At 38.1% G+C, this 126,218-nt stretch overlaps 12 protein-coding genes and 1 long non-coding RNA gene across 23 annotated transcripts; 3 read left to right on the plus strand and 10 right to left on the minus strand.

Annotated features, from left to right (window-relative positions):
* Window positions 1-6,794: 6,794 nt before the first annotated feature.
* On the plus strand, window positions 6,795-7,528 carry LOC136240052 (uncharacterized). Its single transcript, XR_010693639.1, has 4 exons — window positions 6,795-7,006; window positions 7,058-7,121; window positions 7,176-7,343; window positions 7,397-7,528. It is a non-coding gene; the product is annotated as an uncharacterized lncRNA (long non-coding RNA).
* Window positions 7,529-9,717: 2,189 nt separating this feature from the next.
* On the plus strand, window positions 9,718-21,645 carry LOC136241120 (epidermal growth factor receptor-like). Its single transcript, XM_066032292.1, has 23 exons — window positions 9,718-9,927; window positions 14,312-14,800; window positions 14,852-14,929; window positions 14,975-15,108; window positions 15,161-15,302; window positions 15,360-15,470; window positions 16,956-17,067; window positions 17,118-17,512; window positions 17,969-18,131; window positions 18,189-18,264; window positions 18,315-19,171; window positions 19,225-19,357; window positions 19,411-19,467; window positions 19,532-19,636; window positions 19,691-19,789; window positions 19,848-20,033; window positions 20,085-20,148; window positions 20,207-20,374; window positions 20,427-20,573; window positions 20,628-20,725; window positions 20,790-20,891; window positions 21,293-21,398; window positions 21,448-21,645. Exons 1-23 carry the CDS (start codon window positions 9,846-9,848, stop codon window positions 21,576-21,578), a joined length of 4,035 nt encoding a protein of 1,344 aa, XP_065888364.1. The 5' UTR covers window positions 9,718-9,845; the 3' UTR covers window positions 21,579-21,645.
* A 5,633-nt stretch (window positions 21,646-27,278) lies between these two features.
* Window positions 27,279-33,006, minus strand: LOC136240197 (prolyl 3-hydroxylase 2-like). The gene is made up of 10 exons (XM_066031114.1): window positions 32,556-33,006; window positions 30,749-31,202; window positions 30,551-30,681; window positions 30,384-30,500; window positions 30,133-30,330; window positions 29,990-30,079; window positions 29,026-29,173; window positions 27,767-27,887; window positions 27,636-27,714; window positions 27,279-27,583 (listed from the first exon to the last, which is right to left on the minus strand). Exons 1-10 carry the CDS (start codon window positions 32,961-32,963, stop codon window positions 27,398-27,400), a joined length of 1,932 nt encoding a protein of 643 aa, XP_065887186.1. The 5' UTR covers window positions 32,964-33,006; the 3' UTR covers window positions 27,279-27,397.
* A 23-nt stretch (window positions 33,007-33,029) lies between these two features.
* LOC136240195 (uncharacterized) lies at window positions 33,030-42,445 on the minus strand. Of its 8 annotated transcripts, none has more exons than XM_066031107.1 (20): window positions 40,662-40,825; window positions 39,846-40,532; window positions 39,467-39,581; window positions 39,060-39,106; window positions 38,914-39,007; window positions 38,040-38,142; window positions 37,894-37,987; window positions 37,389-37,725; window positions 36,928-37,021; window positions 36,778-36,879; window positions 36,371-36,469; window positions 36,079-36,321; window positions 35,820-35,930; window positions 35,687-35,764; window positions 35,579-35,638; window positions 35,443-35,530; window positions 34,762-35,393; window positions 34,484-34,612; window positions 34,245-34,434; window positions 33,030-33,437 (listed from the first exon to the last, which is right to left on the minus strand). In XM_066031107.1, the coding sequence occupies exons 8-20, from the start codon at window positions 37,442-37,444 to the stop codon at window positions 33,202-33,204; spliced, it is 2,118 nt and encodes a 705-aa protein (XP_065887179.1). In that variant the 5' UTR covers window positions 37,445-37,725; window positions 37,894-37,987; window positions 38,040-38,142; window positions 38,914-39,007; window positions 39,060-39,106; window positions 39,467-39,581; window positions 39,846-40,532; window positions 40,662-40,825; the 3' UTR covers window positions 33,030-33,201. The 8 variants fall into 8 exon arrangements, with proteins under 8 accessions (XP_065887179.1, XP_065887181.1, XP_065887183.1 ...); XM_066031109.1 differs by having other exon boundaries at window positions 39,846-40,613; XM_066031111.1 differs by lacking the exons at window positions 39,846-40,532; window positions 40,662-40,825 and adding an exon at window positions 42,383-42,445.
* A 25-nt stretch (window positions 42,446-42,470) lies between these two features.
* On the minus strand, window positions 42,471-49,628 carry LOC136240201 (annexin A7-like). Its single transcript, XM_066031119.1, has 12 exons — window positions 49,488-49,628; window positions 49,361-49,442; window positions 49,211-49,305; window positions 48,116-48,229; window positions 47,629-47,685; window positions 47,543-47,576; window positions 44,666-44,745; window positions 44,553-44,618; window positions 43,972-44,073; window positions 43,850-43,925; window positions 43,677-43,789; window positions 42,471-42,769 (listed from the first exon to the last, which is right to left on the minus strand). Exons 1-12 carry the CDS (start codon window positions 49,497-49,499, stop codon window positions 42,647-42,649), a joined length of 954 nt encoding a protein of 317 aa, XP_065887191.1. The 5' UTR covers window positions 49,500-49,628; the 3' UTR covers window positions 42,471-42,646.
* Window positions 49,629-52,572: 2,944 nt separating this feature from the next.
* On the minus strand, window positions 52,573-62,610 carry LOC136240202 (annexin A7-like). The gene is made up of 12 exons (XM_066031120.1): window positions 62,501-62,610; window positions 62,374-62,455; window positions 62,224-62,318; window positions 58,283-58,396; window positions 57,254-57,310; window positions 57,158-57,191; window positions 55,154-55,233; window positions 55,041-55,106; window positions 53,953-54,054; window positions 53,823-53,898; window positions 53,471-53,583; window positions 52,573-52,851 (listed from the first exon to the last, which is right to left on the minus strand). Exons 1-12 carry the CDS (start codon window positions 62,510-62,512, stop codon window positions 52,729-52,731), a joined length of 954 nt encoding a protein of 317 aa, XP_065887192.1. The 5' UTR covers window positions 62,513-62,610; the 3' UTR covers window positions 52,573-52,728.
* Window positions 62,611-62,637: 27 nt separating this feature from the next.
* On the minus strand, window positions 62,638-71,798 carry LOC136241282 (annexin A6-like). The gene is made up of 26 exons (XM_066032478.1): window positions 71,638-71,798; window positions 71,491-71,581; window positions 71,003-71,097; window positions 70,626-70,739; window positions 70,517-70,573; window positions 70,428-70,461; window positions 70,297-70,376; window positions 70,178-70,246; window positions 69,627-69,728; window positions 69,501-69,576; window positions 69,341-69,453; window positions 68,918-69,040; window positions 68,261-68,390; window positions 68,063-68,203; window positions 67,566-67,843; window positions 66,473-66,554; window positions 66,329-66,423; window positions 64,965-65,078; window positions 64,847-64,903; window positions 64,766-64,799; window positions 64,500-64,579; window positions 64,387-64,452; window positions 64,237-64,338; window positions 64,090-64,165; window positions 63,925-64,037; window positions 62,638-62,883 (listed from the first exon to the last, which is right to left on the minus strand). The coding sequence occupies exons 1-26, from the start codon at window positions 71,674-71,676 to the stop codon at window positions 62,761-62,763; spliced, it is 2,484 nt and encodes an 827-aa protein (XP_065888550.1). The 5' UTR covers window positions 71,677-71,798; the 3' UTR covers window positions 62,638-62,760.
* A 2,160-nt stretch (window positions 71,799-73,958) lies between these two features.
* On the minus strand, window positions 73,959-76,254 carry LOC136240200 (annexin-B12-like). Its single transcript, XM_066031118.1, has 12 exons — window positions 76,123-76,254; window positions 75,993-76,071; window positions 75,851-75,945; window positions 75,683-75,796; window positions 75,149-75,205; window positions 75,059-75,092; window positions 74,923-75,002; window positions 74,797-74,865; window positions 74,631-74,732; window positions 74,500-74,581; window positions 74,338-74,450; window positions 73,959-74,280 (listed from the first exon to the last, which is right to left on the minus strand). Exons 1-12 carry the CDS (start codon window positions 76,135-76,137, stop codon window positions 74,158-74,160), a joined length of 963 nt encoding a protein of 320 aa, XP_065887190.1. The 5' UTR covers window positions 76,138-76,254; the 3' UTR covers window positions 73,959-74,157.
* A 6,680-nt stretch (window positions 76,255-82,934) lies between these two features.
* Window positions 82,935-89,838, minus strand: LOC136241039 (uncharacterized). The gene is made up of 5 exons (XM_066032220.1): window positions 89,635-89,838; window positions 88,509-88,585; window positions 86,938-87,175; window positions 84,790-85,137; window positions 82,935-83,328 (listed from the first exon to the last, which is right to left on the minus strand). The coding sequence occupies exons 1-5, from the start codon at window positions 89,777-89,779 to the stop codon at window positions 83,105-83,107; spliced, it is 1,032 nt and encodes a 343-aa protein (XP_065888292.1). The 5' UTR covers window positions 89,780-89,838; the 3' UTR covers window positions 82,935-83,104.
* Window positions 89,839-91,856: 2,018 nt separating this feature from the next.
* LOC136240987 (interleukin-1 receptor-associated kinase 4-like) lies at window positions 91,857-95,034 on the minus strand. The gene is made up of 8 exons (XM_066032077.1): window positions 94,766-95,034; window positions 94,655-94,722; window positions 94,488-94,602; window positions 94,313-94,437; window positions 94,078-94,258; window positions 92,300-92,362; window positions 92,066-92,242; window positions 91,857-92,015 (listed from the first exon to the last, which is right to left on the minus strand). The coding sequence occupies exons 1-8, from the start codon at window positions 94,940-94,942 to the stop codon at window positions 91,911-91,913; spliced, it is 1,011 nt and encodes a 336-aa protein (XP_065888149.1). The 5' UTR covers window positions 94,943-95,034; the 3' UTR covers window positions 91,857-91,910.
* Window positions 95,035-96,748: 1,714 nt separating this feature from the next.
* Window positions 96,749-99,615, minus strand: LOC136240783 (uncharacterized). 4 transcript variants are annotated; one of them, XM_066031821.1, is made up of 3 exons: window positions 99,568-99,615; window positions 98,604-98,951; window positions 96,749-97,100 (listed from the first exon to the last, which is right to left on the minus strand). In XM_066031821.1, the coding sequence occupies exons 1-3, from the start codon at window positions 99,581-99,583 to the stop codon at window positions 96,784-96,786; spliced, it is 681 nt and encodes a 226-aa protein (XP_065887893.1). In that variant the 5' UTR covers window positions 99,584-99,615; the 3' UTR covers window positions 96,749-96,783. The 4 variants fall into 4 exon arrangements, 3 of the variants coding, with proteins under 3 accessions (XP_065887893.1, XP_065887894.1, XP_065887892.1); XM_066031822.1 differs by lacking the exon at window positions 99,568-99,615 and adding an exon at window positions 99,086-99,405; XR_010693971.1 differs by lacking the exon at window positions 99,568-99,615 and having other exon boundaries at window positions 96,749-97,005; window positions 98,604-99,405.
* Window positions 99,616-104,678: 5,063 nt separating this feature from the next.
* On the minus strand, window positions 104,679-114,867 carry LOC136240198 (annexin A4-like). Its single transcript, XM_066031116.1, has 17 exons — window positions 114,721-114,867; window positions 114,502-114,661; window positions 112,978-113,034; window positions 112,840-112,926; window positions 112,103-112,137; window positions 110,821-111,150; window positions 109,670-109,757; window positions 109,365-109,459; window positions 108,792-108,905; window positions 107,801-107,857; window positions 107,708-107,741; window positions 106,709-106,788; window positions 106,583-106,651; window positions 106,089-106,190; window positions 105,119-105,194; window positions 104,950-105,062; window positions 104,679-104,899 (listed from the first exon to the last, which is right to left on the minus strand). Exons 1-17 carry the CDS (start codon window positions 114,757-114,759, stop codon window positions 104,774-104,776), a joined length of 1,662 nt encoding a protein of 553 aa, XP_065887188.1. The 5' UTR covers window positions 114,760-114,867; the 3' UTR covers window positions 104,679-104,773.
* LOC136240199 (calcium/calmodulin-dependent protein kinase type II subunit alpha-like) lies at window positions 114,741-125,074 on the plus strand. The gene is made up of 18 exons (XM_066031117.1): window positions 114,741-114,888; window positions 115,055-115,149; window positions 115,203-115,262; window positions 115,332-115,392; window positions 116,809-116,874; window positions 116,938-117,010; window positions 118,596-118,698; window positions 120,053-120,136; window positions 122,243-122,337; window positions 122,390-122,512; window positions 122,568-122,651; window positions 122,702-122,753; window positions 122,807-122,844; window positions 122,895-122,943; window positions 123,050-123,128; window positions 123,184-123,278; window positions 124,651-124,759; window positions 124,837-125,074. The coding sequence occupies exons 1-18, from the start codon at window positions 114,830-114,832 to the stop codon at window positions 124,934-124,936; spliced, it is 1,425 nt and encodes a 474-aa protein (XP_065887189.1). The 5' UTR covers window positions 114,741-114,829; the 3' UTR covers window positions 124,937-125,074.
* Window positions 125,075-126,218: the final 1,144 nt, after the last annotated feature.

Consider the following 126,218-nt stretch of genomic DNA (forward strand, 5'->3'; position numbering starts at 1 on the left):
CCACATCAAGACATTCTCAACTACATCAAAGGCTTCTAAGTTAAAAGTAACTTTAAATTACTAATAAGTTAAAAGTAATTTCAGAGGTTTAAATTTAAAGTGCCATATGATAGTTGTAACATGTGCACTCGTGGTCTACCTGATATGTCTACCCTCAGTCCTCAAGTCTGTGGCCCTTGGGCTTTGGGTAGACATATCAGGCAGACCACCCATGCCCATGTTACAACTATAGTGGAACCTCAGTTATCCAGATCCCACTTATCTGGATTCTCAGTTAACCAAACCAAGGAAATGACTGCTCTATTGGAGTAGTGACTGTTCTATTATGGTAGTTTAAAATACTAATATTTAACAAAAAAATCTTTCTGCTATTTTAAGGTTATTTATACACAGTTTCAGAGATAAGGAGTTTCAGAGTTATTCACCACCCCTGGTCCAAAGGAGTTCGAGGTTCTACTGTATAAATTAATTCATTGATTCTATTCTTTTCATTCTTAGTGGTTGGGCAGATATAGTGCAACTAGAAGGGCTGTCAGTGTTTTTAAAATTGTTAGTACTGTTTGTTCCATACAGTCACTACAAAGTATTACCAGATCATTTATTACATGGATTACCTAAAACCAATAATTTGCTTTTTGGAACCTGCTAGCGCTACTATTGAATTGGCTCATGCAAAACAGGTACAATGGATGTATGCTTTTATTATCTACAATAAAACATCTCAAAAGCATGGCACATAAAACATCTTAAAAGCATGGCAATATATCCATGGGATTTCATGAAGTTACAATGTACTTTTGGATTTATCAAAATTACTGAAACTATGAGAGAGAGAGATTACCTAACTCAGACTTCAACTTGAAGTGAGACAACATTGTAAAACTAACTTGTTCATCAAGTTGTGACCAAACTGGTGGAAATTAAAAACTATGAAGGCGTACTTGTTTCTGATCCCAGTCCACTAGCCCATCTATATTTTCATGTATCTCTCAGTTTAAAGCAATTAAGAGTCAGCAGACTAGCTAACATCCATGTTTCTCTCCTTCTTGAATATAAATCAAAAGTAGGTTTGTTACAAACTTTTATATACAGTAGTATTGCTGTGAATGAAAATTCTATTTTCAGTAATGACCTCTTACATATTTTCTATGCAGGCATGAGGTTGTTATTGTAAATATGCATACACAGCATGGACATGCAACTGTTGTAGATACTATTGTCTATAAGCAGGGGCGTACCGAGGGGGGTTTCCAGGGGTTTCAGGAAACCCCTTTGGATTTTACATAGTACTTCAAACATTAAGAAATTGAAACTTCAGGTTTCCAGAATCTGAAATCTGTCATGGAACAGGACACATTTAAAACTTTTATCTTAGATAAATAATAGTTTCTAACAAGATAGCAACACTTATAACATTGTTCTGAAGAATGATTTTAGTGAAAAGATAGAGATACTCTAATAGAGCAGTCAGGTGATATAAACTACTCTAATATAACAGTCACTTAGCTGAAGTGGAAACCCCTTTTCAAAATTCCTGCGTACGCCCCTGATTAGTTATTACTTTTGGACAGTTATAACTATAGCTACAAGTTAATAGCTTGCAGCTGAGAAATATATAGCTAACTTATAAGAAATCTATACCACAAATAAAGTAGTTGCAATTAGCTACCCCCAATTCTGGCTATACATGCACAGCTACTTGAAAAAGTGTGATAAGAGTAACCTGTAGTCTTCTATACAAGTAGAGTACTTGTCCATCACAAGAACAGTTCAAGAAGACCAAATGAGTGAACTTTAAGTGTCAGTGGAGAGTTGACTTTTAATGTTCCGCTATACCGGTACAACCATCATTCAAATACTCCAAGAGAACACTCACTCTCATAGTTATTCTAGTAGAATATCTCAGTAAGGATTAGTATGATAATCTGACTAACTTATTAATAGAGATGCAATTTTATGAATATAAAGTGTCGTAAATTGTTGAAAGAGTTTGGTTCATGGTATAACAACATTACCATGGTAACACTGAACAATGACCAAGTGATCATTTCATTATAGCTATGCAATATTACGAAAGGAGGTACAATTACAGATCAGTACGTTGTGACAAGAAGGTCACCACTATAATTTCAACACAACTTGTGTATAACAAATTACTAGCATACTTAAATGTAGCTAGGAATGTCTATGCTATTTAGTTTGTATGAGTGTGGCAGTCATAAAGGTTGGAGAGGCAATACGTTTTGAGCTATAGAGAAATTATGGTTGAAACTCAGCAATCTGATTTTTTTCTGCAATCCAATGACTGCTTTATTAAAGCATCCACTTGGTCAATATACCTTTATTACTAAAATTTATACCACGACATCACATGGTAAGGTACTATACTTCAGTATTAGCTAGTTGGCAGTTTACTATACACTGAAGTGTTCATAGGACACCAAAACATAGGCGGATCTAGGAGACACTGCTAGGGAGGCTGAGGGTCAGCAAGAAGTTACGGGTATACCTTTCTAAGACTCTACCTTCTGAGAAAATTTTTAGACCTCCTAGATTTGAATTAGGAGCATTTTTGATAGCTGTTTAGCTAACAAAATGTATAGCTTCCAAAGCATATAAAATTGGTTATATAAAACCTGTTTGATGGTAAACAAAATAAGGTAGCATTGTCTATAATTTACAAAAGTTGTCAGTTAATGACATTTGATTGTGACTGTTCTATTAGAGTAGTGACTGCTCTATTACAGTATCTCGATCTTTAGCACAAAAATTCAACCTTATTAGCCTGCACAGTGTATAATTTATAACTGTATAGTGCATGCATAACTGTTGTTTTCTATTTGCCTGTTGGCTTTCTGCACTTCTGAATACAGACAGTGTGAATGCATGATTCCTGTCTCTGATGCCAATATTGTAAGTCCAAGGGGAAGGGCCAGGGGGCACAGCCCCTCTTGGCCCCCCTCAGATCTGCCTATGCACCAAGTTGTTCCAATACAGATACCAAAGGTGGCAATGGTGTCTGTATTGGAACATTTTGGTGTCTGGGGCCATTTCAGTTTTACAGTGTAATAATTTGGATCCTATAAGGTGACTATTTTGTTAGCTAGTTATATAGCTACATAACAAGCATGCAGTGTAGCTATGCACATAGGCGGATCTGAGGGGGAAAGCCCCCTGGGACTTCTCTAGCTCTCCTTTGGACCTACAGGATGAAATTGACACCAGAAACTGCGATCATGCATTCACATTGTATTCAGAAGTACAGAAAGCCAATGGGTAAATAGAAGACAATAGTTATAAATGCATTTTATAGTCGCATACTGTACCCTGTGAAGAAAGTGAGGAAAATAAGTTTGAATTTTTGTGCAAGATTGAAATACTCTTATAGAGCAGTCACTGCTCTAATAATTATATTCTAATGTATAAATTTGCAAATTATATATAATAACACTATACTTTAATTAATCAATTATATGTAATGTACAGAACTCGACAAGTGAGTGTAAACATACATATAAAAGTGTGTTATGTGTGTAAATATTATTAACCATTACTTAATCATGGCATGTGTAATCTAGCGATTGAGAGGCTAGTCAATTGTGGGAGGTATCCATCTCAGCTCTAGCTTGTGAAGATTTAGAATGGACGAAGACTGAATTAATAACTTCTCCATACAAGTTGTTCTAAATTAAAAGTTTATTGCTGCATATTTTTACGTTGTGTTCCCTTTTGAATTAAATGCCATCTTAAGAGAAGTGACTCAATATGCGGTTTTTCTTGCTGGTTTAACCCTCATGTCTTTGGGCAACTTACTGGCTTTAGATAATAACAGTGATGTATCAATTGTAACTTCACTGTTTGTGATTGTTTTATTAGAGCAGTTTAATTGTGTAGGTTACTTAGTCTCTTCTTTTGTCATTGGGTCAGCCTCGGATGACAAAGGATCTGTTGCTCAATACTAAGTCAGCCACATAGCTTGAGACAATTAACTACTCTAATAAAACAATCTGAAACATTAGAGAGAGATTGCTGTACCCGTGGAAGACATTGCCTTACATGTTTCACTACGCTAACATAGCTAGATCTACATGTGGCGGTTCTCTCTACCCGGAGACTCTACCCATGAAAATTCTGAATGCCGGTTCTATTAGAGCATTTCAAGAAATCCACTAACACCATGTAGTACGTATTGAAATAGACTTGAGTCCAGTTTCCAGTCCAGAATCCACTCCAGTCTGCTTCCCAGGAAAAGGTCAAGGCAAATACACAACAGTAACTACAACCTCATTCATAAAAATCGACTTAGGTGGTGCAACCACACATAAAATCTCACAACTTTACAGTGTTTACACAATAAACATTGCTAACTTGTTGAGAGTTGAAGCAATTGTCTCCAAGTCTGGTTTTCAGACATGTGAGCAAGTGTGCATTTACAAATACCCACGAGACCACTAATTTAAGATGTATAAAACAGGGGTGGATTTAGGATGTATAATATAATGTAACAGGGGTGGATTAAGGGAGCCCTCTTCAGATTTTTTTATAGTGTTGCTCATTGAACATAGCTGGACACCTTAGACATAATTCAAACATTTTTTATGTAATTGATGACTATGTATAATACAATAAATCTATCTCTAACAAATTTTTACCCATATAGGCATGACACAAGGGGGAACTAGGTGGGTTAGATCCCCCCAACATTTAGAGATTGAAATACTTGAATAGAACAGTCACATAAAATCTAATAAAACAGTCAAGAGTAGCATAATCATGTTTAGGGATGCGGCGATTATGCCGGAATAATTTCGGGAATAATAGGTATGTGTGGGAATCAGGAATTATGCTAGCGTTTTGAGGTGATTATAAAGCTTTAACAGTAGGAAAATCTACTGATTGCACAATTCCGTTAGAAAAGATTGAGATACTCTAATAGAGCAGTCAGAAACTCTAATAAGACAATCACTACCTTATTGTTTACTCTAATAAAGCAGTCACATTGAAATGAAATACTCTAATACAACAACCAGCTGAAAAATTCTGACTATTTGAAGCTTAAACATCAACAGATGCAACAATAAACTGGCATTATTAGCCAATTATGGTGGCCTAATTTTGGGAATAATGGGCAATTATCAAAAGCATAATAGATGATTTTTGAGCACTACTCAAAAGCATAATGCTCACATAATAGCCTCATGCCTAATTATGTTTAAACAACTAAACACCTGTTCTAAATTGAGTTACTGACTCTATCCACACCCTAGTTGAGACTAGAAATTTTGGAGATAAAAAATCATGCACCTGCACAACACATGCTATCAATGTTTAAATATTTTGCAATGTTTGTGCTTTAGTATGCTAATTCTGTTTTGTAGCTCTGTAATATTTGAACATTTAATAAAATTTTTCAGTTCAGTTAGTTAAAATTGTTTGGTTCAGTTAGCTGATATCAGCCAAAATCATTCTCAAAAGGTTAATTTTTCAAAATTTCCTTTAGAAAGCTTATAGACTTTAAACTACCAGCTCAGTAGCACACATGCTTTCAGCATTAAATTTTCACGAACATTTACAAATTTTAGTCAAAATTGCCACCAAATTCAATCTCGGAAAGTTTATTTTCAAAATTTCCTTGGGGAGCATATGTTATAGCGTAGACCTTATATATACTACACTAGCTATAGTTCTGTTTTTTAGTATCAGCATTCATACTTCCAGTGTACTATCAATAAAACTTCAGTCAAAATTGCCACCAAATTCAATCTCAGAATGCTAATTTTCAAAAATGCCCCCAGACCCCCATAGAAAGCTCATTTCACAGAATGTGCTTTGCACACTGTGGAGTCACTTCTACCAGTGTGCCCCCTCTTAGCAAAATCCTAGATCCACCCCTGGAATTGCAAAGAAATTTTTACTGCCTTTTAACAACATGAAGCTAATACCTGTGCATTGTAGATTTATTCTAACTTTTAGACAATTTAGTTGAAATGCAGCATTTTACTGAGTGTATCAGCACTATGGGACCCTTCCCACAATGTATTTATGTAGATTTAACAGTTTTAGTATATTTCCTTACATTAGCAAGAGTTAGTAATAATGGAGGGAGAATGTCTAACATTGTATAGGCCTGTATGAAATGACCCTCAAAGGGATTCCATCAGACATGCAAAATGTTTACACTGGAAGAACAAGGTAATGCGATGATTGAAACCATCTTCATCTATAGAGAATACTACAAATTAAGGAGTTTTGCAAAGAAATAATCCCTTTGAATTACTCAGGACCAGGCCTAGACACTTTCCCTCCACTATGAGGGATTTTCATCTAACAAGTATTGTAATATGATTTTTCCAAGGCCGGAGGAGACAGTCCAGTTAGTCATGCCTGAGCTGGACCAACTAGCTGACTAGCTCGAACTATATTACTCTCGTGCAAGCTCTGGATGATCATATCTACACGTACATTATACAGATGTTATTAAAAATGCATGGCACGAGTAGTTTCTCAGCCTAACTAAAGCACAAAACTACACGTACAGTACTTCCAATTACCGTACAGTACAGCATAGCATTCGCATCATTTTGTACAGAAATGATTTGGAACTGTTTATAAGGTTCTAGATGCACTGATTGTAGTTGTTTGGACACAAAATGGTTTGTAGGGATTATGGCAACCTGAGGGAGATACTCACAACTACACTGTAGCTATTAAAGTAATGAAGGAAGGAACATCTGCTCAATCCCAAAATGAACTACTCCAGGTTAATGGGTATACAATGTATTATGATGTTTGTAATGCTGTTATGTATATTGAACTGTTGTAGGAAGGAGTCACTATGGCCTCTGTTAATAATGAATATGTAGTACGACTGTTTTGTGTGTCTTGGAACTAGAATGATGCTTGTGTCTGAGTTTGTGCCATTTGGTCACTACATGATCATTTGAAAAAGTACGAGTCACAATTTACTACAAGAACACTACTGACATTTGCAGCTCAAATTGCTTTGGTACAGACATTATAGAGTGCTATGTAGAGAACACATTATGTGGTGTTGTAGGCTATGAAATATCTGGAGAGCATAAGGATGGTACATCGTGATTTAGCAGCCAGAAATGTGTTAGGTAAGAACACATGTGATGAAGTCTACCCACAAGGTTAAACAAATTTATTTTTAGTTCAAGGACCAGAACATGTCAAGATTACTGATTTCGGTCTCACACGGATTCTTAATGTTGGAGAAACAACTTATAAATCTGCAGGTGGTATGCTACCATTCAGATGGCTAGCTCCTGAATCTCTTGGACATGGACTGTTCACACACAAATCTGATGTGTGGGCATATGGTGAGCTTGTTTGGCTTTGTGACTGATCACAGAATGTTTGAGTTGTCTCATAGGAGTGACAGTATGGGAGATACTGACATTTGGGGCTTTACCATATCCATCTTTGCAACCATTTGAATTACTTTATACTCTACAAAGTGGGAAAAGACTAGAACAACCACAAACCTGTACCCTTGATCTCTACACTGTACTTATGAAGTGTTAGTCAAATGTTAAACATTTTGTTTATGCAGCATTTGTGTACTGTTTTGTAGGTTGGTTAAATAATCCTGATGCTTGGCCATCATTCGCAGACTTAGAAGTCATCATGCACAATTTTATTAATGATCCATTAAGATATATACTAACAGTTGTAAGTGTACTACTTAAGATGTGCACAACAGTCATTTATACATACACACACTCTTACCAGGTTGATGGTGCATTGGACAACTATGATGAACTACCAACCACGAAGCTGGAGAGGAAATTAAGTGCAATAACTGAGGATAAGGTAAGCACAAGTTTTTCTTTGCTGTAACCTACACATTAATAGTGTTACACTCTACATCCTATAATTCTCATAGAATAACTATGTCATCATAGCCAATGAAGTAACTATGGATGCTGGGGACCAGACCATTAACAGCACCAGGGGCGGATCCAGGGGAGGGGGGGTCTTTGGGGGCTGAAGCCCCCCCCCCCTTCATATTTAGGCTTTACTTGATCAATATGCTGAGTATTATAGTGAAATTTTGTCTTAGCATAATTATATGATCACTAATAATACAAATACTCATAAACCACCTTATAAACATCTTTCCAAGGTATTATCAGTGGATTTATGCTAAAGTTTATGCAACAAGGACCCGGATCAACATTGGAGGTGTACAAGATCGAGATACTCTAATAGAGCAGTCAGCTAACTACTCTAATAGAACATTCACTGGAAACATGTAGTTGGTTCTGTTATGGAATTTTTCCAAATCTGCCTGCACCTATACATACAATGAAGTGCATTGGTCTGTTTAAAGGGCTTCATTCATCTACTTGTGTAGTTAATATGTATGGCAATACTTAATTCAGGTACACAATTTCCATTGAAAATGCTCTCAGATTCAATCTTGTATTGTTCAAATTTTAAAATTTTCCACTTTCAACATATTATTATTCTAACATGCACCTATTCAGTGTTGTGCAATTGTGAGAGGGGTGCATCATGTACTTGGTTGCCTGTACAAACTTTTCCATTAGCAAAATACTTCAGAGTCAGTCTGGAGTCAGAGAGCCATACCTATAATCTAAAGGCAGTATATAAAATATCTACAGGCAGAAAATATTATGAATTTTATGTGGAAATGTCTCCAAATTGCAGTATTTTAGCATCTATTTTTCAAAATTTTCCTTGGGGGGGGCATGCCCCCAGACCCCCCTAGTTCCAGCATGCTGGGAAATGTGCTTCACACACCTCTACCCAAGAGATTAATACCTTGAGTTAACCCCCCCCCCCCCCCCCCCCCTTTTATAAATCCTAGATCCGCCCCTGAGCACAACAAGTACAAGTGGCTATGAACATCTAGTGATAGATAATGGTAGTGTGAACAGTCATACAATACCATAGTTGCATCTCATCCTACCTATCATCTGAGAACTCACTGATAACACAGAAGATAAAGGATATCAGAGTAGTACTGATCATGGGAAGAAGGAAGATGACACAGATAAACTTAACACAAGTATCCCATCAACTTCTAAACATGATGAAACATAATAATCATCCCCGTTAGCTACCTCGTCACAGTGACTGCTACAAGTAAATTAAACTACGTAGTCTAGTAGCCATAGGCGGCGGAAAGGGGGGGGCTAGGGGGCTAAAGCCCCCCTCGGTCTGCTGAGGGGGGGGCTTAGCCCCCCCTCAGAATGATATCACACCGAAATTATCTTTCTTGATAAAGATCGAGATACTCTAATAGAGCAGTCACTCTAATAAAGTAGTCAGTGTGTAGCGAGCTATGTACGGATTTTTATGTAGTTTATCAGCTAGAAATGGTAGCTGGTGAGGTGGAAAGCTCTTGTCAGTTGGTTGCGACCTTTTTTTTTTTTTTTTTTTTTTTTTTTTGGTCTCACCTTACTAAACTATAGAAATAAGTCTGGGTCAGTTCAGCGGAGCCCCCCCTCATATCAACTACTTCCTCCGCCGCTGCTAGTAGCTAAATTAAATAGCCTGCTAGCTACTACTTATGAACATTGCAACTGAGTCGAAACTAGACTCGAGCAGTCGAGCTTATCGATTGGAGCTTATAAAGCTTATCGATTAGAGAATATGCCCTCTAGGGTTTCTCGATTGTGTGAAATCACTCTGGGGAAAAAACCTGCCACACTGTCACGTGACCATCCTTGTTGACTACCGTACTGTGCCGCACCCCACTCGCTTTTGATAGTATTTCGTACAAAGGTCACTCGGTCTGTACTAGTTGCACATGAAAACTACCACATGGTCTCGTTATCTGCTGAGATCCCGAGATGATTAGCTTGCTTTCACATGTCGCCGCCTTACTACAGATCGCTGTCATCAGCCAATCCACTACTAGTTGTCCTCCAAAAGGTAACCACATTGAATTAATCATTATACACCTGTATGTCAGAAAATTCATAGCAGTACACTTTCCTTGACGTACGTATAGCACCTGTAGCTACTGAACTGTACTATAACAATCAGTGACTGAATTGATTTGTATATGCAGTGATGCCAATATAAATTGTGTTCACTATTACAGCCACAGGGTATATTGTATTAGACCTATGCAGCATGCAGAGTTAAGGCCACTCCAATTTTTTTTCCCGGGCTAGATGGACTGCTCTTGCAACCACCCCCAGCACTAGCTGTTAAAGTGCTGGGCCGCTGGAAAGACCAGCATTCACTCAGGGCCACCAGAATCAAGGCGACCCTCAGAACAGGCCAGATCGACATGAGATGGTATAGGATGTCGAGACGAAGACCGATGACCCCATAAACACATCACAGCAGTTCTTATCAAGAAAAAGCACAACCTACATCACAACCAAAACAATTTACTGTAATTGATATTCCATTTTTCCGCTAACAAGGAAGAAAGTTTCCTAAAGACAGCAGTGGCACTGAGAAGGTCCCATGCCACCAGTAGCAGCAAACACCAATGGTGAAAAGCATGTTCTCTCAACTTCACAGATGCGTTTATCATAAGCCCGACGCTTCTCCTGTTCATGAACCAAGTAGCATCTGGACAATGGGGAACGAATATAGGAGCGCGCAAAAGGGTTAAACATCCTAACATCAAAAAATGCACACTGCCTATTTCAACCCCAAAAGTCCCTAGTAACAACATCTAGTCGAGCACCATCTTCTCCATTAGCAGTAGCATAACGTAGAGGTTCCCCAGCTAGTAGCTGGAGAGCAGGCTCAACACAAACATCATTGCACACCTCACTCAGTAACTTTGCAGTTAAGTCTCAAATATCATTGTGGCGAATAGATGGAAAACCACCACATGGACAGCTAAAGGCACATGCTCCACACTAAAGGATTTACCACAAACACAAGTCTGAGGCAAGTTAACAGGCAGGCTGCCATCCAAATTGTAAACACAGACAATCATGAAACTCCCCTTTGCTCAAAGCAAACCCATGCCCAGGAATGGGGGGTGTGGTTAGCCAACTTGACACACCACGCTCAGAAGCAGCATCAAAAACATGTTTCTAATATGGAGACAAACGATCAGAAAGCAAATCCACCTGAGCAGACAAATCATTGCGATGAGAGACTCTCAGTTCACGCTTGCATTGGTACATCTGCTGATAGACATCAAGACTACAAGAAGAACATTGTCTTAATAAATGGTCAATTAGAGGGGCTGCAACACGATTAGAAGAAAGAGACGATAAAAAGTGAACAGTTGGAATGATGACACCAAGCTCACCATGGCGAGCAGGTAATGAAAGTAGCTTCCATTCAACAGGGCCAAATGCTGATTTACCAGTCACAGCTGGAAGAAAGCAGAGGCTCAAAACATCATCAAGTGAAAGGAAGAGCTCAGAGGACATAGGCACTGTCCGAGCAATATACGACCAACGATGCAGAAATACATGCATGAAGGCCATATATGCTGCCTGAGGCTGGGTAATAGCAATCTCAGAAAGTTTCTCAATTTCACCCACCCATTAAGAAACCCTATTCTGAACATAGCTATTCAGAAACTCAACAGTGGCCAAAGCAGAACCAACATGACTCTTGCCAACATCAGTAATAACCACACCCATTCCACGAAACAAAGTTCTGGCCCTACGAAGATGTTGTGGTTTCACAATAAGGCATGTCTTGACTGCATTAGGAAAGTAGCCAAAATCAGGTCCCAGACTAATTAAATGATCCCACCAAGAGCGGAGACACTGCAGCGAGCTGCCTGCAGATGCATTGTCAGCATATACCACATCTATGAGACCTCAATATCAGCAAGTTGCTGGATAAGAGGCACAATACCAAGGGCATACATTGGCATCGCCAAAGGATCTTGTGCCTTGAGAAAGTATGTAGTCACCATCAATATAAAGTTTGGAGTCCTCTTGATAGGTATTTATCAAAATTTTAGCAAAGGATGGACAGAGAACAGAGATGTTTCTAAGAGTAGCCTGACAATTCAAACAATTGAAAGCATTAGTAGCATCCACTTGAAGAACAGCTTCAGCATCGGGAGTCAAAAACTGCCCTCATGGCATGGATGGCAGCTTCACAACCAGCAGGTTGGCCTGCACACAATTGCAAGGACCAGCCACCTACAATACATCATTTCGAATAATGCATAAGACAGCCTTAGAAAGTAATCGCCTCACCAATTCCAATAGGCCTCACACCTGGATGTTTGTCCAAAGCAATAAGACAGCAAGCAGTAAATGCAAAAAGGCAGCAAGGGTCAACAAGTGTTGTAGCCAACCTCCTAGCAACAGCAGAGAGAGCAGCACAAAGTGTATCAGAGGCCACTCCAAATAAATTTTCTGTTTTCCATCCACCGCCAGCATCTGGTTAACGTCAGCTCTAAATATTCCATTATTCCGTATTCTTTCATTATTTTCCGGTTATTCTTGCATACTGTACAGGCTCATTGTGCAACTGTGCCAGCTCACGTGTCAGCAGTGCTATCAAGTCGGCACAAATCCACGTTTGTGCTATTTTTACAACTTAAAAAGAAGTTCAAGCCTAAGCATGCTTTATGCAGCTTTTTATGGTTGTACCAAGCAAATAATGGCTTGTAAAGTGTTAAAAAGCTGCTAATCTTATAATGGAATAATGGAAATGGACCACTCGCCCGCATGCAAATATGCCTAAGTCCTAGAGAATATATTTGGAGTGGCCTAAGCATGCACTGCAAATAAAAACACTGCCACACCCTTACAAATTTTCTTAATGTTCATGTACATAGCTATAGAGATTTACTGATTCAACAGTTTTGAACTATTTCAATCCGATCTAATATATTTAGACTATTACCGATACCGATGATGTACCAAGTATTTGTTACAGGTAGCTCATACAATTTTACTATCTCAAACTTAGCATATATGGTGCAGTTATGTTATACTCCATTTGGTTCTACTTGGGGTACTTAGAGATCCTGACCACCTGGTAGACTCCTGTAAGCGTTCGAGCGTAAATCGGATAGCTGCAGGTTCAAGGCTGCCCAGGTCCAGTCATGGATTTTTTTCTCCTTTCTGCAACTTTTCAAACACATCTTATGTAGCTAAAGTCTTTGAGCAGGCTGTAGGACCAGGTGTCCTACAGGCTGTAGCACCAGGTGTCCTACAGACCTTCAGCACTTGTGCTGTAAAGCATTAATAAAAAATATATAAATAAATAAGCTGCATAATGACCAAAGTATTGTTAGTAGAGCCATGCATCAGTGCCAATGGTGGTGTGGCCTCAATCATACAGCATAGACTATAAGGCATCCACAAATATCATTGATGTAATTTCCTGCAAGACTTGCCTGCCAGTGGAATGCTCTGTGTTTAATGACTTGTCAGCTGATGTGTTAGTGATGTAGTGCAGTATTCAAGTGTTTCATTTCATTTAGTGCAGCACTATTCATTGTTTCTTAGAAGGTTGAGTAAGTTCGAGGGTATGTTTCAAGCAAACTTGTACATAATCATATGGCTTCTTGTACCATGACCTACAGAAAAGATTGCCTATGGAGAAGAGAAATGATAGAGTAAGTCCAGTATGCCTGAATACATGGAGTTATCAGAAAGATCAAATCGAATTACTGTTTAAAAATCAGTTGTGCCAATTTTGCTTCAATCGTCCAACTCAGCTGCCAATCTGATACTGGATTGGTAGATCAGTAGATCGGTACACCTCTATAGTTCATATAATCATTAAGTATCTAAATCACAAGGGCATACACATGAGACAAAGTCTGGATGGTCCATGTATAATAATAGCCCATGCCAGGAGATCAATCACTGGAACCATTTCAGTTCATGGTATATTATGAACATTTCAGTTTTTTCTAAAGTACATTTATTGGTTCCATTTGCTTACTAGTGGACCTATAATTCTGCCAAATTAACTTCCAAGGCTTCTTTTGTGGTTGGGGGAGCTTACTAAGATGATGTTTAGGTTTGGGGTTTTGGCAAAAAACATAGGCGATCACTATTATGAACCATGGTAGTTGCTAGTAGTAAGATACCACTAAAATACGTATATATGACCTGTTTGGTGCTCATCACTTTCTCAGGAAATCATTTGAATGCATGCAGAGTTTTGTTGCATATAAACAACTCTATAATTGGTATCATTTGTACACAAGATAGACCTGGCCACATTGTCCTTACCAGAAGATAATCAACTATATTTCCCACATAATGTCCCACTGTATAGTAAAGTAATATTGACAATTATAATGACAGTTTTGTTATCTTATAATTTATTCTTTTTTTAATTTGCTTTTATCCTTTAGAATTTTGTGATGGTCTCCGTGGACTAGAAACTGCAGCTGTTATTGGACAATCAAAAGAACAATTCTTAGAAGCTTTGAGAACTGTGTATTGTGGGTGTAGGATGGTTGATGGAAGTGTTAACATTTTAAACAGACAACTGAATGAGACTTATAGTTCTACAGATTTTGAATTTCTATCTAGTGTGGAGGAAATTGGTGACACGTTAAATATACAGAACATCAATGTAACTGATAATATAACACTACCAAATTTACGACTGATCAGAGGACATAACTTGATAGATTATTTAACAGATCCTACAGGAAATCCAGCATTATTTATTCAAAATGTAACCGCACCAGTGTGCCTACCAAAACTGACAGAGATCACATTAGGAGATGTGTACATTGTGACTGTAAGCTCTTGTAATCACAGAGGTGTCCTGTGGGAGGATATTCTTACTGACCCTAACAGTCAATATCAAGACATAGGAAATGATCATTGTCCTAGTAAGTCAAGCTTGTACATAACAGTGTATGGTGTAATGATATTTTCATTAGGCAGTACAGACATTATTGCTAGTAACTGTTCATACTGTGAGTACCAATATTGTTGGAGCTCAGGATTGTGTCAAACTTGTAAGAAGCTTATATCTTTGATATTGTAATTATCCTGTTCTATAGTAACAAAGAATTTTGGCAATTGCTTTGAAGACTGTTCAACAAGAAGGTGTTACCTGAACATTGCAGGGAATCCTCAGTGTTGTAGTAGAGAATGTGCAGCTGGTTGTGTGGGACCTAATGATAACCAGTGTACTGTAAGTAGTGTTGCACAATAGCTCGAAGTTAGTACATACGTAATTCTTACAGGCATGCAAGAATTTCAACAACAATGGTTCTTGTGTTACTGAGTGTCCTCCGAGAGAAATATACAATTCTGAAACTACGCGAGTTGAGATTAATGATAATTTTCGATTTCATTCTGTTTCACTCTGTGTAAAGACGTGTCCTAGTATGAAATGAGAGTGTGATTTGATATAACAGTAATAATATTGGTACTATTTTGTAGGTAATCGCTTTGAGCAAGGAATATTTTGTGTAAGTGAGTGTCAACCAGGTTTCCAAACAGTGGGACGTGTTTGTGAACCATGTCCAAATGGAGTGTGTGTGGGAGGAAGAGGTTAGTTATCATGTAATAAGGAACATGAAGGTTTACAAATATTAACCAGAAACTAGCCTCACATCTTGTCATTATTGACATTAGGTACAATCAAGCAGTTAATTTTAGTATGACTTGAAATTCCATTGAATTGTTTGAAGGTTATTGACTAACTGACTACCTAACTGCATGCCTTCAGACAAGCATATATGCATGGCTGTATAAAGCTATATGCAGGTTTGATTTTTTCACTGTTAGACATTGCTTCAGCCCAGCTGGTATGTCATAGTACAATGCATGCATCATGAACTTACCCTTGTTCTTCTTTTCTTTTTTGTTGATGGTACAAGATGTCAATTCATGCTAGCACACCAATGGCTTTGTATTGAGAATATATGCATAAGCTTTGTACCACACCTCCCACAGTAGTAGAAGCAAGCAGATTAATGTATCATTCTCTGAGTTCGGGTGTGGTAAGGCTGCTTTATACTTCCTTTTTTGAGTGATGGCCAGCAGAAAAAGGGTCTGGTGTAACTCAATAGCCATTTACTTCTGACAACTATCCAGTGTTTGGAGATATTGATTGATGACTAAACATATTGACAAGGTGCAAAATTAATGTTCTATGTTTATTACTGCTAGTGTGAGCTAGAAACCTTAATGCATGATTTACACCTTGTTAATATATCTTTATTCACCATCCTTACCAATCAGCTTGCCCATAGACCATTAATGCAGACGAGTCTGCATTCATCTGCATTAAAACTCGTCTGCATTAAAAAGCCTATTGAATTCATTAAACAAACATCTCCAAAAACGGATAGTATATGGCCATTGTAGCTAATACACCAGATGCTTTCATCTGCTGACCATTATACTCATAAAAGGAAAAATAACAGTCTGGCCATGCAGGACTAATCCCAACACCTTCCTGCAGTGGGATAGTGTAATAAACAATAAAACAGCTGAAAACTATGCGGAACGGCTACATAAAAGTTGCTGTGCTACAGTCCTAGCTTTCAGCTATGGCACAGTGTGCATTGTGGCTAAACTGTTGCTATGTACCACCTTAGTGATGTGGAAGGAACAGCATTTGATTGCCCCTGAAGGATAACTTATAACATGGCAGTAAAGCACTATTTATTTTACCATGCATGCTACAAATCATTATCACTATACAAGTTACCAGCCAGGTACTGATTAACCTCAGGTGGTAAGATGTCATAATATGATTTGTGTAGTTTAAATTAGCTGAATTCATTACATTATTATGCAAATTGTGTATTTGTCTTGTATTCTTTCCTTTCATGCACATTCAATTACGTTGCAACAAAATGTTAACAAACAAGTATAAGGCAAATATTGGTATTTTATAAGCTAGTAGGATCAGTATATAGCTACAAAAGGGTGCAGAGGGATTATTTCCTGAATTTGCAAATAGTTGTAGATAAAATGCTGGCTGTTATTGCGTTCACTGAGCATTGCTTATGAAATGATATATTGTAGTGTGTAGAGGAGTAGATGGAGAACTGTTACCTGCTGCAGTTCCGTCATTTTCTGGATGTACTATTGTTAATGGTGACCTCACTTTTAATGTCATAACGTATGAGCAGTTCATGTAAGTGACTGATATTAATAGTACAAATAAAATTATAATTATTTTCACAGCTCTCAGAATCTCAACCTAACACAAGCTAAGGAAAACCTTTCTAGTATTGAAGTGATTTTAGGACAACTGGTCATTGCTAGCTGGGGAGAGGAAGTGTTTGACTATCTTCCTAACCTCATGTACATTGGAGGATATGAGGGGGACACTGCTTTACCAGATAATTATCTTGACTCTCTACAGATCAGTGACAACAACCCAACCTCCAGTGCTCTTCTTGCTGTCAGTCTAACACAAATACACTTTCCCAAACTAGTAGAAATATCAGGGTTAGATATTTGGCTAGTCAACAATCCTACCTTGTGTTATATTGGAGAACTGGAATATTACAAAGCATCACCTAACCAGACAGTTCTATATGATGGTGTTACAGCACGAAGGGATTACAATGAATGTGGTTAGTTAAATTATAGTTAAATTATATGTTGTTTTTGTGAAGACGTAAATGAGTTTCAGAATTTAACATTATCATAAACTGTACACACATGCAATATTGTGTTGTGTAATAAGTAATAGACAAGTGTCCATTACTTAGAAACTATAAGAAAAGGGTTTTCACAAATTTGTAACATAGTAGTCATGCCCAAACAAAGGTAAGTCATTTTGCAGTGAGGTGTCACAGGCCTAAGATATGCCTTTTCACCTACCACTGCAGCTGGTGTATTACAAACACCATGGGACAGATCAATAGTCCTGATTATCAAGGGGTCCTGATTTTCCTGATCAGTTTATGTATTAAGAGATAGTTTTGGACCTTAACTAAGTGTCTGAATTATGTAGGTGTCCTCAAGTGTAAATATTAATTAACAGTTTCCAGTGTAAACTTTGTTTTGACGTGTGTTAATTGCGGCAGTTGCTGCAGGAATGTCATGTCACAACCAGTGTAATGAGACATATCGGTGTTGGGGTCCAGCTGATACTGACTGTGTAGTGTGTAAAGTTTACCTGTACAGGAATGGAGCTGAACGTATCTGTGTTGACTCCTGTGAGTCTACTAGACTACAATTCCTAGCCCTGTAAGTGAGCACCTTGTAAAAGCTGTACATATTAAATCATATTTTGCTTTGTATAAGATTCCTGTATGCTGACAACTCTACAATGACATGTGAAGTGTGTCATGAAGAGTGTAATGATTCTTGTTCTGGTCCAGTAAGTTCATTACACAATAATGTTTCATTAGCTTGTGTCATATATTACAGGCACCTAGTGACTGTTTTGGTCGATGTAAGAATTTTGCTCTTCCCACTGCCAACAACACTATCACTTGTGTTTCACAGTGTCCAATAGGTACTTATCTTAATGACACTAACTTCTGTCTCCCTTGTAATAGTGTGTGTGTACCACAAACTGGGTGTACTGGTCCTAGTGATCGTTTAGAAGATGGTGGATGTAATCGTTGTTATCATGTGTTGAGAAATGAGACTTTAGGTCAAGTTAGATGTCTTCCTGATGATGGTTGTATTGACAGAACATTTCTGAATCTTCCATTTGATCCTGTTGAACCATTTCCATTCCCAACACAATTTTGTGATCCTTGTCATGAACAATGTCAATCTTGTAGTGGACCAGAGGCCCATCAATGTTCACAATGTGTGTTTGCATCAAGAGAAGACAGTCAAGGTCGTTCCATTTGTGTTGGTAGTTGTGAAGATGGAGAATATGTCAGTGCCAAACGTTGTCTATTATGTCATGAAGAGTGTGATGGATGTATTGGTGGGAGTCAACAAGAATGTATTGCTTGTAAGAATGTTAAGAACTTTTTGAGTGATGATGACACATTTAAGTGTTTACCTTCAGGAAGATGTCCCAGTAACAAATTTGAGAATATGGTTAATTCAACATGTGATCAATGTCATCCTTATTGTGCAGAATGTGTTGGTCCAGAGTCCACCAATTGTACATCATGTAATGATCCTCCAGGCTATACCATCATTCCACCAGAAGGTGATGATCTAGGACTGTTTGGTTGTTGTGGTCCTGATTTTATGGCAGTGGAAGAAGATCAAATGTGTGTCACCATTGACCATGACAACACAACAGCAGTTAGTTCAGCATCGTAAGCGAAGAAGTGTTAGTTGTACTGTTAAATGCTACACTTGCTATTATTAGGAGTACTACTCCAGTTAGTGCAGTAGTAGGAAGTGTACTAGGTGGAGTACTGCTGATCATTATTATCATAGTGGTTATCATATTTAGTACTCGAGCATTGTACAAGCCTTCAGCCAAGTACACCTTTAAAGCAGTAAGACTTCCCTAATTTTAACAATTACTCTGTAACAATTGGTAAATACACAGGTAGCTGAAAATCCAATATATGTCAAGTCTCCATTTGCTAGCATGAAAATGGAAGAGGTTTGTATGAAATGTTTAGTGACCACACTCCACTTAGTCCCACTGAATAATTTATTTGTTACAGCTTCCAAAAGTACTTCCCAATCAATCCCACCTCGTTGTGATACCAGCGACTGCCCTAGAGTTGGAGAAGGAACTTGGAAATGGAGCATTTGGAACTGTTTATAAGGTTCTGCAACTAAATGCACTGAGTGTAGTTGCATGGACACAAAATGTTTTGTAGGGATTATGGCAACCTGAGGGAGATACTCACAAGTATACTGTAGCTATTAAAGTAATGAAGGAAGGAACATCTGCTCAATCCCAAAATGAACTACTCCAGGTTAATGTGTACAACATATTATGATGTTTATAATGTTACAAGTATTGAACTGTTGTAGGAAGGAGTCACTATGGCCTCTGTTAGTAATGAATATGTTGTGCGATTGTTTTGTGTGTGTCTTGGAACAAGAATGATGCTTGTGTCTGAGTATGTGCCATTTGGATCACTACATGATCATTTGAAAAAGTACGAGTCACAGTTTACAGCAAGGACACTACTGATATTTGCAGCTCAAATTGCTTTGGTACAGACATTATAGAGTGCTATGTAGAGAACACATTATGTGGTGTTGTAGGGTATGAAATATCTGGAGAGCATAAGGATGGTACATCGTGATTTAGCAGCCAGAAATGTGTTAGGTAAGAACACATGTGATGAAGTCTACCCACATGCAAGGTTAAACAAGTTTATTTTTAGTTCAAGGACCAGAACATGTCAAGATTACTGATTTCGGTCTCACACGGATTCTTAATGTTGGAGAAACAACTTATAAATCAGCAGGTGGTATGTTACCATTCAGATGGCTAGCTCCTGAATCTCTTGGACATGGACTGTTCACACACAAATCTGATGTGTGGGCATATGGTGAGCTTGTTTGGCTTTATGGCTGATCACAGATGTTTGAGTTGTCTCATAGGAGTGACAGTATGGGAGATACTGACATTTGGGTCTTTACCATATCCATCTTTACAACCCTTTGAATTACTTTATGCTCTACAAAGTGGGAAAAGACTAGAGCAACCACAAACCTGTACCCTTGATCTCTACACTGTACTTGTGAAGTGTTAGTCAAATGTTGAACATTTTATTTATGCAACATTTGAGTACTGTTTTGTAGGTTGGTTAAATAGTCCTGATGCTCGACCATCATTTGCAGACCTAGAAGTCATCATGCACAATTTTATTAATGATCCTTTAACATATATACTAACAATTGTAAGTGTACAACATAAGATGTGCACAACAGTACTAGTCATTTATACACACACACTCTTTCCAGGTTGATGGTGCATTGGACAACTATGATGAACTTCCAACCACGAAACTGGAACGATGTAAAAGTCACTATGAGAGGAAATCAAGTACAATAACTGAGGATAAGGTAAGTTTTTCTTTGCTGTAACCTACTCAGGGGTGGTGGAGAAGGGGGCTGTAACCCCTGTGAAAAAAATTATGGGGGGGCTTATCCCATTAAAATTATCAATAGTTGTCTAGCTCAATAGCATTACTAATTCAAGATACCCTAATAGAGCAGTCAAGATCAAGATACTCTAATAGATAAGTTGCAGTATTCTTAGAGGAGTAGTATATCAAGCTACGTATGTAGTTGTAAATGGGGAGATATAGTTGGTGGAGGGAAACAATTAATTGCCAGCAGGTTGTGACCTTTTTTTTGGTCTTCGACTTATAGCTAGGCCATGGCATCACCAAGACCCCCTAGCCCCCCCTAAATAAAGGTGTCTTGAACCTATTCATTAATCATGCTATGCTCTACACCACTAGAATAACTATGTCATCATAACCAATGAAGTAGCTATGGATGCTGGAGACCAGACCATTAACAGCACAACAAGTACAAGTGGCTATGAACATCTAGTGATAGATAATGGTGAACCAATTGTATAGTACCATAGTTGTTACTCAACCTCTCATCACAGAACTCACTAATAACACAGAAGATGAAGGATATCAGTATAGCCTTAATCATGGGGAGGAAGATGACGTTGAATCTGACACAGACAAGCTTAAAACAAGTGTCCTATTGACTTCTAAACATGATGAAACATAATCATTATGTGAATTTGTTTGTATTTTTTTACTGCTACATAGTACGTACTGTATATACATCAAGGTGATTGGAATTCCCTTCTATCACAGCTGATTATTAGGTTACATGTATAATATGACACCTATAGCTGATATTAGCTGCTGGATTCTCCAACTCACCATGGCCATTTCAGATAGCACATGCAGTCCTGTGTGGTCTGGTCAAAATTTTGCCAAAATCGTGACATAGTGGACCAAAGCACCAAACTTGGTACAGTGACTCCTTAGGATGTATAAAGTGATTTCAGAAGGGGTGCCACCATAAACTCACTCTGCACCACAACTAATTTTGACAATCCACTAAATTAAATCCCATCACATTTACAATATTCAACAGATTGCAAAGGTGAATAGCTTATATTTGTGAGTGAGTAGTCCATGACACCCCATAAAAGTTTCATTGAAATATTATGACTCTGTATAAAGATACAGTCTTAAACCAAAACATGTAAGTTTAGTGAAAATTAAAACACTATATACAGTCATTCATAAAGATTTTCCACAATATTATTATATAGCTTATTACTTACAAAAGCAATCTCCAAGTTTCCACTACTCAGGCTAAGTACTGTACACAAAACACCTGTTTACTGAGTACTTTACCTCCTGGGGTTGCAAACAGGCTCAATTTTATAGCCAGAATTAACAGACTGGTCACCGCTCGGAGAATGGTAACAGGAAAAATCTTTAACTTTGGTCTTTGTTAATCTGTTTTATGCTGTCTTTATTTCTATATGTGTATCTATTTATGTACAGTAGCTAATCATAATTAGCTAGCTATCAATAAATGAATACATGCATAATTATTTTATTTTTTTACTGTATTTTACTATTTTAATGCTTTAGTACAAGCAAGGCCTGCATTAAAGGTTGTGGGCAACATGTACCCACAGCCTACAGTCAGATGAACTTACAAATATTAAAGTTTTATAGTTATGTTCGTACTTTGTAGTCAAGACAGTTGGTCAGGATGTGGGATGGTCATTGCAGGAGAGGAAGTCTGGCTGGACGTTGCAGTACTTTGTTCATTACATATGATCCATTATACTTATCTATTAGCAAGTCTTCTTTGCTATGTAGCTTGCTACATTGAGAAAACGTAATTCTGTAGATTTAACGGTTGTTATAATTCTACTCAAATTTGAGATCATTCAAAAATTTGTATATATATATATATATACTGTGTAGCAGTGCTTGAAATAGTGTCAAAACATTGTGCTGTCAAAATGTCTGGACAGTCATCAATGACCAGGGTCTTCCAAACTAGGTAGTAAGTCTTGTAAACAATGGACCTTGTCAAAAAGAGAATCAGCAAAATTGTCAAAGAACTTGGGACTGCCGAAAATAGGGGATCCCAACAGCTCAATACCATCCGAAATTGCAGTGGATGGCCTACCTCCTTCAGAAATGTTGGAAAAGATGGATCTCCACTTGGCCAAAAAACTTCACAGAGTCCAAAGGATGGCCCTTGTGTTGCTAAGAGGTCCAATAAATCTGCTACAGCAGACCATGACCCCACAAAAGTTCCATCATCTAGTTACCATAATTGAAAAGAAATAATGTCACAAGGAACTTCAATAGACTCCATCAAATCTAGCAAAACCAGGGAGAACACTAAGGGGTCTAGAGGATATCCTTGTTGTACACCTCTGCTGCATTGAAAAGTCAGGGGACCCAACTGCAGATTATAAGGATGCTGATAACACCCAGATGGAGCTTCACTTCTGCGTCAGTGTCTGAGTTGTTGTAAAATTATTCATATCCTTCGCACAGTGCCTCCACATTTGCTGAGCCACCTTTGAGATTTTGACAACCAACTTCATTCTAGCCTTTCTCGTGTTGTTCACCATTCACTTTCAGATCTCACTTGGTAACAAGCTACTCTTCCTATGAGATTGGGTGGATTGGGCATTCGTCAGACCTCTGACATGGTTTATGCAGCTTACCTTGGTAGCTGTTCAGATTTCAAGGACTTAGTTTGTCAATTATTGGGCATCTAGAGAGATAGCAATTTCATGTTGGTGGGAGAAGCTATAACCATAGATAATAGAGTAAAGGGATAGGAAACGCAATAACGTGACGTCACAAAATACGTACATTTCTATTGGAATTCCGTGTAGTACGTCACGAACATACTCGTTACGCTTGCTGCGCTTGTATCAAAGAGAAACAAATTGTTGTAACGACAGAATTTTGTAACCAACGACTGTGAAACTTCGCTACAGTGAACTCAAGTAAGTAATCGAGGGAAATAGGATGGTACCAACCCTCAAGGAAGTTATACGCAAAATTAAAGGAGATTGAAAGTGAAAAAAACGGCCCAAAAATTACTTTAAACCACTTTACTTTCTTCGTAAATATATTCTATCCTTTTAACTGTGATAAACCTATTCCTTACCATTTAACAGAGGGAACCAGAGGAAATATCGGAGCAAAACAGGAACTGTTGCTTGAAGAAACGACTAAGTATCTTCCATTTTTAACCAAAAGCTTAAACCACCTTGCAGTACAACGCAACGGTAAAAGACTGTGTTGGTGACACGCCTAGCTTACCACAAGATTCGAAAGTGGAACCGGCTATAAAAGAAGCGGTATGGACGAGGCATGAAGGTACGATGAGCGAAAGTGTGACAGCGTGTAACAATCACGGTTAATGCGATACGCTTTGTTACAAAATCTACGGTCTGAATTCTCTCGCCAAAATCTCTCACATACGCCTAAATACTTACTGTAGTCTGTTGGATTACTATTTACGCTGCTTAGAACACTAATTCTCACAAAACTGTCTTGTCCTTTCAAGTCACGCGTAACGGAAATCAAACCGGAAATCGCTTGCGTTTCCTATCCCTTTACTCTATTATCTATGCTATAACACAGCAAAATTTGATTGGTCTACTTCCAGCTTCTCCCCTGCTTCACAAACATATTATCTACAGTTACACCTTGATGAGCATTTTTACTCTGAAGCTTTGCTTAAACAGAGTATACTTGATAGGGCTCATTTACTAGCTTTATCAAATTCCTCTGGTTTGGCTTGTGCTTGCCCTCAACTTGGGTTAACAATTCCACCTGTTGAGTTGTTGTTGCTCTCCAGCTTTGGCTGGGTATTCCAGTTTTCTCTGATGCAGATTCACCATTGTGTGTTTGTGGACAAATGGTTGATCATTTTGGAGATCACCTGATAGGAAGTGGACATGGTCCACTTCGCATACTGAGATGACATAATGCTTTGTGTGACATTATTTATTATGCACTATTGGAGGATAATTCAGATGTCCAGAAGGAACAGAAGATGTCTAGGGAATCTGCTGCTAGACCTGGTGATATTTTTCATCCAGATTTTTAGAATAGTCATCCAACCTACTTTGATGTTTCTGTTTGAAGTGCCATGTCATGTCTTTGGGAGCAATGATAGTATTAGAAGATACTGTCTCTATATCAAATCATTGAAAAATGTCATTTTCTTGGTTGGGGGCTCTGACTCCTGATCACCACTTATGATCAAAGATTCAGTTAATTCTATGATCTTATTTTGGTAAAAGTATTTGAAGTAATTGTAAATATTTTAAAGTATTTAACTACAAATACAAATATTTCCAGTTTCTAAACTACAAATACAATTACACAAATACAATTACTCATAATTTGTATTTAATTGCAATTAAATATAAATACTCATGTATTTGACGCCAAGTCTGGTTGTTGACAGGCATTATCCCACTATACAAATTTCTTGAAGTCGACAATCACAACCCAGGTGTCAGATTTGTTTAAATGAAAAAAGATGAAGCATTTTAATAACTCTTATATTAGCACATGACATGATGAGTTATAGTTTTGAGCAATGCACCTATCAATGTCATGCCCTAGATACGTAAAGAACAGTGGGGATTCATAAACATTACACGGCAAGTTTCCCAACCCCTGGGGACAACTTTGTGTTGCAAACTACAAATCCCATACAATTAACATACCTAAGGGAATCACTAAGCACATGCTTATTCTTGTTGCAAATGCTCCTACCCTGTGGACAAATGCTACCCGACCTGGTACGTAGTTGCGGAGCGTAACATTAATAGGCGCATATGTACTTGTAGTTCATTAACAATGCCAAATACATACAAGTAGACTTTCTAAATCAGAGCCAGTCCTGAGCAACCACATACACATCATTCCACCACATACAAACCTATACATCTTAGACTACTGCCATTAGAGCTATTCCATTTCTTCTTGTGGAGTACAATAACAATAATAACAAGATACTGTAGCACAATAACAATACAGTGATACACAAGATACTATATTTAAGCTGTGATCATACAGTGTGGTATGAACAAAGCTTATATTAAATAGTAGCTACAATGTAGGCAGGTGAGGCAGTTGCCTCACCAAATATATTGGTGACTGAAGTCACTGAACCGAGAGCTACATTGGACCTTTTAGATGCATTGAAAGCTTGCATTAACAAAGTTTATACACTTATTGTACATAGTAAGAGTTCATACAGGTGCAGTTCTAGGGGGATAGCTAGTACTAAGATTTACTTTTCAGAAACTAGTCAAGCAAGATCGATAAACTCTAATAGAGCAGTTCCCCTAATAGAGCACTCACCCTAATACAAAAGTCAAGCACATTTTAATTTATACAATAGATTTGATAAAATTTAACAATTTAAATTGCTCCTAGCTTTTCCAGGGGGGGCATAACCTGACCCCCTGGATTAACATATTATCAGTGCTTATAATTACATATACTAAGCGCATACTGATTGTACTTACACACTAGAGTGTATGCATCATTCATAAAGCATTGCAAGGTCTGCCTCACCTATTTAAATTTCTAGCTACGCCCCTGGTAAAACTGAGTTATTCCAGCTATACTTGAAAATTGGTGTGTACATAGACTGATCGTTGTAGCAGTACCTTTTGATAGTTTGAATACCAATAGAGTTACAACTGGTATAGTATATATTATAATAATAATATATTGCTTTACAGAATTGTGGCACAGCTACACATACAGAAAAACTTTGGCTTGCAAGGGACATACAATTCTGAGGGTCTACCAAGCACCAGCTCTGGTAGTCTATGTAGTTAACTATCTAATTACTATAATTAACTTACAAATAACTATAATTGTTTGGTGCAGGAGTCTTGGAGCATCGAGAACAAGGGCACAAGTAATTTTAATAATGCACAGCCATTATTAAATTTATTAGCCTTAACATCATTACAGCCATTTCTTGGCCACCACCTTTGATTTTCACAACTTTTTTAACCCAGGATTTTTAAGGCTGCACCATTTTTTCTCAGTTTGGCTGTTTCTTTTTTTGTGTGGGTTAGCATTACTGATTGCTCTTACTGACTTTGAGATCTATCTTCTTTGCAACAGGAGCTTACAAGGATAAGCTCTTTTCACAGATAATTATTAACTTGATGCTTTGAACATCTATTATGCTCAAAATGATCTTATTATTTTTTAAATACAAGTACTGTGGAGTTGTATATATATATATAACAAGACTGATATACTCTAATAGAACAATCATCAAATACCGTAGAATGACTGACTGCTCTATCAGGGTATTTTGATGTTATCATCTATACTCTCACATAAGTGCGAGTTATCTCATCAAACAAGCTGTCCCACTGACTGTATATCCTTTGAAAATTTTTTAAATAAACATTTTGATTGTTGAAGTCCCTGATCCAATATACAGTGTAAGTGCAATAACTTAACTAGTGAAGCAATATCAAAGACTATACATTTATTTGTACACTACGTTTTCATGTCTAGTATCATCTTCACAGCATCGTCATAGTGTTGTTCCTTGTAGTTTCGATCCAGAGTAAACCACAGAGCCACAGCACATCTCTTGCCACTGGTCACTGCCGTAACACCATGTATATTCTCCTTGCCGGCTGAAAATCCAACCAGTCGACCACACTTTGGACTGACGTATGTCTAACATGGTAAACCACTAACATAATATGTGAAGCATCAATTGGAATTATACCTGAGGTGAGAGATCCTTTGTGCCATGGGAAAAGAAAAACTTTCCTCCAACAAAATCATCGTTTAGATACAAAATGGCACTAAATGATGAGAGAGGTAGTAAATTACTACTAGTAGCACCATATTGTTAACCTGTGGTCTCTCCATGTGTAGGCTGGAGAAATTTTGTTACATTCACCAGTTGTAGTGTCCAGTATGCAATTATCAGAATGAGCCGGATGACTAAGGTCATTTCGGAATTCCTGCTGGCCATCTGAGTAACAAAAATGTTTTACATTGATTCACAACATTCACAGAACTTGTTAATTTTCTATAATTTTAACCAAGGGGATTGATAATGCAGTGAAACTGCACTTAGTGGCCATCACCTATTGTATTAGAGCCATTTTGTGATAGTGACCAAGTAGGTCACAAACATAGCTAAGGTGTACTTCATGACCTCATTAATAAGACCACCTTATTATAGTGACCATGTCAAGTAGGTTCCAAACATAGCTAAGGTGTACTTCATGACCTCATTAATAAGACCACCTTATTATAGTGACCAGGTCCCAAACATAGCTAAGGTGTATTTCAACAGAATCACCTCTTTATAATGACCATGTCAAGTAGGTCCCAAACATAGCTAAGGCCTCATTAATAAGACCACCTCATTATAGTGACCATATCAAGTAGGTCCCAAACATAGCTAAGGTGTACTTCATGACCTCATTAATAAGGCCTCATTTCATTACTGAGTCCTACATCCTACCAACAGTGTCTAAGTAAAAAGAATATTTTTAATCTAGTGATTTTCAGCACAGTACTAAGAACCAAATAGTAAAGTGGCATAAAAATCCCTCAGGAGCACCAATATAGAACTGAAATGCTTGAACATCTGAAGCTGTGTGAGAAAGCACTTCAAAATTGGTATATATGTAAAACAACCCAAACACTCTAATAGAGCAGTCACTTTGGTATCCTAACAATTGGAGCTCTGACAAGGTACCAATGTAATCAAGTGCCCGCAATTCAATTATCACACATATTTAGCCTTCGTAATATTATCGCATAGGCAATGTTTATCAATAATTATCACAATTATCATCTAATTTGTCTCTATTCTGGGTTTCACATTTGATACAGTTCCTGTATACTATCACTAACCATGTCAATTTGTTAACTTATTAACAAGAAAGTTTTGTTTGTAAAATAATTCTAAGTGAAAACAAGTACTCATATTGACATTACAGACTTTCCAAACTGTGTAGTGATGCAATAATCTCATGCAATAATCGCATGTCACAAATTAAAAATATCGCCCAACCCTAATGTAAAACTACAGGCATTAACCACTGTGTATTTAGTTTAACAGCTAAAGACAAAATCAAATAATTCACAAGAGAAGTTACCATCAATGGCTGTTCTGCACACCAGGTGGGTGAAGGAGAAATACAATGTATTAAGTTTAAAGTGCTGCTCAACCAGTGCTCTTGACATCTCAGATGAGTTAAGATACAGCTCAGCAGCGTTTAGTACTGACTTGTTGGCAGACACTGCCTGTATACAACACATTAACAACAAATACTATAATACAATGATCAGCGACATGGTGAAACCACTCTTAACAAACTCTCTGAATTAACCTTCTCACCATCACCAATGAATTTGTAGAGGCTCAAATCTACTGCTTGTAACTTACAAATCATAGAAATAATCTAATAGAACCATATATCAAGTTACGTGCAGTAGAACAAAATCTCACAACTTCACAGTGTAGTACTATTTACAATAAACATTGCCAACTTGTTGAGAATTGAAGCCAATTATCCCCAAGTCTGGTTTTCAGACATGTGAGCAAGTGCGCATGCTCATATACCCATGACACCACTAATTCAGGATGTACAGCTACACACCACCATGACCTATATAATATCTTTCCGTACTGTTTCTCTTCACTGGTAATGCCATTATCACTTCGAAGAATCATCTACAATGCTTACTAGCAACCATCAAAAATAGCCACTTTTCCTACAATAGCGCATAAGGAACTGGTTATCCCTGTTTCCGTTCACTTAAGGGTCTGACAGCTACAGGATAAGTGCAGGGCTACAAAAATGTACTACAGAAGTAAAAGATCACTTAGAAAGTGATGCTATGGACGTTTATAATCAATTCTACCATATGGTGGTTATGGAAGGAATTCCCGACAAAAAGACAAGGATATTGGTCCCAGTTACATACAACATTGCCTCTGAAAGAAAGAAAAACGTTTGGATTGCAAAATGAATCACATATTCTTGATTTCAGTGTCTGATACAGAGAGGTTCCACTGCATCACACACAGTAACATGACATCACCATCAAGTTGCTAACCTGTGCTGCACCAATTGCTGTCAGACCAATAAATTTCTCATGTGAAGTATGAGGACTTTTTTTGCTATATCCATCACCTTCAGCACCCAACTACAGTATTGATGGCATAACATTACAACTGGTAAAACAGCCCCACTACACACCTCGGCTAAATCAATCAGCACCTGACACTGATCATCTGTGAGAACATTGTCAAACACAACGCGATTCGGTCCTAATAATTCTTCATCAGTCTGTGTAACCGTAGGCTGTGTAACAATAGGCTGTGTAACCGTAGGCTGTGCAACTATAGGCTCAGGACTGGCCTTGCCCACAGGGTGATTTAAGAAATCTTGTTGTAACTAATACCAATAAAACAAGATTAAATTGTCACTAAAATCAATGTCTGTCTTACCAAGACAGCATCATCCTCCTCCTTGTCACTGCCATGTTCATCTTTACCAGAAACTTCATAGAATAGTTCCAGAAGAGCACGATCATCCTCTAGCTGCTGTATCACATGAGCATCAGCCTAAAAGAAGCCACACCCATCACATTAGCAAGGCTTTATAGGAGCCACACCTCTCTGAGAGTCCAGCTGGATTCTGGAGCTTGCCTTTTAAAAAATTCTTCACCGGCAATCACAATAGAGTCATTGGGGCTGACCCTCTTGAGAGCAGCAAAGGTAGACACTGCTTCAGTTAGCCTCCCAACTAGAAAGGTACATGTACAAATAATGTTGATATACAATCAAGCACATGGTATACTACAACAACTGACTTTTGAAATAACAGTATTGTAGATATTCGAAGTAGCTGGTTAGAATATTCTCATCTGTGTTGACACGGAAAGAATCCAACTTGTTTACACACTTTGTACGACACTTCAGTGTTGACATAAACAATTCAGTCAACAAGCTATAATATTCTGTCTCGACTAACTCATCCGAGCTACTGACAGCCTCACAAGTGATGTAACACTCATCTAATTTTGTGTAAAAGTCTCTCAGGCTTAGTTCAAATTTATCCACTGCTTCAGACCACTTCTGTTCATCATAAAAGCTCATCCCATCCACATACAGGTCCTTGTAAGGCAGTGTCTCCAGTTTAACAAAGGAACTCTTATCCAGCCCAAGTGACTCATAGTAACGTAAATTTTCATCAACCCTCTCATCCTCCGGGTTGAAGTACTGGTAAGTCACAAACCATCTACAAGCTTCTTCTAATTTACCAACCTGTAAAAAGAATATAACTAACTAAGCTTGATGAAGAATAAATATTTGCTAAGTAATTTGCATGGCTGCCACAACCAAAGCAAAACAAACTTTGAGGAGGAGGGGTGAGGAGAAAGTTAATAAATTCATTAGCAGTTAAGGACAGCATCACAAAATCTGTGACATTTATCTCAGAGAAGTTAGCAGACATAACAATCCCATAATGTCATAATGCAGTTAGTCATGGACAACAGATGGTGTGAACTCTTGAACTTGAACTTGTGACCTCTAAGTTATTTTAGTAACACAAAATGTTTTATTTCAAGGTACAGTTGTAACTTAGTTCCTAACTCTTGGGAGATAAGTAAGCTCTTCTCTCAGACTGCTTTTTTTTCCCACAGAAAATAGGAGTCAGGGCATGAGACTATACCTATTACTATCAAGTATTACATGGTGGACAGTAAACACTTCTTAACCATACCCGACCACATCCTGTAGACAGAAAAAGGATTTCAAGCAAAGTGGCATGGCCACTCTAGCCCTGGTAGCCACAGCCAAAGTCCTAGCAGCTGGAGCTTGATCTGTCAGCCTAAAGTACATTTATATAGTGCTGGTGATAATGACATCTTAAAGCCCTGGTAATCACAAATGGCTGGCTGCTTAAGCCACCACTGAAATTAGCTACCAGTCATTTATATCCTTAACTATGGGATGTGACATTGTAACAACAACTGAACAGTTAATATATAATAGTGAAGGAAATGTAATTAACTTTGTGGTCATAAGGTGAGAACAATATGCAACAATGGTTGACCAGATGCAGTTTCTATAATAAGGCCCACACTGTTTACCAACACCATCAACACAGCTGCACACCATCTTTGTTATCACTTAACGCACTAGGTGAGAAGTAATATCAACATGGGATGTGGACTACTGATCACATTTACACATTGTTCTTCCAGCACCTAAAGAATTGTAATAGACTAATGCTACCTCCCCTACCTGGACAACAGCAGAGGAAAGGTAGGGATTTAACTATTTCATAAGCAAATACTCCACCTATGGGGACATGATGAGAAGTTATTTTGGGAAACAGGCTATTTTTGAAGACCTGTAAGGTCATAAAATATTTGAAGTCAATTACAGGGTGGTTTAAGGTCAAATTGGATCAAACCCCTACCATTCCCAGCTTAATATTAATAGATGCATACAAATGGGATGTATTAGCTATACCTCTGAAGCACAAGTCTTGAAAACGTTCAGTAACTTTTTACTATGGCTTCATAGCTTCATGTTAACAAGAGTTAATGATAAGTCTCCATTATAATAATCCTTGCTGTTATATATAGTTATAATATATTAGCTGCAAACCTTATACAAGCTGAATTGCAGGTAGTCAAGGGGTAGGCGGATGTCAAACGTGTGCACCACGTCACTAGCCACGCCTTTCCATGATGCCTTGCGGCACCTCTTGACACAGTGGGACACGTGCACCAGCTGAAGTTGCATCTTAGCTAAGTCGTCTTTACCACCTTTATCTGGGTCAACTGACATCTTAGACTCTCTACACTGCCGTACACAGCTATACAACTCGTCCCGGCTAGCATTGTACTGGTATATGGCTTGTCTTATCAGGTGCGCTGCTTCCGACCAGCGCTCACCGCCATAAGCATCAAGTCCTTCCTTGTATAACTGGTCGAACCTCTTGTGAGTAGTACTGAACGCTTGTCTACTGCTAGCGACCACGAAAAACAGCAGCAAACATTTGCCAACCACCATTGTCACAAATCTCTTTGTTAATATCAGCTTTTAAGCTCCAGGATGCGCGTTATAATATAAAATTGCTAAGCGCCGAAAAATTCAATAAATTATTACATACATACACGCTTCTAATTAGAAGCGCGCTAAAATTTAACTATTTACAAATATAAATAGTCACAATGAGCCCCTGTCCCATATCTGCAGCTGATGTCACCATTATAAGATCATCCAGTGAAATTGTCCAAAATGTCTTGAGTCACACAACAGTCCCTTGGGAGTTTCCTCTTGACTCACCACTCTTTGTAAGCTGTACTGTGATGGTTTGACCATCTTCAGTGCTGGAATCATTGTGTGCATTGGTGTGCATGTCACCATCACCATGTCTGGCACCCTTTATGTCACCGTTCGTAGTCCCTTGGGTGAGGCTGTCAGTCATAGCTGAATGAAGACTTGATGGATCATCTATTGAACTTGATGCTGATAACTGATGATCTACAGGTGATGTTAAATAATATCTATTAGAGCCATCCTCAGCAATCAATGCAATACAATACATAATTTATATAGATTATACATATAATTACAAATTTGTATATATTTCGTGAAGTGCTTCAAATTACACAGCTCACAAAGGTAATTATATTCTTGTGAACTTTCTAAATTTACCATATACAGGGAGAGGTTTCGATAGATAAAACTTTCATGGTTTTATAAGAGTTTTTTTGCGGGACCACTAGAGTATTACAATACGTGTGCGTTCCTGCAACATTAACCAATATCATAAAATAAAATGACTATGATGGTCATATATAGTAATTTTATTTGCTCTTTCCTAATGCACTCAAATGCACTGCAACTGTTTCCTGAGACAATATAATATTATGCTGTCTATCTGTATAGATATCACCAACAAAGAGTAAGATTATTTCAACGATGAATAATATGCCTGCCTAAAGTGGCTTAGCTCTTCACAAGGTGCCACCACACCACAAAAGAATACCATATAGCCTAAATATTTCGAGGGGGGAACATTTTCGCTGATTTCATGGTTTTGGGGGGCTATCAGCAAAAATTTTAGCCTTGAAATATTTAGACCTCTATATAGTCTAATACATTTTGGGAGTGCTTGAAAATCCGCGAAAAATTTTATTTTTAGCAATATTTTCCCCTCGAAATCTATATGGTAAGTTTGATCCCCCCCACCACAAAAGTTTCACCCATTGAAACTTCCACCCCTATACAGTATGACATACATACATACATATGTGGAACACATAAAACACACTAAATACAGCTTACATTGATTGGGATGTGTATGATTGAACCGTTCCTGAACTAGTTTCACTGTACCAGCAGTAATGTTTAGATGGCATTCCACTTGGCTGGACACTTTCTTTAAACTCTTATCAGGAAAAATTTTAAACTTCCACGATGGAGGATACTCGTAATTCTCAGATTGACTACTGGGCAAGATCTGCAATGCACTGACCTGTAAAGGCATTATAAAACAACACGAAAATTCTGGACAATCAATTAACCCTATGCTCTTTCTCGGGTATCAACCATCCGTGACCCTTTGTGATGCGATATGACATCTCAATGTGATCATGTGACAGTATGAAGGTGCCCTCAGCATCAGGTCGTGATTTCCTTTCCTCTGTTAGTATCTGTAACAATTAACATGTCTGTAACACCACCAACTTTGCATTGCTTGATACAGGATGTTACAGTGTAATGCATTGCTTGATACAGAATGTTACATTGTAAATGTTTATATTTACAATGTACACATGCGTGCACACACACACACACACACCTTTCTGGTTGTGGGTAGATCAATGGCACAGAACACATCAGCAGTTATACAGCCACTGGAGTCCACAGGCTCACTCAGTATCACATGATATATACATCTGATTGCAGGAGGTTTAGTATGGGACAAGGACTTTTTATTTAGAGTAAGAAATTCACCCAAAACAGTCACAGCAAATATCTGCTGCTTGTTTATCACTGTGGTAATGACACAATTGTGTAAATCAGTACTGTACTCCTGTTGTGGCAATGGAACAGGGATTTCCCCAGCTGTGCTAACAGTAAACACCTGGATTTCATTGGATGCTTGTTTATCAGTAGCAGTTTTCAATGCCCGTGCATGGGGAATTGTGACCTTTACTTTCAGCGGGTTGTCCCGGTCACATTTTATCATGACAAGAGCCGATACAAGGAAATGGTTAGCAGCTAATCGTTCTACCACTAAACCATGGAGGCCGCACAGCAGCTCAAGCATTCTACCAGTATCAGTGGGACGATGGACACCCAAATAGCTTTGGCGTTCATTTGGGTTAAATTCATCTATCTTGAAAGGTTGCACAGTGACACTGTGGTACTTATGAAGAATTGCTTTCTTTATTAGTAAACCACTAGTGGGGTTTTCTATGGGAATAATGCCTAAAAGATATACAAGAGATAAACATCTTTAAAACAAATAAAATTTTACCATCTGTGATAGGAGTAACTTTGGAGTCCATGCGAACAAAGTCCGGGTTTCCTGACATACTCAAATGATTTGGCGTTGCTGCCAACAGCTGTAAGATAAGATCACGTAAAATCATGTGAGCACAGAGGACATGTACCATTAAAGGTTCAGGGCTCATCTCACGATAACGAGCTGATCCATTTTGCTTTTTTACTTGCTAAAATGACACATACTAACACCTATTTCTATGAAGTGTATTACGCACCTGTGTTGCCGCTGAAGGAAATTTCAGAGTCACACCAGCAGCTGAAGCAACAGCAGAACTATCAGAAGTCTCTACCATCTAAACAAAACCATCTCAACATTGCACTCTTTGTGTATGCAAAGTACATGCTAACCTCTGTGACTCCAATATTTTCATCCATAATTACCTGCAACTGTTTCAGGTCACTTTTAACTTCATGGTAGTGAGATTGCTGTGTGGCAACTTGTAGGATGGTATGGCCACCCTATATAATTTTTTAAAACTGTGTAAACATCTAATAAACCATAAACCAAATTATATATTCACACTTATTAGTGGTAATCGACTTGTTTATCTCAGAGAAAAGGTCACTATAACTTATCAAAACATGTGGAGCCAAAATCACCATGTACCTTATTCATAGAGTTTGCTATTTGGTTCAAAACAACTTTGTCATTGTCCAGCTGTGAAAGTTTCTCCAGCAATTGCTTCACCATCTGGTGGTCACCAATCATGGCAAAATGTAGCAGGGTGTTTTTGCAGTTGTCACGAAAAGCTTCCTCTAGATTTTGTGCCTCGCAGTGTTTTTCAAGGAGCAAAGAAGCAGCCTCAAACTTCCCTGCCAGGCAGGCGAACGTTAGTGGTGATTCTCCCTCCTACAAGAAGGCCAATAGAACGTATATGGGCATTACTGTAAATCATCACCTTATTTTTATCACAGAGGTCTGCTCCATATTCCAGTAAGCAACGCAGAGTATCCAGATGACCATTTCCAGCAGCATAATGAAGTGGACGACAACCACTCTATTGAACAAGAAATAATAAGCTGGTAATATTAACATGTACTTGTAGCAACGTGTAATGGAAATGCATGCATTTGGAGAGATAAGATTTGGTCAATGTAACACTATATAGTACTATTTTGCAGAATCTTACATAGTGCACAATAACAGTATTATACTAAATGGTTAGTTGTTTGTAAAGTCATTATTTATATGCTTACAAAGGCAAACTTGATTAATGTAGCAAGACCATCAAAGGAAATTGATTATTTAACACATGCTTGACAATTAACTGTTAACAAATCACCAATTCATATAAACAAACCTGACCTTATCTTGATCTGATACTTTGCTTCTGTCAGCTGCTAGTAAAACCAACAAACACCTTTGGATACCATAGCCAGCTGCCAAGTGCAGTAGGCCGGCCCCATTCTGTAAAAGCACTTGAAACAACATTCCTTTACCCTTAAATCGACTGACCTCGTATGTACTGTCCAAGGAATCTGGGCTATCATGAAGTAGTCCCTCTAACAACTCCTTTTTGTCCTTAGTAACAGCTTCACGCAAACGGCTCCTGGTGAAATAACATGGTCGTTGAAGCAAACAAGTAACCGCTAATTGTGACCTCATTTTAGTAATTCTACACTGAGATACGCTCTTTACCACCAAACATCTCACTTCATTACAAGTCTGTCACTAACACAACGCTATTTATCGCGGACATTAACACCAAGGTACTAAACTTTAACGAATTTGCATTGGAGGGCACAAGTGTACCATCTTGCCTTTAGTAAACAGGTGAAGCGCCTAAATGATACGTCTTAAACTTCAACAAACAAAAACGATAACGACAAACACATACATACATGGTTTGTAACGCATCACAAGGCCACCTAGTTACCAGCGATTAACCATAGATTATATACTATTGATTAACTAACCGTAAAGTTTCATCCGACAGCCGTTCTCTGATTTCCGTGTCGTTGTGTGACGCCATTAGCAATCCGAGTAGTCACCTTCCTTCATCTGATATCACCCAAACTTGTTATCTTACGAGCTACTACATTACACGCTACTCTTCAACTCAGACCAGTAACTTATTCGCGCCAAGTACAAAATCCGCTGACTGGCAAAAATTTTTAATTTGCGGTAAAAATACGTCATAAAGTGATACAAAACACAAATCCAGTAGTTTCCATCCACAGTTAATCGTTTCCGGTTAAACTATGGTAGCCAGCATTTTCTTTACCAAGTGTCTTGTGTCTCCTCCAAATGTTTCTGTAGAGGAAATGTAAAGGATAAACATAATGCAATAATGTGGCATTACCTATCATAGTAAACCAATTGGATTAGTTGAACAAATTACTGTTTATATGTCGAATCAAGCATTTTCAGTTCATTAATTCTTAAACTACAATAAATGGCTTCATCATACTTTAAATTTACCTCACTACGAGACATGGCAATCCTCATTAGTGTACTGCCATCTGTTCATACTCTTGTACGGCATAGTACATCACAGACGACTGCTCACACCTCACTGCAGTGCACACATGGCATGTCAAAGACCAAAAATAAAATTTAGATCATACCAATAGCTTGCATGATCACCACACATTTCTTTCTGGTTGGCAGAGTATACATCTCATTTAGTTATCTGAGTTAGTGGTACGTGAAAATTGAGTGAGTCGTTACCTTGATGTAAAGGTAGAAGGTAGTTACGTTGCAGTTGGGTATAACACACACATGCACACACACACACACACACACACACACACACACACACACACACTACACACACTATACAACTCTTGAGCTTCCTTAGCTGCCACTCCCATTTATTACATTCTGTAGTGCTCTTTGTGTATACAGTACACTTAACGCAGAACACTAGCAGTTCTAGATCTGTTGTTCTTAAGTGGTACCATAGAATTGACATTTATAATGCTACGGTGGTACCTGGCCAACAACATGTAACAACATCTCCTAATAGGTGGCTAGTAGAATGCTGTTTGCTGAATTGTACCATACCATATAGCCTAGAGAATAAATTTTTCGCGGATTTGCAAACACTCCCAAAATGTATTAGATTGTATGGAGGTCTAAATATTTCAAGGATAAAATTTCACTGGTAACCCTTAAAACTGCAAAAGCAGCAAAAGATTTTCCCCCTTGAACTATTTAGGTTATACGGTAGTAATAGTGATACAGTCAATGGCAAAAAAAAAAAATTTGAAGACAATTGCCTGATTTACTGTATTACAATTACATACTACAAGTATATATTCAGACAAGTCTATATCAGTTACAACAGATAAGGTCTATGGGTAGCCTTGTGATGGCCGCCTCTTTGCTTACATTTTGAGCAAAGGGCAGACAGCACCAAACAAGCCTACAGGTATACCAGCACAACAACAGAAATAACATGATTACTCTTACTAAAATTCATTAACACACAAAACTAACCGACAAACAATAGAGAAATATGTATGAATAAGTTTGCATGACTAGTCGTGATATGTACCTTCCTTGTATGACTTCTTCTCAATGCATGAATTTCCTTCAGCAAATGTCATTAGATTACACACATACAAACAGAATATATAACTCACAGTATTTGTTCTAGTACACAACACTTCAATGAGAACAGCTTATCCAGCTATTAGTGAACATGCATGATAATATCAACGGGCAGTCTATGGTCAATATATTCAGTGGTAACAAATTTGCTGTCTTAAATTTCATGATATTTGCATTCACTGTAACATGATAATGTCAGTTATTCCCCTTGAACCATGGGTACTCTTAGATCCCAAACTAGTGACAAGAATAAACCTTTAATTCTTCATATTCACAGTTGCTTCTGCTATGATAAACAAGCTATACATAAACTAATGTTGCACACAGCTTTGGGACTTATTGTGCACACAGCTTTAGGACCTAAGCATGCACGATTTGAACAGGTCCATCAGTTTTAATCATTATTTCAGAAACACACACTACAAAAACATACACATACCTTCATGGTGTCAACAAAGACTCTTAGCATTAAAGAGTTCACAAGGTTCCATCATAGCTAACGTCACTTCCTCAAGGTTACCTTCAAATTCTGATTTGAGGTCCTTCACCAAATCCTATGCAGTACATAAAAGCCATACATACCATACACTGAATCCTATAGACTTTAGTTGTACTATTTATCCATACGCCATCAATTATTATTATAGGGAACCGCTCTCAGACAAACACCACTAGGGAGCTTTTTGTCAAGGATCTAGACACTGAAAGAGTAGCTGCCCCCAGACATGGGGCCAAGTACATTTAAAAGTACTTAAGGGTGCTCGCGGCTATTTGAAGCCATACAACATGCATTTTTTTGTATTGTTGCTAATACTCACATAATGTATAAAATGAATCCATATGCTACTTGCGTTGGAAGTGCTTCTCTTTCTCTTCAACACAAACCAAACAGAATTCTTCTAGCCTATACCATTTTATAACTATGCGTAGTTCTTTATGAAGCGCTTAAATCGAAACTAGTCCTCCATTTTTCGCAGTAGCGCACTGGAAACCACGTTGAACAAACTTCAGCTTATAACTCACAACTCTATGTTTAGTATTAGTACACAGCGTACATAGAACTTAAGTTAGTACTAAAAGTGTGCTACACCATTCAAAACCTCATGTTCTCGGTGCCGTAACTCATGAAGCCATAACGCTACGGACAAAATCTAAACATAGACCTCTGGAGAATTTATCAGCGAATCTCCCTACAAACTTTGAAGCCTTCACGGGTATCACTCAAAAACTAGTTTTATTTTTAGTAAACATGTGTAAAGATTGCGTGCGCCCAACATTATTGATACAATAACCACACAAATTCCTATTGACCGCAATCACCAACTTTTCAAAATAACATGTCATAAACGCTGTTCTAAACACAAAAAGCTCTGTTTTCTCTTCTTCACACACAGGAACAGCTTCTTGCTCCGCCTGGAGTCTCCAAGTCGCTCTTGGATAGGTTACGCTAGGCACGCCATCATCAGCTTGTAACACCTTGTGATTCCAGCTGGTAACATTGTCCCCTACATAAGCAGCTTACAATTACAATACTAACTACCAGCATACCCTATCACTCGAGAAAACAAGGCACGAACGCATGTTGCCTACAAGCGAAAAGTGCGTTCACACTTGTTGCCTTAAATAACACTTACTTTTAAATTAATTCATAACTGTTGATCCATCAGACAATCATTTGCTAACACTTCAGTGACGATTCTAAAGCGAAATAACATGCTATTCTTCGAGCTATTCTTCCTCATGTTCTCTGGTGCAAAACATGTCCACTTAACACGGATACTACAAGTATGTGTAGTAATGCCAATTATGATGTAATAGCCGCATGTGGTTTCTGGGCTGGCACTTAAACGGCTTCAAATATCAGCGAGCACCCTTAAGTAAAGTACAAGTACTTTTGAGTTTTTGAAGTATAAGTACAAGTACTCCAACTGAAATCACAAGAGTACTTAAGTAAAGTACAAGTACATAGTGAAAGTACTTAGGTAAAGTACAAGTACAGTACATTTTGCTATAGCAACAGCCATGCATAATAACTTAAGCTTGAGGTACAAACATGCAAGGTACAGTTTTTATATTCACAGAACTATTACACTGCATAATAATCATTTCTAGGTCTACTAAACTCGGATTTAAATTCTTTTCCTGCAATGCTAAATAACCACTTAATTAGGATAAATAATACAAGCACTATTTTACCACAATGGAAAGGGAAGGATGGTGTCTGACGTAGAAGGATACTGTGCACTATAAATGATAATTTGATAATTTCTTACCACCAATTCAACAAACCCCTCATTACAGTAGTTTTAGCCTTACAGTCTCCTTCAGATAAAACTTCAGGAATTGCAAAATATTTCATGACAGCAGGTAGTTTCAGGTTTTTGTCAACCATTCTCTTCAACTCCCAATTTAAACGACAGCATTGCTTTTATTATATAAACCAGAATTCCTATTAAACAGCTGCTTGTGGCTACATGATACATAGTAAGGTTGTACAAAGTACCAAGAGGTTGAAAACTACAACTTCATCAAATTTATTTTTATTGACGCTCACTGTGTACAAACTACAATGTTTGCAGTACTTAAAAGTACTTTAAGTACTCAAGTACTTGGCAAAAGTACTTGAGTATAAGTACAAGTACATTGCGGTAATTAAGAAAGTATTTAAGTAAAGTACAAGTACTTTCAAATCTGTACTTAAGTGTACTTAAGTATAAGTACTCATGTACTTGGCCCATGTCTGGCTGCCCCTAGGGTTGACCTTCACGAGGAGATACACTACATCACAGAAGATAGATAATGTATAAACATATCATGGATAACAGGATTGTAGTCTGATCCAGAATCTAACATGCTCATGAGAGAGAATTGCCACTGTTAATTTCTACACAAGAATGATCATGAACCTTTCCATATTATACTGAGAAAAAGATTTTAAAACTAAACATGAAACTTTAATGAGGTAATCTTTCAACAAGACTCTTGCACAGTTTGGTATGTTCACATTTGCAGCTTCAAGATGAGTGCTACAATGAAGGATACTGAGTGGGGAGCGAAGAATTTTGAAGCATGGAGAACAGTAAGAAATCAGAGAGATCCCTCAGAGCAGTGTCCAATCTGAAGTGTTGACTTCTCAATGAGTGGCTCTGCAATTTGGTTGCAGAACCTTATAAAACAGATGCACTGAGGGTGGTACACACACTAGGTTGAGCATGTACGTACTGATGGAACGTATATGCATGACAAACCAGGGAGAAACAAATGACCTATGGGCCGTACCAGACTTAGGTTGTAATGTACCATAATAATATATGGTTGTACATCATGAGTACGACTAATGTTAAGCGTAACTTACATTGCACATCGTTTGTTCACTCCGGGGTTCACTCATGATCAGGATCACACGCGCGACTTTTAGCTCGACAATTAATATTTATGGTGCATTTAATTTTGACTACCGGTAATAATTTTGCAAAAATAAAATTTGCGATAAAAATCTGCAGTAATAATTTTGCAAATAAAAATCTGCTGCATGCTGGTAACAATAATACAAAAGCCAATAGCAAAAGTAATGTGTCCATACAAAACAATTCCAGCTGCAGTTTCTAATTGGTATAAGTTACTGTCCGACAATAGCCAGTAACATTCGCTTGTAGTCACCAGAACAATCTCCTTCAATCATTTTGCCAAGTGTCTTGTGGTACATCTCCAAGAACTTTGCCTTAACCTCCTCCAAATCTTTCTGCAGAGGAAACATGAAGACATTACAACACAAGATATTAGGAATTAGCATGTAGCATCTTTCTACTGTATTGTAGTAAAGCTGGTAAAGGCTTGGTGGAGCCAAAGAATTAGACAGGAAAAAAGTCACAGACACTTCAACTTTCATGCATTCTGCGTGACATACACATTTGGTTGCTAACTCACACATGGCTTTCCATTTCACACATTGCAAATAAGTCCAAACTACGGTACCATTAGGTTCTCTAACTACAAAGGCTAGAACTTTCTTTCAACAATCCAAGCACTTAGCTACCACACAGAGGTCTGGGAGTTGGTTTCAATGATTTTGGACCTGGAACACTGTATCTGGGCATGTATACTTGTTCATTTTAGTATGCACCAAGTGGTAGTGAGAGCACATGATCAACATATGATTTGGAATCTTTACCAACAGTGAAATCATGAGGTGAAGCTAAGCTATTCAGACTTTAGTGCAACTCAAGCACTAATGATGCTTAAGTCATTAGCACTCCAGGTACACTATTTGAACAGACCCACAACAGTGGTGGATCTAGGGGGGGGCACAGGGGGTACATGACCCCCCCCCCCCCCCCCCTCATCCCTTTCAAAAAAAAATTGCATACAAGATTGAGATACACTAATAGAGTAGTCAATCACTCTAATAAAGCAAGTCACAGTGTTCATGAGGCAGTGTAGCTTAACTATGAAGCTATGAATAAGGATCTTGATAGTATATACATTTAGTAAAGGACAGCCATTATTTTGTGACTTTTTTTTTTTTTTTTTTTGCTCTTCAACTTTTCAGCAAAGTGCACCCCCCTTTCCAAATTCTGGATCCACCCACTTGTACATGGTCTATAACTGTGTCCATTCATGTAGTTGTAATACAGGTGAAAAGCCTTTACCTCACTACGAGATACGACGACCCTGATTAGAGTGTTGTCATCTGTACCAAGTCCCTTCATACTCTTGTACAGCTTCTCAGCAAAGTACATCGGACGACTGTGTACACACCTCACTACAATAAACATGTTATGTAACGACCAGAATAATTACTTGCCATTGAATACAATCTTACCAACAGCTTGCATGCCATCACGAAGATTACCAGACATCTCTTTCTGGATGGCAGAGTACACATCTCGTTTGGCGATCTGGTGATACAAGATAGTATCATGTGATGGTCACATGTGTTGTTACCTTGGTATATATGTCAAAGGTGCGTTGTAGCTGAGCATAACTTCGTGTCACTAAGATCTTATTGAACATTGACTCATCGGTACCCCATCTCTTTTCTCCAGCCTGTGGTAAAAAAATTAAGGGGTCTTCACCATACACAGTACATGTGCACACATACACACGCTACACATAAAAAAGCAAAACTGTTTGTTAGCTGCTATATACACACACAGGTACAGTTGACTGGGTCTCTTGCACACTACTCGACAGGCAGAATATTAAATTAACCCAACAGGAGGCTGTATTATGCCAACCAGGTGAAGATTAGAGAAGTACCACCTGAACCTCACCCTTATGTGAGACATGGTAGGTTGGCATTTGCTTCCCCATTGCCAGGTCCCCAGCTTGGTAGAGCTAATTTTGTAAGCTTCTCGCTCAAGGAAGCAACAAAAATAGCAACTTTGTATCACTGAGCATTGTATCTGGAACCATTTACCACTTGGTTGTGCTACTGCTACTACACACACACACACACACACAACACACACACACACACACACACACACAAACACACACACACACAAACACACACACACACATACATCATATAACTCTTGAGCTTCCTTAGCTGCCAGTCCCTCATCCACACCAGACTCTTCTCTCTGGCCCTGTGAAACACAACACATCACGGTAACCATTAGCAACAACAACTCACCTGTAGAAGGGACACCAACAACTTCTTAAAGTGACCACTAGTCTCACTCTCAATATCTTTCTCAAGGTCTCTACTGAACTCTGTAAAGACAAACAACAGTGTTACTGTTTAATACTACAAGCACACAGAAAATTTGGAATTTTCAACTAAAGTAGGGACCATAGCACATTGATAAAAAGTACTGAAACAAGCTGGAGAAGTGCACGATATTAAATCACAGTAAAACAATAAGAAGTGTCATATCCCTACTGTGCTCAAGATACTATAATGGAAATGCACAGTAGGGATATAACACTTCTTATTGTTTTACTGTGATTTAATATCATGCACTACTCCAGCTTGTTTCAGAACTTTTTATCGATGTGCTATGGTCCCTACTCTAGTTGAAAATTCCAAATTTTTCTGTGTGCTTGTTTGTTAACTTTTTAAACCAGGCATGCGCCTGGTTTATTGAAATTGTTTCCATAAAAGTGTGTGTGTGTACCTATCTACCTATCTATGTTTGTCCGTATGCACCCATGTGAGCAAACTCGTTTAATAATGGTAAAAGCAGCTTTTACGTAAGAAGTAAAAGTGAAATGAAGCCTGTATTAACCTTCTGCATAGGTGAACTTTGCTCTGAGGTGGTTTCTTTTCGGTGGACTGAAATACGGGTGTGGCGACTTTCCTCAGACTACCTTCCCCTTGAGGTTTTCAGGCGTTTAGCAACTGAAAAACAATGATGCAGGCCTCGTACACTACCAGGAATAGCCTATCGCTTCAAGTTGAAAGGGGGCATATCCCTTACGTACACGAACGAAAATGAAGAGCAGCTTTGAGGCTTTGTCGAGAGAATTTGTGGGAAAAAACTCAGTTTAGAAGATACTTCTGTGCGTAATATGTTGGTAAAAGCGGTTTGTTTACCAAACGCTTCCTTAGCAGTGCATAGCAACGTAATTGAACGAATTACAAATATTTCATGAATTACAAAATACAAGAATTAGCTAATAATGTTATTGCACAACCCAAAATTACCCTATTGTAAAGTAGTAATACATAGTTGGTCAATTCATAGTAGCATAGATGAGTTAGCTAGCTGCATGGCACCTGGTTTTTAGAAGTAGCACAACATCAACTTGTTTTATAAATAATTATTATGACTGGTGAACCCACACATACCGCATCTGAAATGGTGCTGCGTGCCCAAACTATCGTGTGAAAGTGAAGTATTTATTATGCTTCATTGTCAGCTATGTTCAACCTGTTACGCAGCATTTCGAATAGGAACTGTTCGAAAAGCACCTCTGCAATCCACGCATACTGAATGGTGCCTTGTACCCCAGTTATATCAATTATCGTCTGAAAAGCGAAGCATCCATTACTCTTCGTTGTCGGCTATGTGCAACCCGTTACACAGCAGTATGAATCAAGAACTGTTTGAAAAGCACCTCTGATATCAAATAGCCACTATGACAATACGGACAATTTCCATTACAAAGGGAAGCCACCATGTGCTATTACCAAATCAACACTATTCGCTGTCAGCAAAGATGAATGGGACACAAAGGAGGACACTGGTAAGTCTATGAAGAATGCATTGTACGTACTGCGGTATGCCAAAAGGCACCTGTTGGGCAGAAGCGACATCAAACAGTGAAAGAATCAAGCCTTAGCCGTTATCAAGAATCAGTCAGTCACTAGAAAATTCCGTTAAATAATTTATTTATAAAATTCCATAGCAACTTGTTGAAAGTGTTTTGGGTTGATCTGAAAGCTTAGTTTTACCTAACCAATACTGCTTCATCATCGTCAGAGGAAATTGAGACTGTTTTTTTGGGTGATATTATTTCGTGGGCCACGCCTACTCCTTTGTGGCCCCTACTATACAGTAACTATCTTACTGTATGACATTCCCATGAGATCTATCTCCAATGCATGGATACACATGTACATGTTACCAATTTAACAATGAATAGTTAAAATTCACTAGATCATGAAGTAATACAAATATCCTGTCAATGGCACTTCAAGACTACGACATCATTGCTACGTATCCATTTACAAGTGCACATTAGAGCTTGTTATATTAATCCGAAGCTTGAAAACAGAATTACTGGGACATTAGGAGAGTGAGATGGTTTCTGTCCTGAACTGGGGCAGTAGAGTGTAACCCTTTTACCATACCACACGTTAAACTCTTTCCTATTAAATTCTTTTGTGATTCATACAGTAAAAACGTAATCAAAGATGCATCAATGACTATTTGTTATGTGGCTGCAGTACACCCAGATTTCTATACCACATTTCCTTGGTTAAACGTTGCACCTTCAATTCAAATAGTGGCCGCACTGTGTCCTTAAAGATAGAGCACAAACGCCAACCTTGAATAAATGCAGCAGCTATTATTTAAATTGCAGTCCTCATTTTTTTCTAAGGAGTTACTACACTTAAAGAGCTGCTTATGTTATAAACACTGCCCTCAAATAGTATCCAGCCTTGAATAGTAGCCACCAGATGTCACAGTAGGGTTGTGCGACGTAAATACAAGTAAATATGGTAACTGTTTACCAGTTTACTAGATTCTTAAAACTTGCTTACTCACTACTCAGCTAGTTACTATATTTAGGCAGCTAGTTACTATATTTAGGCAGCTAGTTACTATATTTAGTCATAACATCAACAAGACTGTAGACACACTAGTACAGTAGCAATAACATGAACACTACATGTTTACAAGAATGACTCCAACCACTAAACAAGACATAGGAGGAACAAAACACAAATTGTGGCCAAAAAAATAAACAACAACCCTTACACCTGGTGCTATATTGGTTGCATGCATCAGAGGAGGTAACAGCATGTGTCTGGTAAGAAATAAGCATGACAAGTGTACCATACCTTCCTTGTATGCCTTTCTTAGTTCATGTATCTCCTGTATGGAGTGGTACACAATGTGTTTACATGTACTTAAAGAGGCCACTCACAGTGTTAGTTCTTGTACACAGCACTTCAATGAGAACAGCCTCATCAGTACCAGCTCCCTATAAGGGGAATACCCTATTATTAATGGTATGACATATCATATAATAGTGTATGTACAGCGTATGCACACAAAATTTTGGTTAGATCAAAACAATGCATTGCTGGTAGAATGAGATACTTAAAGAAATTGACACGATTGATGAGTACAGATCTTTTTATTAAGTGTAACCAAATTCAGATGGCAGCTAGAACACTTCTCATATATTTGGAATAAAAAGGTAAACTATATTTATACACTGGCCTGACTAGGTGGCTCTTAATTATAAGCTCCACATAAAGCAATCAGTTAAATGCAAAAGCTGATTTTTATTTGATCAGCATGCACACACATACACACACACATACACACAGGGACCACACACATGCGTGCAGTACACACACGCACCACACACATATCGACGCACGCATGTATGCACGCAACACAAACACCTTCATTGCTTTACGTAGACTCTTAGCATCAAAGAGTTCACAAGGTTCCATCATAGCTAATGTCACTTCCTCAAGATTACCTCCAAGTTCTGATTTGAGGTCCTTCACCAAATCCTACACAAGCAAACTAGCTATACACATGATATAACAAGAAGAACAAGTGATGATTCATCTTTATTGTAGTGAAACCAGCCATAAAAATGAAGTGTGTATTTTACATCCTTTACACATGTTCACTTAAACCAGGTTGAACCCACATTGAGCCCAGTTAACACATTCATATGAGCTGGTTGAACCTCAAAGTCATAAAATATCACAAGCAAGTTCAACCCTACAGTAGGGTTCAGGGTTCAACCCATCAGTCTGCAAAGCAAAAGAGTTGTGGTTTTATGGACAATACATAAAGTATTTAGAACTCGTCATCTGATGATTGCTTGTGAACTCGGTACATATGTGGACTATTATCCCTTGAAATTGGGCTACTTGACCTGTCACTTTTGAGTGAGTACCCATGTGAAAACAGTGAAAACAGTGAAAACAGGTCTAGAGGTGACTAAGTGAGGTTTTACTTATAATGTTATCGGCTACTGCATGCAGCCTATCCATGCTGTGCCTCCCAGTTGTTTAATGATACTATTACTAGCTCTTTACACCGATAGCTAACATGTGTGTTCACGAGGTCATATAATATATGACTCTTACACACAATGTCATGATCACACTTTGGTGTCATATGACCTAACATATTCAGCTCACAATAGGCAGGAAAAAAGTCAGCAAGGTGATGAATTTATAGGGTACACACATGGATTGATCTACATGCATTAGGTCAAATACTGGAAAAGGCTTTTAAGTCACAGGTCACATGATGTCTCAGCCAGTCAAGACATTGCCTACAGTGCATGCCAACATGACACCCCCTCTGTATCACATACGTACTAAAGTTCACAGCACAGAAAACGTCTCTTGCAACTCTATACATGTACGACACCCTGTTCACATGTGGTATGTACAAACAGTTTATACCATAGATATTATATTCCCTGTAATATAATATCTATGTTTATGCACACTAAGTTTTCAACTACAACTTACCCTGCCATACATTGACTTGAATTTCAACTTGATCTCTTGTCGTTGTGCACAACTGCGAAAAGCCAGCACGTTAATAATCGCTTTCTCATCCGTGCCTGCAAGTTAAACCTAACTTAGAGAAGGTTATACAATCACGTGATAGAGACCCACCTAGCCCCTTCATGGCCTTGCGCAAAACCTCCGCGTCTTTCTCAGCATTGAAATTACCTGCAGCCTTTACAGTTCCTGAACCCTGCTAAACACCATGAGCATGTACTATGTGAGCTCATTAACTTACTCCGCTAGCCATTGTTTATTATTGTTCACCTCGTTGTTCACTAAACAAATGTTCAGAAGACAGAACTACTACGATTTGTGGCTTTTATACGGGTAACGCCTAATAATTAATATCTGTGGCGCAGTAAATACTTTTTTCTAGCGCTAAAAAAGAGTGATTGCTTTATTAGAGTAGCTATAGTTATTTGAACTTACAAACTCTGTACAAAACCTACACCTGAGAAATGGTTTATAATACATGATTGAGTTACACAAGTCAGTTTCTGATCAGCCAGTTGCTTTTGGGTTCTAAAGTTATGGTTTGACAAGATCGAGCCAGTAGCATTTTCTTGTAGTCACCAGAACAATCATTTTACCAAGTGTCTTGTGGTACATCTCCAAGAACTTCGCTTTGATATCCTCCAAGTCGATCTGTAGAGGAAACATCAATATATATGTCAATATAAAGGTCACTAACATGTAACCACAGATACTAAAAAAAAACAAAAAAAACTGTGACCTGTACCGACATTACAGGATATTGTCATATGAGAATATGTTGTCATGTGTTACCCCGTGCAAAACATGACAACCATTGTTTAATTGTTGAACCATTTATTTGTATTGTACAGACTTATTATGAAGTAAACTGTGTATTGTTACAGTATTGTATTGTATTATTGTATTAATGCTTTACAGTGACCTGCACTGAAGGTCTACAGCAACATGTGCTGCAGCCTTAGGATTACCTAACCTAATTTCAAGGACTTAGACTTATAGCTGAATGGTACAGGTGGAAGCTCTTAGTCAGCTCTCCTGAGGATCTAAAAATAGACTAAACAAACAAACATTACAACTGGGTCATGTGCAGTTATCAACTCTGGTATAATGAGAGTAGCATGGTTCACAGAAAGATATAGCTGTTACTGCTAGCAAAACAAATGTGAGTAACAAAGATATATGCGACAAGGATTCTGCAAGATGACCATCAGGAGCCAAAAAGACATGTCAGATTTTAAGGAAGTTGGAAGTTTGAACAGAATCAGATAATGGTATTACTGATTATAGAGGTATCCAGGTATAGAGAGGTTTCACTGCATGTTGTATGGCATTGTGTATTTTGTATGTGACACACAACAGTGGATATACCGTATAGCCGAGGGGGAAATTTTTCACTGATTTTGCAGTTTTGGGGGTTACCAGCAAAAATTTATCCTTGAAATATTTAGGCCTCCATTTAGTCTAATATATTTTGGAAGCGTTTGCAAATCCACGAAAATTTTAAGTTAGGTAACATCGCTCAACCTTGAAAAATTTGCCCCTCAAAATATTTTGGTTATACAGTAGTAAGATCTGACCCATTTCCTAAACTTGTTTCTTACAAAAACACCAGTGCGTGCAGTCACATGAGTCCATTGTTGTGGTTCTCATTAGATTAACTATTGAGATAGTCTCGTGCCCAGCCGCACTCGCACTAATGTGCAATTAGCGCGAGCCCAGCTGGGCACGAGGTATAGTATGTACGTACAACCAGCTCAAACTCCTTTAATATTTGCATTCATGTATACATAGGAAGAATTCTGCACTTACAACTATACAGCTGCAGTCCTTAACAAACTCTGATGTAAATTCCAATAGAATAAATGTGTTGTACTGTGTCTTGGTGTTGTTGTAATGTGTGTGTGTTGTTTGGTAGTTATGCCTTGCCAGGGTCCTTGTTATTTCAACCTGGTACCCCTGAGTCTGAGCACCCATTATCTCTTGTGTGTTGTCATACTTTTCATGATGCTATCATCATCAACCTCCATAAGGCTACATAAACTTAACGAAACTTAATTATTAGTTTCTCATCCTCCTGGCTGTGTTCAAAATGTCAGTGCAGGAGGGCAGATTTTTATTTTATTTTTTTACTAACTAGATAGCTTAACTAGCTAGCTAAAATGACCCAGAATGCAGTTTTCTTAGACTGCTTTAGCAAGGTACCAACTTTTAAAGGTGCTGAATGGCTGCACTCAGCCACTAGTGGTGCAAAAAACCTAAGAAAAATGGCAACGCAGGTGGGGATGAAAAACTAATAATTAGCTAAGTTTATGTGGCTTAATGAGGACAAAATAATATTTTATTCTGTATACCACTGAAAGACGTAAAATTCCATATTACAGAAATTTGTGCCACCTGACATGCATGTTTGTAGCTACATGCATTACACACACGGACAAAACCAACTACCAATGAAATATTACAGCAGCTAGATAGCTATCAGTGAAAGAGAAAATAATCTGTGGCTTGCATAATGGGACAGATAATGTACTAGCAGTGGTGTCAAATGATATGGTAACATTGAAATAGTTAGTAAAGTCAGTGGAGCATAAATGTCACTAAACCTCAGCAGCATAAGACAGATGGAATACTTTGCAAACCATTTACTTGGGGAATATAACACAGGCTTCACAGTGAAGTGACCTTTCTAACTAAAATCTGAACAACTTGAAAAAAAAAAAAAGGTTATGAGAGAGGTAGCTACTTAAATCACTATGAGACACTATAATCCTGATCAAAATAGTATCATCTGTGCCTACTCCATAGAAAAGTAAAGTAAAAAATTACTAAAACTAGTTGTCACCAAGCGGTAGTGCTATCATAATGTTAGGAGCACACTTTAAGCTTGTACCATACTCACAGGTCAAGTTATCAGTTGTCAAGTACATACAGCCAACTGGAAAAGCTATTAAAAACCCTCTTCATAGATGCTGTCACAATTTTGATTGCTCAAGTAAAAAATCATCAGTTTCTTAATATAGCAACATAAAAAAATTTTGAAGAACATGAAGGAGAAAAAACCATTAAAGTTTTCCCAGTGATCCTGGATTTGTTGGGGTGTCTTTTCCATTTGATACTTCCTAGACATCAGTTCACACAATAGTAGTGATGGTGTTGTCCCAATGGCCATTCATGTAAAAGTTGCTTGTCTTGTTTAGCAGTAAAGTATTGTGAATCTGTTATACTGTTAAACAGATTTATGATTAATAAAACAATTAATTGCCTTTTAATCAATAGAATATTTGTGACGCATTAATTTTTTTGTTTTGTTTTGATTATACCGGTAATAATTTTGCAAAAAGCAATAAAAATATGTTGCAGTAATAATCGTGCAAATAAAAATCTGCTGCTTGCTGGCAACAATAATACAAAAACCAATAGTAAAAAGTAATGTGTCCATACTAAACAAATAGTTACCAGATGCAGTTTCTAATTGGTATAAGTTACTGTCCAACAATAGCCAGTAACATTCGCTTGTAGTCACCCGAACAATCTCCTTCAATCATTTTACCAAGTGTCTTGTGGTACATCTCCAAGAACTTTGCCTTAACCTCCTCTAAATCTTTCTGCAGAGGAAACATAAGACATTACAACACAAGACATTAGGAATTAGCATGCAGCATCTTTTGTAGTAAAGCTGGTAAAAGCTTGGTGGAGCCAAAGAATTAGATAAAATAATAATGTCAATTAAATTTACTGACACTTCAACTCTCATGCATTCTTCATGACACACACACATTTAATTGTTAACTGACTTACCTCACACAAAGTTTTCCATTTTGCACATTGTAAATAAGCTCAGGATAAAATTAGGTAACTACGTACACATGTAAAAGGCTTCATCTATCAGAACTTTACTTTCAACAATCCAGACACTTTTCACACAGACGTCTGGGAGTTTGGTTCAGCGATTTTGGACCTGGAACTCAGTATCTGGGCACATATACTTGTTGTTCTTAGCATGCAACAGGAGCATCAGTAGTGATCAACCAACAGTGAAATCATGAAGTGAAGCTAAGTTATTCAGACTTTAGTGTAATTCTGGCATTAATGAGAATTATATGCTTAAGTTAGTAACACTCCAGGTACACTATTTAAACAGACCCACGAGTGTAAGTACAGTAGTACACGGCCTATACTTGTGTCCTGCATACATGCATTTAAGCTTGGCTGTAAAACCTTTACCTCACTGCGAGACACAACGATCCTGATTAGGGTGTTGTCATCCGTACCAGCTCCCTTCATACTCTTGTACAGCTTCTCAGCAAAGTACATTGGACGACTGTGCACACATCTCACTGCAATAAACATGTTATGTAACGACCAGAATAATTACTTGGCCATTGATAGTGACAGTGGTAATAATGACTTATTTATACCAACTGTGATGCCAAAAGAACAATTGTCATTTAAGACAGTCTGTAGAAATTAAATCTGAACCCAACCTGCAAATAACCACCTTACATACAGCCTCAAGTAACAGCATTACAACATGTCTCTACCACTGATCACATATTGAATTTAAAAACAATCTTACCAACAGCTTGCATGCCGTCACGGAGATCATCAGACATCTCTTTCTGGATGGCAGAGTACACATCTCGTTTGGCGATCTGGCATGTTTGTGATATGAGTTAGTAGCATGTGATGGTCACATGTGCTGTTACCTTGACATATAGGTCAAAGGTGCATTGTAGCTGAGCATAACTTCGTGTCACTAAGATCTTATTGAACATTGACTCATCGGTACCCCATCTATTTTCTCCAGCCTATGGCAAAAGAATAAAGTGATCTTCACCATACACAGTACATGTGTACACGTACATACACTACACATTAACTGTTAACTGCTATATACATAGCACAGTCTCCTGCACACTACTCAACAGAGCTAGTGTAGGCAAACTGACAAATCCTCCTGGGGCAGAATATTACCTAACACAACATGTACTATGCCTCACAGGTGAAGGCTTGGGAAGTAACACCTGAACCTCATCCTAGCCTAGTTTTTGGGTTTCTGACTCCCTGTGCCATTGGCTAACTTCCTGCAGGTCCCTAGAGGGATAATTAAACAATAAATGATTATGTAAGATGTGGAAAGTTGGAATTTGCTTCCCCATGGCCAGTTAATGCCAGGACTCCAGCTTGGTAGAGCTAATTACATAAGTTTCTTGCTCAAGGAAACAACAATGTGGCACTCACTGAGCGTTGCATTTGGAACCACTTGGCTGTGCTACCACACACAGGCACGGTCAACACGATTCACAGTAAAAGGCAAAGCCTTTCAGTTGCTGTACTAGCATGGTCACACCTACCCAGTGAATCAGCACTGGGACACCTGTGTGCTACTCAAGTGCTACGAGTCAGCACAGGCAAATCTTCCTGGGGCAGTACTAGTGACCTGCAGGAGACTGTACCATGTCCCACAGGTGAAGGTGTGGGTACCCAAAGTCCCACCTGGACCTTCACCACTATGTGAGACATGGACAGTTGGCATCAGATCTGGTTGGCATTTGCTTCCCCAGGTACCCATTGATGCTACAGCTGTCTGGGCTGCTTCCCCAATTGACCAGATCCCCATTTAAACAACTGGGTAGACTGGAGCAATGTAAGTAAAGTTTCTTGCTCACCAAGTTGACGTAACCGAGCATCAAACTGGGAACCTTTCGATTACCAGACTGATGCTCTAGCCACTTGGCTATGCTGTGCAAATGCGCACACATGCATATACTATACACACACACACTACACATACATCATACAACTCTTGAGCTTCCTTAGCTGCCAGTGCCTCATCCACACCAGACTCTTCTCTCTGACCCTGTGAAACATAACACATCACAGTAACCATTAGCAACAACAGCTCACCTGTAGAAGGGACACCAACAACCTCTTAAAGTGACCACTAGTCTCACTCTCAATATCATTCTCAAGGTCTCTACTGAACTCTGTAAAGACAAACAACATGATTTCTAATGCATGGGCATACATGTATATAGAAAGAAAGCCCACTACTTTAACAATGTTACTCTTTTTCCAAAGCTGCAATTCACTCAATCATAAAGTACTGTATAGCTGGAAATTTCCGAGGGACAAAACTTTCAAAAATTTCACGAGTAATCATAGCTGCATGAAAATATAATCGAGAAATGTTTCAGGTTTATACTTAATACCAAGAGTTAATAATAAGAGAGGTATACCTTACCAGTTTTCTAGACTTTTGTGAATTTAAAAAAAACATGAAAATCGGATTTTACACAGTTTCGTGAAAGTTTCATCCCTCAAAATTTCCCACTATATGGTAATATACTGTCAATGGTAATTTTCTCAAGACCACGACCACATTAGTGCTTCATTAGTAGATGGCGTTAACAGAGCTACAAAACTATTTAATCTGAGGCCTGAAAACAGAATTACTGAGGCATTAAGAAAGTGAGATAGTTTCTGCGGGGTAACTGAGTGCAACTCTTTCACCCCACTACATGATGAACTCTTTCCTATTAAATTTCTCTTGTGATTCGTGTGACTATTTGCTATGTGGCTGCAGTACACTCAGAGTTCTGTACCTTATTTCCTTCGTTAAAAGCTACAATCACTACAATTGAACAGTAGTCGCACTGTGTCTTTAAAGATAGAGTACAAATGCCGCCACCCTCAAATAGTAGCTACCCTTGAATGGTAGCCACCCTTGAATGGTAGCCACCCTTGAATGGTAGCCACCCTTGAATGGTAGCCACCCTTGAATGGTAGCCACCCTTGAATAGTCGCCACACTGATTTTTGATACTTGGTTGATCAAGTACAACATTTAACCAAGTGAATACGTAACTGTTTACCAGTTTACTAGACTCTTAAAACTTGTTTATTCACTCAGCTAGATAGGCAACTAGTCAGTTACCATATTTAGACACAACATCAATAAGGCTATAAACATACTATTGTAGTACAGCAACAGCAACAGCAACAGCAACAGCAACAGCAACAGCAACAGCAACAGCAACAGCAACATGAACATGACATGTTTACAAGAATCACTCCAACCTCTAAACAAGACAAACGAACCCACAAAACACAAAGTATGGTGAGAAAAGCTTGTCATTGTTCTATTAATTCAACATTGACACCTTTTAAGATCAATACCAAGGATGACTTGCACATCCACAAGATATGCATCCTAGGGTCATTACAACATTCCCAGCATGTAGCATTACTCTCCCATGTTTTGAACTGTTGGTGGCTCACCAGTCGGGAGGCTGAGTGGCATTCATAGGAAAAGTTGATGTTTCAGCCAGCTAATAAACAACAACCCTTACACCTGGTGCTACACTTGCATCATAAGAGTATTAGTAGTACCAATTACTCATTGACACTATGTAATACCTACTTACAAATCATGGCTTTATGCAGATGGATTTACAACCAACCAGGAACAATCACATATTACAACATGTGAACAACCTCCAAGGGTTGATGTGAATACACAAAATAGCGTATAGCCTGTATATTTTGAAGGAGAAAATTTTCGCTGATTTTGAGGTTTGGGGGTTAACAAAAAATTTATTTTTTATCCTTGAAATATGTAGATCTCCATGTACTCTACCCAAATATTTCAAGGGAGAAAATTTTTTGCTTTTTGAGGTTTTGGGGTCAACAGCAAAAATTTTATTCTTGAAAAATTTAGACCTCCATATTTTACACATGGGAATGTTTGCAAATCCTCATTTTTACATTGTTCAACCCCGAAAATATTGTCCCTTGAAATATTAAGGCTATACGGTAATACATTTTGGGATTGCTTGCAAAATTTAAAATAGGTAGCATTGAAAATTTTGCCCCTCAATATTTAGGCTATACGGTAGCACATGTACCATACCTTCCTTGTATGCCTTCCTCAGTGCATGTATTTCCTATATGGAGTGGTACATGAGTAGTGTTTACATGTACTTAAAGAGATGATAGTGCTACTCACAGCATTAGTTCTGGTACACAGCACTTCAATGAGAACAGCCTCATCAGTACCAGCTCCCTATAAGGGGAATTAATGACATGACGTATATAGCATTATGAGATCGGCTGAGCAAAAAACGGCAGTTTTCACACATTCCTCGAATTCCATTTTATTGCATCTCTGTAATCTATAGTAACAAAAGAGTGGACAGCCAAAGTTTCAGTCTTTAATGATGAATGGTCTTGGAGTTGTAGTGCTTGACATTATGAACAGTTGATTTGTACAGCAACAATGTGGGAAATAAACTACAGACACTTACATAATCATTTATAATTCACGATTGAAACAAGCTCTGAAGATGGGACTTGGTTCAATCTGTGCACCATGAACTGTCAAGGTATACGGCTTTCCCTGTATGGATTGACAAAGAAGAAGGTCATTCCAACTAAGAAATGATGATGTGAACGTTGTTTTGACCGCATCGTAAACAAACACCCATAACTCACATATCCTTTGCTGTGCAAACATGAAACAAAGATTTTCTTACTCTCCATAAACAGGCGAATCTAATGGTGTATAAGTTTTATTGATTTGAACTTAATTATAGTGCATATGAACACGATTAAAGTGTGCATAATTTTTTCATATAGCACGCATTATTACCCAGTGTATTTCTATGGTTTAAAAATGGCCATGCTTTACTCAGTGGGTCACATATTTAGACATGTAGCACAAAATGCATTGCTGGTAGAATGAAATACTTAAAGAAATCGACACCGACACGATTGATGAGTATACAGAAATTATTCAGATGGCAGCTAAGGCATTTTGCATATTTTTCAAGTAAACAGTAAACTAAATATTATACAATGACCTGATTATAGCAGAATTAGGTGGTATTTTACTACCTATAGATGCCACGGTAAGCTGCTCAAGTCAAATGTTGATTGTAGCTGATTTTTATCTGTTATTTAGCAAACACACACGCACACACACACACACGTACGTACGCAATACACACATACATGCATGCAAACAACACACAAACACCTTCATTGCTTTACGAAGACTCTTAGCATCAAACAGTTCACAAGGTTCCATCATAGCTAATGTCACTTCCTCGAGGTTATCACCAAGTTCTGATTTGAGGTCCTTCACCAAATCCTACACAAGCAAACTAGCTATACACATGATATAACGATTCATCTTTATTATAGTGAAACCAGCCTGAAAAAAATTGGCCTGAATAATGAGGTACATGTAGCCTGTGTTTGGGACCTGGTTAGTACTACTGTATAGCCTAAATATTTCCAGGGGCAAATTTTTCGAGGTTGAGCTTAATGTTGTTAAAAATAAAAGTTTCGCTGATTTGCAAACACTGATTTGCAATACTTCCAAAATGTATTAGACTACATGGAGGTCTAAATATATCAAAGCTAAAGGTAACCCCCAAAACCATGAAACCAGTAAAAAAATGTCCCCCCTCGAAATATTTAGGCTATACAGTAAAAGGTGGTCTTACTAGAAAGGCAACTGCTAAGTAAGGTTTCACTTTCACTGTAGGGTTAATGCTATTGGCCACTGCATGCAGCCTTATCCATGCAGCATCTACCAGTGTTCAATACAAATAATCGGTTGTTTAATGATGCTATTACTAGCTCTTCATACTGATAGCTTACAGTTGCACTAATCCTGTTGCACATGTGTGTTCACGAGGAGTGACTCTCAAAATGTCATGATCACACTTCTGTGTCATCTGACCTAAATATTTAGCTCACAATTAATAGGAAAAATTCTGTAAGGTGACGACTTCTTAGGGTGCAAACACAGTAACTTCTACATGTATTAGGTCAAATACTGGAAAAGGCTTTAAATCACAACACCTCGGTCAGTCAAGATGTTGACTGCTTGGCCTACAGTGCATGCCTACGTGACACCCATCATTTACATACTATCATTCCACAGCACGAAAAATGTTAGTCTCGCATGGCCAGACCACTTTTTCTCTGTATGGCATTTATCGATTGGAAATTCTAAGTGCCTGCTCCAAAAAAGGGTCTGGAATGGTTAGCATAGGCAACTCGTTTCTAACACCCCCAAACTACTATGGAGGGTGTTAATGAATTCCAACAAGCTTTCACCCACATCTCAGCCCACAAATTCTAAATCAGTTTTTGGCACTTGCCAGTTGATGAGTGGTGCGCCACTCAAAGCGAGGCGTGGATTTGGTGAGAAAAGTGACTGACATAATGCCTAAAGGTAAACATATTTCGTGTTTTAAACCATACCACTTTCTTCTTCATGGTACCTGCCAGTGAAGCAGGCTCTACGGCGTCACAGTCACAGCACAGCTTGAAATCTTGCTGTTGAAAAGGCACAAAACCAAATATTGAATGTTTGTGGGTCAAGATGTGGGCAAAAGCTTGTTGGAATTCATTAACGCCTTCCATAGTGGTTGGGGGTGCTAGAAACGAGTTGCCTATGCTAACCATTCCAGACCCTTTCTCGAAGCAGGCACTTATAATTTCCAATCGATAAGCGCCATGCAGAGAAAAAGTGGTCTGGCCAAGCAAGACTAAGAAAACGTCTCTTGCAGCTCTACTGTTGATTTCAGTTCTGTCTGAGCAGTTCCGTCTGCGTTACAGGTTTTGCATTAAGCTAAAACCTTCTTCAGCTTGGCTGTAATATTACAGTGTCACAGTGACTTCTTGTGAGTGGTTTATCCGTAAAGCTTCTTGTGGCTGGTTCACTTTAAAAACCACCACAGAATAGCTCGCGACACAGACGAAAGTGTTCAAACGGACCTGAAATCAACAGTATTTAGCTTTGTAGATGACACCCTGTACACATTATGGTACATATACAAACACTTTATACCATAGATATTCCTGTAATATAATATCTGTGTTTATGCACACCATAGATACAGTATACCAAAGGGATTGGAAATGGAAGTAACTCATGTGACGTCTCTGTACAAATTCTCAGTGTGACGTAACAAGCTCAAAAAACCATCCGTATTTTGCTTGTACTAGTTAGTCGCCATAGATACTGTGCGTAGTTACGAGCGTGAGAATATTTCTAATGACTTCATTTGTCAATTAGTAGCAATTTGTCAGCTTTAACCTAGCCTTGTACACAATGAACAGGCATGTGTGTATGATCACAAGAGGCTGTTGTTTGTAATAAACAAGCCACCAATATGTCAAGAGGTCAGCAAATTATGTTACGGCCACACCCTCTCATTTTTGTGAACTTTCACAAATTTTCTGTGTTGGGAAGCAGCTTAGCTAGTTTAGTTTCGATAGCAATATCAGGTGTAGTGTAATAGGCAACTTGGATTTATTGTATCAATTGTCATATTGTATAAATTCACTGCTTAGGCCACTCCAATTAAATTCTCTGTTTCCCGTCCACCACCCGTATCTGGTTAATGTCAACTCTAAAATATTCCATTACTCCGTATTCTTTCATTATTTTACGGTTATTCTTGCATAATGTACAGGCTCACCGTGCAACAGTGCTAGCTCATGTGTCAGCAGTGCTATCATAGATCCTTCGGTGCTTTCGAGTCGGCACAAATCCACGTTTATGTTATTGTTGCAACTTAAAAAGAAGAACAAGCCTAAACATGCTTTTATGCAGTTTTTTATGGTTGTGCCAGACAAATAATGGCTTGAAAAGCTTCCAATCTTATAATGGAATAATGGAAATGGACCACCCGCCCACATGCAAATATGCCTGAGTCCAGGACGGGAAACTGAGAATATATTTGGAGTGACCTTACGACTTTAGACTAGTGAACTTTTAGGAGACTCCTGTGTTGGATTGCTCTGAAACCAAAGCTGTTATGGTATGGGGACGAAAGACAGAATGTTCTGATAAGACACAAAAATTTGAAGAAATCATCCAAGCCACATGATTAGACATCCATCAAAGAACAGCAAATGACAGTGTACTGGTGACCGACAAGCAAGAGCTCCAGATGCACTACTAAATTATACGGTTAAGCAATCAGTGTAGTTTCAAAAGGACTGTCATAAACACATAGCTACAATGCACACACACATATTCAGGCTGTAGGACCAGGTGTCCTACAGAGGTCCTTCAGCACTTGTGCTGTAAAGTCTTAATAATAAAAAATAAAAATAAATATTGCACTATACAGTTGAAATATTTTAAAGTGTACGGTTTCTTCATTAGTTACGTAGGTAGTAGGTACAGCGTGAGGGATTGTGAAAAAACCATTGACTTAACACATTCTGTACTGGTAGGGCTACCTTTAGCCAGCTGTGTAGTAAACCACTGAAATAAGTCATAACTGGGACCAATCAATTATATGTTCATCCACTTCATAGTCTGATGGAATATAAGACTTCCATACAGACCTCCTTCAAATCTAATCATATGCACCGGAATTGAACGTACGTGGCCCTCGACGTGGCCTGGTGACCAAGTGTTTGATAATTGTAGACACACTTGCAGTACAGTACGGAAGAGTACATCTAAGTTTCGTTTCTACGACTACAAGGCCACAGGTAGCTGGAAATCAGTCACTAACCAGACATTGATAAATCGCCAGCCTGCAGTGTCCAATGTGTCTCTACTAGTACAAATTCGCTAAAACATGGCTCTTGCAAACTCTTCAAACTTTTGTTACTGTCCTAGGAGACTTAACTCCTTCATCCTGAAGTGACGTTAGCCATAAACAGATAAGCTACGAACACACCTGCTCGCCATTTCATCCTTAGCAACCACATGACTTAAACCAAAACACGCATGTTATCAGGGCAGATGTTACAGCGGATTTCTCTTGCGTTCGAATTTTCCGTAGCCCGTATTGTGCACGTGCCAGGCTTTGAAAGTGAAGACACGTGCACAATACGGAATACGAAGATTCGAACGCAAGAGAAATCCGCTGTATATATAGTGCGCGATTTCCGTACCGTATCTATGTGCACACTATGCATATGGTTTCAACTACAACTTACCCTGCCATACATTGACTTGAATTTCAACTTGATCTCTTGTCGTTGTGCACAACTACGATTAGCCAGCACGTTAATTATCGCTTTTTCATCCGTGCCTGCAAGTTAAACCTAACTTAAAGAAGGTTATACAATCACGTGATAGAGACCCACCTAGCCCCTTCATCGCCTTACGCAAAACCTCTGCGTCTTCCTCAGCATTGAAGTTATCTGCAGCCTTTACAGTTCCTGAATCCTGCTAAACACCATGAGCATGTACTCTGTGACCTCATTAACTTACTCCGCTAGCCATTGCTTATTATTGGTCACAAAGCTTTTAAAAGAACTGCAAGGAGTTTTATACGGGTTACGCCTAATAATTAATGTTTGTGGCGCAGTAAATAATTCGTCTAGCGCTAAATTTTACAGTAAGAGTGATCGTTTTATTAGAAAAATTGTTTGAATTTACAAAATCTACATGCACCTGAAGAAATGATTTATAATACATGATTGAGTCACACAAGTCAGTTTCTGATCAGCCAGCTGCTGTTGGGTTCTAAGTTATGGTCCGACCAGGGCCAGTAGCATTTTCTTGTAGTCACCCGAACAATCTCCTTCAATCATCTTACCAAGTGTCTTGTGGTACATCTCCAAGAATTTTGCTTTAATATCCTCCAAGTCGACCTGTAGAAGAAACATGAATATGTCACTAATACCAGTAATGATAAGACAAATTGTTGTCATGTGTTACCCCCTGCAAAACATGGCGACTGTTGAGAAAGGTTCAACCGTTTATTTGTATTGTACAGTACAGATGGAAGCTCTTAGTCAGCTCCCCTGAGGATTTAAAATAGTGCTAAACAAACAAACATTACAACTGGGTCATATGCTCATTCTATTATCAACTCTGGTATGCTCATTCTATTATCAACTCTGGTATGATGAAAGTAGCATGCTTGACAGAAAGATATATTACTGCTGGCAAAATGTGAGTAACTAAGGTACATGTGAGACTATTCTGCAAGATGATTATCAGGAGCCAAAAAATGTGTCAGATTGTTAAGCTGACCCATTCCCTAAACTTGTTTGTTAACAAACACACGCAAAAAAATAATTTTTTTTTAGAAAACCACCTATGCATGCAATCACATGAGCCCATTGTTGTAGTTCTCATTATATTAGCTATGTATGTACAGGGTGTACAACCAGCTCAAACTCCTTTAATGTTTGCATTCATGCATACGTAGGGAGAAATCTGCACTTGCAACTATACAGTCCTTAACAAACTCATGCAATATAATAAACATGACAAATATTTTGGTCCCAACAGGTCTAGTATACCACTGAAGATGTAAAATTCTTGTGCCACCCGAAATACACGTATGTAGCTACATGCATTACACACACGCACAAAACAACTACCAATGAAATATTACAGTAGCTGGAAATCAGTGAAAGAGTATCAAAATAATTTGTGGCCTGGACAGATACTTTGCTAGCAGTGGTGTCAAGTGATATGGAAATATTGAAACAGTACTGACAGTGGAGCACACATGTGTTAAGTAGGTAAAATATTTTACCTTAGTAAGCATGCAGCAACATAAGTAAGAGACAGATGGAATACTTTACAAACCGTTCACTTGGGGAATACAAAGCTGGACTTTATAGTGAAGTAAACAACTTAAAGAATAATAAGGTTATGAGGGAGGTACATACAACTTTTACCTCACTACGAGACACTATGATCCTGATCAGTGTGGTGTCATCTGTGCCTATTCCTTTCATGCTCTTGTACAGCTTCTCTGCAAAGTACATCGGACGACTGTGCACACACCTTGCTGTATTCAATACATCATAAGTGACCATATATGGGTGTAACAATTATCTTACTGATAGCCTGCATGCCTTCACGAAGATCACCAGACATCTCCTTCCCAATGGCAGAGTACACATCTCGTTGGGCGATCTGGTGATATGAAATAGTATCATGTGATGCTCACATGTGTAGTATCATGTGATGGTCACATGTGTTGGTACCTTGGTATATATGTCGAAGGTGCGTTGTAGTTGAGCATAACTTCGAGTCACTAAGATCTTATTGAACATTGACTCATCAGTACCCCATCTCTTTTCTCCGGCCTGTAAAATTCAGTCAGATGTGTACACACACACACGCACTACACATACATCATACAAATCTTGAGCTTCCTTAGCTGCCAGTCCCTCATCCACACCAGACTCTTCTCTCTGACCCTGTGAAACACAACACATCACAGTAACCATTAGTAACAACAGCTCACCTGTAGAAGGGACACCAACAACCTCTTAAAGTGACCACTAGTCTCACTCTCGATATCTTTCTCAAGGTCTCTACTGAACTCTGTAAAGACACACCATTGCTGTGTGACTACCAATATGTATACCTATACCATTAACTCATGGCCATTACTACAATAATGGGGGGGGACTTAAACAAATGACCAATAAAATTACATTACAGAGCTAATCAAGGATGTATGTGGATGTATGCTATTGTGATAAAAAATATTTTGAGATATATACATACCTTCCTTGTATGCCTTCCTTAAAGCATGTACTTCCTGTATGTGGTAATGTTAAATCACATTAGTTATACTATGATACTCACAGCATTAGTTCTAGTACACAATACTTCAATAAGGACCTCCTCATCAGTACCAGCACCCTGTAGGAGAGATAAAATACAACTAAATGTGTTTGTGTACCAGTATGCACATTCTACACACCTTCATTGCACCACGAAGACTCTTAGCATCAAATAGTTCACAAGGTTCCAACATAGCTAGCGCCACTACCTCAAGATTACCTCCAAGTTCGGATTTGAGGTCCTTCACCAAATCCTACACAAGCAAAATTAAATCAAAATGCATGAATGACAACATTGACCTTAGTTCGTATGAGCTGTCTACTGTGTACAGTCCTTCATAGTATCTGTTCTATGTTATCTCATATGATTTGAGAACTGATACTGATTCCTTACATTACTATCAAGTAAATGGTTACTATGATGAGGGATTTAGGAAAAAGTTATAATCGAAAGTTGCAACTAGCTCTGGTCTAGTAGGCATAAATATTTTTCCTATAAGTGATAGATAACACAAGTTACTGGCAGATCAGAATTTTGTACTGCATACTCAAAAATAGTGAGCAAATCTCTTGAAATGAATCTGACTAATAACTATAATTGTTCAGCATCAGGAAATATTTTAAATAATCATCTACCCATATAGTGCTATGCAGACTATACTGTAAAGTAGTATATTGCAATAGGAACCATTTAGCTCCATGAAATATTAATTCCTGCTAAGCTTTCCATATAACAGCATTTACTAGTCACTAGATTTGAAAAGGCTACATGTATATAGGCAATGCAACAGCACTGTATACCACCAATAGTTTGCATAGGGATGAGTATCAAACTACCTCCAGTTTGCCAAACACACTGGTAAAGTTCACCATTGATCTAATTTATACCTCTCGCAATACTGTTGGCTGAATGAACTCTAGGCTTTGACATTCACTTAGATTGCAACTGGATCAAGTTAATGGGATTTTCTTTACACAACCATCATCAATGGAATTTTTCCCTGTGTACACACCAGGAGGTTTTCAGTGTCAAATTTCTGTATAAGCCTTTATTATATCAGTCCCCAGTACATGGAATAGTGAATAATCCTCCCCTACATTGTTACCCTTTGTACTATGCATGTTTAGTACAGCAATACCAGTGGAAGTCATATGCTCTTTATATAAGGAAATGTCAATAATATATTGACAGGCTGAAGACACTCATGTTTCCTGAAGTACTAGATCACATGACATAATTATATGTATAGTTAATTAGAAAATTACTATATAACCACACTGTAACTATATGAACAGCCTTAGTATCTCACTTAGGTAGCATTTTAATAATCATAATCATAAATTTGAGCTGAATTTTTATTCCAATCAAACCACATTAAAAAATCCAGTCTTTCCGTACAAGGCTAAAAAGCCAGAATCAATAGTAGCTCACTTGACTCTTAGCAAGCTTGCCTTTTCATTGGTAACTCTGCACAGCATACGCTACTTACAGGTCTCCACTTACCCTGCCATACATTGACTTGAATTTTAACTTGATCTCTTGTCGTTGTGCACAACTGCGGTAAGCCAACACATTAATGATAGCCTTCTCATCCGTACCTGCGAGTTCAATAGTGTAACCCAGTGACGTGATACAATAGAGACATACCCAGTCCTTTCATTGCCTTGCGCAAAACCTCCGAGTCTTTCTCAGCATTGAAGTTGCTTGCAGGCTTTACTGTCGCCGAACCCTGCGAGACAACATTAAGTGTGAGCTATTAATATTGTTAAGAGCAACTCACTCCGCTCGCCATTGTAATCGTCTACGATAAAGACAAGTAGAAGTTTCAGAGCCCAAGATAGCGGTAGTTTATCCGAGAGTTTACCACGAGGTTTACCAGCGGATATCATGGCTTTTATAACACCAAAATTAATACTTGTAGCGCGTTACTTTTATTTGTGTTTAGCGCCTCGACTTGGAGTGCGCTATGAGAGCTGCATGTGCTTCAAATAGAGTTGATGTAACCATATACTAGCCGCAGATTCTGAGATTGAATGGCAGGAGCGAGAGGCAGTACGATAGCTGTTCTGGCTCTACCGCCTAAAGGAACAAGCGACCCGTTTCTGATATCACCTTTAGACTACCACAGAAGATGTTTAGATCTGTTGTCTAACACGCTAGATCAAGTGGTGAGATTCTGCGGGGGTTATAACGGAGAGGTAACAACAGGAAGCAAAGATTGCTACTACATTATCAACTACGTCAGGAAGGAATGTTCGTTATTCGCAAGAGTATTTAAAGTAGATTACGCGGAGCTATCAGACTGGTGCGACCTTTTTCTAAAGTACGTTCGCGGGCCAACTGGGGACGATTGCTCCAATGATACATACACGGAAGACAATTGTTTGGAGCTTCTGCGTAAGGCCACGCTCTTTCTGGAGCATGTTCTACAGGCAATGGGACCAACTAACTTGAGGAAAGTGATCTCATCAACTTTGACAAGTGTAAACAAGATGGCAGAATCTCTGCAAGACTTGAAGGTGTACATGGAGAGAAAGAAATACAATGAAGATACTCATGCACCCAACCCATCTCTGTACGTTCAAAATATTGTTACTATTCTTGACAAAAATCAACAGGATAAACAAGTTAAGCAATTGCTTCTAGAAATTGTGGGACCACGTTTGAATTTCTCTGTTGACATGTCATTTGTGCAGCAACCACAATCTAAGAGAAAGCCACCAGAAGTCAAGCCAAAAACCAAACGACCTTCTACTACCTCATCATTCAGTAATCTATCATCTGACAAAGAGACGTCTGAAGAATTGGCTAAGCAGGATTCACCAGTGAGTTCACCATTATTTGAAACTTTGTCACCGTCCATTACACCAGAAGTTATGCCAATTGAAACACAGCAAAGACCCCCAGCAGCTAATATTAAACCATCAATTAAGACAAAACCAACAACACAAGTTGAGCCTGACAGAGCACCAAAGCAAACACGAGGACTGCCAGTAACTAAATTGAAACCTTCAATGCCTGTTACACAAGTAGAACCAGATCCAGCTGAATTTAAACCTCAAGGACCCCCAGTGACTAAAATAAAACCATTGGTTAAACCGAAACCAGCAAAACCAGTTACACAAGTGGAGCCAGGTCCAGCAGAAGTTAAACCCAAGCAAACTCAAGGACCCCCAGTGACTAAAATAAAGCCATTGGTTAAATCAAAGCCAGTTACACCAGCAAAACCAATTATACCAGTAAAGCCGGTTACACCAGTAAAACCAATTACACCAGTAAAGCCAGTTACACCAGCAAAACCAGTTACACCAGTAAAGCCAGCCATACAGGTAAAGCCAGTCTCCAAGCAAGCCCTAGGCAGCACATCAGAGGAGAACCCTATACCAACAGTTGCACGTAAACCAGAAGTACAGGCTACTTCAGAGTCTAACATACTGTCAAGCATGAGGTCACAGTCAATTGTAAAGTCATCATTACAACAATGGAACTCTTCATCGGCTTCATCAGAACAGAAGCGTGTACCTTCAGTGAAGCCAAAGCCCCAGAAGAAGCTGCAGTCACCTTTCTATAATGCTGAAACATGGCCAAGATTGAAGAGTGCTAATGAGAAGCCTGTAGAGAATCCCAAGCCTCCAGGTAACCCTCAGCCTGCATTAAAGCCTTTCTTGAAGCCTAAACCACCTGGAAACTTCCGCCGCAATACTCTACCTAGCAAAATAGCTAAGCCTGAGAACAAGCCAAAACCTGAAGTCAAGCCTAAACCTCGATTGGGCAGCTTATCTTCTCCCAACTTGCAAGCAACTCAGTCCAATTCAGAAATGAAGTCAAAATTGCAGTCACCAAGTAAATTACAATCTCCCAGCTCTTTTGGCAATAAATCTGCACAGCCTCGTTTGGCACACAAGTATTTCAAAATGACTTGAAAAGTGTTTGTATTATAAATTTATTAATGAAAAACTATGATTGTTTTTAATCAAGAGTGTAATATATATTCAACTGCAGTGTATAATATGCTGTACAATGACTATTGAAACTAATGTGTTCTTGACTAAATGTGATGCGGTTTCCTTGAGGTGAACGGAGTGGCCATTATTCAGGTCCAATGATAGACAACAGGGCATCCCTGTAGTCTCCAGAAGTGTCTCCATGGACCCATTCATTGAGGGATTTGCCGTATGTGTCCTTGAAGACTTTCTTTATAGCAGGGAGATCAATCTGAAGTGTATTATAAACAGTATACATTTAGTTTACAGTGTTGCACATGAATGTCATAATCTTGACAAGTTTTTTGACAAAAAGTCAAAAAACTGTAACTGTAGATCTTAGTATAGTGCAAGTTGAAGTTACACCCTTGCATTGGGAGAGTAAATTCAGTAAACAGAGTGCTTGACCCTATTTAACAGTTCTCTATCATCAACGAAGGTGTTAACTTTCATCAAAGGTATACTTTAAACAAACCATTTGTATAGGCTCAATATACTGACAGTTGGATATTCTCCCCTACACTACACTTACTTCAGAACGAGACACGATGATCCTAACTAAAGCATCGTCCTTGGTTCCCAGTCCCTTCATAGTCTTGTACAACCTCTTTGCAAAATAAGTTGGACGACTATATACACAGTCAACTGCAGGACACAATATAAAGCACATGTGACTTAAATCGAGACCATACCAATAGCAATCATTCCATCTTCAAGATCACCAGACATCTCGGATTTTATGGCTCCATATATATCTTTTTTGGAAATCTTTTCAAGAATAGAATTTAATAGTTGTGTACAAATATCTAAACCATTACCGATGCGTATATATCAAAGACTCTTCTGAGATGTGCATAGCTCCTTGTCACCAATATTTCGTTGAACTTTGACTCATCTGTTCCCCATTTACCCTCACCAGCCTGTAAATCATACCACAGTTTAATACAGTTAAACATAATTAGCTTATAGAGACACTTATGGGAAGCCTCAATCATGTAGTGTGTATATATATATTTAGGGAACTTAGTTTGACTTTCTCTTCCATTATATACTCTTGCTTACAGTGTGTGGTCTTATTAATGAGGTCATGAAGTACACTTTAGCTACCTACTTGATATGGCCACTATATAATGAGGTGGTCTAATTTTAGAGGTAGCTACCAAATGAACATTTTATTATTATTAACACTTTACAGTGACCAGCACTGAAGGTCTGACAGCAACATGTGCTGCAGCCTTAGGATTACCTAACCTAATTTCAAAGACTTAGACTTGTTGACTTGACTTAGTGACTGACTTAATGACTGATAGGTGTAATGATGAATGTTGTAGTGATCAATATGTATTATCAACTCTTGATGTCATCTTACATCATAGAGAGCTTTGGCATCAGCCTTGGCTTGTTCTTCATCCACAGTGGCACTCTCATCACGACGAGCCTATATGAACAGTGAACCATAAGCACAACGTAGACATCTTGAAACTCTACCTGAAGGAGGGATACAAACATCTTCTTGAAATGGCCGCTGGTCTCATCCTTCACATCCTTAAGCAAGTCCCTGTCGTACTCTGCAAGTAAACTATAATATCAACTGATCAACAACACTGCTACAAACATACCTTCCTTGTAGTCTTGTATCACATCTTGAATTTCCTGCCATGATCAGTATTTTATATTATGACAACACTTGAAATGTATTGATACTTACTCGGTTGTTTTTAGAGCACAATACTTCAATCAGGACAGCCTCATCAGTACCCAGCCCCTACACAACACATCGTGGTAACACAGACTTGATATTTATCAAGCACACTTGCCTTCATTGCTTTACGCAGAGAAATTGCGTCAAACCTTTGTCTAGGCCTCATCAGTGACACCATGACATTCTCAAAGTTGCCAGTCAACTCTGATTTGAGATCCTTCACTAGATCCTGTCATAAAAAACAAAATATTTAGCTTTACAAAAATAGAAGACACGGCAGTGTTGTATGAACTAAGCAATGTGAATAATCTAATGTTTCATGAAGAATGTGTTATAGTAGAAACTTCAATACAGCCTTGTATGCCCACAACAAACAAGAACACTGTCTTTTAAATTACCAACTATCTCACAATGGGACCATCTTAATGACACTAAAACTCAGTGCAAACATGTTTATTTGAATGTCCCTGTAGTAGTCCAGTGTATACTCACCCTTCCATACAGGGTACTGTATTCTGTGGAGATCATCTGTCGCTGAGCACTGGTACGCAAAGTCAGTATCTTCCAGATAGTCTTCTCATCAGTACCTGTGAGATTATATAGATAAACAGGTACAGCAACAACTAGGAATGCTTTTGTAATGCCACCTGTTGGAAGGTCTTGGTTAGGTCAGGTCAGAACGTGAATTAATTAACAGACATGGAGCAGTTATAACTTGATCTTTATGACATTGTATCTTGAAGGTTCTGATGTTTCTCATGGTAACAACCAATATGTCAATTGAGACCAGAGACATTGAATACATCAAAGAGAGCTTAAAATAACAACTGCTATGACAACAGCACTGTTCATAATGGAATTTTAAGCAAGCATTAATTGCAAACCGCAATAAACTTATCCGGACGTATCAACACGCATTACGGTCAACGTTATTGTTGCATCATTGCAAAACCTGCCCAAAAATCTATGAAGCGACTTACCCAATCCCTCCATGGCTCCTCGCAAAGCTCTGGCATCTGCCTTGGGGTCGAAGCTTGATGGGATCAGTGTGATGTTTATCACCGTTCCTTTCTAACAGCAAAAATAACATTCACGAACATTGAACCATGCTAAATAAATCCACTTACATCGGTGCTGTACCAATGCGGTGCTGGAGCGACTTCCATGGCTAGCGCTACTGCGGTTTTCTTCAAACTACTCGCAAAAGGAACGTGAGACGGGCAACCTGAGGTGAGAAACAATTACACATTTATAATTGATGGGAAGCCTTTTATATGCATGTGTATCCATGGTGTTCATACCACCCCACCGCAATGGTCAACACTAAAATTCCTATAATGCTTCCTGTATCCAAGATAGATCAGCTGATTGGTCAGGCATGCAAACAATGACATTGTGACGCAAAATTTGATCATCATGACCACTTGTTCAACATTCCAAATGTGTGCAGGTATAGCTGTTGCCGGCAAAACTTGTAATTTTGTTGAAAATAGCTAGACTATAGTTAGCTAGCTATAGCTATACTGCCTATGCCAGATCCTTTACAGGGTGTAAAGGATCTATGCTATGCCATAATGCAATTTTTAGGATACTAATGCAGCATTTGTGTCTACTGAAAATGTATGGTATGTACTTGTGTGGTTGTTAACATCGTAATAATGATGCTCTCTGGCTTTGTAAACATTTCTACCCCTCACTTGTAATATCATAGGAGTTATGCACCTATCAATGTCATCCCCCACTCCCCCACCTGGGTAGGGTGGGGCATATAGATATTATAGTACCACCCATACTATAATATCTATGGGTGGGGCAATACAGGGGATTTGTCAAATTCCAAGCCCCACTATGTCGCCACCTCAAAAGAGGGATTTGTATAGGGGATTTGATTTACCTATTAAAATAATTTTTGGTTCAGCAAACTCAAATCCCCACGGCCAGTAGGTGTATGCGACCCACGGGGGTGGGGCTTGACATTGATAGGTACATTATTTGCATTATGTGATCTTCCGTAAGGTAAATAATATGCACCATATAAACAGCTCTTTGCATGTAGGCTATAATTTAGTGGCATGCATGCATGTAGTGTGTACATACTTTGTGTAGGGAACAAGTTTAACTGCAGGTTAAACAGTGTTAACTAGAAGGTTATTTACATTCATATAGCTAGCACTGTTGATCTGGAAATATGAACAACAGTGCAGTCACGTGTACCAACATAGTGTGGGCGGGAAATTTAAATAAGATTGAGGCACCCACCAACTGGTTACTTAGCGATATTCAACTGACAAACCGTAGTGAGCTGGGAAGCTGCTTTTCCCACCCTCCCTCCCTTTAATTCACCTAAATTCATCTCCATTGATCATGCCTAACCTGGTATGGTTAATGGTTAATGTGACATGGGTTCAGGGTGTCAGAATACGGACAGCTGTGGGGTTGTTTATGACATGAGTTTGTAATGAAGATTTGTAGTGGCTGAATTGTCTCCCGGATCACATGAGATGCTCACGTGTCCCCTAAACCAGGAATATGGTTAGCTACACAATAATGATACAAGACAATTCAGCCATTCCACCCTGACACACCCATTCCTCCACACGAGCCTCATATTTATTCATATAATAGTATTGGTTGGTCATAGAAACCGTAACTAGTTAACACATTACTAATAGGGTATCGTACTGCCTATCTCAGTACTCACAACATCATACAGGTTCCAATCCACTGTAGTATGTTTAGTAAAGCTTGATGGCAAGTGTAAACTGTGTTGACTGACATATCTAATTCACTTAGGCATGATATATGAAAGATAGTCACAACTCATCGTACTTACTATGCTTACACATGTGCAGAAAGTCCATGTTATGACTGTTCTATTAGAGTATTTGACTCTCTGTAGAGTGCATGTCGGTGTACAGATTTTGTACTTATTTTGCAACTGTGAAAAAGGCCTATGCACATATAAACTTTGTACAAGTATCCTCAAAAACAATTCACAAAGTCTTTTCCAACAAATTCGACTTTCTAATTTGCAGATATCATAAAATTTGGAAAGGTACTACATAGCTATAGCTAGTTGTTCGTTTACAGATCAAGTTTCTAAACCCTAGCCATAATGGTGGTAAAATGTTCTAGTGTAAGGATGTATATGCCAAAAACCTTCAGCTTACTCTGCCTCTTCTCCCCTTTATACCATACTACCACAGATCGACTATATAATTTGCATATGTAACTGTGTCACAGTGCACACCTCACGACACCATAGCTGTGACAAGTGAGCTGTACACTAAACAGGAAAATGTTTGACAAACAGTAGACTTAGACCACCAAGTATTCCATTCACTTTCGACCGTGAACCGTATGCCTATATATATATCTTGTCAGACCTGTGCATACATATGTACGCATGTACAATACATATATCGCGTTTACATGCTTAGATACAGAATCAAATTAATACAGTTCATTGAGAGATATTCAAAAACAACTTCAATTTTGATATTTCATGCAGAATCATTGTCAATGTATGAGGTTTCTACAACTACGCACTGTATGTGTGTCATGCTCACTCTATAGTGATCATAACACACTATACTAGCTACATATCTAATTAATATAAAGTCAATTCAGGTTTGCAGCCATATCAGTTAGTTGCCTACAATTGATAGCAATGCGTTTCTGTAGTCTCCTGAAGTGTCACCATGAATGAACTCATGCAGTGTCTTCCCATATTTATCCTTAAAGATTTGCTTGATAGTTCCCAAATCAATCTATATAATATCAATACAATCAGCACTAGTTCACTAACACATCATATATCCACACACCTCTGAACGAGACACAACAATCCTGATTAATGTGTCATCTTTGGTGCCCAAACCCTTCATGGTTTTATAGAGCTTCTCAGCAAAATAAGTCGGACGACTCTGCACACAACCAACTACACAAACAGTGCTACAACAGTTGCAGCAACTAACTATTGTACAAACCTATTGCAAGCATTCCATTTTGAATATCACCAGACATTTCTCCCTTGATAGCATCAGTAATACTTCTGTTCTTTTTAGAAACCTGATATGTGCTTGATTACTAGAATGTTTTGTGTATCTTAGCAACTTACAGTGGGATAAACTTGGAACACTTTTTGAAGATGAGCATAACTTCTGGTAGCAAAGATTTCGTTGAACTTTGACTCATCTGTACCCCAGCGAGCCTCACCAGCCTTAAAACCAAATTATTTATATGATATACAATAATAATAATTAATTTTATTAGTGCAACCTTACATCATAAAGTGCCTGAGCATCAGCTTGAGCTTTGGCTGCATCAACTGTTGTACTCTCATCTCGTTTTGCCTATGCCAAGTACATTTCCAACATTCTAAACTTGGTAGCTACGTAGCATGTTCATACCTGTAAAAGTGACACCAAGAGCTGCTTAAAGTGTCCACTAGTTTCGCTAACAATGTCTTTTTCTAGATCCCTGTCATTTTCTATCAGTAGGTCAGTGTGTCTCATCACACAATTGGTAATAAACTAGTATAGTTACCTGCTTTGTATTCTGTCTTGATACTTTCTATTTCCTACACAGTAGAGGAATGTCAATTATTTTATGAAGTACCATTATAAGTGCACTTACAGAATTAGTTTTGGTGCAAATCACTTCAATTAAAACTTCTTCATCAGTTCCCAAACCCTACAAGTACATACAAAAAAAGGTAACTAGGTAACATGGTAGCCTTCATGTGGGATTGGTGTGAATAACCACATTAAGTGATTGCTGAGAAGACCTAAACACAACAGCACTATTCCATAGCAACAGTAACGTGATAATATGACAGCTGTAAGGGTGGCAATGAAATAATTATGTAAAGCCTTACAAAGTTAACAAATAGGATGTTTGTGGTCATGCGCGAACAAACCCGGAAAATGGACCATGATTCGAACGCTTGAAAGAACCGACTCCATCAGACAGCTTAGATAATACTGTTGTAAGCAGCGATCATGTCTAGAAGGCTAATGTTTCTCAAACTGTTACACTCCTATATGTCTAAAAGGGATTTTGTCACCTGCATCTATAAAGTAAGAATATTTTATTACCCAAATAGGCCGCTACGTTCAGTGCTCCATTGTAAAGAATTAAGACATAGTTGGGTATAATTTATGCGTGCACCTTCATAGCTTTTCTGAGTGAAATGGCATCAAATCTGCTCTTAGGTCTCATAAGCGACACGATGACATCCCGGAAGTTACCAGACAACTCTGACTTGAGGTCGTCTACGAGATCCTGAAGACGGAGAAAAGTAAACAGCAAAGGTAATATGATATAAGTAACTCTCACCCTGCCATACATGGACTTGTATTTGGTAAAAATTTCCTGTCGTTGGTCACTGCTCCTTTTGGTTAGCACGTCAATTATGGCCTTCTCGTCAGTACCTGCACATAATGCGGTGTATTGGCTAGCTAAATCTTATTCTACTTACCTGCTCCTTTCATTGCCTTGCTGAGAGTTTCCGAGTCAGTCTCTGCATTGAAGTTAGGCGCAGGCTTAATTGTACCTTGCTATTATCAAAATGATAGTAAATTACTGCTACAAACTTTGCTTAACTGTACCTCAGAAGCTGCCATCTTTGTCTTAGAGCTGCTTGATTCAGACCAAAATTCGTTCTGAAATGAAGACTAACCTTACTGTACTTCATTTTATACCAAGGCAGTTACATGGCTTCATGTTACCTGTAATTTATTTTTATACCAAGGAAATCACATGGCTTCATGGATTAATAAGTCATTCCATTGTATAGCCAGGGTTCTTCACAAGAGGGGTTTCTAATGGTATACATGGTAGTTAGCTAAGTAGACAGTGTGAGTCTGTAGAGTGGTCTGTTGGTTGGTATGGTGTGACATAATTATTATATAAGTCTGTATGCTGAATAAGCATGAATTTATAGGTCAATAATATGTACAAATATATGGCAAATGCATGAACAGCACATATAACCATGTTATGTCACATGACAGCCACATCATTTACTATAGGAAATTCATGGGTTGTGGTAGACTCCCTGAGGTGTTATCATTGCAGAAGACATCTGGGCAACTGAGGTGACTTATTGCTGGTAAGACTCATGCAATATCAGCATGTCCATTGTTGTATTCATGGCATGTCCATTGTTGTATTCATGCCATTAGATGGTGTTGCACTCCCCTCTACATTCAGTTAGTACATCTTTGGATAGGATTCTGAAACTTTCCTGGATCTCAATACCTACATACACTTCCTTAATGTTATTGTCAAATCCATGGATAGCATTGAACAATAATGGTGGGTGCACATGAATGCTCATTCCACCTTGACTGTTTGGGGTCAGCAACTACTTCACATATACACTATGAGCAGACACCAATGACCTGGCAGAAGGGGGTCACTATTAGCTAGCTCTCCGGCTGGGGAAGGACCACTTTTTGTAGCAGGAAAGGGTCACTTCTGTGTGAATGGTATCTCCTCCATAAGCAGGTGGGCCAGGCTAGGTCCAAAAATCGTTATCCTCTCCAAATCCATGTACTGGTGTTATCTTCCTCACTGTTCCAGTAGACGGTTTTCCATGGGACATTTTCAACATTGTTCAATACCCTTACTAGTTACTAGCACATTGCATTTGGGGGCAAATGCTATACAGCAGTTATCTAATCTGCAGCCTGGCCACTGACATGCAGGTATGGTATCAAAGTAGTTCATATCTGCATAGCAATTAAAAAGTATCTTGCGCCATCATTGCCAGCGTATGCTATGTAATTGACAGATAAGTAGTTTTACTTTAAACCTTCACATAGTTACAATCTGGAGCTTACAACTTATAAGCTCCTGTTACAATGTAAGCAATACTTACCATATAAGGTACCAGCCATGAATGAATCCATTAAAATGTATACTGACCTCACATTACACAATCACAATGAATAACAATACGCATAGACTAATAATAATTGTATGTGCTGGAATCAGAACTGGAAGTACAAGCCATTGTTGGATAAGATGGTAACACCTCAACTGGATTACCTGGTTGAGTGACATAATCACCCTAATCTGTTTTGATTATTATTATTTAGTTCATTTGAGATCATCACTTAAACTTGTAGGTATGATCTCTCCTGAAGTAGTTACAGGCCACCAAGTATGAAAGTCTGTATAATTGCAGTGTATAGTATATGAGCTCAAATTCCTACAGCAGAGTAAAAACTACAGATTTGAGGAGACCGAGTATACAAAGATACTAATATGGAATTTGGAAACTGTATACTTATAGGCTCTGCCTTCTGTGTACACCCTCCAGTGCCTAACTGGTAAAGTAGATAATAACATAACAACACTTGAATGCTGCTGCATCAGGAGGAAGACATAATGTCTTTAGTCAGAGGAAGTAATTAAGAATTCTCCATTGGTATGGTATTTTTTGGGACACCCAAAAAGCCCATAAAACAGTAGCAATGGTACAACAACAATATAGTACTATGACAGCATCGATTACAGAAGAACAGCATTACAACTTCAACCAGGCAGTACAATAATAAACGGCAGCCTATTTAATCTTAGTCTGAGGGAATATCCATTCAGAATCTGCCAGATGTGGAAAGTTTACTGTTTTAGTCAACATTGTTTGTTTTTCACTGTTCTACAACTTGAGTCAGCAGTACTGTTTATTATTTCAATTTCCCAGGTATGTAGCTACATGTTCCTTACATGTTAGGGTGTTTATGGGCTAGTATGACTTACATTCATTCTATTACAATATGTCAAAGTCATATTATTTCATTGTGTTTCTGTCGGTGTACACGCTACATAGCTATTTATAAATGAACCTTGAGCAATTGCATATATCTATCAGATATCTCTTAGTAACCATATGTGAATTTACAAATAGCCAGCTAGTCAGTTTTGAAAATAACACCAGCTGATGTGCACATTTCAAGAACCAGAGCTAAGGTTTTCTAAAAGTGGGTTCCAGTAATATCCCATTGATCAGTTTGTATTGTTTGTGTATAGCATATTCATCTCTGTGCTGTCACACATGTAGTATGTCTATGCACCATCACACCACCCAGATTGTATTTGCGCATGCATATACATTTACACACAAGCACACACCACACACACACACACACACAAACACACACACACACACAAATTAGCAAAGTCTCTAGCAGCTGCGCAAAACACAGCTATTGCCACCCAGCGAGCAGCACTAGGATGCTTGTGCACCACCAACAATCTGTTAAAGGCCACAAGACTTTGAAGATGTATAAATTCTTCCTTCCTTCAGGTAAAAACTATAAAAGACACAAAAATTAATATTATAAATGCATGTATTTGGGATTTGTATGTGTGCTCCTCCTGAAAGAAGTTATGTGATCAATTCAAGTGTGTGTGTGTGTGAGTGTGTGTGTATGAGAGAGAGAAAGGTTCCAGGTTCAATGCCTGGTTATGCATAGTGCTGTTGTTTCCTTAAGCAAGAAACTGTACTCACCTTGCTCCAGCCTACCCAGCTGTATAATGGGGACCTAGTGGCCGGTGTCAACTGTGGAAGCAGCCCACCCAGCTATAATATCAATCCAGACATTTACTGGGGAAGCAAATGCCCAACTGTCCTGGTCTTGCTTAGTGGTATTGAGATTGTTGTGCTACTTTTGGGTTCTGTGACCTCTCTCCTGGACAGTGGGTTACTACTCCTGCCCCAGGATGATTTGTCTGCACAAACTCAAGTACCTAGTCCTACGTACAACTTTACAGAAGTTACAATAAACACGATGTGAAGGTTGGATTGGTTATGATCACCATCCCCAAAACATATTACATCTTTCTACTTCAAATTTCCCTATACCCTCTCAAGCTCCTTATGAATGGAGCAGTTTTCTACTTGCAATTGCACTCATGAAACCATTGTTGTTGATAGCTAGTTACTCCTGTAGTACTCAGACTCTGCTAGCATAATAATTATAGTATCGATTCACATCTTTCTAAATTTGAGCTGGTCCACTTGGAGAAGGAGACAAGTCAATGAAGATGACAGGGAATAGAATGGTACCTCAAACAATTTCTGATTTTGCAGACAGGTTTTTGAATGACTATATATATTGATCAAAGTGTAAGTGAGTATCTTCCCCGTTCACATTGTTCATTAATGGTATGATTTATAGACTAACGTTATTACTTTCACTTAGCTACTGCTATTGCCTTATAGCATGATAGGGGATTCTTCATCACATATTATTAGTGAAGGGGATTTTGTCATCATGCATTGACCATTGTTTTGTAGTGTTTTTCTCCAAACTGAGATGTCATGGTTTATAAACTTCTTTCCATATCCAATCAATATGATTAACAGAGCAAGTATGCTATACCTTTTAGTTATAGTGTAAAATGTTAACTTCTTTAGAGTGGAGAAAAGGTAGAAGCTTATGTTCAAGGGACTTGACAAAGTGTTTAAGGTGTACATATGTCTCTCTTTATCTGTTACAGACTTACAGGGACTAATTTAGGGAGGAGGGGGGTCTAGTGCATTCCTTCAGTAATTTTCTATAGTGTAGCTCATTGTACACAGCTAGACACTTTAGGAAAACATGGGATTGAGATGTTAGAGCTTCTCAACAATGAAACAGAGCAGTCATATACTATAATAAAACAGTATAATTACAAAACACTGTTTATCAGCTAAACTACCTATTCTAAATAGAGTTGCTGACTCCATCCACACCCTAGTTTGTGTAACTAGAAATTCTCTGGAGATGAAAGGTACATTTGCACACCACATGCCAACAGTGTCTGTCATGTTTGTGCTTTAGTACAGCCTACACCTTATACTACTAATTTTGTTTTTCTATAGCTTGAACTTTCAAAAAATATTTTCAATTTGCCACCAATTTCAATATCGGAAGGTTAAATTTCCTTTGGAGGGCTATTAGCTTATAGCCTATTGCATGCATGCATGCATTTCAGTCAAAATTACTCAGTCTCACTCCAGGGGGGACACACTAGTAGAGGTGACCACAGTATGCAAAACACACTTTGTAAAAAAACAAAGCATGAGATCTCTGGGAGCATGCCCCCCTTCACCTAGATCCACCTTTGAACTTGAGGATGACACAGTTTGATTCTTTGTGATCTCAGGGTTGATTTGTGTTTCAGTGGGATATACGGCTAAAATATGGAATGAACTGAGTTTAGATACAGTGTACAGCTCAAACTGAAACAATTGTTACACACAACAAACACAATTAACTGTAAACTGAGGGATACTAATTGCAGCATTTGCAGTAATTATAACCTACAAGTAACAGTGTTGGTCTTTTCAACAACATCTTGAAGGCCATAAGTTCAGAGGTTTGTTTAAGATGATCCTTGCATTTAATATTAAGACAGCTGCATGTGTGCAATAGCTATAGTGTACTAAATAGATATGTAGCTGGTTTAGACAGATTACTCACATACCTCAGAATGCACACGATGGCAACTATTTTGGTATGCACTAGCCAATTGCGAACTTTAAAATAGCTAGCCTTAATAGTTATGTACATTCAACCACCAACGGTGCAAAAAATCATTGCCAGATGTAGAACTAATAGTATGAATAAGATGCTGTCAGACCTTCGGTGCTGGACACTGTAAAGTCATATAAACACAATAATTTAAGTGATACAGATCAATATCTTGGAAATGTATGACTCCTCAGGCACTTGCCTAGACTGTAAGTTGTATGTGTATCAAGTCACCACCGGCTGGTCTGGTTTATATGTTTATGACTCCCTGCTATGCAGGCTGTATCCTTCTGGCAGGCTTTTTGTGGGATAAAGTGAAATGTGTAACTTTATGGAATTTGTTTGTCTACTTCGTCGCTTTAACCAAGAAGTTTTCCACACACAGTGTACAGTTGCAGATATTACCTGGTGGTCTCTGTGAGTTACTGAAATATGTGTTAGACTGGTCAGTTGTGTGGCTTGTGATGCATGCATGGTGTATAACAAGTTTTGTGGCTTTGTAAATACATGTGTTGGCTATGTGAGCAGAGCAAGTGGCCTTCTTATCCTTCTAATTGGCATGCTTTTAACCACAACGTTTAATAGTAGAAATAAAGGATGTAACATGGCTTTATTAGACCACCCAAATACAAGCAGGCAGTTTCATTTGTAACATGGTACTTTCTGCTGCTATGCAATATACTGACAAAATATTGTGATTTAGAGAATAGCTATAAAGCTGCAGCACCAGTTGCTGTCAGACCTTCAGTGCTGGTCACTGTAAAGCATTATAATAATAATATATATCACTGCCATTATTTTTTCAGTGTATATGGACTATACCCATTGATGTGATATGTAGAAAATGTGTATTTGTGGGGTACATCATAAGTAGAGGATGATAGTAAACATTTTGTGATTTAATGAAGCAAATTATCACTCACCTCCCACACTGCACATCACAGGGAATTTTATAATATGTTTAGGACTGTCACAAATAATCATCAGATTTTCTGTGCGAGTGCCAGTTTTCGTCATCAAGTGCAAACACTAAGCAGATCGACTCATTAGCTAAAGTGTGTAGTTCTGTGAGGACCCGGTAAATTTTCTTGATAAAAAACTCCATGTAATATGTGAATTTAAAATTGGTGACTTGGGCCACGTGAGACTAACTTGGAACAGTATTTTGGGACTGGTTTGTAGTAGCTAACAGACTCATAATGACACATCACCATGAGACTGCAGCTACAACAACTGGAAAATAAAATTTGCATCTACAACAGAACATAACAATTATACATGTACAAAGAATTTAAATAAACACTGCATGCAGCTGGTATGGCTTATTGATTCATTTATGATATATACTGGCCAGAATAATGGTCACCAGATGCGCCTAACATTCACAGTCACTGCCTGCTTGACTAAAAGCTGATCATTTGATTCATTCACTATTGTCAAAGTATGCCGAGTCAAAGAAGGGATTTGGAGGTTATAATTAATTAGCTCATGGTCTCATCTAATCAAATGAACCCACCAATTCCTCTTTCATTTGCTTGTGTCAAAAGCTAAAAGGGGAATGTCATAGGTGGATTTAATCAATGTTAGCCACCAAAAATCTTGATTACTCTGTGAACTGATAGCTGGATTCACTTTTCACAAATGATCTCTGTAGGTATGAACATTAGAGTAAGAACATAATCGAAGATGTACATATTGGTATAGCTCAACAAACAGTACCACTAAAATGTGCATTGAGTGAGCATGATAATATCCCAGTATTATATTAGTGCATAAATTTGAGGCCATTATCTATTATTACAGCTACTATCAGGAGCTTGTAAGTGTCAAAGGCGCATCTTGTGCCGCTAATTATGAGCTACTGCTACTAAATATATCCATTAATCCAAATTACCTTGGCTTAATATGAACTGATTGACAACACATAGCTACATCAGGATTTCAAACATGTTATCCACAATACATGCAGCACACACACAAAGCTATTGTCACTTACAAGTAATGTATATATGGACCAATCAAAACATTATATTATTTATCATGTATATAACCAATGGCAGAGCATTCAAACGGAATCGGTATATTCAGCTGAAGGTAGAGAAATGTCATCACTTGCAGCTTCATATTCAACCTTGCGCCTTCGTTGTTCCATATCAAACCAGTGTAGTGGTCGGTTCTTCTGGTAAGTAAGGTACTTCTTGTGACAGTAGTAAATGATATATGCGACAATAAATACAACCACTAGTGTCGGGATGATTGTAATAGTTGCAATAACAGCTCCACTGATACCTATAGAGATATTTCAACACAACGATTGCATGTGTAGTACTATTACATTAAATTTACCAAATATATAGATGTGGTTAGCTGTCTACAGATATTAGATACAAAGCTATCCCATCACTTTTCTGTATGTATGTAATTGTTACATTGGTACCAGAGTGGCTAAATATAACTAACAATGTTTTTTTATCATATATGTATTATAGACACATAGTGAGGACTTGTACACACATTAAAGTGCTCTTCATAAATATTGATGAAGCCATATTATATCTGGTATCGCATATGTATGATTGTACTCTAAGGAGCAATTTTTCTAAAGTAGCTATGTAATAACACATCAATCCAATTTCAAAGTTACAGCCATTTTGTCAGCTCATATAATGTAGTGACCACAGTCTGGGATTTGAGTAAATAGTGTTACGAATACTGTTGGTATAAAAATTCACAAAATTTTGATTTTGCAAACATTCAGTATATCAATCCATTGTATTACAAAACTCTATACCCATCATCTAACATCTAGCAACACATAAAACTGATATGTACTCTAGAACACATAATTATATATATATATATGTACACAAAACGTTTTTTGGAAGTTTCAACTAGAGTAGGGACCATAGCACATCGATAAAAAGTACTGAACTGGAGTAGTGCACGATATTAAATCACAGTAAAACAATAAGAAGTGTTATATCCTTACTGTGCTTTACTCCAGCTTGTTTCAGTACTTTTCAATGATGTGCCATGGTCCCTACTCTAGTTGAAAATTCCAACTTTTTGTGTACTTGTTTGTTTGCTAACTATTTTTAATTATTATGACTGGTGAACCCACGCATACCGGTACTGCATCAAAAGAAAGAAATGCCGCCACTCACCCCAGCTATCAATTATTGTCTGGAAAAGTGAAGTATCCGTTACGCTTCGTTGTGTGCTATGTTCAACCCGTTACACAGCAGTATGAATCAAGAACTGTTTGAAAAGCACCTCTGCAATCAAAGTAGCCACTTTGAAAAATACGGACAATTTCCAGTACGAAGGGAAGCCATCACATGCTACCACCAAATCAACATCTTTTGCTGTCAGCAAAGATGAATGGGACACAAAGGAGGACACTGGTAAGTCCATGAAAATTGCATTGTACGTACTGTGGTATGCCAAAAGGCATGTGTCTGGCTGAAGCAACGCTGAACAGTGAAAAAATCAAGCGTAGCCTTAGCCGTTATTGAGTTACTCTTTGGTCTGAAGGCATCAGTCAGTCAGCAGAAAATTCCATTTAATAATATATTTTTAAAATTTCGTAGCAACTTGTTAAAAGCGTTTCGGGTCAATCTGAAGGCTTGTTTGGGCTTAGTTTTACCTAACCAATACTGCCTCATGATTGTCAGGGAAAATTGAGGCTGGTTTTTGGGCGATGTTTTTTCATGGGCCATGCCCAAACCTTGTGGTCCCTACTATACATACCTTCATGATGAATAGTTGTAAAATTCTCACACAATGAAAACCCAAGTAGCTGTGTTGTAGTCAAATTATAGGCATGCACACAGATAAAGTAATGTTTGCCACTAGCCAAATTAGTGACAGTTATATTTTGACTAGGATAGCTGTAACTGTATGGGTTCCCTGTGATGTTGGAGATGTGAAAAGTAAGACCTGCAATCTTTCTCATTGTTTTTCTTATTCTTGATATTATTAACCCTCCATACTCGGGAATACATCCAATATCTTCTGAGAAACAAGACAGTTTACAAACTATTGTTGCTCTAGTTTCCTTGACCTCTACCACTGTAACATCCACTATTTCATTAATCCCTACAGTAAATTATTAGTATAGAGATGAAGACATATATTTCTAGACATCTACAAAAAATACATCACTAGTTGTTTCACTTAATTATGGGATCACCACTGTGAAGGGTAAATTTAATACCTTCTATAGCTCATATAATTAGCAGCAATAAAACAACAATGTTACGGATATAATTTTCATTCAGGTGATAATCGCTAAGCACTCTTTAATTTCCTTCTACCTTTCACTGATTGCCATCTTTATACAAATTTCTCAAGCACTCTATATGTGATCCTTATTGGCTTGTAAATATTCTTTTTCCTTACACTTGTAATATTATTACTTATAAGGTATATTAGCATTAGTCTGACAGCACAAACTCCTTAAGAAGAATTTGGCACTCTAGCATTACAGGGTTATGACAATGGAATATTGCTGATAGGGACACACCAAATATGAATTAAAGTGTCATTATTCTTTTTACTAGCAATTCTTTTTTCATCGCCTATTATCCCTGAAATTATTCCCCAGTTGCTGTGCATGTGGTTTCTAATTACGTCTGTTTCTTCTGCAACTGTAGAGTACAATTGTAAAAGATCAAGATATTCTTATAAAACTGTCACATTAATTTGGGTGACTGCTTTATTAGGGTAGGTGAATACTCTATTAGAGTATCTACACCTTGTTATTCCTGGTCTTACGAGTGGCCCCAGGGACTTTTAGGTATCCAGCATATCTGCCTCTTGTGCTGGAGATGGTAGGCAAGAGAATTCCATATACTGTAGCCCAGGGAAAATGTTTCTAAATTTTCTATTATTTTGGTCTAATGCATTTTATCGCAATAATTGAGAAAAAATACCACAACTGACAACCATAGAAAGTAAATAAATTTAACTCAAAGATAATTTAATCAAAATAGTATGATCAAGATTCTTTCCATAACAATTAGAACATTAAATAAGTTCCAGCTACTAGGCCGTTGATTGCCTTTCTCCTTTTTTCTTTGTAAAAACACCTCTAATGGTGACTATACAAGCAGCCTCAAATCTATCGCACCCTCTTCTAAATACTAATCATGGTAACTAAAAATAAATTTAAAAAAAAATGTCTCAAAAATTCTGTTATTGCCAATCATGTAAATGCAATTCAATTAATGCTACTTGTTTTCTGCAACCTACTACACAATAATTTGTTATAACTACTATATTGGCCAGTTCCTTCCGCTCTATTCAAAGGAATGTCAGACTACATTACATGGACTTGATTATTATACTACCAGTGAAGGTGTGGTGTGGTTGGTTTCTTGTTAACATTGGAAAGCTCAAACCCTACCATATGGTCTCTACTGTATAATATCAGACAGCCTTGACAATAAAAGTATACAAGTTACAGTATATATAGCTATAAATCAATTGTGGGCTAGTTTGAGCATCCAAGCATATATATTCAAAAGTATAATATATAATCTACATTATAATGTACTATTAATTCTCATGAACTGAAAATATGACCATGATAGTCACATTTCTTTGTTTTCATATCATATGTACTACACAGTCAATTCCATCAACATTATGAATACCAATATTCATATTATACATAATACAATTATTTCAGTGTTGTGTCATGTTTCTGCATGGGTACAAACAAAGTGCTGCATGCTTAGGCCAGAAGGAGGGACAAACGTACACGTACACACAGGCCAAGTTGGGGAGTTTTGCAATACAAGTTATTATTGCATCTGAGTAGGCTAACTGGGGTGAATTAAAGGATCAGTGCTAATGTAACTAATGCAAACACAACATTATAATATATTCACTTACATATCAATTCACTAGACATCTTCACAGTTGAATTACTACAATCCTCAGCACTGACTGTGACATTAACAGTGAGGTTGTGCTTGTAGAATTGTGCATATACTGGCTCAATGAGAAACAAAGCTGTACAATTTTGATCTATACAACTGGCATCCATTATTACAGGAGGAATAGTGTTAGGAGGAACTCCATTCTTATAACTTAATGAAAATGTCAGTGGAGTAGACAAGCTTGAGATGACCTAAAACAATAGAATAATGGTTTACATAGAAAAATAGTTGCAGTATTATTGAATCCCCAGATTGCTATATTTCTAGGGATAAAATACTTTAATGTAACAGCTAAACTTCTTACATGCCGTTGTACACTAATAGCATGGAAACATTAGGGGCATATAGGAAGCACGAGTGCAACAGGTGTTGAGATCACCCCAAAATATTTACCAGCGTATACTGCAGAGTAATTAGATAGTTCACATGATCAAACAAGATGTATCCAGTGACGATGACAATTCTGATGTTGCAGCTCGCTGTACGTACGTAGGCTAGGCTGTTTAATACTAACATAAAAGTGGTCTGATTATTATTATTATTTGCTATTCAGAAGTATTTACAATCCAACACAATGTCAAGCGTCTCCCACGTGCAGAGATAAATAGGTTTCGAATTCAGACTCCCATTCCAGTTATAATGTTCATGGAAGTGATTCAAGTGACAAAGGAGAGGGTGCATGATGACACAGCAATAACAAAAGGGTGCCTACAGGTGTTCACCAGTTTTAATAAGTTTAGTTTACAAAAAAAGTAAACAAATAAGTACACAAAAAAATTGGATTTTTCAACTAGAGTAGGAACCATGCATATCACATCGATAAAAAGTACTGAAACAAGCTGGAGTAGTGCATGATATTAAATCACAGTAAAACAATAAGAAGTGTTATATTCATTGATAAAAAGTACTGAAACAAGCTGGAGTAGTGCATGATATTAAATCACAGTAAAATAATAAGAAGTGTTATATCCATCGATAAAAAGTACTGAAACAAGCTGGAGTAGTACACGATATTAAGTCACAGTAAAACAGAAGTATTATATCCCTTATGTACTGTGCTTATATTATACCATAATGGAAATGCACAGTAGGGACATCACACTTCTTATCATTTTACTGTGATTTAATATTGTGCACTACTCCAGCTTGTTTCAGTACTTTTTATCAATGTGCTATAGTCTCTACTCTAGTTGGTTTTGTTAAAAGGGTTTCACATGTTTGGGTAAAGTAGCAAGAGTTATTAACAATAAACGAAGGGTCAGATAAATGCAAACCAACTATAATACACAGGGTTGGAATCTTGAAACTAAAATTCTGTGAATGTTAAAACGATTATTGTGCAGGTGAGCAAACATAATACACAATACCTTTTAACATGCAATATTGATGATGCATAATGTCCATATGAACATGGGCATGTGTGTTACATAACTGATTGGCTTGCATACTCAATGCCAATAACCTGGCTACACCACTGATACACATATGCAGTTATGTATAACACATTACATGGTGACTACTTACCTGACTTAATGCCCGGATCACTGGTTTTCCATCATATACAGAGATGCAGTAGTTGACAGTAGGTTGGTTAATGGTACCTGCAAATGAGATAAGTTCATGGAAAGGTTGATCCTGTTTTTAATATACAGGGTCTATTATATATAACAAGTCAAGTTATTGACATGCATGATGCAATACAATGTAAATTAGTTTTCTAGATCAATGGATCTTTCCATCAAACTATATCACGACATTGTTAGCAAGATTGATGCATTAATACAAAATTTAAGCCAGGTCAGACTTGTCTCTGTCATACTGACATGCACACACTGTACTTGTAACACAACAATTCCTTATAAGGTGAGGAAGAACTTTGTTGTATGTTTACTACATTGTGAGGTACACTGGGTAAAAAAAGAATTTTGTTAATATGTACATTAACATACACACACATTCAGTCAAGAGGTCACTATACATGTAAAGTTGAAACTACATAACATGAGCATTACATATGATGAAAATACAAAGCCACAATTTCATTTCACTTCAAAGAATTTTTCTTGAGTACATTCATCAAGCCCAGTAATATCATCCCAATATCTAGTGCCCCTATTGAGCCCCCAATATCCTCCTCCCATACAGGCATGGTTATATAAGGGAATAGTGTGAGGATTTGATTTTTAAATTTGTCCCACCAGTGTGGCATATTTGACCATTCAAAAAATTCTAGTGCTTGTTTTACCTTGCAGGATATGAGCACCTAACTTCTGTAAGAACAACCTGCTTCCCGAGAGTGTTGCAACTGCTACATTGTGCGGCAATCTGACCCATGTCCCCATTAGTAGGGAAAGTGAATTTTTAAGCATCCCATGCAGGAAGGGGAGCAGTAAGGTCACTGAGGTGCATAACAATTATGGTTTGGATACAGACAGCACTTTTTTCTGCAGCTCAAGTGTTCAGGCTTCTGAGGTGCAAAGTACCACAATACATGGTAACTTGACCAGCTACTTGCTTTGAAGCACTACTAGCTAGATATGTCCCATGACCTCTCTTCCTCAGACTCCTAACCCAGAACGAGGAATACAGCAAGTAGTTTTACCATACTTTGCCAAATTAACAGGTCCGGCGCACAATTAAATAAACTCACAAACTGGTTTAGCTGCTGAGCCAGAGTCCCCTGAGGCAGACTCGGAGACGTTTTCTCCTGAAACAAGTCCTGACAAGCCATCAGCACTGCAGGTGATGTCCATGGTCAGTAGTAAAATGTACAAAAAGAGCTTTACAGACTTCATCTCGTAACTAGCGATGAGAACTCAGCAGAGCAGTGTGAAAGCCACCATTTTAAAAATCGATCACGTGATCTACCAATATTGGCACGGCCAAAGGCGCAGCCAAGGGAGTAAAGGAGGGTTTCGTTTCAGGAAACCCCTACTGAAATTAGCACTATATAATACAAGCAATTGAAACAAAGCCCAGGCCAACGTGTTGCTGCTGCTTTGTCACCAGTTAGGCAGTATATTACATAGATACTCTAATAGAGCAGTCAGTAAGATACTCTAATAGAAATGTATCAATTCCTCCACAGTTGCTTCTTTGTATTTACTTTTATAGGTTCATAACTGAACTACATGAGTACTCATATCTGTCACTGATTATTCAGTACAGCTCTTGATCAATTTGCGTATACTGGGTAAAGTGTTAACTGGTGTTTCATAACTAATCTGTTAACAGGCTAGCTAGTTAGAACTGGGTATATTACATGTATGATACTGCATGATATTGATGAAGGCAGTGTGTGTGTGTGTGTGTGTGTGTGTGTGTGTGTAGTGTGTAGCATGTGTGTGTGTGTGGTCAGTGTTGGGACAGTTACTTTGTAAAAGTAACTAGTTACATATTACATATTATTTACAACTGAACTATTTAGTTACAGTTACATATTACCCATAAAATAAAGTAACTATAATAATATTACATATTAAATTACTTTGTGTCCACTGCCTTAAACTGTCACATGTGAAACTACCACCTTATCACGTGACATGATTGTGTTGTTGGACAATGTGCAAATCTTGGATATAAGTAAGAAGCTGGTGAATAAGCTTACGGGTTGATCCACTGGGGGTGGATGGGATGACTATATCCCCTTCACTTAACAAAGATACATAATATTTTGCTATACTTACAGCTTATGTATTTGCATTGATTAATGAAATGACATGCAGTTAACTAGTTTGACGACCACTTACTGAATGTACTTTCATTACTACCAATATGAGTACATTTTATATAGTAAGTCTGATTATGCTCAGCATTATTTTAATGCTGAATGTTTGACCTCATCAATATTTTGAAACCAAATTATACCTCTTGCAGACATTCCTTTGATGCATTCAGCAATTGGCTTGATTAGCTCCAACAGCCCTTTTGAAAGCAAAATTACAATTATTATGTGTTCAAAGCTAGTCAAAACATAGCTCTATGCTACAGTCCATTAGCAGTGCTTCAAGACTATAAATCCCATGCAAGTCCATTAGGATAAATTTTGCTGTCATCATTATTATTAAATAAACTCTGGAACAATTTTGAGGACGTGAATTGCTCAAGAGCATGATTGTGGTATTGGTCTTACTGTATTCACTAACTTCACTAACAGCTTTAGTCGATCATAGTGCATGGAAGGGCTGGATCAACGAAAAGTTGTCATATTCTAGCAATTCTATTAAAGTAAAAGTTGCTACTGAGAACATTTGAGCTTCTTGTGTACTGTAGTTTGTGGTTATTAGCCAGTCGAGTATTAAAATCAGACCTCCTAGGTTAGAATTTGGGAACACTTTGATAGCTAGCTATTTAGCTAACAAAATGCATGTTTGCAAAGCATATAAAATTAGTTAGATAAATCTGTTTAATGGTCAAATAAGTTATAATTTGCAAATATTATCAATTAAGAAATCTATTAAGAGTAGTGACTGCCCTATTAGAGTATTTCGATCTTAGCACAAAAGTTTGTCTCACTTTCTTCACAGTGTACGATAATATGAAATACGGATTATATAACAAACTTGACTCCATAACATTAGAGTATAAATAGGTGTAAATGGTGCTTTAACAGAAGCATGTTTGCATTCAAGATTGAGATCAGTCAAATACTCCTTAACGTATTTGAGCAGTATAGCAATCTATGTACATATACTTCCCACTTTAATTCTTTCAAGTTCTCAACCAATAAATCCAGATTAGTTATCATGATCATCATAGTAAAATGTGATGCTGTTACACTCAGGCCTGATTCACCATGTGTTATGAGAAGACATGCATGAGTGCCTGAAAATTGAAACCACTCCTACTGGGCTAAGAACTACTGCACGAAGATTAATTTTTTTTGATGTTATATAGCTGGTAGGTGCATGTGCCGAATGCACATAGCTATTTAATGTCTTGCATGTGTTTGTTTGTGTTCTTTGTTTTTCTTTCGAATTCAAATGCTAGAAATGTTGCTTCATGTGTAATTGTTTCCAGCTCTGGATAAATCTACATACATCAAACATGTAAGAGCATGCCAGCTATATTCATGACCTTACCTGTTCAATGGATGCTCTGTTGAATTGTTTAGTTTCTAAACACTGCCGTGCTATGTTGCACAAATCATGTATAGACTTGGTTGGCCATCTACCAGCAGTTGCATCTGCTATGTGTATTATATTAGGAGCAGAAGCAGTACTTTCTGTATTAGAGAGGTAAAGTTCCGTATATGAAATCTGTAGATACAAATGACAATATGCAGAACAGGTATATGTGTACACATATAAGTGTACCAAATCATTAGGATTACGCTCTGAGTCGTAGGATGGTAATCCAGTCAATATTTCCAGTAATATCTGAGAGAGCACAGAAAACATGCATAACGTTGATGCACAGTTAATCATCCCAAAAGTGCTAGAGTTAACATGCTGATCGGTGTGGAAACACCCTGGGGCAGTGTGCACTTGGAATATTCGAGCAGTGCACACCCCCGGGGTGCAATCACCACTTACCATGTATTTAGTATGTGTGCATACAAAATAGAAATGACTATATAATGTTTTCCTAGCTATACACACCACCCTTCCACCGCACCTAGCTCTATTGCCTACGTTTTCCTAGTTCTAACCACAATAACATTTTCCACAAAGCCATAAAGTGTATGTAACAACACCAAACAAACAAACACTCATGCAAATATCTACCACATAACATTGCACAATTGCCATAAAATATACATAACAGCACAAAACACAAATAACATTCATACAGATATCTATACACAAGTACTTTGGGGAAAGGGAAACTGAGGAAATTGTTGGAGTAGGGTGTAATAACTTTTGTACAAGCCACGCAGACAAGCATTGTGGATATGGCATAACTGGATTTACAGTTAACTATGAAGCAAATATGTCTTCCAATTAGTACAAGATTGCAGCAACGCACCATATATGCATAGTAACACAACGTGATAGCAACAACCAATGAATAATCATATAAGTTAAATTTAGCGTAATTGATTTGGTTTGGCCATGCACAGATAATTAACACTTCATCCACCTGCCCTTGGTCCTCAGTTGCCATTTAACTATATATGTGTATCTAAGTTCAATATCAGTAATTGGACGCACAACAACCAAGCAAAAAATGTAACTAAGTTATACATGCAAAGGTTCAATTTTTTACATGTGGACAACCAAAGCGCATACAACAATATATATGCTCTGGCACATATACTTAATGCATGGTTTTGGGTGGGAGGGAGGGAAAAAAGTTTTCTGTTTGCAAACACGCCATGCACTATGGCATGATCTCGTGATTTCAAACCTGTCAAGCCAGTTTATTACAATGAATCATTATGACATCATTATGTCTTATGTATCCTACAAGATTGGTTCAAGTTTTACCTGAAACACAAATGCACTGATTTCAGTTTGTGCGCTAGCACTGGGCTACTTTGCTAATGTACAATGTTGCTTTAATGGACCTTACAGTCATCTCATGGATTCTGTGTTGCTGAATTTAATTACTTTACCTGAAAGGCTAGTTTATCACTAAAGAATGCTGGCTTCATTTACTATGGTATGGTACGTAGGTTTGCACTGTATACATTCTACACCCACACCAAGGCATGTTAACTTCAATTTCAGTATTGCATTGCAATAAATAACATTACATAGGTGTCACAATTTTGAGGATGCTACATTTCAAAACCGTTATAGATGTCATCACTGATCTATAACTCAGTCCACCTATACTTAATTGACATAAACAATTTATTAATTATACTGCTATATAACTGTACATAGCTGATCAGGGTAGTGTTCTTCATTAACTATACCTTTCAACTGAGCTTACTGATTTGTACTTATCTGTGTATTTCATATACTGAAGTTTTTTACACAACATAGAAAAGTATTTAACAAGATGCTATAAATATTATCATTATATCAAAGGATAACTTAAAAATGACTTATTAAACTTTGAAATGGAACTGTGGCTAACTTTGTCTGGCTAATGATAAGGTTGGCAACAGAGGTGACACATACACACAGGTAATGTCAGCACTCACCACTCCAAATGCAAAGCTGTCCATTTTAACAGTGACATAACCTCGGTAATACTCCGGAGGGATGTACCCTGATGTTCCTATAATATGTTTAGTGGTACCTTGATCCTTATTGTCTAGTGCTCTAGCCAGACCAAAATCACCCAACTTAGCTCGACAAGACACATCCAATAACACATTAGCACTAAATCAAGCATTATTGTTACACCTACAAAATACAAGTGGAACATGATCATACCTTTTCACATCACGATGCACAAGAGGTGACTTAGCAGCAGCAGTGTGAAGGTATAGTAGTGCACGGGCTGTATCGCATGCAATAGACATGCGTACTTCCCATGCTAACTCAGGTTGTTTAATAGCCTATGTGTTAAAAGAATTGTTGTATACTATTACGAATAATCATTTCATACTGAATTAGCCAAAGCATCCTCTAATGTTCCATTATACATGAACTCGTACACAAGACAAAAGTTATCTGATTGTGCACAAAATCCCATCAATGTTAATAGATTAGAATGACGGTATCTGTGTGGGTCAGGTACGTGTACAAAAATACAAGACTGAACGGATAATTTACCTAGTTAGTATATTGACTTCAGTAACAAACTGGTCACGTGCCATTTTAGTGTTCAGGTTTCCATTCTCCTAATTAACCAGATTAAACCGTGATGGACTGTCAGTCACTTACTTTTCGCAGTTGCTTAATGGCCACAGCGGTATAAAATAAATTTCCTTTATACACTGGGCCAAACCCGCCCTCTCCTAATTTGCACTTGTCGGAAAATTGATTTGTAGCATCTTTTAATTGCTCGAAACTGTACTCGATGCATCTAGGGTCGCTACTGCTTCCAACTGATTGAGACATCCAGGCTTGCTCACTGAGTAATTGAGATGGTACTCCGCCTCCTGTGTTCACAGGGAGATTCCCCAGCTAGGTATGCGAATCACGTGAGTGGCTCGTTCGTTTGTTTTTATCTACTTTACCAGTTAGGCGCTGGAGGGCGAACACTGGATTTAACGACATTTAGTAATAGATAATATCTAATAAGATACATTCATCTCCTACCGCCGATCAGTGTGAAGTGTCGTGGATCACGTGATAACACTTAAGTTAAGGTGTCGCAGACAGTTCTACAGTGAAAAAAAATTTTTAATGAGAGATCACTGATCTTCTGATGACAACTTGGAGAACACAGGATATTATTTCAGTAATATCTAGCTATAAAGGCTAGGCCTGCACTCCTGCACAAAAAATATGAAAACATTAGGATAGTCGCTAAAGTGTGACATTGCGTTTTAATTGTGATGTTAAATGTTGAAAAATAATAATAAAAAGGTTTGGATTGTCAACGTTGTATGTGATAGTGTCTGTGGGTAGCTAACTGGTGTGTGTGTATGTGTGACTGACTTTCAAGTCTCACCATTTGGACCACACAATCTATCACAAACACATCCCGTTATTATTGGCCTATCTGTATTTTATAATGCTAGCACAATGAAATAGCCCCTGAAAGGCAGACTTGAGACACTAATACAGTAATCACCCTAATCACATATATATAACTGTATGCTATAACAACAAAACCCAAATAAACTATCGTATATAGTTTAAAATAAAGTGGGGATCCAAGTGATAAAAGGAGTGAAACAAGAAATGAATGATGGTATTACAGCATAGCTCAGTGGGAACTACTTTGGCATTGACCAAAATGATTGTTATAACATGCCAATGTAGAGATTTCCCACCATCATTCATCTCTTATTTCACTACTTTTTATCACTTGGATTCCTACTTTATCTTTAAATAATAATTTTAATATACCTGGTGCAACTATATGTTCTCTACTCTTCTTCCTACAGAAGAGGAAAAAAAAGCCACAGGTAAAAAGTCAGTCCCAAAGCTGACACCTTTGCAACTCATGTAGTGGTGTTGTGTTCAGATGTGTGGGGTTTTGTTATTAGAACCATGGGAGGATTTAGGATTTAAAAGGGGGGGCTAACTCAGTACTAATCTGTCGTGTGAAGGTGTGCGAAGAACTGGGGGCATGCCTTCAGGAAATTTCTGAAAAACAGATACTAAAATGCTGCAATTTGGAGGCATTTCCACATACAAATGCTTATAATTGGCCTATGAATATTTTATATACTGTCCTTTAGATTAGATATAGCTCTGCAGCATTTGTTTATCAAAGGTTTGGGTAAGTTCAGACAACCAACACCCTCTCACAATTGTATAACAACAGGTGCATGTTAGAGCAATAGTGTAATTGAAACTGGAAAATTTTAACTGATATAATTTTGTGCTTGCTTGTTAAAAAGTGTCTGTATTTATTTACTATAATGTTTTAAATTCCAAGTTGGGTATACATGATATTGTGCTATTTGTCTATTAGGATTTTGCAGTGACTGTTCTATGATTTTCATGCAAAACGTGATAAGTTGCAGTTGCTCAATTTTTAGTTTTATATCATACTTATTAGACTGATCTGTCTGTGTATGTGTTTGTGTTAGTGAGATGTATTTATCTCATTACGGTGGAGGAAGTCCTGCAATTCTTGGTGACAGTTTGGTTTCCTTCAGCTGTCACATAAATGAGACAATCATATCTGAAATCAAATTAACAATATGTCCAGTCCCTTATTATAGTTAATGTCAGTCTCACACATAAGGGTCAAAGCATCGTTTATTTATAACAGAAATGAACATTCAAACAGAATTAGTATGTTCAGCTGAAGGTAGAGAAATGTCATCACTTGGAGCTTCATCTTCAATCTCAAGTGTAATTTGCTGCTCCTTATCTAGTCCAATATTTACTTCTGGTTCATCAGTTTCACGTCTTGTCATTGGCTGCACAAAGAAGCCTGTAGGATTTGCTCCTGCTCTTACTGGCTGTGATGCTGCTGTTTGTCCATGTTGTATTTGATTCTCCTTATAGCAATGGTAGTAAATGATATATACAATAATCAATGCAACTATTGGCATTGAGACTGGTACAATAACTACAATAAGAGCTCCACTGATACCTATATAGATGACAACACAATCTGCATTATGCAAATATAAACATACACAGTGTCCAATGTTACTGAATACTCTAGGGATTATATAGTAATGTGATGAGCTATGTGTCTACAGATAAAACTCAAAATATGATAAAGTTATTAATATGTCATCATGTTTCTGTGTGTACTTTGTTGAGTTTGACACAGATAAGCTTTAGAGGTCCACCAATATGACTTTTAGCCGACCAAATATTATCAAGCTGATAAACAAAGCTGATCCAATATGGTGGCATAGACCTTTTCTCTAACAAGTTCCACTCTAAATTCAGTTATAAGTGACATGCAGGTGTGGGACTTTAATTAGCAGTTGACATTACATAAACAGGAATTAATAGGATATCACTACAGCGTGAGTGTCCATAATATAGGTGGTTATGTATATCTGCATCTGCTGCTGACTTATACATGTTACCAAGAGTTAATAATTGAGAGGAAGTGTCCAACACAATACAGAGCCTCTACAAATGATTTAGCATGATTCAAAGGGATTCCTCTGTAAAATTCTGTGATTTTAAGTATATTCTATGTGTGAAGATTGTTTTAATCATCACATTTCTTTGTTCTTCCCATGTGCAATCATCACATTTCCTTTTTCTGGCAGTGTGTACTTGTTAACACGTCTGAGAGAATCCCTTTGAATCACACTGAATCATTTGTAGAGGCTCTGTATTGTGTTAGACACTCTCCTCTCCACTATTATTAACTCTTGATGTTAAATATTTTCATAGCCTATAGCTGATCCAATTATCAGTACACCTCTAATTAGCTGGACCATGGATTCTTTCATTGTGTATTTTAGAGTTCACCATGTTGTGGGGACTTCTATACAGTCATTTAAATAGTAATTTTTATCACTGTCTCATCGACATCTGCCATTATCCCTTGTTACAGCTGCAGCACATCAAAGTTACAATCATTTCGTTAGTTCATACACTGTGACCAGACTCTGGGATATGATGGGAATTATGCTTCAAACAGTTGGGAGTTCACAATTATAAGTTTTTATTATGGTTCTTTATGTCCGTGCCTGGAGAAGTGTCAGGGCACAATGAGTAGTGTTATAATTCTTTTCCATTGCAAAGACAGTTTCAGTTATTAACCCAGGAGCTTACAAACTTGTAGTAATCAGTTTAATAAACTATTGGACTCTCAGCTATCCGGCACCACTCCCAGTTTTCTGAACTGTCAGGTAACTGAATGGTCAATTGATTGTTGTAGAGTAGTGAACATTCTATTAGAGTAGTGATTGTTGTTACAAAAGTTATGAAATTGTCAGTTATCTAAACACCATGTTGTCCCCAGCTAAGAGTTCATATTATAAAAATTCGCAATAGTTTAATTTTGATTTCACAGAACTTGCAAACAATAAGTGCACCAATCCATTCTCACCAATCAAATAAGGTCAGCAACACATAAAATAAATACACACTACAGAACACACACACACATACATACACTAAATACCTTCTTTATGGTGATAAATTGTAGTAAATTCCTCACACAATTCACTTCCATATAATTCTGTTGTAGTCAAGTTATAGGCACGGATACAGATCAAATAAGATTTGCCACTAGCCAAATTAGTGACAGTAATATTTTGACTAGGATAACTGTAACTGTACGAGTCCCCTGTGATGTTGGAGATGTGAAAAGTAAAACTCGTCAACTTCTTTACTCTCTTTCCTTTTCTTAATAACCAAAGCTGTTGTGGAATACATCCAATATCTTTTGAGAAACAAGACAGTTTACAAACTGTTGTTGCTCTAGTTTCCATGACCTCTACCAGTGCAGTATTCACAATTTCATTAGTCCCTAAAGTAAATGTAAGCATGGCAGCTTTTAAGATGTACATTTTATAAACAATTGTTTTACTTGAGAAAAAAGATTTACTTTAAAGACTTGTATGCATGGCATGAATGATTGAAATAAACCAGGTAGCTGCTCACCTTTATGCCAAGCAGGAAAGTGAATTTAGGTTTTCAAACCAAATGAAAACAGCTGCAATATTTTCGTGAACATGTCATGCATTATTAACTATTTCATTCAGTTAATGTACAATGGACATGCTTCTGTCAATCATGCAGGAAAAATTATTACCTGAAATGCAATTAATTAACTCTTATACTTTAGCCACACCACATGGTTTATTGCTATAGTTGTATGAGGCTAAAGTAGAAATTAAATTTGCATTTTAGATGATGATCTTGTTGAAGCACATTTTAGTCTACTAGCTTGTCATGACAATTGCTTATATTACTTTAGACTTGATTGTAATTCATCTTTAGCACATTTCTACTACACTGCCCAAAGGAATAACAAGAGGCCATATATAGACTAGAAGCAAGATGCATACCCTTATACTATTCATCAGAAAGAAAAGAAGTTGTTTTGCTAAGTTTTTTACTTAGTATCTTTGTGATTCAGTTACCTATTTTCTGTAACATACTACAAAGTTAGTAAATTATGGGGTCCAAACTCTTCCTTTCTGCACAAAAGCCACCAGACTGCTGACATTTGCATGGGCTTGATTGATTAGTATACCTCACATATACTGCCAGTGAAAGTATTGTGAGACTGATTCCTTAATGACATTCTTTTGTGGAAGAGCATAAACCCTACTTTTTACCAAGAGCTCATAATAAAAAATAGTGAGTCACTATTTTTTTATTATGCACTCTTGCTTTTACTGTGTAATATAGGACAGCCTTAACCAAAGTATACAAAGCTAATTTCATTGTAAAGCATACTTTGTACAGTCCCCGGACTAAAACGACAATTGTCTTACTGATATTTCTGTTATTGCAATGATGAAAGCTATAAATCAATTGAGGGAAATCATACTAGTTTGAGCAATCAATCAGGGAGGCATATACTACAGTATAAATCCACATAACATACTGTCAAAATCTTGTTTTTATTAACTGAAAATGTGACCATAACATTCCATATCTTAGTTTTCACACAATTGTATGTGTATAGCAAAACCTGACTAATCAGGTCACTGTATAATCTGGCCTTTGTACAAGTGACCTAACTACCTGCTTATTAAGATCAGCAAATTTTGACCTTAAGGTGACTGGAATAAACTGCTGGGTTTCACTGTAGCTATTATACTAGTCACACATACACGTACCAATGGACATGCTATCATACACTACCACTATCATGCACATACATATTTCAAAGTTGTGTCATATTTGTGTGTGCAAGCAAAGTGATGTATGCTTAGGCCCATAAATGCAATGACTTGTTTAGTGGGCTCCAGTGATGAAACGTGAACATGCAAGGTATGGTCTACAGGTGGGTGGACAGCGGTATACCCCTGGATCCTAATGATTTAAAATGTGCATTGGATAGCTAGTTTGTATGACCGCCAATCACTTATTTAGTTGATTTACTATTATGATATGTATGCACTTGTATGCAATGATCAGTTAACTAATGACAATGTTGCTGAAGTTTAGGCCTGAGTCAAATATGCTCAAAATTTTGCCCAAAAATGTTTCTATAATTTCCCAAAACTTTTACCTATTACACTTTTCAATATTCCCATTATGCTCCTAAATTAACAACATTTGTTACAATTATCTTGAAACATTTTAATCCGCAGTGAATGCTCTATTAGAGTAGTTCACTATACCTGTATAAAGCGACTGTTCTATTAGAGAGTGTAAATCTATTTTCATCAAGCTCCACAGTTTGAAATATCCATCTAATAATATTATGTTTACATTATTCTGGCATAACACTCCAGCAAATTGCATGCTTTTTATTATGTGGCATATTTGATGCACCTACTGAAGTCCACCATACAAGTATACATCATATTAAATTCTAAGACATAATAAGTAGCTACACATACAATATTTACTTACTTATAAATTCACTAGACATCTTCACTGTTGAATTGCTACAATTCTCAGCTCTGACTGTGACATTAACACTGAGGTTATAGAAACTTTTATATACAGGCTCAACGAGAAATAAAGCTGTACAGTTGTGATCTAAACAACTGGCATCCATTATTACAGGAGGAACTTCATTCATCATTTTAGGAGCAACCCCATCTTTAAAACTCAATGAAAATGTCAGTGGAGTAGACAAGCTTGAGATGACCTAAAACAATGGAACAACAAATAAGTCATGTATTTATTCAAAGATTATATAGACAAATAGTTGCGGTGTTCAGTGGCAAGGGGACATCTATCTAAAGGGCTTCCCACAAAAAAGAAAAGGAAAAAAAAACGTAAAAGATCGAGATACTCTAATACGTCAGTCAAATACTCTAATAGAACAGTCACTGAATATGATTTTTAGGAATCCTCTACAGTTATTGAAAACTTTCATCTGCAGCACCATCCCATGGGTACACTTAGCTACATAGCCTACTAGGATTTTTTTGCAAGCAGATGATCCATTGTATGCCATTCTATATGACTCATGCTGATCCTACAGCTCCAGGCCACTTGCAAGAAAGCTAGATATTTGTACATAAAGCTACTCTACATCAGTCCTGAAACATATAAAAACTTTACCCTGCACCTCCAAACCCCTTGCTTCATATACCTACTAACCCCCCTTGCCAAACCCTGGAGTCCACCCCGGGTGTTATGCCATAGACAATACAATAAAAAGAATGGACTGAATCCCCAGCCTATTGTTATATTCTAGTGACAAAATTGGTAAAATCTGCATGCAGCCAGGTGGTCTAATAGAATATTCAATAAAATGTCACAAGTATCATGATTAAGTTACTGTAACAAGTGATTAGCTAGAGTCCAGCCTCATGCATATCCGATCTTCATTCTCTATGTTGTTATTTTCCACTAAACCCTTCACTACTACTCTAGACCGGCTAGTTTTGTGATAAATTCATCTGCCTTAAGTGTTATCCCACTAGGGACCAGCTATAAGCCATTAAATACAAAAAGTGAGAAACATTTAACTATTCAAACCAGATCTCCATCAACATGCAATCTATAGGCATTCGCCAGAGGAGCCACAATAGCTGGATGCTGGGATCTGCACTTGCATTCGACTTGTACTTATAATATTGACTTCTCACCAGCAAAGGGTATGCAGAATATGACATGCATGCTATTATTATATTGTGCATAACTGCATGTGTGATAAATACAAATTATAAAAATGCAATTTTGGTGTAAAATGAAGCTTTAATTATTATCAAAGCCTGCCTGCACTCATGGGATATCATTTCATCAACACCTCAGCCTCAGCAATTGTCACATTTTTTATGAAGTCAAATGCTTCAAAGTGTATAGAAGCTACCCTACCTAGGATATCATTACTATCAATGTCAGTTTCGCCTTGCCTTTGTATCCCACACTCATGGTGGGGTTTTATAACTTCAAATGTTATATGGCTGTATCACTCAAGACCATCTTCATCACATTGGAACTTAGTTAGCATCACTGACTCACTGACCCAAATAAAATGTTAACTGGATGACCCTTAAACTCTTCTCTGATGCAGCACCTACCTGACTTAATGCCCGGATCACTGGTTTTCCATCATAGACAGAGATGCAGTAGTTGACAGTGGGTTGGGTAATACCTGCAAATGAGATAATAAGTTCACGGAAAGCTTGGCCTTGTTTTTATAGCTACATAATAAGTCAAGTCAATTACTAGTGGCATGTAATCCAATGTAATTTTGCTTTATAGATCAACTCTTTTCAAACATAGCTATTAAGTATACAATATATAAATGATTCACAATGCTATACATGCCTCAGTACTAGCAACCTAGCTATATCAGTGAAGTAGCTATATCAGTGAAGTAGCTATATCAGTGAAGCTTTGCTCATTGTTTGACTCGAAGAGTTGATTTCTCTTAAGTTTGTTCTGTCAAGCCCCAATAGGTAGCCACGTATCTATGAAAAAGCCTTCCAAATTAAGAGTTTTGTATATGACAGCCTGCTTTTCTGCAGCTTACACTTATAGCCATGCTTAGGAGTCTGATGGAAGAGAGGTCACTTTTTCCTTGCTCACTGAAGAGCACTGCATGCAAGAATGAGAAACACATAGCTATTTAGTGCTGCTGCAGAGCAAGTAGCTATAGTTGCAATGTTTGGTAACCGGCACATTTTACAGTTTAATAGCCGGCTACATATATCTCCGCAGTACTTTTTGTGTCCCTTCTCTACCTTGTCTTGTGTAGATAATATAAGTAGCTAGCTATATTATGATACTTTCCTAAAGGTCCCACACATCATAAAACTTACAAATTGGTTCAGAGTCCCGGGAGGAGACACTTTCTCTTCCTCGAACGAGTCCTGACAAATCATCAGCACTGCAGGTGATATCCATTGCCAGTAGTGAAATGCACAAAAAGAGCTTTACAGACTTCATCTCGTAAGAACTGAGCCGATTCAGATAAGTAGTGTGAGAATTATATCACTCACGTGATCTACCTATGGCGAGTCGTGGATCACGCTGATCTTTGCACGGGGGTCACGGCGCTTATCGAAATCTTTGATTAAAAAAAAAATGGTTGGACAGAAGCTGAGAAGGCAGAGCTTGTTACTGCCGTACTGGGCAATACAAAAGCGCAATGACCAATGGTAGCTATATTGGTGCAGTGTTTGAATCGTAACATAACATGAGGGGGGGGGGGGGGGGTAGTCTACTACTTCTCTTTTGTGTGCGGGCGTGTCCACACAAAAGAAAAGCAGTGGTCTGGCTACGCGAGACCGGTTGGGGGGGGGGGGGGGGGTAAGTTAGCTAGCAGTTTAAGGGTTGTAGTTTTAGCCATCAGAGTTTTAAGTCATGGTGTTTGTCTCAGTATCTTACCACCCCTAAGCAAAGATTATTCCCTTTGCCCAACAGTGTTTTGGCAGTCTTACAACTTCTAGCTCTTGGATGCTGGAGGGTAGTAGACAATATAACAACACACTACCTTGCAAACTATAACAGTAGCGTGTACATTTACTTGACTGTTCTATTAGAGTGTATGTATGACTATTCTATTAGAGTAAATCAATCTGGGACCAGGTCCTGTACTCTTACATACACTGTTGGGATGATTTGAGATAGCTCTCACTTTATCACCTGTGATATTAACTGCAGAAAAATCTGTTTGCATTCAAACTGCTACAACTTACCAATTAGTAGCTACTATTTCTGAAAAAAAATTAACGAGGTACACCCCATATACCATCTATTCGAGCTCTGCACTATAAGATCTGAAAGTCAATAGCCACAAATTAAATTTTATAGTGCTGGGTGAATATAGGAACAGCTAAACAATATTATTATTTTGAGGGATCACTAGCCTTGTAACTAGAGCAGTTTTTGTGTCATTGTTCTATTGTGAATTGTTATTGTTTATTGTCATATTTACTTGGCAAATAGAAGATTTGTTGGGCAAGTTTAATGAGGCTTGTCCTGTCGATGTCATAGCTTACAATAAGCAGCTCATGACAATCATCATTGGTTATAATCTTCACAAATTTTAGTGAAAGCTGCTCAGAAATCATAATTTATTATGGTATACACCAATTCTATAACTATACCAAAATCAAGCAAAATAAAGTTTATAGTATTTCACAGTGACACTGTCACAACATACAAATCTAATACATCAAGTTACAGAAGTCTTTTATTTTGCCCAAGTTAGTCTCTGCCCACAAGAGCCAAGAGCAGCCTACGGTAATCTCCAGATACATCTCCTTCAATCATCTTACTCAGTGTCTTGTGGTATTGCCTCAAGAACTCTTGTTTTATCTCCACCATGTCAACCTATGTATGCATATGTGTCAAACTGTGAGATGGTGGTCACAATGCCATACCTCACAGCGGGATACCACTGCTCTAACTAAAGTGGTATCATCTGTTCCAAGACCCTTCATGCTGTGGTATAATCTCTCAGCAAAATATTGAGGTCGACTGCGCACACACCTAACTAATAATAAACACAATAAAGTGATAATTTGTTGGGACATGAAGGATGTGCCTTACCTACTGTTTTGAACCCTTCACGTAAATCTCCGGACATTTCTCTGTCAATGGAGTTTAGTATGTCCCTTTGTGACAACTGTATGGGGCACACGTTATAGTTCACAGCAAAATGAACATGTGAGACACACACTATACACAAGTATGCGCATTACACATGATGTGCACACACACACTACACTATACTACACTACACATTAACACATGTGCACAAGCACACACACACACACATACGCACACACACACGTACACACATACGCACACACACACACACACAAGCACACACACACATACACACGTACACACACACACAAACACGTACAAACACACACACACACGTACACACACACACAAGCACACACACACACGTACACACACACACACACATACGCGCACACACACACACACATACGCGCACACACACATACACGTACACGTACACACATACACGTACACACACACACATGTACACACACACACATACGCACACACACATACGCACGCACACACATACGCGCACACACACACACATACGCGCACACACACACATACGCGCACACACACACACACACACGCGCACACACACACACGCGCAACACACATACACACACACATACACACACACATACGCACACACACACACATACGCACACACACACGCACACACATACGCGCACACACACACATACGCGCACACACACACATACGCGCACACGCACACACATACGCGCACACACACACACGTACACACACACAAGCACATACACACATACGCACACACACACACACACGTACACACACACACACATACACACACACACACACACACAAGCACACACACACACGCACACACACACACACGCACACACACACGTACACACACACACACATACGCACACACACACGCACACGCACACACACACACGTACACACACACACGTACACACACACACGTACACACACACACACATACCCTGGCATATTCAACAAATGTAGCACGCAACTGTGGAAAGCTCCTGGTGGCAAGAATAACATTAAACTTTGACTCATCAGTTCCCCATCGCTTCTCTCCAGCCTAAAATGATGACATAACACCACTAGGTTACAGTCAAGTATCTGAACCACAACAACAACAAAAAAAAACTGTTTGCACTCAACTGAGATCCCATAATTTGCCTATTAAGCAAACATTCGCATACATTAAATGTTTTAAAACAGACATGACGACAAATTATCTCTTGCTTGAGAAAGCATTTTGCACCAAACTAAGGTACCAAACTCGCTCACCCTAGGCCACCAGTGTACACTGTACCCCTGCATTAAGCAGAGACAAACATTAGGGAGTAGGTGAATGCAAACAGGTAGCAGGACAGTGTAGATCCCTGACCGTTGGAGGAAAACTACTATATATATTCCAAGTGTTCCTTTATATACACACAGATATACATTATTTCATACTATCTATACCTGATATAGTTCTTGGGCCTCCCTAGTAGCTTTGGCTTGGTCAACAGTGGTGGTTTCTTCTCTGGCACCCTGTAGGGGGGTAGGGATTACATGATATGTGACTTACTGCCTGTAAATACTACACACCTGACACATGGAGACCAACAACCTCTTGAAGTGGCCACTTGTCTCACTGACTACATCCTTCTCCAAATCGCGTGAAAATTCTGCAGCAAAAAAAACAAAACATAATTACTAAAATTACCGTAAAGTTGGGTTGTTAAGCACATGCACTTATAATTTTCGGAGAAACTTTTGCAAAAATTATACTCTCTGTTAGATGCATACGCCTAATAAATAATTATGGTGAGTGTAACACGGAATCACTACGTTGTAATAGAGTAGTTAATAGTTTGTGCTGGTCACCACGCCAGTATGTAAGGATATTTGACTCCATTTCTGGGTGAAATCCTTCGTGATGAACGAGATTATCACTATCCAGATGACTGATTAGCTGTATACATAGTGAAGAGAGACCTCAAGGGAGGTGTAAGTGCTTGAGGAGACATTAATTTTTCAGTACTTTCAGCTTTTCTTGCTGTGTGTAGCTTTATCATCGCATTTTGCCGTGTGCGCTTATCATCCATGGTTAATTACCAGAAATGTGTATGCGCTTAACAAATAATATGCACCTAATAGATACATGCGCTTAACAACCTGACTCTACGGTAACGTAGCATAGAGTTTAAGAGGAAGAGAACTCAATTGACCAAACCAGTGAAAACCTTTATACAGTTTTGTAAAAATTGGAGATTTACTATTGCGTCTCTCAGTTTGTGTGAAACAAAGGTCAAATCACTCTAATAGAACAGTCATGTACGTTGTGCACTGTTAATGTACATGACCATGTGGCATATGAGCATGCAGTAATTTTGCTTGAAACGAAATACAATAAAAATAAAGGAATCACATAAAGCTGTTTACACATTCCTAAAAGCTCTGCAGTATCCACATTAGATACTGACATGTTGTATGTGTGTGGGTACATGTATCTATAACAATATGTGTAATGTGTGTAGGCAGCCCCTCATTTTCTTGTAGCCAAGTGAATAACAAAACTGAGCATGTGTGCACGCACATACTCACCATTCCTGTAAGCTTGTTTAATCTGTTGTATCTCCTGTTAACAAAACACAACACACATTTACTGTTTCCAATAGTAAGTCACACCACACTCACTGCATTAGTCCTGGTGCAGAGGATCTCTATCAGACATGATTCATCTGTACCCAGTCCCTATAAGCAGCACATATGACATAACTATTGTCTACCAAGGGATTTTACACTGGGGCACAAGTGGTCTTGCTGGGCTTAGCCCTGAGGGTGTATGTCAATGTATAAGGCTTCAAGCTCTGAGGGTGCATGTCGATGTATAATATTTATGTGCTTCCAATAATTAGTTGACATACAATGGGAGTGAAGTACAGAGAATACCAGCCACCTCTTATAAGACCACCTGACCATGTCAATTAGGTCCCAAATATAGCTAAGGTGTACCTTGTGACTTTGTTAATAAGACCACCTCATTATAATGACCAAGGTCCCAAACAGAGCTAACACTATCCCAAGTGTTTTCAACTCGGGCTATTAAACTCTAGTTCACACTACTGCATTTGACATGAGCTCAATAGTGCATGGCCGAATAATAAATGTACAATTACTTAATAGCTTAATAAAAATGTACTAGATCTAGAATTGTAGTGATAAAGTGTAGAACCCGTTGAAATAAGTTGCACAATGTTATGTTTAAGCTAATGGGTGCTCCTTTCACCAGAAATGCCAACACTTCACTAGAGTGTAACTGTCACAGAGTCTACTGAAAACATGGTACATCGTAGCCACATTGCAGAGAGTAAAAAAAAACTGGCTGAGGTCCAACGAAAGCAAATTATCATTGTTAACCTGAGCTGAGTGTCTAGAAAGCATTACATCCTATCCAAGCTAGCCCTATTTGTCTTGTTACGCTGGGCTGGGCCCAGGTTAGAAAACAGTGTGAACAGGGTGTAAGGTGTACCTTTGTGACCGTATTAAAAAAATAACTTTAGTGAATATATCAAGTAGGTCCCAAAGGTGTATTTCATGACCTGAGTATCGCCATACATAAACACACACACACACACACACACACACACACACACACACACACACACACACACACACACACACACACCTTCATTGCCCCACGCAGACACTTGGCATCATACAGTATCTTCTCATCCATTAGAGCAACTATGGCTACCTCAAAGTTGCCACTCAATTCAGACTTGAGCTCACGAACCAAATCCTACACAATGACATCATCAACTATGACACGTCCATGATGTAACAACTCAAAACATTAAATTTTATTGCTACAAATGTTGGCACAAAGTACTAACAGGCTTAGGTCTCTTATCAAGGCTATATGTTATAGGCAAATGGTCATAATTTATTTTATGAACTAACTCCGTCTAGGGATCTGCAGAGGAATCCCTACAATATCACCCCTAATTCTGTTCAACAAGTTTAAAGTAGCAGCCATTTGACTATATCTACTTCTCAAACTGGATAAACTATCGATGTGCTGAGCTATGAATATGCACTTTTATTTGTCACTAAGGACGCACAAGAAGACTTCAGTATCTTTACAATAAAACTAAAGAAGAGAAAAACTCAGACTAGTTGATCCATAGATAACTTGCAATCTAGGCAAGTGTCTTAGGTGCCGCACAGGCTGGGAGTAATTTCCACACACACAACACACCTTGCCGAACATTAGCTTGAACCTCTGCTTGATGACCTGGCGTTGCTGGTTGCTGCGATGAGACAGTACATTGATGATGGCAGCCTCGTCCGTTCCTGTAGTGAGATAGTACACATCATCAACAGTGAGGCATTAACAGTGTACAGTTAAATTTCCCCTACAAATTAAGGACTCAATGGTATAATTTCCATAGTAAGGATTACAATTATATTCTCAACAGGTCCTAAATACAATCTCACCTCTGGAAAAGGAAAGCCCCTACATAGCTTAAAAATCTTGTTAGTTACACAGAGGTGGATGCTTACCAAGTCCTTTCATGGCTTTCCTGAGAACGTTGGCATCAGCCTCAGCATCAAAATTACCAGCAGGCACAACAGTAGGGTGACCTTTATCCTGTTAGAAACAAAAGAATTATTATGACAGCTACAAAAGTGACCGGATCTGCAAGAACCCCACAATTTTCAAATTCCATTTTATTCCATTTTCTTTATCTAGTCAGCCAAAGGAATGGTCAACCGAAGTTTCAGCTCTAGAAGCCTTGAACTTTCAAAGATACAGTACTACAAAGTGGCAACAACAGAAAAATTGATTTGTTCAGTGACAATATGGAAAATACACTACAGGAAGGTCATAACTTACAAATGCAGTCCTCTACCGAGATGCAACTTACACCATTGAGTTCTCCATGAACAGGCGAATCCATTCTTGGGTAGCTTCTGTCTTCCAGGCCCTTCCTACTACCAGAGCAGCGAAAATGTGAAAAAAAACAAAAAAAAACAATAGTGAAACGCTTGTCCAACATGAGGCAGACTAATGTTCATCTTTTTTGTCTCCTTGGGAGTACTGGCACGAAACAAAGATTTTCAAATTCTTGCTTTGGGGATCACAATGGTACCAAGGTTTGTGCCATCATCACCTTCCTTCATTGCGAAACAAGTGCTCAAAAAAATTTATGGAGTTTTTTTTTTCAATTTCGTAAATATTTCATCCATTGTGTTTATTGGATTCTACTGTAAAATTAGGTTTGCATGCTAACATGTGGGATTCTTGCAGATATTGATTCGAAAATTTCAGTTGAAATCTGCTTTTCGTGTGGATTTTTTTGGTGTGTGTCCTATTAGGATTTTGACAAAGAACATTGTAGAACTATTTTAGTCACAGGAAGCAGTTGTCATTATTTTGTAAAGAATATACATACCTGGATAGTACCAGCTTACTACTCGCGAAGTTTATTGATTTGTGGCCTTAAATTTTATGAAACCAAATATGTCACCTTAATGCTTACTCGAAATACAATCTAAATCCTGTTGTGACTATTGAGGCTCATGTGAACTTCTAAACAAAGACATTAATATAGTATTTTCTTAGTAGAATATACAAGGTGTATGCTTAGCAGAATAAGAAGCAGGTATGCTTAGAGGTATATGCTTAGAGGTGTATGCTTTAACCAACCTACCTCATTCATACTCATCTGCTGCATCTGCTGGGCCAACTGAGCAGGTTGTTGCTGTTGGTGTTGAGGGGGTGGTGGGCGGTCTGGTTTGCTGGTAGGTGGTGCCTGCTGCTGCTGTGGATATCCTTGGGTGGGTGGGGCTTGATGTTGCTGTGGATATCCTTGGGCTTGCTGCTGCTGCTGCGGATATCCTTGAGTTGGTGGGGCTTGTTGCTGCTGCTGTGGGTACCCCTGGGTGGGTGGGGCTTGTTGCTGGGGATACCCCTGAGGTTGTTGTTGCTGTGGATACCCTTGTTGGGGATATCCCTGAGCAGGTGATGGCTGCTGATAACCCTGTATGGTATGATGGACACAATGATACAGGCCCACACAAAACTATGTGACCTAATTTTAGAAAACCGTCGATATATGCACATTTAACAAAATTTGTTTTATTGGTTCTTTGTTGTAGGGACAGAGGAATGGACTGGCTAAGTTTCAGCTTCATAAGATAAGCAGTGTGGGAAATACAGCAGTAGACAGCCGGATGAGCGAATAAACCAATATGTACAGAAACATCGAGATAATAATCTACAGGTGCCTACATAAACCATCATAACTTACTGATACAATGGCATATGGAGTTGAATCTTTGCTCATTGTATTCGCTATGAATTTGTGAATCCACCAAGGTATAGTTTTGCCAAAGGTATTCTTCTATGATCCAGAAGGAAGGCAAATCATTGAAGAAAGATTGTCATAAATTCTTTTATCACCACAACGTAAACAAACATCTGTAACTCAGAAATCCGCCTGTGTATGAAGATGAAACAAAGATTTTTTAACTCCCTATGAATAGGGGAACACGATGATGCCCAGGATTTATCCACTGGAGTGTCAATTCACTGACCAGCAAGGCGATAAAAATTTGCATAATTTTTTTCTGGAGCTTGCATTTGTTTTTAAATGTCTTTTATTACAAAAGTACTATTGCGTGTAGATCGACGGTTTTCTAAAATTAGTAACGCAGCAAGTGTATTAGTCAGCTGAGCTATATAGTAACAGTTATACACAAAGTACAATGGAACTCCAAAGACACCTTGATAAATCAGAATGTCATTTTTGCTTGTGTATGAACATTCAGAACTACAAAAGTCTGACAGTTTTCTAATAAGTACACTTCACAAAGTAAACCTTTGTAATACTCTTTGGTTTTTATAACCTAACACCTTTAGTCCAAAGATACGCTAACTGCTATTATAATATCATGGACACACATAACGATCCTATACAAGGTATATCATACCTGTTGTGGATATCCAGTGGGTGGGGCTTGATAACCTGTAGAAGAGCAACATGCTATAGCTGCAACACACATATATATATATACTGAATAAGTGTTACATGGAAATAAGGCTGTGCTATTTTGAGATATAGTTCTTGACATACAGTAACTGTACAGCCGAAAAGTCATCACCTACTATAAACTTGATACAGATTGTGTAAAAATTGGTTTGTAAGCTTCAAAATCACGATGGTTAATTGTGACAAATGACTGTTACCACAAATATTTCATATTTCTAGACTTGTCATAAATGCAAAAGCTCGAATGAACACATGGAGCAGCCCCATTAGATGTCCACTGCTGTGCAATGTGAAATCAAACACTACCACGTCTGTTAACAGTACATGGGTACACTGGTGGACACATGTCATGGTTGTATGATACACGTGATTGTGCAACCAAATAAAGCACTTGAAATTGGCATCATCAATGTGAAGTATTTTGGTCACAATAACGAGTGTAGTTATAGGAGAGCCACAATATTGGGTGACTGAAAACAGGCTCTGGAAGCCATAATTTATTGATTTCGATTTGCACATTATATTGATATTGAGGTGTTGGAGTTGAATTTTCCTTTGAGATCACATGAGATGTTTGATGGCATGTGACAAACATGTTCTGGTACATACAACACAACTAATAGGATGTCATTCCAGCTACACAGATATTGTATTATTCTAATTAATGAGCACGTATACCTTGGGTAGCTGGTTGTTGGCCATATCCCTGCAGTGGAGCCCCTCCCCCATAATTCTGAGCTGGAGGTTGTTGGTAACCTCCTGGAGCTGTAGGGAGCACGCATCACATGATATCAATAATATGCCATAGCAACACACCTCCATATCCTGGAACGCCTGGGGGCATCCCCACTGGAGGGAATCCACCAGGGGGTGCTATATGGAGAAAGATAATATAAATGGCACAGTTTAGAGGACGACAGTGGAGTTTGGGCAGCCAACATCATCAAGGTATCCAGGTGTGTACTAAACAATACTCAACAAGGTACGTACACTTTACGGATTGTACAAGTACAATTTAAATGTTGACATTCCATTCTTCCAAAATTTAACAAAGTTTAAATGCTTGTATAATGCAACATGTCTTCACACAGTTCACAGCATCACTAGACAATGCCAAACAATTGTGTGATAGAACTCTACTATCGGTTTATCTGGACAAGCATACCAGAAAACACAGGGGTGGATACAGACCTTTTTAAAAAGGGAGTTCCACTCTTGAACATGGTAATTGTAGCTTCAGTCTAGCAACCTGGTAGCCCTTGCTAGTAGACAGCAAATAATCACTCTCTAACAGTTAAGTCATACTAGCACACCCTTAGAAAATACAACTGAAACCTTTATGAGTATCTGTAACAGCTTTGAAACTTCATAATGATAATTATTTTTAGAGGTGTTTATTTCATATTAAAATTCTGTGGTGGCAGGTATAAGTGATTTTACAGTAAATAAATAAAGGTATGATGAGTGTTTTGCCACAATAAGTGTTTGAAATAAGCATTTCTTTGACTGATAAATTGATTATGGTTTACTGAATTAAAGAAAACTAGTCAGCAGCTTATTACGTAACACTAAGGCTCTCCCAAAGGGAGGGAGGGGGGTTCATGGTACCCTTCGAACCGACGAACCCCCCTGGATCCACCCCCTGAAACAACTGTACGCAGTTACTTAGGTAAAGTCCTTCTTTACCTTCTATGTAGTCAAAACCTTTATACACCTTACAAGCCTTGTACAAGCCATACTAGGATATATATCTACTACTAACCTAACAGCCAAGTTACCCTTGTTGAGGTTAATGGAAAACACACTGCTACAAACCAGAATATATACCCATTGATAAACATTTAAAAAAGTTCATAGTAACAAAACTTTGCAGGCTATAAGTAAACTTTGCCGACCAGATCATAGTTGACTGATGACAGTTTATGAGTATTACTACATTGTGAGTGGGTGTCTGGAAACCCTATGATGACTCATTTTCTGACTAAATTGAAAATTATGATAACTATAATTAGTTCCAGTAATAACATCCTGTGAAATAAGGCAACGCTATGAGACACAAAAATTGCAGACTGGCTCTCAAGTAATTCAACATTTGTGCCTCCTTTACAAGCACTTAAATGTGAAGTGCTCAGTATCCAAATATTTAGTGACGTATACCCATGGTTCTTATCAGTTTGTGAAGTAGAATTGTACATTTGCTGTTTAAAAGGATCATAAAAATTTAATGAGAGGCAAATGAATTCGTTTAGAAGTGATTCTACAACGTATTATACGAGTTGTACATTGACAATTTGTACGGAGGCATACATACACTCCGACTGTACGTCACGTCATTCTTACGTTGCTGCCCGTATCCAGGGGGCATTGCGAACCCAGCGGCTGGTGGGGGTCCTCCTGGAAATCCTGCTGGGGGTGGATAACCGCCGCCCGCGGGAGGAGGATAGCCACCGCCCGTTCCTGGTGGATAGGCACCACCACCACCAGCTGGTGGGGGATAACCCTACAAAACACGAAAACACATAACCAGATCAATGATACGCTCTAAAACTAAAAACTCACCCCATAGCCACCTCCGGGAGGATAGTTAGGATAAGACATAACAGAACTAAAGACCTTTTTGCAAGCCGCACCCTTTGACGGTAAAGGTTTGTCACGTGATACCGATAATATGGAGGGGAAAGAGCAGAAGTTCACGGACTTGTTCGAACTAAGAGAAGACCTGGGCAAGTAAGGAGAACGCGTTTATTACAGTCTGTCTGCGAGTTTATCGTAATATAATGCTGGGCGACCAGCTTGTTTGAAGCATTTCCTCATTGGCACCTTTTCCTCGTTGCTTGCCTACTCGCATATCAGTGTTTACCCCCGATTTATCCACGTACCATGTCTTTTACAGGGGCGCTTTTAGCGTAGTGAAGAAATGTATAGATATCAGGACGAAGAACGAATATGCAGCCAAGATATTTAACACCAAACGGTTGAACACTCGAGGTAAGCTCATTTCCCCATCAAAACACTGCCAAACTGCTATCATTCTAAACCAGAGCTGCAGAAACTGGACAGAGAGGCTCGCATTTGTCGTTTACTGAAACACCCTAGTATTGGTAAGTAAACATGTGTGCAGCAATTGTCCCAAATTTTATTTACCCCTTGTTATTTCTACCCATGCTCAGTACGATTACACCATGTGTTCAAGGAGGATGTAGTACATGTCACATACATGGTGTTTGACCTGTAAGTCACCATGTTATTGTGGTGTTGTAATGTTAAGTGTGGGTTAATTGGGGCTACTGTATTTATAGTGAACACCTGTCTATAATGAACGAAGGATTTTTGACTAGAATAAAGTGGTTGTTTCTTTCAGAGGAAATATATAGAGCTGGACCTATTAAGCTTGTCCTTATTTATGGAGATTTTTCCATTGTGAAGAATTTGAGGCTTTGTTGTGGTTTATTGCACAAGTGGGTACAGTGTAAATTTCCTAATTAGGTTCTATACAAAAGGTTGCTAGGGTAGAGTGTAGTTTTACCTTATAAACTGGGTTCCAATACACACATGGGCTCAATTATGTCAGGTACTTCATCCTAATGTATAGGGTGCATACCTAGGGCTGTTTATATGCTGGGACACTAAAAAGTAAGCCATAAAGGTTGGGGGTGTGTTGTGGTTTCACTGTTGCAAGTGAAGAATCAAGATTCTAAGTCAATTATACAAGCACTCATATCTGTGCACCTAATGTACATTAAGAAATAAATGCCCAAGGCTGTATACCGTATAGTGGGTTTTTACCACAAGGACTTTATTTTCGCGAACAGTGGCTAGCCGCGGTAATTAAATTCGCACTTATTTTATCTCGTGCGTTCTCAACTTTTCTTCACGATACGTATTATTGTGCCACAATGAAACGAAAACGAACTGCATATCCTTGAGAAGGCACACAGTAAATACTGTTGAGTCATCACGCAGCGGCACACATCCTCACTTTTTAAATGCAAGTAAGTTCCTTGCCAATGACAGGAGCACAAAATGTCTTTATAAACGTGGTAGCCATGTATACAACTGCTTAACAACGCTTCCATTTCCTCTTTCAAACAATAGGGGACTTGCAGCATGACGTAAATCATCATAATTGTTAAGCAACTGTAGCTGTCGGCCATGTTTCGGGACAGTGTTGTGGCTGAAAAGTGCTTTCTCAGGATTTGGTACAGACTGTAATGAAGCGAATCAGTGTTGAGTTGTGTTGTAAATACCACCCAGCTTGTTAAAAAAGGCAAAAAAGTTAGAATTAGTGAGTAATGTATCAGATCTTATATTTCGAAACCAGCCCCGCTTCCCAGTGCCACTATACCCAGCACTTAGTGAATAAATCTCGCCCAATATGTGCCATAGAAAGTTGTCCCGAAACATGTCTGCCTAGCAACCATTGCTTCACGTGTGCAAGTCCTCTATGCATTTCTAGTAATTGAAATAAAAAAATATATCAGCAGAATTTATTTTCGCGGATAGCTGCATTTGCAGAAATTTGTATCGTGCTTTTCAGATTCGTGATAAATTATAGATGCAGTAAAAACCTGCTATATGGTACTTGAGAAATTATTGTAGTAAATCAAGAGTATTAGTAATGTTGACTGTGTGTGATGGTCTACATAGTGTCACAGGAGGAGAACTGTTTGATGACATTGTTGCCAGGGAATTCTACAGTGAGAAAGATGCAAGGTGAATTGTGTGAAGTGTGTTTGTACACTGTCAATGTGTAAAACTTTTTTTTTCTTCCGATAGTTACTGCATTCAACAGATTGTGGAGAGTATTGCTTATTGTCACCAGATGAGTATAATTCACAGAGACATCAAGGTGTGTCTGTGTGAGCATGTACTTTCACACAAGTGCAGGTACTTGTGTGGATGCATGTCACACATGTGTGTATGCTGTGCTTCATAGTGTTTGATGTGTGCGTGTGGGTGGGGGTGTGTGTCACTAAGTGTGTGGTAGAATTCATGATATGCTGTATGGAAATAGCTACCAGTTGTCCATAAAGTTTTCATCCACCAGTGATACTTGCTCAACAATATAATTACCTGCAGACTAATTCTGTGACTAATGGACTAATAGGGTTTTCACTGTTTACTATGAATTAAGCTTGTCTCTGTATAAGGCCTGTGGGAATAGAGATTCCTTACTTCTACCTACTTCCTCAATTTTGATGCTGCTGAATGGTTGCCATATTCATAGTTGAAGGAAAAAACATCAGCAGTTATGTATTTGTCACTATAAGATCACTGTAAGGCCGGAATTTTGTAGTAGAAGAAACATTTTCGTTGCTGTAAATGATGGGCAGTCCCTCTCAATATCAAAACACTTGCTGAAACAGCAATATTGAATTCTAAGATGGCAGGTTGGAAAGTGATGTAGGCAGTAATAAGACACATGGAATCAAATTGCCTTGCCTGAATGGGACAACTTGTGATTATCTCTGTACTATTTCTGTGCAATGTCTACCTGATGTGTATGGAAAGCATGGCTATTGCTTTTGCTGGTTTTTAGTATCCTAATCTGTTTGTTGCTACATTGGAACCACTTCAAAATGGACACCATGAAACGTCGGCACCAAGGCACTTGTCCACTGTTCCATTTGTATTAGTGTACACACATTTAGACCCCTGAACACTGCACTATACACTTCAGCATGGTACCATCTGACTTCCACTCTACATGTGCACTGTAGATATCTAAAGAAATATTAAAATTGAGAAGGGATCATACGATTATGTGAAAGAAGGGAGGTTGTCATTGCTTTTATTTCTATGATCTCTACTCAAATGTAAAATTTTAAACTTTAACTTTACTTATACTTATTTGTTTACTTTTGAATAACATCACTGAATGAACCAGCACATACCTCAGCAAGGTGGCAGACAAATTGGCTGCATGACGTAACGCACACCCAGTGTTACAAGTGTGAGGAGTACATCTGCAATCAATCCAGTAACTACATACTGATTTTGGTGATAGTCATCATGTGTTACCGCAAATCAACATGTACACAGTGGTGGAGACACAATTCACACAAAAGAGGACAAAAGTATATTTATGATGCATGGCTGTAGCTGCTGCACTTGGCAAAAAAGGCATGTCTTGGGAGTGACATCAAATAGTGAAGAAATCAAGCCTGTAGCTTTTACCATACTTGGCTGAAGGCATCAGACAGTCAGTTAGTAGAAACTTCAGTTTAAAATGTTGTTGAAAAATGTTCAGTATTGTTCTGGTTTGACCAATACTGCCAGGCTGTCATGAAGGGAAAATAAGGCTAGTTTTGGACAGTAAAGCCCTAACCATCATGATCCTTACTATACAGTACTACCATACTGAATAGTTCTTTAGTGAATAACCTATTACACCTCTCATAGCTGGAGACTTAATGTGTTATGTTTTGTGATAGCCGGAGAATCTCCTACTATCTAGTAAGAACCCTGGAGCAGCCGTGAAACTTGCTGATTTTGGTCTGGCCATTGAAGTAGCTAAGGGAGAGAAGGGATGGTATGGTAAGTTGGTCTGAATTTGTTGTCATGTGTTTGTCTTATTAGTCAGTCTGTGTGTGTGTTTGTCTCATCTTATTGTGCTCTCTGCATGACTTTAATATTCCAAATATTTCCAAGTATTTAATGGTTCATAACCATAGGGAATGTGTCAGCTTTTAATATCAATGGCCTGGAATTGAACAATAAAAAATATCTGGTATAGTTTGTAACTGGTAGTTAAGTTTTGTAGCAAGCCACTTAAACCAGGAAGGTTTCAGTTCCTTTCTTTGTTGTGAGAGATATTTGATCTCTTTGTGCTTGTATGAATAGCACAGAAGAGGTAGAACTGGCCACACAGCCAGTGTACATGTATACTCAAAGCAACAGAACCCAAAAAATGAATGATTGAAAATTTGATAATAATATAGGATGTAGCTCCTTTTATTGTCTTGAATAATGGAAGGTCTGGTGATCATTTATAAATGTATTGTCCTGTAAGCCACCAGAGGTACATTACAACAGAATTGTAAACTCTACAGTTCCACTCTAAAGTGCAATCGTAATGCACCAAAAATGATGAAGAAACAGGAATAGTGTGCTATGACTAAACATAAATCTGTGATGACAAACAAGGAAGGTTATAGTATGGAAGCGTTGGTAAAGTTGCCTCCAAGAAAAGAAATACGGAAACACATGAATGCTGGTAGTTTTGTTTGGTGTTATGCAATTTTTGGTGCCTTGCAATGGCAGGGGATGAAAATTTGAAATAATCACTCATATCATACTTTGAGGAGGAGCTGGTCCTGTTGTGGTACCATACATATAATATGTGTAGCAGATATTCAATAATGTTTCTTTATTTGTCAATGTGAGTACTTAAAACACTGACCCTGTAATTATTTCTATATCTATTGGTTTTTCTCCTCTGAGACTAGCATAATATGAGACCAGCATCTTGAAAGTATTCTTAATGTAAAATCCAGCAGCTTATCAAATTTTTTTTTTGCTGTGCATGTTAACCTGAAAATTATGTAGAGCTCCTAACTTTTGAAACTAACTATAATAATAACTTGTGATTGACATCTAATTCAAGAATTATAGTGTTGTGATGGGATATGTGAGGGCATGATTATCATTTGCAATTATTCGAGCAGCCTTATTATGTGTGCGTGGATCACGAACGAAATGGAGATCACTAAGTTTGGCAGATGGAGCGGCTATTGATGAGACATCTTATTGACAGTTGTGACAGATATATTCCTTTTTGCTTAATTGTCATATTTACTGTTGTTTCATTGTGTGTATGCTTTAATGTGTTTTATTTAATTTGTCCAATTCAAGAATTACTATTGTAATTATGTCTGTTTGTTTCATGTAGGATTTGCCGGCACCCCTGGTTACCTGTCACCAGAAGTGTTGGAGAAAGATCCTTATTGTCATCCTGTGGATGTCTGGGGGTGTGGTAAGTATATCTGACTGTGTACTTCATGTCCCAGACTGGGTATCTCCAGGGATATGCCTTAATTCTTAATAGTAGCTACAAGAGACCAAGAATTGTAGTGTGGCACCTTAACTTGTGTGAATCAGATGCAAATGTGTAGTGGTTGGTGAGTGTTAGTGGTGGCTATTTTGTTTTGAGTGATGGTTAGTGCCAACCATTGATGACCACTGTGAGCACATCCATGACTATGTACCTCATGTCACTGACTGTACTGTATCAGAGTTCAAAATAACGGGTGGCTGTTGGCCATTTTTAGTACAATTGACACTGCCAGACAAAATTGACTTTGGTTGGCCATATTTATTGTACATTACTATACTGGTGTTCAGTAAATGATTTGACAGTCTTTTAACATGGCCACTCAATTTCCAACTCTTAATTTGAACTCTGCTGTGTAAGCAGAAAATTTGAACAGGGCAGTCAAATTTTAATCTGCCAAATAACTGGCTGGTTAAAGTTTGTTTTAAGTTTGATTTAACATTTGTTTTGTACCGTATAGTAAAAAAACTTTGTCGGTAAAAAAAGTGTGACGAAACCCCTCTGTTGAAAAAATTGGCGGAAAAACTTTGGCGATTGAAATAATATTTGCCAAAGTTTTTTACCGCCAAAGTTTTTACCGTACGGTACGTAAGGATCTCGGTAAGGATAAAACAACAAGGTGTCAACTCATAAGTTAAGTAGTGTAGTAAGTGTATAGGTAGCTAGCATTGTTGTTGTACCGTACTTTTGTAGCTACTGATCTAGCGACGTGCTAGCAAAGGCATGCTTCTCTATCTCCTGCGATGCCGAGAGTGACCGTATTTGCTTCTCAGTGAACTCCAGTAGCACAGGTTATCACGTATATCAAAGTATTTGGCCAAATCCATCACGAGACGACAAACTAACTGATGTGCGAACGGAAAGCCGGTTTTCGGTTGGAAATATATCCCAAGGAATGCTTGACACATTCCTAGGAAGATCAAGATCTCTAAAGTCAGCTCGATCTTTATTGCGTGATGGTATGAGCTGACCTTCATCTCAATTTCTAGTTACTCAATGCAAGACTCAATGTGCTCGTGTGATCATCTAAAACATGGCGAAAAAACTTTGGCGAATTGAACGCTATTTTTCCAAATTCGTCAAAAGTTTTTACCGCCAAAGTTTTTTACTATATGGTAGTACACGTTTCTGTCAGTGACTGTATAACGTGTCCATGAAGCTGTACAAGCCGCATTAGCTAACCATGAAATTGGATCATGCCTCATCTGGAGAACATAGGTCAAAACGTGTGAGAACAGTAATCAAGGATACCACATACACAGTCAGTAACATGAGGTAAACAGTTACTACAAAGTTAGGAGTACAAACATATAGTAGCTAGCTGGAATGCATCAGTAGTGCCTCTGGCATGAAAAATCCAAAACCTTCAGAGAACCAGCTGCAACTGTGGGACCATTCTCAGTAGCACACTTTCCAATGTTAGCTCAATCCTATGAAATTGGCTGTTCCCTTGATCATTTCAAGCTAATGAATACTTGTAACTGATTGCTGATAGTAAACCCAATAAGAATCAAGCTTGAGACTGAATACATGGAAAAATTCAAGCTGGAATTTACCCGTGACTAGTTATTTTTTCTTCAAATACTTCAAAAGAGCCATACATTTGTCCATGACCACATACTGCAGGACCAAACTGGTACAATATTCCCTTAATAAAAGGGCCAGCTGAGGAGGCGGTAAGTTTAGCCACTGTGAAATTTGCTGCTCCACAGTATTTAATATGCTACAAAAACTGTGTACTTTCTGACAATATACTTAATTTTTTACCAACCATTTTGTTTCAAACAAAATCTATATGCCTACCTTTCAATGTGAAAAGCTCTACTAGCGATAGTGTTTTTATTGTTCTAGTTTTAAATAAATAGTTTTTATTGATACACTCTTCTTCAGTGACCCTATAAATCCAATAGCTCATGTGAGTGTGTCGTACCTCCTATACGTATTATTGTGTTGTAGAGCTTTGAATTTAGTGTATAGGGGGGACAAGGAGGTTTCTGTAATGTTCCCTTTTATAGTTTTTGTTTACAGGTGTTGTGTTGTATATCTTGTTGGCCGGTTACCCACCATTTTGGGATGATGTCCAAGAGAGGATGTACAAACAGATCAAGGCTGCCAGATATGATGTATGGCAGTTAATATATTTTAACAAGTGATTGTGGGTTTTATTTTCTGTAGTTCCCCTCACCAGAATGGGACTCAGTGACATCTGAAGCCAAACAGCTAATCCGAGGCATGTTGACTTTAGATCAAGATGCACGATTGACTGCTGAGCAAGTACTAAAACACCCATGGATCAAGGTGAATCAAGCAGTCCACATCTGTCCCCAAATCATCAAGCTTTGTGTGTGATTAGAGTCGTGAGAAAGTTGCCTCAACTATGCATCGACAAGAAACCATAACTGGACTGAAGAAGTTCAATGCCAGAAGGAAATTGAAGGTGCAGCAAACATGTTTACATTTTCAATAATTTGAGAAGTTATTTTGTAGGCTGCAATGCATGCGGTTGGATTGGTGGCCAAAAAGAGCAGTTTTTTTGGAAGTAATACAGTATATATCAATTAAATTTCTGTTTTAATATTTGTAATTTTGAAGGTACTCCACGTCCAACATCTCCCGATAGTACACCTAAGGTGACGTGATTTCTTTTCCTAAGGCACATTTTGTGTATATCATTTTTTAGACCAGCACATCAGATTTAGGCTTACCTTTATTGTCAGAGTGTGAAACAGGTAATATGGGGAATTCTGTTTGTTTGATATTTTGTGTTCCTTCACATACAGTAATAGTGGTATCTGTCATTGCTTGACATTATTTCTTTAAATTTCACCTTTGCAGATACTCCAGAGTATGAGATAATCCTTATCACCAACAAATTGCTTAATGTCATTGCAGCTGCTGACTTTGGAGAATACTGGTGAGCTGCTCATGTGATCTTATGTCTGTAATCAGCCACACCCACTTCCTTGTAGCAAATATGTTGCAGATGACATAACTTGTTTTGAGCCAGAGGCTGGTGGGTATCGGGTTGAAGGATTACCTTTTCACAAGTTTTATTTTAATAATGGTAAGCAGATGGAATGGAATACTCTCAGGAGGTTGGCCAAGTGTTGTATAAATTATTTAAACATTGATGCACAGTGGTAGAATGGCAGTTGGCCATCTTCCAACTGTTGATTTTCAACATTTTACCAACCAAAGTCCATAGCCATTAGTACCCTATAAAAATGGCTATCATTCAAAAATCTAACCCTTTTTTACATGTGTGACTCTTGAAGCATGTCTTAGACCCCTCCCAAACTGTACAGTGGGTATGTAACTGTTGTAGTTGGAAAAGGCAGATTGGAGTGGACACAGACACTTTCAAATTACACTTTCACTTATACAACAGTTATCTAACATTGTTCTGTACAGTAGTCTCTGTTTCCAGACACAGACATTATCCTTGAGTAGTGCTTATCCATTTACAAGTACATTTTCAAATAGAGTAGGGACCATAGCACATCGATAAAAAGTACTGGAACAAGCTGGAGTAGTGCACGATATAAATCACAGTAAAACAATAAGAAGTGTTATATCCCTACTGTGTTCTTCCTTGTGGTATCTTGAGCACAGTAGGGATATAACACTTCTTATTGTTTTACTGTGATTCAATATCATGCACTACAGCTTGTTTCAGTACTTCTTATCGATGTGCTATGGTCCCTACTCTAGTTGAAAATTCCAATTTTTTTTGTCATCAGTCAGGCAGTCAGTCAGTAGAAAATTCCATTTAATAATTTTCTGTATCAACTTGTTGAAAACGTTTCGGGATGATCTGAAGGCTTGTTTGGGTTTAGTTTACCTAACCAATACTGCCTCATCGTTGTCAAGGGAAAGTGAAGATGGCTTTTGGGTGATGTTTTTCATGGGCCACGCCTACTCCTTTGTGGTCCCTACTATACAGTACTATTGTACTGTATGATAAGTGGGGCACACTACATTATACTATGCATAATCATACTGTTGTATACATGCTCTAGAAATACTCACAAAGATCCAGTTGGCATCTCCCAACTTAATTATAAGCCTCGCAGGCCAGGCCTTACTAGGTATAAGCCCCTGTGTCTTGTACTAAAAGCTGTGAGCTGGATATGGTCTGCAAGAGTAAACTAGTACAGTTACATAACTGTGTTAAGTGTACAACAGTAAATGGTCTATAACACTTGTAGTGTGCTAGCCAATCCTCCGCACATGTGTTTGTAATGTTAGGTATAATGTAATTGTATTTTGAAAATGTCTGTATCTGTGTCTGCCTTTTCCGACTACCCGTTGGATGGGTGCTGGTAACTTGAAAGAAATACCATACCAGCCCGTGTTAGCATGCAGGCCCATTTCCTCTGGGTGGTACAGTGTCATGATAGATGTACACAAGGATTGTGCTGCTGTTATCGTTGCAGATAGTTCAAAGAATCCAGTAAACGTGACATTCCTCAATCCCAAAGTGCGTATGTTAGGTGATGATGCTGCTGTGATCACATATTATAGGATAGTACAGTCTCTGAACAGGTGTGTGTGTGTTGGTCATAATGTGCGTGCATGCGTGTTTGTGTGTTAGACACTGCATCAATTATTATTTGTTCCAGTGCTGGTGGATTCACATCTACATCATCTCAAGAAACTCGTGTATGGCAGAAATTGGAAGGAAATTGGAAGTGCGTTCATTTCCATCGCTCGTCTAACTGACAGTTCTCAAAGAGAATTCAACTAGTGTGCCAAAGAAAAACTTTTATTTATGTTTGATATGATATAGTTTTGGTAGTGTTAATTTAGTTACTTTTGTGTAATGATTGTAGAAAGTGTAAATAATGTTATATGACTTCAGACTCGATGTTGACTCCAGAGCTGACATACATGTAGGGATCACTGTATGAGTGTTGCAGTAATAGTAGTATGGCTTTATTAGAAAAGGAAACTTCAGAGTGTGTGGGGGTGGCTGTAGAACGGCTTCAAACAAAAACGTTTGTTGTGTTAAGAGTAGTTACACAAAAGTTCATTACTTCAGTTGTATGTCACTCCCTACTTGTTTCAAGATCACACTAAATGGTCTCAGAGTTCAGTCATTCAGTGACATGGTGGGATAGCCTAGTAGGGCCTGGTGGTGTACCTTGTCAAAATACTCTAATAGAGCAGTCAGGTAATTAGGATTCAAAACTGGTAATCTATGTAGTCATAAATTCTATCTGGTCTATGGTTGAATTCTTGTGAAATTAACATCCCTAGACTGTCATCCTAGTAAGTCAGATGGTCTAAATACATTAACTGATATTCTACTGTAGTGGATTTTAGGAAAGAGTACAATATCATTATGTGGTGTTTACATATTTTGTACACCTATTAAGTTATAATGTCATTTTTAACTCTTATTTATATCCGTATCACTTGCAATTGTAATAAATTGTTACATCTGTAGGAAGTGCACGTTGATTAGTTGCATGTTTAGTGTGTGTTATAACAGGTTCAGAATGGGACAATAAAGATCGGTGGTGGTTGGTAATGACTGGTGGAAAATGGGCAAACTGTTTATAGAGTTTGCTACTCATAATCACAAATCCCACGTGCACTGTGTCATCTTTATACTTTCAAATTTGTTGTTTATTTAATTGGCTACTTTCTAGCAAATTAAAACATTGACATGAAGTTAAATGCATGGACAAGTAGTGCAGTTACACGAGTGTGAGGTCAACACACATTATTGCCTATAGTTCACCTGAATGATGATGCTGCCATCTTTGAGGTACTGCCATACAACAGTGATCTTGTAGAGCTCTTCATCGACTAATAAACTGATTACTTCTCCACACCTTATATGTCTCCCCACACCAGTAACTCTTGCACATCCTTTATCAATGTGTTCCCTTAACTGTAAATGATGCTGGCTGTTACTGGTTTGGTTCATTAACTTGATCAAAAAAACTCCAGCCATAGGCCATGTTAACCGGTCATCATATGGACCCTTTGTGAGATA

Source organism: Dysidea avara, chromosome 12 (genome assembly GCF_963678975.1).
Source record: "Dysidea avara chromosome 12, odDysAvar1.4, whole genome shotgun sequence".
Taxonomy (NCBI): domain Eukaryota; kingdom Metazoa; phylum Porifera; class Demospongiae; order Dictyoceratida; family Dysideidae; genus Dysidea; species Dysidea avara.

Coding starts and splice junctions, on each gene's coding strand:
- LOC136241120 (XM_066032292.1), top strand. CDS start 9,846: ATGATTAGCTTGCTTTCACATGTCGCCGCCTTACTACAGATCGCTGTC. Junction 17,513..17,968: donor AAGGGATTACAATGAATGTG/GTTAGTTAAATT, acceptor TAATTGCGGCAG/TTGCTGCAGGAATGTCATGT. Junction 20,892..21,292: donor GTACAATAACTGAGGATAAG/GTAAGTTTTTCT, acceptor CTACACCACTAG/AATAACTATGTCATCATAAC.
- LOC136240197 (XM_066031114.1), bottom strand. CDS start 32,963: ATGGTGGTTGGCAAATGTTTGCTGCTGTTTTTCGTGGTCGCTAGCAGT. Junction 30,080..30,132: donor TGCTGATTGATTTAGCCGAG/GTGTGTAGTGGG, acceptor TCAATACTGTAG/TTGGGTGCTGAAGGTGATGG. Junction 27,584..27,635: donor CAAAGGATCTCTCACCTCAG/GTATAATTCCAA, acceptor TTACCATGTTAG/ACATACGTCAGTCCAAAGTG.
- LOC136240195 (XM_066031111.1), bottom strand. CDS start 37,444: ATGGCGTCACACAACGACACGGAAATCAGAGAACGGCTGTCGGATGAA. Junction 36,880..36,927: donor CCTTGGACAGTACATACGAG/GTCAGTCGATTT, acceptor GTGCTTTTACAG/AATGGGGCCGGCCTACTGCA. Junction 35,394..35,442: donor AGTTACTCCTATCACAGATG/GTAAAATTTTAT, acceptor TATATCTTTTAG/GCATTATTCCCATAGAAAAC.
- LOC136240201 (XM_066031119.1), bottom strand. Junction 47,686..48,115: donor GTCTACGTAAAGCAATGAAG/GTGTTTGTGTTG, acceptor TTCCCCTTATAG/GGAGCTGGTACTGATGAGGC. Junction 47,577..47,628: donor TGTGTACAAGAACTAACACT/GTGAGTGGCCTC, acceptor CACTCCATACAG/GAGATACATGAACTAAGAAA.
- LOC136240202 (XM_066031120.1), bottom strand. Junction 62,319..62,373: donor TAAGGCGATGAAGGGGCTAG/GTGGGTCTCTAT, acceptor TTTAACTTGCAG/GCACGGATGAAAAAGCGATA. Junction 54,055..55,040: donor AAGCTCAAGAGTTGTATGAT/GTATGTGTAGTG, acceptor CTTTTGCCATAG/GCTGGAGAAAATAGATGGGG.
- LOC136241282 (XM_066032478.1), bottom strand. CDS start 71,676: ATGGAAGTCGCTCCAGCACCGCATTGGTACAGCACCGAT. Junction 71,098..71,490: donor AGGAGCCATGGAGGGATTGG/GTAAGTCGCTTC, acceptor ATAATCTCACAG/GTACTGATGAGAAGACTATC. Junction 69,577..69,626: donor TCTTTGATATATACGCATCG/GTAATGGTTTAG, acceptor ATTCTTGAAAAG/ATTTCCAAAAAAGATATATA.
- LOC136240200 (XM_066031118.1), bottom strand. Junction 75,946..75,992: donor CAAGGCAATGAAAGGAGCAG/GTAAGTAGAATA, acceptor CATTATGTGCAG/GTACTGACGAGAAGGCCATA. Junction 74,866..74,922: donor TCTTGGTGTCACTTTTACAG/GTATGAACATGC, acceptor TACTTGGCATAG/GCAAAACGAGATGAGAGTAC.
- LOC136241039 (XM_066032220.1), bottom strand. CDS start 89,779: ATGAAGTCTGTAAAGCTCTTTTTGTACATTTTACTACTGACCATGGAC. Junction 85,138..86,937: donor GATGTCTAGTGAATTGATAT/GTAAGTGAATAT, acceptor AATTTACTGTAG/GGATTAATGAAATAGTGGAT. Junction 83,329..84,789: donor TACAACTATTCATCATGAAG/GTATGTATAGTA, acceptor ATATCTCTATAG/GTATCAGTGGAGCTGTTATT.
- LOC136240987 (XM_066032077.1), bottom strand. CDS start 94,942: ATGTCTCAATCAGTTGGAAGCAGTAGCGACCCTAGATGCATCGAGTAC. Junction 94,723..94,765: donor CCATTAAGCAACTGCGAAAA/GTAAGTGACTGA, acceptor CTGGTTAATTAG/GAGAATGGAAACCTGAACAC. Junction 94,603..94,654: donor GAAGTCAATATACTAACTAG/GTAAATTATCCG, acceptor TGACCCACACAG/ATACCGTCATTCTAATCTAT.
- LOC136240783 (XM_066031820.1), bottom strand. CDS start 98,991: ATGTACATCTTAAAAGCTGCCATGCTTACATTTACTTTAGGGACTAAT. Junction 97,101..98,603: donor AATTTATCACCATAAAGAAG/GTATTTAGTGTA, acceptor TCATCTATATAG/GTATCAGTGGAGCTCTTATT.
- LOC136240198 (XM_066031116.1), bottom strand. CDS start 114,759: ATGTCTTATCCTAACTATCCTCCCGGAGGTGGCTATGGG. Junction 112,138..112,839: donor CCAACAACCAGCTACCCAAG/GTATACGTGCTC, acceptor GCTCTTCTACAG/GTTATCAAGCCCCACCCACT. Junction 107,742..107,800: donor TCTGCACCAGGACTAATGCA/GTGAGTGTGGTG, acceptor TTTTGTTAACAG/GAGATACAACAGATTAAACA.
- LOC136240199 (XM_066031117.1), top strand. CDS start 114,830: ATGGAGGGGAAAGAGCAGAAGTTCACGGACTTGTTCGAACTAAGAGAA. Junction 117,011..118,595: donor TAATTCACAGAGACATCAAG/GTGTGTCTGTGT, acceptor GTTTTGTGATAG/CCGGAGAATCTCCTACTATC. Junction 120,137..122,242: donor TGTGGATGTCTGGGGGTGTG/GTAAGTATATCT, acceptor TTTTGTTTACAG/GTGTTGTGTTGTATATCTTG.